At 39.9% G+C, this 144,179-nt stretch overlaps 2 protein-coding genes across 10 annotated transcripts; one reads left to right on the forward strand and one right to left on the reverse strand.

Moving 5' to 3' along the window:
- Positions 1–1,096: 1,096 nt before the first annotated feature.
- Cage1 (cancer antigen 1) lies at positions 1,097–34,792 on the reverse strand. 7 transcript variants are annotated; one of them, XM_047559774.1, is made up of 14 exons: positions 34,485–34,792; positions 32,578–32,793; positions 29,906–29,990; positions 26,633–27,156; positions 23,157–24,212; positions 20,678–20,824; positions 19,788–19,898; positions 17,466–17,546; positions 17,128–17,235; positions 14,335–14,439; positions 13,251–13,321; positions 6,064–6,132; positions 2,665–2,701; positions 1,097–1,231 (listed from the first exon to the last, which is right to left on the reverse strand). In XM_047559774.1, exons 2-14 carry the CDS (start codon positions 32,683–32,685, stop codon positions 1,190–1,192), a joined length of 2,544 nt encoding a protein of 847 aa, XP_047415730.1. In that variant the 5' UTR covers positions 32,686–32,793; positions 34,485–34,792; the 3' UTR covers positions 1,097–1,189. The 7 variants fall into 7 exon arrangements, with proteins under 7 accessions (XP_047415730.1, XP_047415729.1, XP_047415728.1 ...); XM_047559773.1 differs by having other exon boundaries at positions 34,185–34,792; XM_047559772.1 differs by having other exon boundaries at positions 32,578–32,796; positions 34,185–34,792.
- Positions 34,793–34,881: 89 nt separating this feature from the next.
- Positions 34,882–66,401, forward strand: Riok1 (RIO kinase 1). Of its 3 annotated transcripts, none has more exons than XM_047558298.1 (17): positions 34,882–35,158; positions 38,115–38,322; positions 41,625–41,715; positions 42,965–43,034; positions 44,139–44,181; positions 46,427–46,519; positions 47,695–47,807; positions 47,910–47,990; positions 49,147–49,233; positions 49,616–49,753; positions 50,128–50,231; positions 50,426–50,532; positions 52,192–52,257; positions 53,477–53,596; positions 54,523–54,576; positions 59,462–59,614; positions 60,117–66,401. In XM_047558298.1, exons 1-17 carry the CDS (start codon positions 35,088–35,090, stop codon positions 60,225–60,227), a joined length of 1,710 nt encoding a protein of 569 aa, XP_047414254.1. In that variant the 5' UTR covers positions 34,882–35,087; the 3' UTR covers positions 60,228–66,401. The 3 variants fall into 3 exon arrangements, with proteins under 3 accessions (XP_047414254.1, XP_047414255.1, XP_047414256.1); XM_047558300.1 differs by lacking the exon at positions 34,882–35,158 and adding an exon at positions 36,300–36,528; XM_047558299.1 differs by lacking the exons at positions 59,462–59,614; positions 60,117–66,401 and adding an exon at positions 55,715–56,938.
- Positions 66,402–144,179: the final 77,778 nt, after the last annotated feature.

The following is a 144,179-nucleotide window of genomic DNA, read 5'->3' on the forward strand; positions in this document are numbered from 1 at the left end:
TGTTATAAGTTATGTTCCAACTTTCTTATGTGCTTTTTTTAAATCAGAGAAGTCAAATTTAATCAGCAATTAGTTCAATTGCTGAATATACCAATCCCAGCTGACCCAGCCCTGCCTGGGCCTCCCTCACCTCTTTTACCTCACTCACCCAGAGGCCTCCAGACCCAGGCCAGCTCTTCCCACCAGGCAGGGCCATGGGACTCATTACCACAGCTGGAGGGCCCTGGGCTCCCTGTGAGGCCCTAGTAGGCCTCTCCCTACTGCAGTGTTCCAGCTTTCTGAATGTGAGAAATTATCAAATGTCCTGTGTCCAAATTCATGTAAGACCCATCTCATAGAATTCCTTAACAAAAATAACAGTGAAAATAGTTTTTATTTATTCAGTAGTTCCTTCAGAATTGATTATATACTCTAAATATATTTTCCTTTTGTACCTGACTAACACTAACTTTGGTGAGAGAAAATAATTTCTTCCTTTCCACTCAAGGTATATTTTGATCAATAGCTATACCTTCAGCCTGGTTCTGGGTTTAATCAAAAGGATAATATTTATGTTGTGTGTGTGTGTGTGTGTGTTTCTGATGCATTTCACAAAATCAGTTGTCTCTGGCTCCTTTGTTGAATTTCAGAACCAATCCCTTAAAACTGTGTTAAGATAGAAATTATAGGGGCTAAGTTCGAACCTAGGGCCTTGTGCTTGCAAGGCAAGCACTCTACCAACTGAGCTATCTCCCCAGCCCAGGGCTAGGTTTTAAGGGATCAATTCTCTTTTCATCTGGGACTTAATTCCAAAGGATCTTAGAGTTAGTGCCTTTTAAATTTGGTTGGTGGTAGAAGAGTCTTCCATTCTAAAGTGAGAGATGTCTTCAGGGCAAACAAAAGATTGATGTGAAATTTGCTACTATCTTTGTGCTTCATTAAATGCCTGATAATATGGGAGGGGTATTCTGTGAGAATATTTGGCAAAGAAGCCTCTGCATTTATCTGTTTAGGCTAAAGTAGAATGTTTTTGATTGATCACCAGAAGAAATCAGAAGAAAAGTAATCACAAGTTTTTTGGAACATAAAATTTCATTGATTATACAGATTTTAATACTTCACTTGTATGATTAGTTGGAGTAGTATACTTAGAAATGATTCTTCCTGGAGTGGCTGATGAAAATGACCAGTGCTTAATCTTCAGTCTTGTTTAATAGAAATCATTTCTATTTCCCTTAAAAATATCTGGCATCTAAAAATGAAAAGAAAAAGGTTTTATAAGTTTTGGGGAAAGACAGGCATTTGGTGACAGAACTTCTGAACAGTCAATTCTTGATTGCCTAGGGAAAGGACTCTAAAGAAAGCTATAGATGAGCTCTACAGACAGTACCCAGGTTATATTTTAATTAATACTCTGGTTTTATTTCTCACTGAGGAACACCATGGAAAACAAGGTGGATTGAGTTTCATCTTTCTTGATTTGGTTGCCAGTGGCAGAGAATGTAGAAAAAGGAACAGAAGCATGATTCTGAATAACTGACAAAGTGACTTATAGCACAGTGCTGCAGAAATAATGGTTTTAAGGTGGTCCCGTAATTTGACTATAGAAAGCAGGGTTGCAATGAGAGACATGACCTATTGATCATTCCCCTCTTCCACAAAGCTAGGTCACAAATAGACCACGGTGGTCATAAAACATCTCCATGGTCTGAGGACAGCACAGGGGCAGCAGCAGAGTATTAGGCTTGACTTGAGCAAGTGTAGCTTTGGTCCTGGGTCCCAAATTCAACTCACACTCACTCCTATTTAGTACCCACTACAGGATAGGTGCATGGGGATACCAAAATGAATATGAGACAATTCTTGCACTGAAAGAGTTCTAGTCAAGTCAAGGGTCATGTAAGTAGAGAACTGTAATGCCATGTTGTAGGAGCTATAGATTTAGTGTGTGTGCACCTGGAAGCCAATAGATACAGTGTGTGCACCTGGGAGGAAGCAAGTCAGTTCCATGTGGTAGACAGGGAAGGAAGAGCTTCTTGGAGAAGATGGAACTTGAGCTGGCAGGTGCTCAAGAAGAAGGAACTGAAAAAAGCAGGAGAAAAGTACTGGGGAATAACATACCAAGTGGGGAAGCAGCATGGTCAGTAATAGGAAGGCACCAAAATAACAGCATGTTTATAAAACTGCAGATGGTTAGATGTGCGTGTAAATGATAAGAAGCAGAAAGCAAGGGATGATAAAATTGGAGAGGAAGCCAAGAGCTAGGTTGCAGAGGACCTTAGATGTGCAGTTGGGAACCATCCTAGGGCTTACGCAGGGGAGGGGCATGATCATATTTTGTTTTTAAAAGATCATTCTGTTTTTGCTGTATTGGATGGAACGGAGGAGAGCAAAACTGGAGGCAGAAACACCAACTAGGAAGTGACTGTAATGGCAAATGATAGGGGCCTGAAGCAGTGTCATGGGGATGAAAGAAATGGAACTCAAACAAGAGAAGTCTGATAGGGAGGGCTCCCGACTACAAGACCAACTGATGGGAAGCAAAAGACGTCCACCTCTGAAGACAGAGGGGAAGGCTAAGCTGACCATTACGGAAATGAAATCTGAGGAATGCATATTTAATCTTGTGTTAGTGTCAATGAACAAACATGACATTTTTTTATAATGACCATCAAGATGACCTACCAAGGTCATGGACTTCGGATGATTTTCTAATCTTGGTCTGTAGGAAAGAAAAGAAAAGAATATAAAAAATGGGGTAGGACTAAAATAATGACATTTTCCCACCATATTCCCTATGTAGCACATTTTCTCCCTCACTTTCAAGGAAAATATGCCATTTAGGATAGAATTAGGAGATCCTATAAGATTAATAAAATTTCTTAATATATAATATTGAATGGCCATGGATCATTCCTAATGAACTTGAATAGAAATACTGAACCAGAGTCTCATTACATTTACATTCCCATAGATCTACTTAGGAAAAGGTACTGGTTGTGACTTGAAAACCTAATGAATTTCCATGAAAATGACGATGACCTAGAGGCAAAGATTAGACATCTGAGACCATTACAGTACTCCCTTTCACATCCTGATTTTCCACCATTCTCAGTACCAAAGACAATTGGTAAGAGCAGCATCGTAGATGATGCAGAGGTAGTTTACAGCTCATTTGCATACTGAGTGTACTGAGATCAGCCGGTCAGTCAATCAGAGACTTTGGAGATTGTGATGGCTGAAGGCTGCAGAAGGTCTGAGGTTTTCTAACACATGGTCTTACCACCTGGAAAAGGCCTTGAGAGCTCTTTTGCTCCATGTCACCCCCTGATTCAAGACCAGTTTAAACCTATGCATATGGGCCTTCAATTCGTTGTGAAAATAGACCATATAATATAAGTAAACAAATATCTTGACTGGTGAAAATGTAAATTTATATGTAAATTTTATCATTTAAAAATAATTTTAGAAAATATTCCATAGTTTCTCTCCACAACTCACAGAAGACCCATATTCAGTTTAAAATTAGTATTTACTGAGCATTTGTGATTTGGTAGGCATCAGATCACATTCTTTCATATTAGGCTGGGGGTATAGCTCAGTGGTAGAGAACTTGCCTAGTATACACAAGGCTCCAGGTTTGATCCCCAGTACTGCAGGGAAAAAAATAAAATCATAGTTAACTTATCACTAGTATAATCTGCTCAGGGGTTTTGATTTTCAAAACAGTTGTATTTACACATGGTATGCTGAACAAACATGACTCAGGACATAATCAAAATACAACTTTAGCTATTATCAAAGAGACAGCCGGGTGCGGTGGTGCACACCTGTAATCCCAGTGGCTCAGGAGGCTGAGGCAGGAGGATTGTGAGTTCAAAGCCAGCCTCAGCAAATCGAGGCACTAAGCTACTCAGTGAGATCCTGTCTCTAAATAAAATACAAAATAGGGCTGAAAATGTGGCTCAGTGGTTGAGTGTCCCTGAGTTCAATTCCTAGTACCCCCCCACCCCCCAAAAAAAGACAAAAGATAACAAGTGCTGGTCAGAATGCAGGGGACCCTTGCACACTGTTGGTGGAAATGTAAATTAGTACAGCCATATGGAAAACAGTATGGAGGTCCTCAAGAGGTTAAAAGTGAACTAGCATATAGTCTAGCAATACCACTATTGGGTAGACATCCAAAGGAAATGCAATCAGTATGTCGGAGAGACTTTTGCACACCCATGTTCACTGCAGCACTATTCACAACAATCAAGAAAGGAAAACAATCTAAAGGTCACTCAATTGATAAATGGATAAAGAAAATGTGGTATATATACAACAGAACACTATTTGGCCATAGAAAAGAATAAAATTCTGTCATTTGTGACAACATGGATGGGAGATTATCAGGTTATGTGAAATAAGCCAGATGAGTACTGAATGAGCTCACTCACATGTGGAATCTAAAAAAGCTGATCTCGTAGTAGTTGAGAGTAGAATGTGGTTACCAGAGGCTAGGAAGAGTAAGCGGGAGAAGGCATGGGGAAAGGCTGATCAGTGGAGACTAAGTTAGGGTTGGATAGGAGTAAGTAATTCTGGTGTGCTATTATTACACAGTAGGGTGAGTACATATAATGACAATGTACCATATATTTCAAAAAGCTAGAATGAAGGATTTTGTTTAACACCAGTAGTGGTACTGCTGGATTATATAAAGTTCACTATAAAGCTATGACAAATGTTTGAGGAGGTAGATAAGTTTACCCTGATTTTAAAATATTACATGATGTGTACATGTATCAATATATCTCATGGTACCCCATAAATATGTACAATTTTTTAGTTCTTATGAACCAGCTTAAAAATACATTAAGATTTTAAAAATTCTAATGCGCTTCAATTTTTGTCTCCCACTTCTACCCTTTCCACTCAGGGAAGCTTTTCATTTATACGGAATGAATACACAGCAAGCCCAATGGGTTCTTTGAAATAATTTGCTTTGGAAACTGCTCATGTGGAAAGTATACTCTTGACTATGGGAGCTTGCAATTGTTTTATTAGCACCTGAGACCCTGGACCAGGATTAGACCATTTTTAACATCTAACTGTGTTTTTAATCAACTCCACTTGGTTTCTGCATATAACTTACAGCACTGGATACTGAAACAACTCTAAAAATAACAGATTATATCTGGGTGTGGTGTTGCATGCCTGTATTTCCAGCCACTCAGAAGGCTAAGGCAGGAGGATTGCAAACTGGAGGCGAGTCTTGGCAATTTAGTGAGAACCTGTAGTGAAATAAAAAGGGCTGGAAGATGCCAGGTGTGGTGGCATGTGCCTGTAATCCCAGCAGCTCTGTAGGTTGGGGCAGGAGGATCACGAGTTCAAAGCTGGTCTCAGTAACAGTGAGATGCTAAGCAACTCAGTGAGACCCTCTCTCTAAATAAAATATAAAAGGGCCTGGGGATGTGGCCCAGTGGTTGAGTGCCCCTGAGTTCAATCCCTGGTACCCCCCCAAAAGGTCTGGGGGTGTAGCTCAATAGTAAAGCTCCCTGAGTTCAATCCTAATACTACTACTACAACTAATACTCATGATAGATTGTAAGATTTAATGTTAATGTAAGAAAATCTGGCCATAAAATATATAGCAAAATAAACATTTTTTTGTAGGTGAAATCTTAGTACATTCATAAGAGATGAATATACACTCCTGAAGGTGGTAAATCTCTTTCCAATCCAGGTTCTATCAAAAAAAATTATCAGGTAATTATTTTAACATCATTGCAAAATATCAAACATTTTCCTATAATTTATCTTAAAATGAGGTAAGGAAAAGTTTTCAGAAATATATTATACAGACACATATATAAATAAATACAGATATATACACACTTTTTTAAAGACATTATTATTGATTTAAAAAATTTTTTTAGTTGTAGATGGACACAATACCTTTATTTATTTATTTATTTATTTATTTATTTATTCTATGTGGTGCTGAGGATTGAACTCAGTGCTGCACATGTGCTAGGCAAGAACTCTACCACTGAGCTTCAACCCCAGACCCATTATTGATTTTTTAAAGAAAGGAAAACTTACCTTGATTTTCTGGCTCTTTCTCTGGGCCTTCTCATTAAATCTTCCAAACATTTATTTCTCTCTTCCAAACTGAAAGAAAAAACAATTGATTTTTTTTTGACTGAAGTGGACTTTTCTAGATAAATATTTTGTAAAGATTCACTGGAGGATTTGAGTAGATGAATTTAAATGATAGTCTAGTTATTGATGCGTCATCTGTCCACCTCACCATATAGGAACTTTGGGTTCTTTCCTAGCAACTTCAATTATGTGATCAATTTTTCCCTTTATAGGTTCCATGGGTAAAGGAAGACAGTAGTAAGTAGCAAATATTTGAAGTGACATTTAGATACTCTTCTGTTGTCTGCACAGCGGGTAGAGAACTGACCTTTCTGTATGTGTAAAGCTACATGCTCCTGGGGTAGCATGTTAGAAACAACACCCCTGAGCTGTGAACTGCTTTACCTGGAAAATTGTGTGATGATGTCACAGGAGAGTTGAGCACTTGACTGGGCTGCTGGAGATTTGTGTTCTGTTTTTACCTTTTAGTGAAAGATGTACCAGCGGGCTCCCTTGTTGCCCATAGGAGGGCAAATTCAGCTAAGACAGTGTCCTCCCTGAACCCACCTTCCCATCTAGAAGAGTGTATACGTTTTCTCTGACTGGTGCAACAGATGAACACAAACTTGGTGGCCTAAGGTAGCACTCAATTATTCTCTTACGGCTCTGGATGTCAGAAGTCCAAAATCAGTTTCACTGGGCTGAAATCAAGGTGTGGGCAGGGATGTGCTGCCTGTCCGGGCTCTGAAGGGGCCTTACTTTGCCTCACTTTGTCCTGCTAGGGCAGGTGGTCCTCAGGCTCTTGGTTTCATATCATGTCACCTTTTTCCTTGCTTCCCTCATCACATGGCCTCTCAGTTTTTAATTTTGATACAGTTATTTTTATCAAGACTTTCTCTTAAGAATCATGCTTTCGGTGAAGTGTCTAACTCGTTGTTGCCAAACCCAAGATCACAGAAATTTTCTATCTTTTCTTGTAGAAATATTATAGTTTTTTTTTTTTAATATTTTTGTAGTTGTCAATGGACCTTTATTTTATTTTTTGTACATAGTGCTGAGAATCGAACTCAGTGCCTCACACATGCTAGGCAAGCACTCTACCACTGAGCCACAACCCCAGCCCCAAAATATTATAGTTTTAATTTTTATATTTAGGTCAATTGTATATCTTGAGTTAATTTTATATGCCAGTACAGGGTATAAATATAAAGTTGGGTTTTTTTGGGGGGAATGAATAGCTAGTTATTTCCACTTGTGAAAAGACTATCCCTTTTCTACTTCATTGCTTTTGTACCTTTCTCAAAAATCTCTTGTCTGAGGGCTAGGAATGTGGCTTCGTGGTAGAGAGCATGCATAGCATGTGAAAGACCCTGGGTTTGACACCCAGCAACACACACACACACACATTCCAAAAAACTAACAACAAAAATATTCCTTGTTTATGTATGTGTGGGTTTATAACTGTACTCTATATCTGTTTCATTGATCTTTTTCTATTTTTTATAGAAATGACACAATATCGGGCTGGGGAGATAGCTCAGTCAGTAGAGTGCTCGCTTTGCAAGCACAAGGCCCTGGGTTCGATCCCCAGCACCGCAAAAAAAAAAAAAAAAAAGAAAATGACACAATAGTTTGATGTCTGTACTTTACACAAAGTCTCAACATCAGGTTTGCCTTCCTATTTTGTCTTTCTTGATCAGAGTTCTTTTGTCTCTTCTATGTCTTTTGAATTAACACAAAAATCCTTCTGGTATTCTGATTAGGTCGGCACTGAATCTGTAGATTTACTTGGGGAGAATCTTAACAATATTGAGTCTTCAGACCCATGAAAAAATTATATGCCTTGCCATTTAGTTAAATATTTTCTCTCATCAGTGGTTTGTATTCAGTATTTTTCACATATTTTTTCAAACTTATCCCTGCGCAGTTCACATTTTTGGTGTTATCAGAAATATTTTTTTACTATTTATTTATTTTTAAATTTTTTACAGACTGCTATACAGAAATGTTTTTAAAGATTTAATTTCTGATTGTCTATTGCTAGTATACAAAAATGCAACAGACTTTTGTATACTAGTCTCAATACTTTTCAACCTTGTTAATCTCAATTAAATTGTTTTAGTACCTTTTTTGGCAGAATCAGATTTTCTACATAGATTATTATGTTGCAACAAATAAATTCATTTTTGCTTTGATTTTTTTTATTCCCAATCTGGATATGTTTTATTTCTTTTCTAAAAAATTTTTATTTTTTAAATAATTTTTTGGTTGTCAATGGACCTTTGTTTTATTTATTTATATGCAGTGCTGAGGATCGAACCCAGGGCCTCACAGGTGCTCAAGCAAGGGCTCTACTCACTGAGCCACAAACCCAACCTGTGTTTTATTTCTTTTCCTTACCTAATTGCCCTAGGCAGAACTTCCAGGACAATGTGAATAGAAGTCTTATTATTGATCTTGAGAAAACAGTCACTTGTTCTTCATTAAGTATGAAGCAGTAGACTTTTTTTTCTTTCCCCTAGTGCTAGGGACCAAACTCCATCCTCATAAATGCCAGGCAGGTGTTCTACCGCTGTGCTACACCTTCCGCCCAACAGGAGGCTTTTCCCAGGTGCTGTTCATCGCTGCTTAAGAAGTTCCCTCCTGTGCTTAGTTTATCTTTTTGTTTTTTAACCAAGAATGACATTGGAATTTGCCAAATGCTTTTTCTGTGTCTGTTAAGATTACCACATGCTCTTTCAGTTTTTTTTTTTTTTTTTTTTTTTTTTTTTTTGCGGTACTGGGGATCGAACTCAGGGCCTTGTGCTTGCAAGGCAAGCACTCTACCAGCTGAGCTACCTCCCCAGCCCTCTCTTTTAGTTTTCTGATGGATGTAATTATTAGAGATAAAGCTGACCCCTTTTCCCAAATAAGTAGCATTCAGGGATTCCAGGGATTAGGACAGAGATCAACTTTTTTTTTTTTTTGGTACCAGGAATTGAAACCACGGGACTCTTAACCTCTGAGACACATTCCCACCCCTTTTTAAAATTTTTTATTTAGGTCTCTCAAGTTGCTGAGGGCCTCACAAGTTGCTGAAGCTGGCTTTGAACTTGCAATCCTCTTGCCTCAGCCTCCTGAGGGATATCTACCCTTTTTCTTATGCCAACACACTTTTTCATTAAAAATATAGAAAAAAAAAATCAAAGAAATTCAATAGTACTGTGACTATAAATAGGTAAGTATTAGTGTTATTTTTAATTCCTATGTAGTTAAATGCGGCTATTTTTGGCATTTACAAGTTTAGAGCTAAACAAATTTCACTTATTGTCTGGGACCAAGCTGTACCATCACATGGTTTTTTAGAAATGTTATGGATTTGTACTCTGAATTTTCTATGATTTCTGATTTGGTTTTGTATGGAAAAGAATTTACAGGATTTCATGTGGGTAGAAGTCACAGTTGCTATGAAAAACAGGGAAGTCAGGTGTAGTGGCGCATGTTGGCAATCCCAGCAACTTGGGAGACTGAGACAGGAAGGTTGCAATTTAGTGAGACCCTGTCTCAAAATAAAACCTTAAAAGGGATAGGGATGTAGCTCAGTGCAAAAGTGCCCCTGAGTTCAATCCTCAGCACCCAAAAAAGGAAGAGAAAAGGCAGGGAACTGTCTTCTGAATTTAGGTTACCTGTAGGAGATACAGTAATGGAGACACTCTTCTGGAACCTAGTCGATATTCTTTGGATGGTGAATAATAAATAAGAATTGGAGAAGTCTGATAAAAGACTTCATAAACACAGATTGCATGATAGTTAGACAAGGGAATGTAAGACTACCTTAAATAGCAAGGTAGCATGACTGAATAATGTGGGAGACCAGGACAGGAAATGAGCTGAGACATTCTTGTGAGAGGGTCCACCTCCCACCAGGATGATATCATAACTGTAATGGGAAGTGAGGAGAAAAGGACAAATCTCAAATTTCACAGGAAGAGATTCTAGAATCATGAAGATATGGGGTAGATTTCCACACCTGAAACAGACTTGACCACAGGTGTTACAGAGTAAGCATGACCACTTGAACCTTAGTAGTGTTGTGGAAAAGCTACCTGACTCAGACTCAGAAGACAATGAATGTACCTCTAAGGAAATGACATTTGAGCAGAGATCTGGAGGATAGTGGGAGATAACTGAGGTAGTGAGCCTGACAACTCCAAGTGGAACAATACACGCTAACTTCAGGAGGCTTCAAAGGCACATTTAAGAAACTATAATATCTCCAGTGTGGTTAAAAGCAAGCTAGGGGATGGCGAGATAATGAAGGAACTTGTAGTCCACGTTAAGGATTTTTATTTTCACCTAAAAATGATGGAAACTCACAGGTGGTTTTTTTTTTTTGTTTTTTTTTTGTTTTTTTTTTTTTTTGTTTGGTGCTGGGGATCAAACCCAGGGCCTTGTGCTTACAAGGCAAGCACTCTACCGACTGAGCTATCTCCCCAGCCCTCACAGGTGTTTTAAGATGCAAAATGGCATGATCAAATTTACACATCAGAAAGATCACTGTGGTTACATATACAAAGTAAACTTCAGCCAGGCACTAGATCCTCAGCAACTTAGCAAGACCTTCTCAAAATAAAAACTAAAAAAATAAAAAGGACTAGGGATGAATTCAGTAGTAAAGCACCCCTGGGTTCAATCCCTAGTACAAAAAAAAGTAAACTTTACCAAGTGTATGTATATACATACACACACACACACACACACACACACACACACATATATTAGTCTTTTAGAAAAATCAAAGATTTCAGTTGGTTGCAGTGGTGCACCCCTGTAATCCCAGATTTTTGGGAGGTTGAGGCAGGTTCAAGGCCACAAGTTCAAGGCCAACCTGAGCAACTTAGTTACCTTGCTATTTCAAAAGACCTGGGGATGTATGGCTCAGTGGCAGAGTGCCTCTGGGTTCAATTCCCAGTACTGGGGGTAAAAAAAATCAAATTCATTAGTGGATTTTGTAGGTATACAGCCATTCTAAAATTCAAGGCATGTGATTTGAAAAATTATGGTATAGCCAGTGAATGTATTTGGAGACTAATACCTCAAATACTTAAATTTTAACAGGATTAACAAACTAAAACCAAGTTAAAAAAACACTGCTCTGATGATGTATTTCATAATTTTTGAAACAGCATATACCTGTTAATGATACCAAAGCAAATTCACTGTACTTAAACATGGACATAAAAGACTGCATTTGGTTTAAAAATACATTACAAAGTCTGATCATCTAAGCAAATTGACTCACATGATATCTGGTAGTAGTTCTCAATCTGTCCAGAATCATTGGACAGCTTGTGAAATAAACTGATGCCCAGGTTCCACCTTAATATTTTAGTGCACTGGAGTAAGTAATAGGGCCTAGACATTGTTATTTTTAAAAACACATTCAAGGGGATTCTAATAAGCTGTTATATGTGACCCTTCTTTTAATAAAGCTTATAGAACTCAGATGTCACATCTCTTCTTCAACACAAACTAGGTTGATCACTCAACTGAAAGATACATTTAAAATTTTTTTAACTTTAAAAATAACTGGGGTACTTGGGTGCAGTGGCACATGCCTTAATCCCAGCGGCTTGGGAGGTTGAGGCAGGAGAATTTCAAGATCAAAACCACTTTCAGCAACTCAGTGAGACACCAAGCAACTTAGAGAAACCCTGCCTCAACATAAAATTTTGTATAAAAAGGATTGGGGATGTCTCAGAAGTGAAGCGCCCCTGGGTTCAATCCATGGTACCACTCCCACCAAAAAATAAAAATAAAAACACCCCACACCATAAAAAACAAAAAAAAACAACAACAACAACAACAAAAAAAAAACTGGGGTAAAGCAAGGTGACCAAAATGATAGTCTGATACTGTTTGGGGATTCTTTTTGTTTTGTTTTGTTTTGGTACCAGGTATTGAACCAGAAGTGTGTAACCACTGAGCCACATCCCTGGCCCTTTTTATTTATTTATTTTGAGACAAGTTCTCACTAAGTTGCCGAGACTGATGTGATATTCTTGACTCAGCTTCCAGAATCACTGGGATTACAGGTGTGTGCCACCACACCCAGCTTGGTGCTGTTTTTTGAAATCTTGTTTTTTTATTATAATATTTCATTATTAAGCATTGGCTGAATTTTTGTGGTTTTAAGCTGGAGAAGAGTTAATTTTCCTTCTCTTGGGTATAAAACATTCTTTCTATCCTTAATATTTACCTTCATTAGTATGGAAAAAATGGGAAAGCTTTACCATTCACTCTGCTTAGAAACAGCAGCGAAAACCAAAAGCAGTGGGCTGGGGTTGTGGCTCAGTGGTAGAGCACTTGCACTGGGTTAAATTTTCAGCCTCGCATACAAATAAATAAAATAAAGGTCCCTCAACAACTTAGGAAAAAAAATTGGAAAGTACCCACATTTTCTGTTATTTTATGGGAAGGAGTCCAATAGGAAACTCATAATTTGGGGGAGGGGGAAGGTGCTTTCTACCTGAAGAGGCCTTTTGTTTATGCTGTAAAGAGATAGCCAACAGAGTACAAATGAGATTGGGGGAAGAACAGAGGGAAAAGCATATTAGAAATAAAAATAACAAGTCAGTGGAACACTGCAAAATTTAAGAATACTAGGTTTTGGAGAATTTTATGGTGAATTAATTCTGATGAGTTGATTTGGTACTTGATATACGTAAGGTGTGCATTCAATATCTTTTTGTGAATAAATTCCAAGCATTCAAAGTTGTTTTTCTTGAATAATATAATATACTCTAAAATTGCTAGATGTTTCTCACTAATTCCCCTTAAGATGAAAAGAATCTCTAAGAAGGGAAGATAAAAATCTGACTGTTCAACTCTGTTCAAATAGTCTGGACATTAAAACCCATTTTTTCCCATTGTTTGGTATGTAGAGTACCTATAAAACCTATAAAATTGTATATAAAATTGCTCAATTAAAGTTTTATAGGTGTCCTACATACAGGATGATAGGATTAAGCAGATAAGCTACATTAATGGAGAATGATCTGCATGGTTCCTCTTTGTAGGAGTCAAAGAAAATTAACTTAGAAGCCAGAAAGTGAAATCAAATATTAGTAAATATTCACAAAATTAAAAATTAAGTTTTATCAACTTACTGTGCAATTTGGAAGTGAGATATCTCAAGCCTTTGATCAGCACATTTGATAATTTCTTCATATGATGTAACCTTGAAAAAATAAAAAACATTATTTTTTGATAAATTCTAGTTTTTGTTTAGTATGGGAGAGTGAATTCAGGGGGCATTTCACCACTGAGCTACATGCCCAATCCTTTTCATTTTTTATTTTGAGACAGGGTCTCACTAAAAGTTGCTGAGAATCTTGCTAAGTTACCCAGGCTCACCTCCATCTTGTGATCCTCCTACCTCAGCCTCCCAAGTCTCTGGGATTACAGGAATGCACCACTGTGCCCAGTTTTAATTTTGTTTACTTACTTTTAAATCTCTACCAGTTGAGCCAGGCACAGTGGTACGTGACTGTAATTCCAGCAGCTCAGGAGACTGAGGCAGGAGGATTGCAAATTCAAGGCCAGCCTCAGCAACTTAGCTAACTCTGAGCAACTCAGCAAGACCCTGTCTCTAAATAAAATACAAAAAAGTGCTGGGATGTTGCTCAGTGGTTAAGTTTAATCCACAGTACCAAAAAAAAAAAAAAAAATCCCTACCAGTTGTTGGATGATGATCAATGAAAATTTTACAATAGACAAAACATCTCATATTTTGAGATCTATGAATAACAATGGGAAAAAAGTGAAGTACCAAAATGTGGACAACCGTAGTGAGTTAACTATAATGCAATTGTCTTCCACGCAAGTGCTATGATGTGCCAAGAATTCCAGACTATGTAAAGTTAATGCAGTTTTTAAAAAGTGCACTAGAACACGAAGTTGGCAAAATTCACAATTACCCTGAAAACAAAGAGTGATACAAAGACTTTAACTTGCCTACAGCAGAATAGATAGACTCGCTAGAGTTCAGCTAAAAGACTAATTGGGGTGTTTTACAATGCCACTATAAAGTAAATGGGATTAAATAGTATTGCACTATCTCAAACCTCAGGTCCTTTTTAGTTCCAAAATTCTATTACTTGAATATCTGTCACAATTGTTTGTTTATTTGTTTATTGTGCTCCTAGGGATCACATTTTTTAAAGGCAAATATTTCTCTTCACAAATTGGTACCTTATTTATTAGGTTGCCTAAATGTCTTTGATACTTGTCATTCTCTTCCATGAGTCGATTACAATGGTCTTCTTTTGACTCCAGAAGATCTCCCAATTTTGTGATCTATGAAGAAACATCAGTAAAAATACTAACCTGGAATCTACCATGAAAGTTGCATGTGCATGTGAGAACAAATGGGACAGTAAGCTCTACTTTATTCCAATGTTCTCTTAACCCAGAAGTCCTATGGTCCTAGATGGGACATCTATAAAAACTTGAATTGAGCAACAAATACATCACTTACAGTAACTTTTAACATAAATATTTTTAGAATTATATTCTTTTGAGAAAAGTAACAGGTGAGTCATTAGCATTTAAAACATATATATATATTTATATATATATAAAGGATATTAAGGGCTAGATTACATATATATGTTTATATATATATATATATATAAAGGACATTAAGGGCTAGATTACATATATATGTTTATATATATATACATATATATAAAGGACATTAAGGGCTAGATTACATATATATGTTTATATATATATACATATATATAAAGGACATTAAGGGCTAGATTACATATATATGTTTATATATATATATATAAAGGACATTAAGGGCTAGATTACATATATATGTTTATATATATATATATAAAGGACATTAAGGGCTAGATTACATATATATGTTTATATATATATATATATAAAGGACATTAAGGGCTAGATTACATATATATGTTTTTATATATATATATATATACATATATATATATATATAAAGGACATTAAGGGCTAGATTACTATTATTTCTAACCTATTTTAAGGCACCTGTGTCAAATTTGTTGAAATATTTGCAAAAAACTTGAGACAATGTGTTAAACTGAGTTATATTGTGAAGTGAATCATGAACCAGATCCTGATTAGATTACACATAGAAAAGATGAGCAGAAATTATAATGAGGCTTTATTCACTGATCTTACACCATGAAACAGCTTTGCAAACAAAACAACTTAATACATACAAATATTTATCAGCCCTAAGTCTTCACTTCCTTTTCCATGTATAATCAATACATTGACATATTTGATTTCTATATGAAGTATGTTGTCCTAGATGATCAGGTGTGAGATGTTCAGGTGTGAGAAATATTCTCCCTTGTATAAATAACTGCACATTTTTAGAAAGGTTCAGTTTAGCCAGCGACAGTGGTGCACACCTGTAGTCCCAGCTACTTGGGAGGCTGAGGCAGGAGGATAGCAAGTTTGAGGTCAGCCTGAGACCTTGTCTCAAAATAAAATAAAAAGGACTGGGAATATAGCTCAGTGTTAGAGCAACCCTGGGTTCAATCCCTGTACTGCAAAAAAAAATAATAATAAAAAAATTTTTTTAAAAAGTTAATATATTTCATGTTGTGGTCTACAATCCTTTTTTCTTTTCCCCAGTAGTGGGGATTGAACGCAGAGTTTTGCACAAGCTAGGCAAGTGCTCTACCACTCAGCTACACCCCCAAGTCTTTCTGCAATCCTCCTACCTCAGTCTCCCAAGTTGCTGGGATTACAGGTGTGTACCACCACACCTGGTCCCAATAATATCCTAATCATCTAGTACCCAGACTGAAAGCACCCAGAAAACCACTCCGCACTCGGGAACTCACACAAGAGATTTTAATAAGCAGTGTCTGCCCTTAAGCACAAAAGAGAGAGAAAGAGCGCTAATAGCAGGGGAACCACCCTTAAGTAGTGGAAGCCCATGGGCTAATTGGACCAATAACTAACAGGGTGGGGGGTAGAATCAGAGGAGAAATGGCTACAGCCTTGTTCCTTTCACAGACTGAGTTCAATTTTCTGCTATTATCTTACAAATATATTTATAGCTGCTTTGTTGGGATTTGTTCTTTAAGTCTTATCTCTTTTAGTTGGTAACAGTCATTCCCTTCTTCTCCCTTTTTTAAAAAAATTTTTAGTTGTAGGTGGACACAGTACCTTTATTTCCTTTTATGTGGTGCTGAGGATCGAACCCAGGGCCCCGTGCGTACTAGGTGAGCATGCTACCACTGAGCCACAACCCCAGCCCTTCTCCCTCCCTTTTTCATGCCAATTTTTATTTATTAGAATTCCTCACATTCTAGATTTGTCATCACAGTGTCATCTAATACCCACTATCTTCTACATACCAAGGTCATATTTTCATTTTCTCTAGCATATTTTCCCTGCTTTTATTTTTTTCATGCCACCTGAAGTAAACTATGAAAGTTATTTCCCAGTTATGATTATTGTACACAGCTATTATGATAGCATATACAACAACATGAATGTGCTTCATCTACCTATTTTTTGATTTTTGGATTTTGAAAGATGTCAATCTAATGTCTAAATAGAAACCAAGTTGGGCATTTAAAACTTCAGAACATGAAAGCACATCAATTCCTTGTGTGAATAATACTGCCACAATGCTAGTATGGAAACATTTTAACAAGCAAATTTTTAATTTTTTTTTTTTTGTACCAGGGATTGAACTCAGGGTCACTCAACCACTGAGCCACATCCCCAGCCCTATTTTGTATTTCATTTAGAGATAGGGTCTCACTGAGTTGCTTAGAACCTTGCCGTTGATGAGACTGGCTTTGAACTCATGATCCTCCTGCTTCAGCTTCCTGAGCCGCTGGGATGACAGGCATATGCCACCGTACCCAGCTTAACGAGCAAATTTTTGAGGGTTGATAATGTTTTAAACTTAGGAATAAAGTATGTTGAGAATAAAAATGATAGCAAGGCAACAAAAGTCTTTCTTACCAAGAAGTCAAGCTCCTCATTTAGACTGTGGTACTTATCCAGTTTGACTCCCAATAGGACAGGTGCATCTGTGACATTCTTGGCTTCATCTGAATCAAAGTTTGTGACCTGAGATTTAATGTAATTATCATTTTCAACACTTACACAATCCTTGAAACATTTGACAATGGGTATTTTAGTAGTTTAAAATTCAAAGAGATGACTGATGAATGGCCGGAATCATAGAGCACAGAACTTAAAGTAAGAAGATTTCAGTTCAACAAATTTACCAGAACACAAGTATCTGTAAATTATATTTTTGTATGTTAAAGAAAATGCATAGTAAATGTTAAACTCACCTCAGTAAGGTGATCTTGAAATGCTTTTTCACTAGCAATTAACTCTCTAAAGGTTGTAATTCTGTCTTTATGTTTCAGTAGCTAAGAAAAATAAAACATTTTATATTTCAGAGGAGAAAAAATAAAACTGCATTCTAAATAATTGTGATAAAATCATCAAACCTTGCAGGGTTTAATTTTTTGTCTCCAAAAAACAAACTGTCTTTACAGCTTTTCTGATGAAAAGGGTTCACACTCAGGCATAAAACTGCTAGGTTTATATAGGCCTCTTAGCAAGGCTTCTGGGATCTTGGAGTGTGGGACTTTCCATTTCCTGATGTGAATGGCTCACTGTGTCTAACCTATTTGTCCAAAGCATGTGGTTTAAACTGGACACATACTTTATCTTTGGGAGTTGAAACTTTGGTACACGTTAAGCAGAGGGTGCCCATGTGAACAGCTCCAAAAAGAAAAAGAAAACAAACAACAACAACAACAAAATCCCAGGCCCTGGCTTTTTATAATGAGCTTGTTTGGTAGGTAACACCTCACACCTATAGTCACAGAACATTGTTGGGGCATCCTGGGTGACTCTTGAGGACTCTTGGAGCTTCAGTCTCATTCCCTACTGGTTATGCTCCTCCCCATGGGGGGGCTTTCTCGTGGCTTTCTGCTTTGCAGTCTTTTGCTATAATAAATCACAGCTGTGGGTATGACTGGATGCTGTGTCCTGAGAGACCTTTGGCAAATCATTAAATCTAGGGGTGGTCTTGGAGGACTCATCCTAATATTCAATTGTTATTACATTCTGGTCATTCACTTATTCTTTCTTCTCTTTCCACATTTTTATTGGTGCATTATGGTTGAACACAGTGATGGGATTTGTTGTTACATATTCATACATGCACACAATATAACAATATAATTTAGCTATTATCAATCCCCAGCACATCCCCTTTCCCTCCCCCATTAAAATTCTTTAAAGCAAAAAGAAGTGGGACTGGGGAGTAGCTTAGTGAGAACATCTGCTTAGCATGTGCGAGGTTCTGGTTCAATCTCCAGTGCTCCCCTCCCCTCCAGAAAAAGAAAGAAAGGAACAAGTTTGTCTGGATTGCAATTGATAGTTACTTCTTAATTGTTCATTTGTTCCTTCAGTATAGTAATAATAAATCTTAATATTCAATATTCAAACTCTCCAAATATCAGTGGGGTAGAGCTGCACAAAATTTCATTTTTTTATTGTTAAATATTTCCATTATTTAAAACAAATAGAGAAAATGCTTTGGTGAACCCCTATGTAACTAACAATAGCCAATGGCTCTCTCCTCTAGCCATTTAAGATGTCCAAAGAAGGCCAAGGGGGCAGAAGATGGCCCCAGCTCCTGAAGTCAGGAAAAAGCAGGAAGCCAAGAAGGTAGTGAATCTTATTTGAGAAAAGTCCTAAGAATTTTGGCATTGGACAGGACAATCCAGCACCCACATTGTCAAATGGCTCACTATATCCAGCTGTAATACCAAAGGGTTCTCCTTTAAATACAGCTCAAAGTGCCTCCTGCAATTAACTAGCTCACCCAGGCCTTGAACTGCCAAACTGCTACACAGTTGCTTAGGTTGCCCACAAGTGTATGCCCGACACAAAGCAAAAGAAGCAGAGACTGTTGGCCTGGGGTGAGAAGAAAGCTGCTGGCAAAGGGACTGTACTTATTCCTTGAGCCTTTCCTCTACAGATTAGCTAGAAGACAAAGAGATTCCCCAGAATACCTATAGCAGATTTTCTATCTATATTAATTTAGACAAGTAGTGCAAAGCTTTGTTGCTATCCAAAATTCCATATTTGAATGTTTTACTCTGTTAACCAGATAAAGCTGTCATGTATCTATTCCTTTCAGATTAAAAATGGTATGATTTAACATCCTGTTATCACTCCCTACTGAACTTCCTTGTTATGTTTATCCCTCAATCACTGTACCACCACACTAAGAAAAGAGAATTGAAGAAATTCCAAGAACCTCTGCTCTTACCCTTCCCACCTGAGAAATAAAATTATTTCTATTTAATGTTTCCATTACTCCAAATGATTAAGTTTAAAATCACAACAGAAATATCAAAATAAATTATTCTTCAGGCATTAAGAAACTGAAAAATAATCATGCCAAGTATTTTGTAGATGAAATTTTCCAATACAGTCTTAGGTTAAAAAACAAATCAAATGTTGACTATTGTAAAGCTAACTAACCTGGTTTCCCAAAACAATTCTCAAATGAATTTTAGGAGGGATTTCTCTGTGACCCTCATTTTTCCATTAAATTAATACAATTTTAGAATGGAGAATAAATATAGTACCTCTTTATCTAAATCTATCTTCCTAAGAAGAAGGCTCTTCAATTTTTGCAGCATTATGTCACTAACTTTCTCATTTTCTTTGCAATGTTCAACATCAGGATTGGTGATGTCCTAAGGGTAGTAGTTTGAGAAACAGATTAAAAAATTTTCTTATGAACCTAAAAGGAGGAAGGAAATAAGGCAAATGAAATAGATCTCCCTTCCAAAATATGTGGTCAAACCAAAGGAGATGAAATAATTTTGAACTCCATCTTTCAAATATTCTTCACAAGATACCTCATAAAGAGTTAGTATGGAAGGACCTAATATTGATTCACACTTGTACATAAACTGTTACTGGAAGAGACTAATATAACTGCCAAGATGTTTATGTTTATTTGTAATACCCATGCATGCTTACACATTCATATACACATTGGCCCTTAACCTAGTCAGTTTACAAATCCAAACTTGAGACAAACTGCTATGACTTACACCAAACAGACATCCCCCCAAATATTTAAATTCTAGATATTTCAAGGGTGCCCAGAATGAAATAATGGTACCAATATAATCTCGGGGTCAAAAGTGCATGGGTTTCTATCTGAGGTCTGCCATTTAACCACATGTAGGTCTGTGGACAAGAAACTCAACTATTCTAAGGATTGGTTTGTTTTTCTAAGTTAAAAAAAAAAAAGAAGAGCCTAATAAGGAATGGTGTAAGGACTGAATGAGATAATCCATAAAAAAATCAAGGACTATAAATGTAACTGCCTCCAAGGACATGTCAGGAAGTCAGCAAATACTTGTTGAGAGTCCATTGTGAGCTAAACTTATTTCTTTTATTACCTCTCCTGGTATAGTCCAACCCCAATACTTCTTTCCACAAAGAATCTGGTTTTTTAAATTACCTGACATGTGAGAAGTCCTACCATCAAAGACAGAAGACTGTGAATTTTGGAGGTCAGCTGAGGAGTTTTCTGACCTGGAGTATTTAAGCTCTCTTCTTCACAAGGTGAGCAATTCAGTAACAGATTAGAATGTATCATCTTAGTATCCTATATGTACACAATTCAGATATGTCACAAGAAAGACAAAGAACCTGAATTACCTTTTAAGTAAAATGTTAAATAAAATACTGCTCTTAAAAACTTTAAGCAGCGTTTTCAAACTTATTTTACTCGGGGCATTTCTAAACTCAAAAATTACTGAGGATCCTCAAAACCTTTTCTTCATGTAGTTTATAGCTATCAATATTTATTGTATTAGAAATTATAACTAAGAATATTTTAGATTATTTGATTAGTGATTTTATTTAGTTAACAATTCCATCATTGTGTATCAACATAAATTTTTAGTTAAAATTACATTTTCCAAATTAAAAACAAATTATTGAAAATAATAGCATTGTTTTACACTTTTGCCAATTTTGTGTGTGTGTGTGTGTGGTCCTTGGGATGGAACCCAGGGCCTTGCACATGCTAGGAAAGCTCTTTACCACTCAGCTACAATCTTAGCCTATTCTGCAAATATTTGTAATGTTATGTAAATAAAACAGCAGGATTCCCATATTTGCTTCACACATCCAATCAGCCATGAGAACAATTACAATATTATATCACATAGCTTCTGGAAAAATCTACTGAAAAAAATGAATGAAAAAGGCAATAATGTCTTAATATTATTAAGAAAATATTTTTAATCTCATAGATGATCCCAAATTATACTTTGAAAAAATGAATCCAGTGTTAGTGAAAAGCAAAACTGAAAGCCCAGTATGCAATTTGGGATATTAAATAAATTCACTAGTCAAGATAATACGCTGGGGAGATAGCTCAGTTGGTAGAGTGCTTGTCTTGCAAGCACAAGGCCCTGGGTTTGATCCCCAGCACCGCAAAAAAAAAAAAAAAAAAAAAAAAAAAACCAAGGAACTTGATTTTTTTTGAAAGAAAGCGGAAGAAAAAATGATATACAATGTTCAACCTCTATACAGTTAAACTAATTCAGAGTTTACCAATCCAAAATGTATCATGATTTGGTTAGGAGCTAAATTTAAGTTCATCTTGCTTAGGTCAGTGGTTCTCAAAATCTCAAGTTCAAAGCTAGCCTCAGCAGCAATGGCAAGGTCCTAAGCAACTTGGTAAGACCCTGTCTCTAAATAAAATACAAAATAGGGCTGGGGATGTGGCTCGTTGGTTAAGTGCCCCTTTGTTCAATCCCCAGTACCAAAAAGAAAAAAAAAAAAAAAAAAAAAAAAAAAATTCTGGGATCTTGCTAGAAGTGCATGTTCTCAAGCCCCACCCCAGGCCTTCTGAATGAGAAACTCTTGTGGTGAGACCCAGCAGTCTACATGTTAACAAGTCTTCCAGGTCATGTAGTGAGGTTCAAGTATGAGAACCACTGGTTTAGATAATCTTAGAGTTTTTAAAACACAAGAGAATACCAAGCTCCAAAGAATACTTAAAAATAGAATTATTTGGGACTGGGGATGTAGCTCAGCAGAGTACTTGCTTCACATATGTGAGGTCCTTGGTTCAATCCCCAGAACCACATAAAAAAAAAAAAAAAAAAAAAGAAAAGAAAAGAAAAGAATTGTTTACTTTCAAACAATACACTGATTACAGATTCATAAGAGAAAGTCCATAAAGGACATCTTTGAGGCAACATATCAGCTCAGCTCAGTTACATTTGTTGTAACAATTTAAAAAAAATACATTTTCCTAGTTCCAATTACCTTTCTAAGTAGTCAAAATTAATAAGATTTTACTACACTTAATAAAGATTCAGATACTTTAAGGTAGGCCTATAAAACTGAAATATAATAGATTTTCTCCAGCTGGTGAAAATTATCTTTTCCTTGGATGTGCTTTCATGTTCTCAGTTATTAAAAAAAAAAGTATTTTGAACTGCAGATATCAAAAAACTACATCTCCACGCATACTGATATTAGGTTCTGATGCTATTTTAATGCCTTATAATTTTATAAAATTAATGTTTTAACTAGTATATTTGTTTTACCTTGTACATCAAATATGTAATTATAATATTTAATTTTAGGATGAAGAGTCACATTTAGAAAGTCCTTTCTCAAAGTAACTTAAGAGAGATGCTTCAGGTGATTGGTTATGGGTACTCGGGATGTTCCCAGGTTGTCACCTCTAAAAATATACTCAAAAGAAGACAAAAATAGCTGCTCTTTAAGGTGAATGCCTATAAGCCAAAAAAAGCCTTCTTCAAACCTGTGATGCATTTTCCTGTTTCTCTTTTTGTTAATAACTGTTTCTGCAAACAAATACTATATAAAAATACCATGTCTAAATGTACATCAATCACTACACACTAGAAACTTTTGGAATTCTGTGTTAGGAGATTTCGAATCTGCATTAGTACCTTGGTAACATCTGGTTCCATTAGTTCCTCTAGTGGCTGTATTAACTGAGCTCTCTTAAATTTAGGGACACAATTTTGTTCCTCACTTTTTGAAACTTGCAGCTGAAGTTTTGTATTTTCATTTTTTACTCCATTGATCTGCTGCTGGAGTTCTGAATTCTTGGCCTTTTCATTTTCACATGTGACCAGCAAATTTTTAACCTGAGGAATCAATTTATCAATTCTTGATTTCAACTTCTGTCTTTCTTTGAAGTTTTCCTTTTCAAGTTTCTGGAAATTCTCCTGTAAAGATGAGAACTTTTGTTCTCGGGTCTCTTTTTCCCTTTTCAACAAGTCTAAAGCAGAAGTGGTAGTTTTCTCCATTTCTCCATTAAGTTGCTGCAGCCTTCTTATCTCTTCTTCTTTCTTGCTTAAGGTTTTGTCCATCTCTATACATTGACTTACAGATCTATTTTTTTGTTGCATTTCAGTAATGCACCTTTCCTGTAAACGAATATAACTGACCTTGACTTTTTTAACTTCCATCTGTAAGATTTCCTTCTCTTTCTTAGATTCTTGAAGACGTTTTTTGGTGTTAGTTAAAATCTCTTGCAAATTCTGTAATTTCTTCTTAACATCATTCCTCTCTAGGATTATGTTGTATTTGTCTTCAATCAATTCTTCAATATTTTCCTTCAGCTTATTTATGATGTCAATGAACACTTGCTGTTTGGTAATCTTCATCTGTAGTTCTTTAACCTTCTTCTCTAAATGCAGGTTCTTACACTGGAAGTCGTGGATACGCATCTGCTGCTTTTTGTTGGTGTACTTTAATTTCCGTAAAGCTTCGTTTAAAGCCATGTCCTCTTCTAATGGCTGTAAGCTTTCCAAGCTTTGCTGTGTGTCAGGTGTCAAGCAGTTCTCCCAAGAAGTTCCCCCACTCCTGGAGATGCCTGGAGACCAACTTAAGACAACCCCTGGGCTTTCCACACTTCTTGCTGTGGTTTCTTCCTGTTGACTGACAGACATTTCAGCAATCTCCTCAGGATTTTGTGTTTCTTTTGAAGAAACTTCAGTCTGTACAGTAAATAAAAATGAAAAAGTACAAACATCCCAATGAATCACCTTTTCAGCATGAGTTTGATAAGAGAAGCTATGTCTATTATATTTCATTTACAAGTAAAAGAGAGTTTCATTGTTGTTCATTTATTTTGAAGTAGATGAGAATATTTGAAAAAAGAACTTTATTGGGTTAGGGGTATAGCTCAGTGGTAGAGAACTTGCCTAGCATGCTTGAGATCCTGCATTTGATAACCAGGACTGGAAAAAAAAGATTTTATTTTCCCATGTTGATTTCTGGAAAACAACATTTAAAAAATTTACTCAATTAGAGTTTCTCAAGATTGCTTCTTCCTCTTTCCACTGCATTATCAACCAGCCAAGCTTTGGAGTCGGAGCAGACCTTGAATTCTAGAAGCCTAGTTTGGTTTCTCAACTATAAAATAACAATAATAATACCTACTTCCAATAATTTCTACTTACCAAAGTTAACACCTAAATAAGAGTTGCTGAATGTATGTATAGCACCTAAAGCATAACAGAACACAAGCAGTAGGTGTGTGGTAGAGATATGAATTGTGCTTACTTTGACAAAACAAAAAATTATACTTCAATACTTTTACCATTTTCTATCATGCAAACTTTTCTGAACACACATAAGAGGCTTTCTTTGACTTTAAATAAATAAAATAAATAAATATATCACTTTTCCTAAAGAACACAAGGTCCTTTTTGAATAGACTTTAAAATTCCTCATACCATAACTCCTGTGGAACATGCAAATGGTAGGCGAACAAACCTCATGATTGACTTTATGGTCACAATCCGGGTTTTAGGGACAAGGTGAATGGACAGTAAATTGTGGTACAAAAAGCTCTGAAATGAATATGACATTAAAAACCTAGTAAAAGACACCTGACAGGGTGGTATTAGGCCAACTTAGAAATATTGGACCCGTCTTTTAATGGATTTTCATTACTTTGGGATAAAGACAAGTAACTTTTTGAGGCCTCAAAGACCTGGACACCTGACCCATGCCACTCCTCCATCCTTATCCACTAAACCCTTTTTGCCCTTGCAACCCTGGGTTTCCTGGGCTGGGCTTCCCTCAAGTCCTAGTAAGTTCCCTACTCCCTGCAGGGGTTCTGCAGATGCTGTTGCCTATGCATGGAATGCTCTTCCACCCTTTGTGGCCTAATGAACTCCGGACTCATTCTTTAGAGTTCAGATTAATGATCACTTCTCAGGCACACCTTCTGGACACCCTTGACCAGGTCAGTGTCCTGATTGAAGATGACCACCCTACTTCAATACAGCTCTTATCATAGATTGACATTTATTTGTGTGATTATGTGCTTAATGACTATCTCCTCTGCTAGGATGTTATTTTCATGAGGACAAGACCAAATCTTTTTCTTGTTTGTTTGTAACCAGTATATAACTAGGACAGGGCAGGTACAAAATAAATGCCCCAGAGTATCTGCTGACTGGTTGAAAAATGACAATGCAACAGAAAGCAAAAGGAGCAATCTTGAAAAACCCTAATTAAGCAGACTTTTAAAATGTCATTTTCCAGAAATCAATATGGGAAAATTGCGTGTGTGTGTGCGCGCGCGTTGCTGGGGATCAAATCCAGGGTTTCAAGCTTGCTCTACCACTGAGTTACAACCCCAGCCCAGTAAAGTTCTTTTTCAAACACTGCCATCTACTTCCAAATAAATGAAAAAAATAAACACTGGTCATACTTGTAAGTGAAATAACAATCATAGTTTCTTTTCTTACCAAACTCATATTGAAAGGGGGGTTATTAATACTATGCTTGGTTTCTATTCACCCATACGAATTCTTACAGTTTATATTTTTTTGTTCGGACAGTATGTAGAATTTATAAAGTTGGTATATTCAGTGCTTTGGATACTACATGTGTGTCCAGAATCAACAAACCAAATATAAATTAATGTTTTCACTTTGGCAGAAGTTAGTATTCTTTGATTGTCCACAGAATTCCAACATACAGAAAAATCTTAAGCTTTTCTTGTCAAATAATTTAGTCAACACTTCTGCATATCTTCCTTTTCTCAACCTTTCCCTCCACGCAAACTATGAGTTTCAACTAATTTGCTTCAAAGGATATTAAAATGTATTATATTCAATGCACTATGTAGATGCTATGGGCTGTAAAAGGATAAGTAAAACAGAGTACTGATCCTTGGAGAAATGACCATTTGGTGGAGATAATCCCCAAGTACTTGAATTTATTAGAAAAAATTTTATCTGAATTGGTTAAGATCTCAGAATGCATTTTCTTCAGAGAAGCTAAGTCCCTCGTAGTAATTCTGATTCAATATTCAATGCTACTTGGAAAAGCCTAAATTATATATATATATACCCGTACATCCTTGAATATTCCAGTCTCTTCTGACCATCAACAATCTTACCTCCTCTGTTTTATAATTAACTCTCTGATGAAGCAGGCTAAAGCTATTCTCATTATAAAATGGGTTTTCAAAATTTCTGAGGACACCTTCTTTATATAAAAAGCTCTGAGGTTGACTAGGGTTAAGGACAGATTCCATAGCAGTGCTTTTAGCCAGTGACTTTTCCATATACTGCAGTGTCTCTCCATTGCAGTGGATTAGATGTGGACTCTGAGCAGACTGCCTGACACACTCATGAGCAAGCTGGTCTTTATTTGCAGAAATGCTAGTTTCCATTGGATTTTCTTCCTTACATAAATCTTGCTTTATATTGGTATCTTTTGCATAATTATACACAAGGCTTTGCAATTCTGGCTTTTCCATGTAAGAAAAGTCTTCTGTCAGATTTTGAAATGTTGTCATTTCATCATTAAACGCTTCTAGCTGATGAAATTTGCAAATGGGTTCAAATTGTCTCAATGAAGTCATGCAGGTGTTAACAGGCTGAATTTGAATATTCCGTGAGTAATTTCCAATGATGTTATCTTATTAGAAAGAAAGAAAGGAAAGAAGAATGAATTGATTATCATTCATTAAATTAAATTAAATTTAAATTGTTGAAGCCTTTTAGGAATTACATATTCTTTCAACCTTATTCACTGTGTGAATTTCAGCATGACTATGCTAGCAAACTAAACACAGCAACTTTTTTTACAATGGGGAAAGAAGTCCTTAAATGCCACAAAAAAGCATTTTTTTATCCTTCTGATCAAACACCATTACAACAAATTCCAAGATATCTATAAAATTCTGTTGTCATCTTTTTATTTAAAAAATTTTTTTTTATTTTTACAGACTGCATTTTGATTCATTGTATACATACGGGTACAACTTTTCATTTCTATGGTTGCACACGATGTATATTCACACCATAAGTGTAATCATACATGTACACAGGGTAATGATGTCTGTCTCATTCCACTATCTTTCTGCCCGCTCCCTCATTTCCCTCTATACAATCCAAAGTTACTCCATTCTTCTCTTACCCCCACCCCTGCACCACCCCCTTATGTATCATCATCTACTTATCAAAGAAAACATTTGGCCTTTGGTTTTTTGGGATTGGCTTATCTTAACTGTTATTTTAAAATATGTTAATTACAAAATGTTTCAAAAGGTTGCAAAATCACATGGAGTAGCATAACAGCAAACATATATTTAAAAAACTTGTTTGGGGGCTAGGATCATGGCTCAGTGGTAGCAGGCTTGCCTTGCACGTGTGAGGCACTGGGTTCGATCCTCAGCACCACATAAAAACAAATAAATAAAATAAATTTATTAAAAAAAAAAAAAAAAAAAAACTTGTTTGGTCTTATTACCCCTAATTTACAGATAAGGACACTGAGACTCAAGAGATGTTAAGTCACTTGCCTAAGGTCATAGAGCTGAGATTCTAGAACACTACTTCTAAATGAAATGCTATACTGTTTCTTAATGACATACTGCCCATTTTTAATACTTGTCTAAAAAAATTAGAAATGAGCTGGGTGTGATGGCACACAACTGTAATCCCAGTAAGGCAGGGGGCTGAGGCAGGAGGATCTCGAGTTCAAAGCAGCTTTAGCAACTTAACGAGGCCATGTCTCTTATGTAAAATAAGAGACATGGTCAGTGAGACCATGTCTCTTATGTAAAATATAAAAAAGGGCTGGGGTTGTGGCTCAGTGGTTATGTGCCCCTGAGTTCAATCCTTGGTACCAAAAAAAAAAAAAAAAAAAAAAATATCCTGGGAATACACAGTTTAGTGGTAGAGTGCTTACCTAGCATGTGCAAAGTCCTGGTTAGATCCCCAGTACCACAAAAATAAACAATAAGAAGAAAGAAATATTTCTCTTTCTTATTGTCACAATGGCATTTTCTAATTTTTTTTAGAAATTAGAATTTTTAGTTCATATGTATGTATTTATCCATGTGAATTTTCCTTTTGGATTTGGTGTGAGGTAAGGTTCTAATCATTTCCTACATTTTTTTGTTTTCCCCCTGTGCTGGGGATTGAACCCAGGGCCTTGTGCTTGCAAAGCAAGTACTCTACCAACTGAGCTATCTCCCCAGCCCCCATTTCCTACATTTTTTAAAGAGTCAACTTTCAGGAGAATTGAATTATATAATCCATCCTAATCCAACTGAGGTACAATAATTCCTCTATCAGACACCAAGTATGCATTTTTTATAAGCGGATCTATTTTTGGACTCTATTATTTCACTGTTGTGTTGCCCCTCTACCCATAACTTATTGTTAAATTTACTATAACTTCTATAATAAATCTTGTTAGCTGGCAGAACAAGTTTCCCACATCTTCTTTTCCCAAATTGCAATGATTTTTGTTTTTTAGATTTTTTAAAAACTTTTTTCACTTCTAAATGGGAACATTAGGACCAACTTACAATAAATGAAATTACATTAATTCATATATTTGAGGAAAACTTAAAATCTTATCTTCATAATACTGAACATGAAACAGTTATATTTTACATCTTCCAGGGAAGTTTTATAATTTTTCCATAGAAATCTAATAAACTCTTTTTAGATTTATTCTTAGGTACCTCAGTTTGAGCTGCTGCTAATAAGTTTTTTTAAAAAGTTGATACTGGTAACTTGTAATGCTTAGTTTTTTAAACTGATTCTTCTACATCAATTTTTCTAAACTTACATATTAATTCCAATAGTTCATAGATTCTTATCAATTTTCTATGTAGAAAAATCACATATTTACAAAAATGTCTTCTCTTATTCTTACAACTGCACATACTAAATTCCATAATTTCAATAATGCTTGTCAAATCTTTTTAGTATTGGTCATAATTATTAAAAATAAAACAACCTTTCTATACAGCATTTGAATTTGCTTTACTAAATATGACCTATGTGTCTCATTATATGATTAACTCTGAAACTTTCATCTATCAACTTAAGGCTAGAATATATTTTTAGTTATATCAACATACATCTTTTAAGATACTTGTACAGTCTATAATACAAGTATCTGACTAAACTTGAATCATAGCTCAATTAAAGCTACAAAACCTTAGGCAAGTTAGTGAATCTTACACTCCTCCCCTGTAAAATGGAGATAAAAACAGCCCTTGTTTCAATTTTTCAAAATTCCTATTTCATAGATTGGTGAATTATTATAAAATGAATAAATGTATATAAAGTGCTTAGCATAGTACCTATTATCACAGGGCACAAAAATTTGTTTTTGTTTTACATGTTGCCAACAAAGAGATACTTACCACCTAAACTGTCTTGTATGCTACAAATATCTTCAGAAAGTGTGGGTTTAGACTCATTCTCCCTTTTTGCATTTTTTGTTTCATTCTGCATTCATAATAAAATATTATTAATACTTCAAGCAAACATTATAAGCTTCTTCTAAAGGTGTACATACATAGCTACATAAAGGTGAAATAATTTTTTTGCACTAGTATCTTTCGAGTCACAACATTGACAAATAGCCTACTATTTTAATATTCTGGTGTTTTAATGAGTCAGATCATGTAACTATAAACGTAGGAATACTTGAGAGTACATATATATGCACATGCACATATGTATATATATTAGTGATAATTCTTTGGTGTTTGTTAAATCTCGTCTAAACAGCATTAGAGTAGTTGTTAGTTTTTCAACATTGAAGATGTATAAACTGGAGTTCTAGTAATGAGCTGACATCTGATTCCACTAAATAGTGATTTTTGAAATTCACACAGGATTATTATTACTTCAACATTATCCTAAAAAAGGGGTTTACTAATTAATATCATAAATAAGATAGGAAGAAAATATTTTAAATTTTTGAGAAAAACATGGGTTTAATCATAGTGTATCAAACACTTGGCATGGTGGCCTATAATCCCAGTGACTCAGGAGGTTGAGATAAGATGATCCCACGTTCAAGGCCAGATTCAGCAACCTATTGAAATACTGCCTCAAAATACAATAAAATGGACTGGGGATGTAGCTCAGTGGTAGAGTACCCCTGTGCTCAATTGCCAATACCAAAATAAATACAACAGTATATCAACTGTGTGGATATAAATGATATCCTAAAAAAATCCTTTTATTATAGTCAGTTGGCTACCTGGGTGTGGTGGTGCATGCCTATAAACCCAGTGACTCAGTAGGCTGAAGCAGAGGGTCCTAAACTGGAGGCCAGCCTTAGCAATTTAGCAAGTCTCTAAGCAGCTTAGCAAGACCCTGTCTCAAAAAGAACTGTAAATGTAACTCAGTGGTAGAGCACCCCAGCAGTTAAAAAAAAAAAAAAAAAAAAAGTCAGTTGGCTACAGACCTCTATTCAGTAATATTTTCAAGAATTGTTTTATGTATTGAATGTACTTGTAAGTACAATAAGTTACAGCTTATTAAAATCTGTTTAGACTTGTTATTAATTTATACCATTCCTCCTAATTACATTTTAAAAGTATTAAGAATATATTTGAAAAATAAGCATGATTCACTTGCCTTTATATTTTACACAGTTTTCTTAGGATCTATTTCTCATAGACTTTCAGACAGCTTCCAACCCTAGTCATCTCTGATTGTACTATTTTTAACTAAAATGTGTCTTTTGTTCCTTTTGTGTATAAATTTACTATTAGGAATACAATGTCCCATGAAATCCAAGGAGGATCTCCTCAAGTAATTTTTTTTTTTTTTTGCAGTGCTGGGGATTGAACCCAGGGGGATTGTGCTTGCGAGGCAGGCACTCTACCAACTGAGCCATGTCCCCAGCCCTTAAGTAATTTAAGACATCCATTTTTTCAAATGTAGTATATAGAATCTAGACCTTGATTAACACTATAATACTCTGATCCCATTTTTTTCAAAATGAGAAAGTTTTTAAATAATTATTTTAAAAATCCTGAACATTGAAGAGGCAGACAGAAAGAGACAAAGTATTCAAAAGTTCCCTATAATACGTAAGGTTACATGCAAACTACACATCTGTAAAAATAACTTAACTAGCCCCCATTTATGAAAATTTAGTTTCCAAGGTCAACTTACTACAGTTAATTATTTAAGCATCTTACTTGAATATTTCTAGAGAGAATTTTATTTTACTTTTTATTCTAGGGATTTAACCCAGGGGAGCTTAAACAAAGCCACATCCCCAGACCATCTCTGTATTTTATTTAGAGACAGGGTCTCCTTAAGTTGCTGAGGTTGGCTTTGAACTTGTGAGCCTCTTGCCTGTCTGCGGAGGTGCTGGGATTACAGGCGTGCGCCACCATGCCTGGAGTCCTTGACTGAATTTTAAAATGCAGTTGAACTCTTCGATTTCATATTTCTAGACTTCCCTTTAGAAAGGCTTTGCCAATTTATAAACTGAATCACATGAAATTTTCAATATTTGTCCATTTTTGAACTACAAAAAGGCAACTTCCCATGGCATAACTTAATACATTCCTGTTATTTCCCTATACCCACATTAGCAACTTTCAAACCCTTAGAACAACACTTGTGAAGTTCTTGGGATATTTTGTGAGAAGGGGCACTAGGTATTTTCATGAAGATGAAGGATGGGAGCCATGTACATGGAGGGTGCTGTCAATGTTATTATGAATGACAACTAAGTCTGCATCCTGACACAGTGGAAGACACACTATACCAGGAGTCATGTTCCTTGGGCACTTGTCCTGCCTCTGTGACTGAATTATGGCTAAGTCCCCTAGTTGCACTCTTTGGACTTTATGAGGTTAGAAAGGATCAGTTTCAACACTTTCATCTGTAAAATTTTTCCTGTCTTCATACACTAGTGGGACTAGGAAAACCAGGCTGTATCCTCCTCCTCTATGTATCCACTGGAAATTCTCTTATTGTTCTTATTTTTGAAAATATGTTTATCTGGAAGACAATGTGAATACTGAACATAGCTGAACCTTCAGAACCTGTAAGCAATGCACACCTGAGGAAAGTATGAAGCACTGAGGCCAGTTTCCATACAGAAGGGAGAATGTGAGTGAGTTAAGTCTTCAGAAAGAACACTGAAATTCAAGGCATCCGATTCTGACATGCTTTCTAATTTTTCATGACAGGTCTCCACTTCAAAGTGTACAGGATCTGATGGTGATGGCCAAAATTTTTCAAAGCCCTTGTTCCTATCTGCTGAATGATGGAAAGCCTCCTCAAAAAAACAAAAACAAAAAGACAAAAACACACACACACATATAATTTTAGTATCTATTAACATAGTCAAACAAAAAGAGTCTTACCCCCACCCTTCCTCACACTTGCAGCAAAATTCACAACTTTGTTAGGAAAAAAAAAGGGCCATTTAAGTTATGAGAAAAAATTTTAAAATTTAGTCTGAGTATACCATGATAACTTGGCATACTACTATCCCATAATTCACTAAAGGCTGTGACCTAGAAAGTGAAGGGATCTGTTAATTAAAAGGACCAACATAAACCAGTATTCCCTCCTCACTTCCTAATGTCACATGGATTCTCTCAGGCACCTGTGATTGAAGATTTGGAGGCATCTTGGCATCCATTTCATTATCCACAGCTGAACAGTGACCAAGTCCTGTTTTTGCTTTAAAAATGTGTTTCCATCACCCATGCTTTCATTCCATTCCTTATGCCACCACTCTGATCCATATCCTGACATGCGCATTTGCCAAAAGATGGGAGTAGGAAAGATGTCCAGTCACTGAGTCCAGATTCTTCTACTTGAACTTCATGGCTTTCCACAGCCTGTACTCGCATTACCTACCCAATACTCACCCCTACTTTAGTCACATCAGGCTCATTTCCTGCAAACAGATAATGCTTTCTACTGCTTTGGCAACTGGCCCTGCCACTCCTCTCTTAAAACCTTCACCTATATTTAAAAATCCCTACAATGCTTTTAGTCTCTGAATCTCTCACAATTCATCATACTACCTTAGTCTTCACCACTGTTAAGGGTGTTAGTATTTTTATTTACAGATTACAATTGCCTTGTGAGAAGTCTACTTATGCCTTTTCTGTATATCCTACTATAAACAGGCCATTGTTGCACAACACACCCGGATTGAATAAATCCTGCATTTCAGAGACTTACTTCTACTAAATCCTCTCAATGTGCAGTCACTACTTATTTGGATGAATTATTTTGATGAATTGTTGAATTAATCATCAATTTAACGAAGGTTGTGTTCAAACTTATGCCATCACTTGGTAAAATATAAACAGTAAGCAAGCCAAGGTCACAAAGGATTTGTGAAAGGTCCAACCATACCTTCATTTTCTTTACATTTTCCAAAAAAATAAATACTGCCAGGGTTGTGGGGAAGGGGATCTGAAAAACTTACTGTTTTCCAAATCCAAAAAACCATAAAGGCCTCTTTTGTGTGTGTGTGTGTCCATAACTTTCAAATACATAACTTTGTTCATGCCTCCTAGAGTGCTGCACAACTGACAGTTGACTTTTTTTTTTTTTTTTTTTTTTTTTTTTTTTAAGTCAGGCTTACTTTTTCCATCTTCCATATCGGTCCTTGGCATATTTATATTAGATTTTTAAAATACTTACTCAAATGTTTGGACAGCTATTTCGGAGACATTCTAAAGTAGTTTAAAAATAGATGATATATCAAAAAACTCTTAAAAGTTTTGTATTGTTTTCAGTCGTATGACAAACTTCAACTTTTTAAAAGCACGTATTTCATTTTCACGTCAAAACAACGCACCAAACTTTGTAAGGCACGAAAGCGCGCTCAAATCCATGATCCAGATAATTTCTGGAATCCACGCTAAAAATTTCGATCTTCCCACCCCCAACGCTGGCCCTGAGGGAGGAAGAACACCTTTCCACCTTTCCACCTTTCCCCACCGAGGGCTTCTGCAAACAGGCAGCCGGCTCCAGGCGCGCTGGAACGTCCCTGTGTGACGTCCGCGCGTGCCGGTCAATCTCGAGGGGGGGTGGGCACCGGTGCGTTCGACCCCACTCAGTTCCCGAGTAGTGAAGTTAGGAAGGGGTGGACTCCCAGAAAAACAGCCTGTGCGCTAACTGGAGCGCCCTTCTGCGAGAGGAAACGCAAAAGCCGCAGACAGAAAAGAAAACCTCCGAACAACGCACTGTACACTTGGTAGCCGCGCAGGGGAGTCAACCTCCTCGTCCGACAACGCAGTTTGTCCCTCTAGCTCACCGTCCGGAGCTAGCTCCCGGATCTCCGCACGGCACAGGGGCGGGACTTCCTGTGATGTCGGACTTCCGCCAGGGGCGTGGCTTCTTGGTCGCCGGATGGTTCAGGGCGCTGGACCTGTTGGTCCTCGTGGCCGGCGCCGTGGGTGTGGGGGCTTCTGAACCGTTTGCTAGGCGGGGTTCGCGGAGCGGCAGTTGGATTCGCCACAGGCAAAACCGTTTCTGTGCCGTTCCTGTCTGAGTGCAGAGCGGGCGGCCTCTGGGGGCGCTGAGGGCTCGGTGCCTTCTGTCATGGACTACCGGCGGCTGCTGATGAGCCGGGTGGTCCCCGGGCAGTTCGACGACGCGGATTCCTCCGACGGGTAGGCGACCGTAGGGTACTCCAACTCTCTTCAGATTCTGCTCTCTCAGCTCGTGTGGTACGAGGGTAACTCAGTCGGCTTCATCCGCATCCCGGCTGAATCTTCCCGTTTTAGGTCGTAGTTCAGTGAGTCATTTGTCGAAGAACTGCGGGTTCCCAGAACGGTTAGTATAGCCGAAAAATAGAATTGGGAATAGCAACTGGAAAACGTAGGTTTTTGTATTTTAACTACATCCTCAAGTACTTATTGAGCACTTCCTGTGTACCAGGTATCCTTGGCTGGAGATAATCTTGAACAAGACAAACCCAAGTCTACTGTGCTGAAAGTTGACGTGGAAGGGAGAACATGTTATTTGTAAAAAGTAAAATGGTGATATGTATCATACAAGTAATTAAAATAGATTTAAATATACTAAGTAATGGCCAGGGAAGGGATATGGTCGAGATTTACATGACAAGGGAATATCATTCCAGGCAGATATAACAAGTGCGGAGATCCCATGGTGGAATCCCTCTTGCTGGTGAAAGGAACGGAGCATAGAGAGCACAGTGGAAGTGGTTGAGATAGGGAAATGAGAAGGAACCAGGTCATGTAGAGCCTTACAAGTGACGGCAAGGAGTTAAGATACTGTTCAACATGTTATAGAAGGCCAGAGGAGGGATTTTAGCAGGGGAAAGATGTAATTTGATTTGTGATTTAAAGGAATCATTCTTCTGTGTAGAATATGGTCATGGAGAATGAGAATGAAACAGAGACCAGTTTGAAAGTAATCAGGTTCAAATATGATAGGTACCAGAGCTGGATATGATTTGGAGATAGCAGTGACAGGTCTGGTGGTAAAGTGTTCTAGGGAAGGAGCAGTGAAGAATAACTCCTACTCAAAAGGAAAATGAAACTGCTATTTTGAAATCCAAGAAAAGGATTTGCACTTTTTGGTAAGGATTTTATTTATTAATTGGTATATTTTTCAGTAAATAAACTTTCACTATTTTCTGTGTGTCAGATCTAGTGTTAGGTGGTAGGGATGTGTTGGTAAACGGTATCCTGATGGATGTAGAGCTTGTACCCTGGCAAGGAAAACTGATACTAGATAGACAAATTATTTGTCTTAGAATTGAGTAAGTAGTGTGGAGGAAAAATGGGTGAATAATAGGGAAGACTTCCTTGAGCAAGTGAGAGATAGCAAACTGATATGAGAAGGATGAATAGTGTTTAGCTAACAACAACAAAAAATGAGAAGGGCTTTTCAGTCTTATGATTACAGATCAACATACAGAAGACCTTATGGAAGAATATAAGTGGGAAGAAGAAATAAAGCAGCTAGAATAGATGATGATAATGAGAATGCACTAATATACCAACCAAGCCAGGTGAGATGGTACATGCTTATAATCCCAGCTATTCAGGAAGCTGAGGCAGGAGGATTGCAAGTTCAAGGTCAACCTCAGCAACTCAGCAAGACTGTCTGAAAAAATAAAAAGGGCATGTGCGCCTCTGTACATACCTGTAATCCCAGCAGTTTGGGAGACTGAGGCAGGATAATGGCAAGTTCAAGGCCAGCCTCAGCAAATTAGCAAGTCCCTCAGCAACTTAGTGAGATCCTGCCTCAAAAAAAAAAAAAAAGCTTGGTATGTAGCTCAGTGGTAAAGGGCCCCAGCTTCAATCCCCAGTACCAGAATCAATAAATAAGACTGAGAATGTAACTCAGTGGTAGAGCAACTCTGGGTTTAATCCCCAGTACCATTTAAAAAAAATAAAAATTACCATCCACATGGGATATTGTGAGGATAAAGCCAGGGGTTCTTCCACTGGGGATGATTTTGCTACCCACAGGGGACTTTTGGAAATCTCTAGAGAAATTGTTGTTGCTCATAGCTGGGTGGGTGTATGCATTACTGATGTGTGGTACACAGAGGACATAGATGTTGCTAAATACCTTGCTGTGTACAAAACAGTCTGTCATAGCAAAGGATTACTGAGGTTGAGAAGCCCTGGGGCAAAGTTGTAACTTTAACATGCTACTTTAGGTAATTGGTAATTGAAGGATTAATTTATAGATTATGTAGATCATATTTATGAAATTCTAGTAAATTACAGGTGTTGAGGGATTCTCTTCCTACCCATGCCCATGGGGATTTGGAGCCCTCAGAGCCATAGCTGCTTAATTTATTGGGATTGATATTTGAATTTATTTAAATCTGTGTGATTGTTTTTACGTAGTGCATATTATTAGTTTTTCCATATGATTTCTGTCCTTGTTTTCTGTATGAACTGGCAATACCTCTATTGAATTTCAGGCCTATAGACATATTTGATATGCATTTTGTTTGTTTGTTTGTTTGTTTTGGGTGCTGGGGATTAAACCCAGGGCCTTGTACTTACAAGGCAAGCACTCTAACGACTGAGCTATCTCTCCCCAGCCCCTGCATTTTGTTTTATAAAAATTGAAAGTGCTGGGTACATGAAACATTTTACACAAACATCCAGATTTTTGTCTTCTCTTGGAAAGCCAAGACAATCTAATAACACAGGGTCTGAATTCTTACATGGAGAAAGAAGACCCTGTTAGTTGTGCTGCCTTTACCCTGTACCTCTCTCTTTAAACAGTCCCCACTTCTATTGTCTTATATTCAGCCAACTTCACTCACATGTAGTGTTTGGCTTTTGTAGTCCCTGTTCTTTGATTTGGAGTTCTTTGTGTCTCATCAATTTTGATATAGCTTCTTGTATTGCAAAGTGGTATTGAATTCAAAGTTCAGACATATTCCCAAATTTGCTAGAAATGTTTTTTTTTGTTTTTGTTTTTTGTCTTGGAGCAGCTCCATAAATGATTTTTATATTTAGGTCTGGGAGATATATTGTGAGGAATGTTTCAGATTTATGAGCATTATTTAGTAAGTACATATGTGAGTCCAGGTAGAGGATTTGCAAACATGCCAAAACATGTTATTTCTAGTGACAATGTAGATTTGAAGATAATCAAAGCAGAAGATGGCATTCTGTTTGAAGACCTTCAAAATAACGTGACTGAGAAGAGTGAAAGTGAGATAAAAGTTGAAGAGGAAGAAGAGGAGGACTATGATGATGACAGTGATTGGGACTGGGATGATGGAGTTGGAAAACTCACCAAGGGTTATGTCTGGAATGGAGGGAGTAACCCACAGGTATTTAAAAGATTCTGTATATCTTTATGTTGTCTATTTGTCTTTTTTTTTTTATTTGGGGGAAAGTACTGAGAATTGGACCCAGGGTCCTTAAAAACTGAGACATAATCCCCAGTCCTTCTTATTTTTATTTTGAGACAGGGTCTCACTAAGTTGCTTAGGGCCTCACTAACTTGCTGAGACTGGCTTTGAACTTAAGATCCTCCTGCTTCAGCCTCCCAAGTTGCTAGGATTACAGACATGGGCCACTGCACCTGGCTTCTGTTTGTCTTTTTTAAAAAGACATTTTGTGGTTCTGGAATTAATTGAAGTTTTTTCAAGTTATGTTGTCCTGTAGCCCTAGTCTTGATTGATTTTCATTCTTTGTCATTTTCATATTTCTCATAATTTCCTGAGTTTGGATTATTTACATAATCAGAAATCATTGAGTGTTATAAGAGCTGGATGATTTTAAGTTACAGGTCAGGGCAACTTAGCGAGATCCTGTCTTCAAAAAAAAAAACATTAAAAGGGTTGTGGGTAATATAACTCAGTGTAAAGCAGTTGCTCAGCATGTGTGAGGCCCTGGGCTCTATCTCCAGTACCTAAATAAGTAAATAAATACATAGTAGCACAAGGTTATAAGCTTTAAAACGTCCATAGAAAATGACATGAATAGTTGGTAATTATTAAGAAATAAAGTTCAAACTCCTTAGTAAATCAAGAAGTACAGATTAAATATGTAGAGATACCAACTTCTCACCTGTGAAACTAACAAAAACACAAAATACATAATTGATAGTCAGATTAATAGGTACAATTTAGAGGAAAAACTGATCTATGATAAAAACTTTAAAAGCTTACAAATGTTTTGACCAGCATTTCTTCTAGTGGTATGCCCAAACTTATTTACAAGAGTGAGTCTCCAAGGTTGTTTGTGGCAGAGGAACATTGGAAACAACCTTGATTAAGTTTACTGTGGGACTGATTTACACAAGGGGATATTTTGCAGCCATAACATATATTGCAATGGAAAACTATATTAATGAGGTAGAAATATATTCATGATGTGCCACATGCAAAAAACAAGTTACCAAGGCATGTAGAGCCCACTTCTCAACTTGTAAGTACTAAATGAATATGTTAGGAGTTTTCAGAGCCATAGATTAACATGGTGTATTAAGGTTACAGAAAGATATGGAAGGGAAGAAATAAAACAGTATTCCTTTGACTGTTAAAACAGTTTATAAAGCAGATTGCATTCATTTTTAAAATAACTGAAGAAACTTCATTCTTAACTGTGTTCTTGTTTTGGTCATTCTGTTGATTCATTGGTGAGTCTTTGAGCAGTTTCAACATTGACTATGATACTTTTTTTTTTTAACCATCCTTTTTAAGAAAGCTAAAAAAGTAAAGATTGCAAGTATATATGCTTAACTGTAAACTAGTGTCTTTATTTGTTGGAATTATAGCAATAAAAATTTTTATCTATTTGTGCTAGGGTTGTAGCTCAGTGGTAGGACCGAACATGCACGAGGACCTCGGTTCAGTCTAGCACTGCAGAAATAAAACTTTACCTGTTTTTTGCCATGTATTATGATATTACTGTGTATCTATCTGCATGTATTATTTTAATTAAAAATTATTTTTAGGTGAGTGTGGTGAGTCACATCTGTAATCCCAGTGACTTGGTAGGCTGAGTCAAGAGAATTGCAAGTTTGAGGCCAGCATCAGCAACTTAGCAAAGCTCTAGGCAACTTAGTGAGACCCTGTCTCAAAAATCAAGTCAATCAATCAATCAATCAATAAATGGGTCGGGGGATGTAGCTGAATGTTAAATTGCCCCTGGATTAAATCCCCAGTACCAAAAAATGTGTATATTTTTAAAGTTTAAAAGAAAATTATTTTTAAGTTTTAATCAAGCTAGAAACAGCCTTCCAGCTTCATCTAACATTACTGAATTGGTAATTATTAGACCCTTTTTATCTTTGCTACATTTATGAGTTTTAGATGTTGTCTCTGCCTCTCTCTTTGCCATTAGTTAAGTTTTTTCATAGCACTAGTCTAAGTGCCAAACGTTGTATTGTTTTTTTCCCCCTCCCTTGACATATTAGGCCTAGGGCCAAGTGCGGTGGCACATTCCTGTAATACCAGGGAAGATTGAAGCAGGAGGCTGAAGCAGGAGGATCACAAGTTTGAGGCCAGCCTCAGCAACTTAGGCCCTAAGCAACTTAGTGAGAGACCCTGTCTCAAAATAAAAAATAACTAAAAAAATAAAAAGAGATATTAGGCCCAAAATGAAAGTCTATAAACTGGTCAAGTTAGAAACATTCATTTTAATTAGTTATTGATAATCATTTAGAGATGTAAACAACATTATGTGGACTTTGTTCTAGGCAGTAACTTAACCTTCTTCTATTTCAAATGTCTTTTTAAAAAATATTTTTAAAATGGGCTTGGTGGTACCTGCCCATAATCCCAGAGATTTAGGAGACTGAAGCAGGAGGATCACAAATTCAAGGCCAGCCTAGGCAACTTTGTGAGACCCTGTCTCAATAAAATTCAAAAGGGGCTGGGGATGTACTTAATGGTAGAGCAAGTCTGTATTTAATCTCCAGTACTGAAGATAAAGACAAAAAAAAAAGTCTTGAGCAAATTTGATATTTTTTCATTTTTTAAAATTATTTTCTCCCATAATTATGTGCTTTATTTTTTATTGGTGCATTATAATTAAATATAATAATGTGATATGTTGTTATATTTGCACATGCACACAATATAACGATATAGTTTGGTCAATTTCTTTACATTACTTCCCTTTTTCCTCCCCTCACCCCTTTCTCTAGTCTACTGGCTTCCCTTTAATTTCATGAGAAACCCCCACCTTCCCTCTACCCACTTTTTTCTCTCTGTCTTCCCATATGACAGAAAATGTATGGTTCTTGACTTTCTGAGTTGGGCTTATTTCACTTAGCATGATGTTCTCCAGTTATGTCCATTTTCCTTTGCTTCCCTTGGGGAGTGTTGCTAGGAGTTGAATCTATAGCAGGTAAACCAGTCCTGGAGATTTCCCCAACCAAGACATAATCCTCTTGTGTGCCCTGTTATGTAACTGAGTTTTATGGGGTACCCCTGGGGCCATGGAGTCCTGTTCCCCCTTGGTATGTGGTGGCCCCAAGGGTGATATTTTTCTTTTTAAAATGTATTCCTGTGTATTAATGGTCTAATAGCTAACTATGAACAAAGGGAAAAAAGCATGTGTTAGCGAACCTTAGGTTTGTATTTATGACTCGTGTCCTACATTCTAAATTTCTTTATTGTAGGCAAATCGACAGATTTCCAACTACAGTTCAGCCAGAATGTCTACTCCAGCTGACAAAGTCTTACGGAAATTTGAAAATAAAATTAATCTAGGTGAGTTAATAAAATACATAACCTCAGTGGACTGTGAAGAAATTCTTTCAAAAACCATGAGGTATTATATAGTCTTATTGAAATGAATGTATTCAAGTGTTACTAATTCAGTAATACTACTTAAAGTCAAAACCTGTTAGTGATTTAAAGTTGTGGCTTCTACTTTTTTAGTTATGTTTTCTCATTTGTTGTGGGAATATGAAATTACAGATACTTATTAAGTTCTTATGTGTTCTGTGTTAGACTTTGTAGTAGGATCATCTCATAGTAGCATGTTGAAAATACCATTTTGTTTTACTAGAGACTTTTTATGGAGAAGTTAATCATTTATTGAGCTGGCGAATGCAAGGAATCAATGCTGATTTGAACTACCACTTCTTTGTATGCTTAGGGGGTTGGTTGCTGGGGATTAAACCCAGGGTTGCTCTAGCCCAGTCTTTTTTTTTTTTTTTTCTTTTTTGAGCCAGTCTCAGTTAGTTACTTAGTCTGGCCTCAAATTTGTGAACCTCTTGTGTTAGCCCCTTGAACAGATGGGATTATAGGCATGCACCACCAAGCCCAGCGTCTTTCTCCTCTTGTAGATCCTTGACTCTTTAAAAACATAATACAGTGTCTCTCCTATAAACTCAATAAATGCTAAATCAGTGAATATGAGTATTGTAGGGTCCTCATCACCATCAAGAACCTGTAACTTGAAAATGAGACTAAAGATTTCAGAATTAAATTTGAAATTGTGGCAGTTACATTATATTATGCAAAAATATTAACAAATGTCTGGAATTTAATACGCAAATACAGTATTTTTGAAGTACTTCTATATTTAGAATTTCGTAGAATTCTCAAAAACTGTAGCTATTGTAATAAAAGTGACAATACTTGTTACAGAGAAATACAATTTACTTTTCTTTTTTTTTTTGCAGTGCTGGGGATTGAACCCAGGGCCTTGTGCTTGCAAGGCAAGCACCTTACCGACTGAGCTATCTCCCCAGCCCTACAATTTACTTTTAAAGACATATTTTTTCTAAGTCTTTAAAATTTTGACATTAAATGTAATGTTGTTTAAAGACATTAATTTTTTTCATTGTGTAGGTAATACCTGACATTTTTTATTACTAAGATCCTAACTATAATCCTAACTATCTTTAGAAAATATAGAAGGGAAGGAAAAGGAGTGAAGTCTTATTCAGAGAGATTGTTAATGTCTTTTCACCTTATATATGTATACATTGTGGCTTTTTTATGTTTTTAGATAAGCTAAATGTTACTGATTCTGTCATAAATAAAGTCACTGAAAAGTCTAGACAACAGGAAGCAGATATGTAAGTAATATTTTAATTATAAAATATGGGTGATAGAAACTAGTTCTAGATTAAGTAAAATAATTGTTTTGCAAAGGATGTTCAATCATATCCTTTTTTTGTTTCTGGCATAAATAAGGGCAGCCTATACCTTTGTAAATTGAAAATATTAAATGAGTATTCTTAAGAAATATGTGCTAAAACTGTCATCTTGTGAAATTCACAAATGTACTTTGATGAAGGTAATAATGTTTGTAGATTTCAGTTTTGAATAAATGTGTAAAAATGTTTTCTTTTTAGAATTTATTAAAAATTGTTTCCTTCAATGAAGTAATTTTAAAAATCCAAGGGAAGATTAGAAACAAAATCATGATATAACTGAGAACTGTTTTGGTTTGTACTTTTGTTCTTAAAGTCAGTTGTTTAAGATTTATCTATCTCTGTTAAGTCTAATATGATCATCATTATCAAAAATAACACTGCTCTCATACAACTAGCAGTGTTAAAACTGAACTTAAAAACACATTTTCCTATGATTTATTGCTTTAACTGAAAGGTGTCAGCTTTTTTGAGAACCTCTATCGTTACCTATTTCTGTGACCTGACTTCTGTATTTGAATCTTTGTTAGTGTGGGTTAACATGTGCTTGATTGAGTCACTTAATATGAGTTGAAGCAAAATCAGTCTGCATTTTAAGACCATCTTGAAATGATAAAAACTTGTCTCTGTAAAAAGATGTCTCTAAAGAGAAAACCTTATAAATAAATGACTTAATTCTATACTGTTAGACTCATTAAAGATTTGAAGGATAGTACAGACTGTATATTCTTTATCACTTTACACCTTAAGCCAGTTGCTTTTTTATTTCATGCTTCTGGAACATGGGGATACTTTTTCATACTTCATATGTACTCTTTTTACCCTACAGAATTGAATCCCACGTTTAGGGAAATAAAGGAAGTTTCTCTGAGTGAAGAATATGCAGTGAAATTTACCTGAAATCTCCTATGAGAAAAACTTACTTAGGGATTTTCACAAAATGATGTGTGTACATTTAGAATCTTTATTTGGGCTTCTTTCACAGAATTTTGACTATATTAACTGTACTTTTTTGTTTTCTGTTAGGTATCGCATCAAAGATAAGGCAGACAGAGCAACTGTAGAACAGGTACAATTTAAGTGTGTTGCAAGCTTTTATTTAAAATTAGCCTTTCTTTCCTCTTTGAATTATAGTTTGCTTTCATCCTTCTTGCTTAATGCTAATGTTACCTAAAATTACTCTTTTTTATAGTTTTGAGATTGACATTTCGCTTTATAATAGCACCATTAGTAGATAAATTAGTCATCATCCTACCCTGACCTTGTGAAGCCACTATGCGTTTTCCCCTTCTTAGAAGCAAATTATCAGACTAGTAATCTATCTGTAGGAATTTTGTGAACTTTCCCAGCAAATAGGGATTGTTGATTATCTGCCATAGAGCTGGAGTGGGTGGGTGAATGCAATTGCTTGTAGGGAGAACAAAAGAGAGGTAATGCTTTCAGATTTATCACTACAAATCTTTTTCTTTGACTTTGTTTTCTTCTTAATTTTTCAAGAAGGGAGGAAAATTAACCTCTGACTTTTCCCACATGCAGAGGGATATGATTGGATGTTAGCATCGGCCTAGACTTTTGATAAGAAAAAAGTGATAAAAAGGACCAAAACATTATTATTGCCACCTTCCAGTCCCTCCCCACCCATACTCATATATACAAACAGATTTTGGAATGGAAGTCTCTTCACCCTCAAGTCCTTGGTTTAAGACAGATGCACCCCTCCTTATCATGCACCTCAACCCCCAGGAGAGTAGAACCTCCCCTGATGGTTCTGAGACCCAGACCATTTGTGCAATTAAAGAATTCCACCATTAGGCAAGAGCAGGGTCTGAGTCTGTGTCTGCATTGACCTGTGAGATTTTGTATTTGTGGTTGAAAACAAAGTATGATCCCCCCCAGAGAGGTGAGGCAGTCCTAATTTTTAAAGACTGTAACTTAGAAAATCCTTTGCTTTTTTCTTTCAAGATTAATTTTGAATGATGGAGTGTATAGCTTGAGTCTTAAATTGTCTTTTTTAAATACTTACCTTTACAAACTTGTTATTTTTCTTTTTTGTTCCATGAGCTATTTGGTGTGTGGCTCCTTCCTTCTGTATCTCTTGTCTACCTACTAATTTTGCAGGGCTCTACCTAGATTCCTATATACAGCCAGTTTTATTCCTCTTCTTTCTTTACCTGTGCAATAGAGAAAGAGGGAAATTAGTGCCCATTCACTCACTCCCTTCTTTAGGTTGTAATGGTTGTAGTTTGGCATTTAGTCCTATAGTCTTCCAATGCTGTGTTTTTTATATTACCCTTAAGTTTCTGGTGTGACCCCAGCTACCTCATTAAATGTTAGCTAAGTTTGGCTAGTTTATACTCTTACTGTTTGGCACTGAAAGATCTGTTTGAGCCACAAGGAGCCCTTGCTGGTGTCCCTTGAAACTGCATACAAATATTGGGCTGCTTCAGTGTCATAGACAAAAACAGACTTTAAGTTCCTTGCCTTCTGTTTGTTTAAGACGGACAATTCTGACTTTGAAGGAGACCTTTACCCTGATTTACACATGTATTATAGCAGGGGTCTGCAGACTTTCTTCAAAGGGCCAGTAAATCCTATAGGCAGCACAGGTCATCTAGTGTGTCTGTTGAATGGCCTTTTTTTAAGCAACACTTTAAAATGTAAAAACCATTTTTAGCTTGCAGGCTGTAGAAAAATCAGCTTTAGCCAAGATTTGGCCTGTAAGGGCATAGGGTGCTGACCCTGGTTTAGTATGTGTGCTATAAAGTGAGCACTGCCTGACCCCTGGTTTAAAGTTGCCTATTAGTACATACTGGATTTTGAAACTTTTATTGTAATAAAAAAATGTTAAATATTTTAATGATTTTTTTATATTGATCACATGTTTAAATGATAGTGTTTTAGATATATTGGGTTAAAAAAGATATTATATATTATGTAGATATTTATGTATAATTATCATATATTTATAAAATAAAATAATTTTACCTATTTACTTTTAAAATAGTGACTAGAAAATGTAAAATTAGGTGATTTCTCTTAGCTAATGTTGGTCTAGAGTCCATATCTCCCTCTCTCAAATTTGTTGGCTTTGGTTTCCATAACTTGATGAAACTGGTTTGTTGTCTCTGGTTCCTTTGTCACCTCACTTTCATATATGAGTTACTAAAAATCAGAGTGACTAAAATCACCCTGATGATAGTGACTCCTTTATTTAGTCAGTCAGGATAACCTGTCTCTTCAGTTTATTGTCACATGTGTAGAGGAAGATTTGGAACCATCTTTCTAGATTTTGTAATTTTTGTATTTCTTTTTAGGTTTTGGATCCCAGAACAAGAATGATTTTATTCAAGATGTTGACTAGAGGAATCATATCAGAGATAAATGGATGCATTAGCACAGGAAAAGAAGTGAGCTTTTCTTTGGATGACAATGTTTTCATGTTAGTTTTCTTATTTCAAATAACAAATGAAACTTTGGCACTTATTAAATGAATTGTGCCTTTAAAAAGAAAGGAAAGGACTGGAGATGTAGCTCAGTTATAGGGTGCTTCCCAGCATATAGAAGGCCCTGGGTTTAAGCACACATGGGGAGTGAGGGGAGGGAGGAAAGCAAGCCATACACTGGTCAGGATAGCTTAATATAATGTTTCTGAAATTGGCTTTATTAATTGTTAAGACTAGAAAGGAAGTTGTATATGAAACTGTCTTTTCAAAACTATAATTGCTGTATTTTATCTTTGAATTTAGTTGTGCCCAGCAATTTAGATGGTCAGATCATTGTGACCCTGAGTCTTAATTTAAAAATTGCTAATAAGAGCTGGGTATGGTGGTACATGCCTATAATCTCAGCTGCTTGAGAGGCTGAGGCTGGAGGATTACAAGTTCAAAGCCAGCCTCAGCAACTTAGCCAGGCCCTAAGCAATTTAATGAGATCCTGTCTCAAAATAAAAAATAAAAAGCCGAAGATGTGGTTCAGTGGTTAAGTGCCTCTGGGTTCAATTCCTGGTACCCCGCCCCGCACCCCCCAATAAATTGGTGGTAGAGATGGGGGCTCATTTCAATGAGTCACTCTTTTTCATTTTTTCTTTGTATATGTATATCGAAAAGGGTAAACATGGCATTTTTCAGTTAGCAACTCATTCTGCGGGAATTAGTAGATAGAAGAATGTCTTTTAATATTCTTCATATCCATGAGATTTAAAACTGAAATCGTTTCTCATATATTTAAATTGAATTTTACTATGTATGTAGTACATTAGTCACTTAACAATGGAATATGTTCTGAGAAAGTGGTCTTATTAGAACTTGGTAGAGTGTATGTATAAAACTAAGATGACCATGACATTACTAGGTAACATTTTTTGGGACCACCTAGGCATATGCAGCCTGGTTTTGACTAAATTTTTAATGTGGTATGTCACTGTATATAGGAGGTCTATGATGTTTCATGTTTTCATTCACATTTTTCTTGTGCATGTTATTTCATTTCACTGGACTTTTAAGGTTAGAATCAAATAGATTGGAAAAGTAAAACACAGTAGTTACTTAACATTTTTTTTGGTTTTCTTTTTGACTTTAAATAGGCCAATGTATACCATGCTAGCACAATAAATGGGGAGAGCAGAGCAATCAAGATTTATAAAACTTCTATTTTGGTGTTTAAAGATCGGGATAAGTATGTAAGTGGGGAATTCAGGTGAGCTTAGTTTTGTTTTCCCAAATTTCTTTAATTTCTTTTTTAAAATGTTGAAATGGAAAAATGGACTGGTTGAAATAACAAATACTTTTCTTGCTCAAGATTTCGTCGTGGCTATTGTAAAGGAAACCCTAGAAAAATGGTGAAAACATGGGCAGAAAAAGAAATGAGGAACTTAATCAGGTAACTGGGATGTGTATGTGTGTCAACCTTTCCACCAGCAGGTCCCAAAGGGAGGGTCTCCCTGAGGCTATTTAGGTCTATTAGATCTGCTGAGTTAAGCAAAAGAAACAAATTTCTGACAAATAGCAACTACCTGTTTTGTATTCTGAGAATCTGTTGAAGAAGAATTCTGCCACAGTTCATATTTATTTATTAAAGCTAATCGTTTGAAGAGCCTTGCAGTCCTCCTGCCTCAGCCTCCTGAGCCACTGGGATTACACTACACCCTGCTCGAAGAACCTTGTAAGCCATGTGAAAATAATTAGAATTTATATTAAGGAAGATACAGAACTGTTACAGGATTTTAAACAGAAAAGTGACATAATTGGTGATGATAATATGTCCTTTTTAATAGTTACTGGTGTTTTAGACAAATCTTGTGAAATTCTAAACTGTGTGTCCATTTTCTTATTTCATTCCAATTTTGAACATATTTACATATTAATTTTTTTTGGTTTGTTTTTGAGACAAGGTCTTAGTACTTTAGCCCAAGGTGATCTCTGTCTCCTAGTTAAAGTAGTCCTATGTCTCAGCCTCCACGTAGCTGGGATGTAGGCATGTGTCACCTTGCTCAGCTTTTATATTCTTTGTTTACATTAATGAAAATAAAGAAATGGCACATAACTGAGATCAGATTTCCTTAAAATTTTGGAGGTTTTTTCCTTTTCCTTTTTGTCTTTTAACTTCTTATATGCTATACAAAAGTCTTTATACATTGAATAATTTAAACATGTACTACTTGTTTTGAAAGTCCCCAAATCTTCATATGCTCAACTAGCTCTTAAGTGAGAGAGTCTAATGAGTTGTAGTAAACATTTTTTTAGGCTGATCAACTCAAAAGACAATTATAGACTTCCCTGCTGTTATTTCATAAATAACAGATACAGATACAGACTGTGGGATGTAATAGTTTAGTTGCCAGAGTTTTGTTGTTCTTGGTGGTACATAATGGTGTTACTTAAGATCCTTGCTGTCTTAGAGTTTATGAAATACAGTTATGAGGTCCTGAAGCTATTTCCCAACAGCAGTATTGATAATGTAGACTGTAGCTGTTGTAATTTGTTTAGATGACTTTTCAGGTTTTCAGTTGATCTTTTTGTGTGTTACAATGTCTCAGGTTAAACACAGCAGAGATACCGTGTCCGGAGCCAATAATGCTAAGAAGTCATGTTCTTGTCATGGGTTTCATTGGTAAAGATGATATGTAAGTATATAGAAGGTCTTAGAATTTTATATCAGACCTGTATTTTTTACATGCTTTAAATTATCTAGTACGTGAATATTTTCCTTTTGAATAATTTGTCATGAATCTTTTTCACATGTTAATGCTTATGCATTACCAGCTTACCTTTTGAAGTCTCAGAATGCTTCAGAAGGGCAAAGTTAACCTGGTTTTGAGGATGTTTTATTCAGTGCATGGGGAAAGCATCTATTGGCAGCTTTTTGGAGTGGAATATTTGTAATGAGACTAACTGTTCCATGTAATAGTTCACATAATGAGTTGTAGAGAAGTATCAGTGTAGTGTGAAACCTTAGGAAATCTTAGTCTTGATCATTTATCTTTGTTCACTTTATCTTTATCCAAGGCCTGCACCACTCTTGAAAAACGTCCAGCTATCAGAATCCAAGGCTCGGGAGTTGTATCTGCAGGTCATTCAATACATGAGAAGAATGTATCAGGATGCCAGACTTGTCCATGCAGATCTCAGTGAATTTAATATGCTGTGAGTATGTTTTTTTGTCCTTCAGGAACCTCCCCTAAGTCAGTTCATGTCCTTTGAAACAATAGACAAAGCCCAATCCCCGAAGTCCTACTCAATTGTAAAGTTCTAAAGTTGACTTTCACATGGTAACAGTTACAGTGTAGTCCCTGCCTTCAGTGACCTTTGTCACAGAACAGACTGTGTTCTTTTAATCACTACAAGAGTTAATGGGCTTTGGAAATTTTCTGTTTTTGTCTCTTGTTAGTCAAGCCCCTTATCATCTACCTTGGTCATTTTATGAATGATTTCCCTTTCTCTTAAGAATAGAATTTTTAGAAAAGAAAACATAGTAAAGTAGTAGTATCTCAGAGCTGCTGTTGTCTCTGATCCACAAGGTACCATGGTGGAGGTGTGTACATCATTGATGTTTCTCAGTCTGTGGAGCATGACCACCCACATGCCTTGGAGTTCTTGAGAAAAGACTGTGCCAATGTCAGTGGTGAGTAGACGGTGTGATTTTCTCACAGTTTTTTTGTGTACGTTTTGTACTTGAACTGGTGGCATAAAATCTTGTTCATTGCAGTGATATGTAAACCATTTGCTGAGAGATGGTATGTATTTTTTTCTCCAATCAGTAGTTGGAATAATGCCTTTCCCTTATAAAGCCATCATTAACATTTTTCCTTCCAACAGATTTCTTTTTGAAGCACGCTGTTGCTGTCATGACAGTGCGGGAGCTCTTTGAATTTATCACAGACCCTTCCATTACACCTGAGAATATGGATGCTTATCTCTCAAAGGTAATCCGGGGTGAGAAAGGGGGAAAGTTGGAAATAGCAGTAGTATTTTGCATTTGTGTGACACTTCTGAGGAACTCTGATTGCTAAGTATAATTTACTCATTTTGACAGCCTCCTGACTTCCCAGATTGGGAGTTTAAATATAGCAAAACACCCAATGGTAAATTCAGGTTTCTTGACCCTAATTGTCTGGCAACCTTACACAGACTATCAACCTTCTTAAATGGTTAATTACAAATGTGTTAATTTTTTGGTCTTTGATTCTTTCCCATTATTTCTGAAAGGACTTTTTGAATCTTAGAATTATTTAAATTGTAATAAGATACACCTAAAGTTTACTATTTTAACCACTTTTAAGTATACAATTCAGTGGCAATAACCACATTCATATCATTGGGCAGATATATCACTCTCCATCTTCAGCCCTTCTTTATCATCCCGTCCTGAAACTTATACCCACAAACAACTCTCCATCTCTAGCAACCACCTTCTGCTTCTTTATGACTTGACTACTTTTGGTACTTCTTATAAATAGAATCATACAATGCTTGTCTTTCTGGGACTAGCTTATTTGACTAAGCATAGTGTCCTTAAGATTCATCCATGTTGTAGCATGTGACAGGATTTCTTTCTTTGTGAAGATGCATCACTTCTTGTGTATCTATTCATCTGTCCCTGGACACTTGAGTTGCTTCCACCTTTTGGCTGTTGTGAGTCATGCTGCTGTAAACATGAGTGTACAAATAGGTCTTCAAGACCCTGCTTTTCATTCTTTCATTTACATAGCCACAAGTAGAATTACTAGATTATATGGTAATCTAATTTTTAAGTTTTCAGGGAATAGCAGCCACATTTTTTACTGTAGCAACTGTACCATTTTGCATTCCCACTGACAATGCACAGGTTCCAGTTTCTCTGCCTCCTCACCAACACTTACTATTTTCTGACTTTTTTCTAGTAGCTATCCTAATGGGTGTGAAATGGTATCTCAGGATGGTTTTGGTTTACATTTCCCTAATGTAATGATGATGGTTAGTGATGTCGAGCATCTTTCACGTGTGTGTTGCCCATTTGTTTATCTTTGGAATGATGCCTATTCAAGTTCTTTGCCCACTTTTAAGTGGGTTTGATTTTTTTGCTAGTGAGTTGTAAAAGTGTTCTTTACACATTCTGGTATTTGCAGATATTTCTCCCATTCTATGGGTTGCCTTTTCACTTAGTTGCATCCTTTGATGCAGTTTTAAAATTAAAAAAAAAAATTTTTTTTTAGTTGTAGGTGGACTCAAAGTTTTTATTTTTATTTTTTATTTTTATGTGGTACTGAGGACTGAACCCCATGCCTCACACTTGCAAAGCCAGTGCTCTATCACTGAGCTACAACCCAGCCTGGAGTTTTCAATTCTGAAGAATCCAGTTTATTTTTTATTTTTGTCACCATTGAATCACAGGATTCTGAATATATGGCACATATATCCCTACACAGGTTTTCAGGTTTGATCCTACTTATTCCTGTCCTCTCCTTCCCTCGAGTGCCTTCCCATTGCTGCCTTTGCTTATCTTGTTCTGCCTAGTTCAGAAAGCTTTCTGGGGGAGAAATTCAGCAGAAATCATTATTTTCATAGGTAAATTTTCATATTATAATTTTTGTTTTCTTTTAAAGGCTATGGAAGTAGCATCTCAAAGAACGAAGGAAGAAAGGTCTAACCAAGATCATGTAGATGAAGAGGTAAATTTCAAATATTTATGCTAAAAATTATTTTAGTCTAGGAAGTAAGGGTATTTTTTGTAAAGTATCCGTAGTGGGTTTTTCCCCACCTTTGTTTAACATGTCTTTTTATTAATGAAAATCACATCACCAATACCCATTTAAAAATAGGCAAAAAAAAAAAAGTAACATCCCAAAATATGAAATAATCCAGTTTAGGATATGGGTGGATAAGCAATAGCATATCCATAGAACTACTATGGGTACTACTCAGCAACAAAAAGGATGAACTATTCACATAAGCAGTAGTGATGATTCTTAAAATAATTATGTAGTGTGAAAATATTTAATTGCATTCATAAAATATTTCATTCACAAGCTGTAGTCTTGTGAATAAAAGTAAATTACTGAATACTTGTAAGCCTGGGGGAAAATGGGGAGATAATAGCACAGCATGATTGAAATCATAGACATATTCAGGATCACTATAATGGTTTTATGAATTTGTGACAGCTCTTCAAATTATACTCCATAAATATAGATTATTGCAAGTAACCATGTATCAATAAGTTAATAAAAAATGATTCAAAAACCAAATTCAAAGCCTGAACTCCTACTTTCAGGAAACCAGAAGATTTGGTAGTAAGTCCATGCTGATTCCACTGTTTGTGTCCTCATGCATGGGGAAGGGGCAGCTCTCCCTCAGTGCAATATTGAATGCTGTTGTGATGGCAAACAATAGGAACACTGAGAGATTACCAGAGTTACAACCCTGGACTGTAGGGTCACCATGATCATCTTATTGTCCTGCTTCTACAGCAGTGCACTCCAGGTGAACAGTCCAGAAAGACCAAGACCATGAGAATCCACAAAACCTTTCTTTTCTCTGACAATGACTACAGCTATTGGAAATGCATGAATCTCTAGTTCCTGTGAATGCTCACAGTCATTAGAAGATATGTGAATGATGCACTTTTTTACAAGAGGCATGCTTATTTGAAGGAAAACCTTGAATCAGCTATGTTTTTTTCCTTCCGTAAAATAAATCATATGCAAACTGTAGTGTTTTCTCATTAATAACAAATTGCTTTTGGCACATCACAATCCAGATGCCACACCTGTGTTTTTAGACTATGTGTCTGAGAATAGATTTCTCCATGACTTGATGGTGGTGAGGATGCTGGGTGAATGTGACAAGTACATGAGTAACAGTTTCTATTTTGCTTCTCCCCTCTCTCAGGTGTTCAAGCGAGCATATATTCCTCGAACCTTAAATGAAGTTAAAAATTATGAGAGGGACGTGGATATGATGATGAAGTTGAAGGAAGAGGACATGGCCATGAATGCTCAACAAGACAATGTGAGCAATGTGGTTTGTATATAGCAAGCAGGTGTAAAGAAGACGGGAACTGTCCCAAACAGATTGAATTCCTCTAATCTTGATTGTTTTGTGAACATGTCTTCTCTATAAGTTGGATGTAAAGAGAATTGATTGATATTCAAAAGGAGTTGACACTTTTGAATGAGTTCAACAGATTATAATTAGAAAAAGAAAGAATCATATATAAGTCTAGGATATGAAAATTTATACTAGATCCATTAATACATATATTTCATTAGCATATTTCAGGAAAAAAATTTTCCTACTCAAGAATCAATAATAAATATTTTAAGTTTTGCCAGCTAAGAAACAAAATATATGTAGGTCTTTATGTAACAAGAAAAAATAAATGATCCCCGGATTTTTCCTTATGAAACTAAAAACACTTAAAAAATTTTTTTTAGTAGTAGAGGACACAATACCTTTATTCATTTTTATGTGGTGCTGAGAATCGAACCCAGTGCCTCACACATGCTAGGCAAGTGCTCTACCTCTGAGTCACATCTCCAGCCCCTAAAAATGCCTTAATAATAATTAAATCCAGCTTTTTATAGTATAGATCTACTAATAAGAGAAGAATGAAATTGTTTGAGGGGAATAGAACATTTCACTTAATGGGGTTCAAATCAGAGTTAGTATTTGCTGTTGTTAGGTTGATTGCAAATGTTTATCTGTCACAACTACCAGATAGCTGATTGGATTTGACTTGTGGGCTTGAGATATCTGGCGGATAAGAATATTACCCATGTTATAAACTTTGTATGTTGCTATGAGGTAAATGTTAATAACCTTTCTGTTATCACAGAAGATAACATTTGGTTCATAGTGTTTACAGAGTGAAATATGTATATATATCACTGTCTAGTTTTATGTTGATTTTTCTTTTTTCCCCTTTTTGTTATAAGATTCTATATCAGACTGTCACTGGATTGAAGAAAGATTTGTCAGGAGTTCAGAAGGTATGAATAACATGTTACTGTTTTTGTGAAAAAAATTTTAAAGGCTATAAAACTTAATATTAAGTTTTTAAGTGACCTGTTATTAAATGAAATAATTTTCAGTCTATAGACATTTTCAGAAATGATTTTTTGTAATGTTTATAACCATAATGCTGAAATTTGAAAATTATTTTTTCATTCTGTACCTGAATTGTTCTATTGTCCTAGGAGAAGCATTTATCTTTTTTGGTACCCCGGTCTTCATTTGTGAAGTTATTAACGATAGCCAAGTGCTTCTTGATTTTTTTTACAGTCAATCTAAAAAACTGGAATGTGGTTATAATACGGAACTTATTAAAAGAGCAGTCTCATGAGTTCAGTAGTCTTATTGTGCTGGATTCCTATAGTGCTGTTTTTATTTTGCATTTTAGAAGGATAGGGATTAAGTAATTCTAATTTAGAGAGTAATAAAGGCAGGGTTTTTTTGTTTCTTTTGTAGTATTAGGGACTGAATCCAGGGGTGCACAAACACTGAGTTACATACCCAAGCCTTTTTGGTGCTTTTATTTTTAGACAGGGTTTTGCTAAGTTGCTCAGACTGGCCTTGAACTTGGGATCCTCCTGCCTCAGCCTTCTGAGTAGCTGGGATTATAAGCTAGAGCAGCCACACCCTCCATTTTCTTACTCAAAGACTTTAGTGGAAGGATCATAGTGTGCTTTTTGAAAATTGGTTGTTCTGTGGGAAGAATTGAATTGGAGGAATTCCAGTATTTTCTGTTTCTGAGTTGAATATAACAGGTGCTATAGGGAAGTTGTATTTTAAATTCCAGAGCATGAAGATTTTGCTTGATAAAACTTGCTAGAAAATCTTTTTGTACAATGACCTTTTGATAAAGAAAACCTTGCTCTTTTGCAGGGTGGTAATTGGGATTAAACCCAGGGACACTCTCCCACTGAGTTACATCCCAGCCCTTTTCTTTTCTTTTAATATTTTTTATTAGTTGTTGGTGGACATTTATTTTATTTATTTATTTACATGTGGTGCTAAGAATTGAACCCAGTGCCTCACACATGCTAGGCAAGTGCTCTACCTCTTAGCCACAACCCCAGCCCTCCATCCCTTTTCTTATTATTTGTTTTATTTTTTATTTTGATATAGGGTCTTGCTAAGTTGCTTAGGGCCTCACTAAATTGCTGAAGCTGGCCTTGAATTTGGAATTCTCCTGCCCAAGCCTCCCAAGTCACTGGGATTGCAGGTGTGTACCATGATGCCTGGCAAGAAACCTCACTCTTAAAAAAATTGCTCCCTGCTAGAGTAAGAGAGAAAACCCAAAATAATAAAATTAGAGATGATAAAGGTGAAATAATCACAAATATCACAGAAATCTAGCAGATCATTAGGTACTATTTTGAAAACTTACACTCCAATTAATTGGAAAATCTAGAAGAAATGGATACATTTCCAGATAAATACAATCTGCCAAAACTGAATCAAGAGGACATAGAAAACCTAAACAAACCAATAACTTGTAATGAGGTAGAACTAGTAATTAAAAGCCTTCCAACAAAGCAAATCTCAGGATCAGATGGATTTTCAGCTGAATTCTGTCAAACCTTTAAAAAAAGAATTAATGCCAGTACTCCTCAAATTATTCCATGAAACAAGTGGGTGGAACACTTTCAAATTCATCTATGAAGACCATATCACAATTATACAAAAACCATATAGAGATACTTGAAGGAAAAAAACTACAGACCAATAACCCTAATGAACTTAGATGCAAAAATACTTAATGAAATTATAGCAAATTGCATTCAGCATATTAAGAAGATTGTACAACCAAATTAGTTTTATTCTAGGGATGCAAGAATGGTTTAATATACTCAAATCAATAAATTAATTCATTACATAAATAGAATTAAGGACAAAAATCACTTTGTTATTTCAGTAGATACAGAGAAAGCCTTTGACAAAATTCAGCAGCCATCCATGATAAAAACATTGAAAAAACTAGGATAGAACCTATCTAAACATCATAAAGGCTATATATGAAAAATTCAAAGGCCAACCTTATAGTAAGTGGGAAAAAACAAAGCATTTTCTTTAAAATCTAGGAGAAGACAAGAAATCTACTCTCACCACTTCTATTTAATATAGTGCTGGAAATTCTTGCCAGAGCAATTAGGCAAGAGAGGAAAATAAAAGGGATAAAAACAGGAAAGGACAAAGTCAAATTAATCACTATTGGCAGATGATATATTATCATGTACATAGAAGATCTGAAAAAACTCTACCAAAAAACTGCTAGAGCTAATAAATTCAACAGAGTAGAATATTACAAAATCAGCATACAAAAATCAATAGCTTTCCTATGTATCAACAATGAAGCTGCTGAGAAAGAAATCAGGAAAACAATTCCATTCACACGGTAGCCTCAAAAAAAAAAAAAAAAAAAGGAATGACTTTAGCCAAGGAGGTGAAAGACCTCTACAAGGAAAACTATAGAACACTGAAGGAAGAAATTGAAGACCTGAGAAGATGGAAGGACCTCCCATGTTCATGGGTAGGCAGAATTAATACTGTTAAAATGGCCATACTACCAAAAGCAATGTATAGCTTCAATCCCCATCAAAAATCCCAATAACGTTCTTCACAGAACTAAAAAAAGCAGTCCTAAAATTCATTTGGAAGAATAACAGATGCAGAATAGCCAAAGCAATTCTAAGTCAAAAAAATGCTACAGGCGTCACAATGCCCGACTTCCAATTAAACTACAGAGCTAGAGTAACAAAAACTGAATGGTACTGGCATAAAAACTGTGACACATAGACCAGTGGTACAGAAGACATAGAGAGAAACCCACACATCCGCAGTCATCTGACCTTGACGAAGGTGCCAAAAACATACAGTGGAGTGAAGACAGCCTTTTTAACAAATGGTGGTGGGACAACTGGTTATTCATATTTAGAAGAATGAAACTAGACCCTTACCTCTCACCCTGCACAAAAATCAACTCAAAATGGATCAAAGACCTTGGAATTAGAGGAGAAACTATGCAACTCCTAGAAGAAAACGTAGGGTCAGCACTCAACATACAGGTACAATAGGACCTCCTAAAGCTCAGGAAGTAGTGCCAAGAGTTAATAAATGGGATGGCATCAAATTCAAAAACTTCTGCACAGTAAAGGAAACAATTAGGAATGCAATGAGAAGTTACATAAAAATCTTTCCTAGCTACAGTTCTAACAGAGGACTAATATCTAGAACATATAAAGAACTCAAAAAACTTCACACCAAAAAATCAAATAGCATAATTAATAAATGACCAAATGAATTAAACTTCTCAAAAGAAGAAATACAAATGGCCAACAAATATATGAAAAAATGCTCAACATCATTAGCAATTAGGGAAATGCAAATTAAAACTAGACCAAGATTTCCTCTCACATCAGACTGAATGGCATTTGTTAAAAATACAAATAACAATAAATGTTAGAGAGGATGTGGAGAAAAAGGAACCATTTTACACTTGGTGGAATTGTAAATTAGTACAACCACTATGGAAATCAGTACAGAGGTTTCCCAAAAGACTTGGCATACCCACTTAAACTACTCAGTATTTATCCTAAAGTGAAGTCATCCCACTACAGTGATATATGCATACAGTGATATACGATATAGCAGCACAATTCACAATAGCCAAACTATGCAAACAGCCTAGGTTTCAATGGATGGATATAAAGAAATTGTGGTATATATACACATTTCATTCATAAAGTTTTATGGAGTTTTATTCATCCATAAAGAAAATGAAGTTGTCAGTTGCAGGGAAATGAACTAGACACCATTATGTTAAGTACAATAAGGCAAATTTGAAGGTTGTGTGTTGTCTCTCATGTAGAAGCTAGAGAGGAAATAGAAAAGAAGAGTTGGAGTGGATCTCTTGAAAATCAAGGGGGGGATCAGGAAAGGAAAGGGTCCAAGAGGTGGGAAAGGGTGAAGAAGTGGGGAAATGCTGGCGAGTTATGTTGGCCAAATTATGTTGTTATATTGTGTACATGTATGAATCCCATCATTATGTACAACTATAATACACCAATAAAAATATATAGGGAAGGACTGGGAATATATAGCTCATTTGGTAAGAGTGTGTACCTCACATGCACGAGGCCCTGGGTTCAATCCCCAGCACCAAAAAAAAAAAAAAGTGGGAAAAAAAGTATTCCTGCTCCCTACTGCTTTAAAAATCTGCTGGGGCTGGAGAGATAGCTCAGTTGGTAGAGTGCTTGCCTTGTAAGCACAAGGCCCTGGGTTCAATCCCCAGCACCCAAAAAAAAAAAAAAAAAAAAAAATCTGCTAAACTGGACATGGTGGCACAGTCCTTCAGTCTTTTAGTCCTAGCTACTTGGGAGGCTGAGGCAATCACTTGAACCCTGGAACTGGGGGACCATCTGTACAAGATAGCCAGATCCTGTCTCAAAAAAAAAAAAAAAAAAAGTGCTAAATTTCAGGGAAAATGAAATTTTTTCTTGGTTTAATATTATCATTCGCATTGATTGGTTTATTGCTAGAAATGTTAATTTTTGACCTCTGTTTCACATCCTTCCAGATCTCAGCTCAACCATCCTGATTTGCTGGGAGCAGCACAGTTCTTTCTGGCTATTGATCTAGGTTACCAATAAAGCCCTACTTCTTTCATTTGGGTCTTTTCTTGAGCCCTACTGGAATATCTACTAGTCATCTTTCTCCCTCATGTTGATTCTGTGGTTTTGATGTTTTGGTACAAGATATTGCTTTTCATAATATATATTGCAAAGCTGAAATCCAAACTTAACATTAGCAGGTTTAATAATAATAACAAGTTCTGGCATTAGCATGTTAATTGGCTTCTGTATTAATTTCAAGGTTCCAGCACTCCTAGAAAATAAAGTTAAGGAGAAGATTTGTTCTGATTCAGAAGATGTTGGAAGCTCTGAATGCTCTGATGAAGACTCTGAAGAGCAGGGAGACCACGTGCACTGCAAAAAACACACCACTGACCCTGACATTGATAAGAAGGTTGGCCAAGAACTTTAATTCCCCTTTTCTTCAGTGCGATAGCACAGCTGCTCTCATTTCTCTTTGCTTAAGGATACAGCCTGATTGTGAGGACAGAAAATATCAATAGTAACTCTAATAATAGTTTTCAATAGCTAAGTGTGAACTTTGCTTTCGAGGGTTACAGAGAACAGGCTGCTATTAGGAGCTCCTGGCATAGAAAGGAGACATGTCTCTTTGCATTCTTTGTTTTCATTAAAATACAGAGCTTGTAAAGAAAAGCGCTTGCAAACTTTTAGTAACATCCACAGAGAAATTTGTTAGGTTGTCAAAAAATTTGTGTTAAAGCTCAAAAGCAATTCTTACCCAAAGTTCCACCACCAACCTATAATTCATTTTCATTTTGTTAAGCTATACTCACTTTTATCCTTTCACATGAGTTTTTATAATAATATAAAGTTTGTAATAATAATATGCATACTCCAAATGAATGAAATTTTTGAGTTTTGTTTGTTTGTTTCAGGAAAGAAAAAAGATGGTAAAGGAAGCCCAGAGAGAGAAAAGAAAAAACAAAATTCCTAAACATGTGAAAAAAAGAAAGGAGAAGACAGCCAAGACCAAAAAAGGCAAATAGAGTGAGAACTCTATCATGTAGTCATTTTCCATCAGCTGCTTTTCTCACCTGAACTCGAGCTGCAGCTGGAAGATGGCTTGTTGATTTTAACTGAACAGTTATTGTGGCCCTGTTTGTGAAGACTGATTGAAATGTTTTCCTGTAATTATGTAAAAAGCCCTAAGCTCTCATGTCCAGATCCAGTCACTGACCGTGTCGGTACTGACAGGATTTGTCTAAGCTACTATTTTAATGAAGAACTTGGTACATTTTTATTTTTATATTTTTCTCTTGCAAATCTCTTTTTAGAAGTATCGTAAATATCTAAATATTCCATAACCTTTATGTCAGTGTAAAGGCACTTTAGACAAACTTGGGAAAATCATTTTTGCTTTCTTTATACATGCCAAAGACATCTGAAATCATTTGATTATAAGGCCACAGTTTATATAAAAGGGAGTTTTGCTCATAAGAGAATTCTTTTAGCCATTAATGTAGTCATTCACTGCAACTCTGTTCTTGGATTGCAATGTTATTGGCAACATTTAATGTTATTTGTGGTACACTTACATTTCATCTTTAGTAGGACTTTTCAGTTTATAAACTTTCATATTTGGCCATTTGGCATATTCATCAAATATGAGAATTTTAGGTGCTGGAGATAGAAAAGTGAACAAAACAGACAAAAAATTACACCCTTTGGATAGTTTGCATCTTAATAGGAAGATAAGACATTAAATAAAATTGTGTCAGCGGATGATAAATTCTATGAAGATGGTACTGAGAGGCAGGAAAGCCTGTGGAGGTGCAGATTTGCAATTTAAAATAGGTCTCTTGGGACAGGCATGGTGGTACATGCCTATAATCCCAGCAACTCAGGAGACTGGGGAAGGAGGATCACAAGTTCAAAGCCTGCCTCGACAACATAGTGAGACCCTGTTTCAAAGTAAAGAGGGCTGGGGATATAGCCCAATGGTATAGTACCCCTGGATCCAATCTCTAGTACCACACAAAAAAGGAGGGGTGATTCTTGGACTGGGGGTGTAGCTCACAGAACTTGCCTAGTATGTGTGAGTCCCTGGATTTGATCCCTAGCACTACCAAAAAAAAAATTTCTTAGGCCATGTTGCTGAGAGGTGATATTTGAGCATGTATTTAAAAGAATCTGAATCTTGTGCATGTCAGGAGAGAACATTCCAGACAAAGTGAAGAAATAGGCTGGAACATCAGAATCCAGAGAGAAAGGAGTAGATGAGGTCAGGCAGGGTAAGGCTGTGGGAGAGTTTTGAGCAGAGGAATAGTATGATCTGACTTCTGTCCTAAAAGGATGGCTCTGGCCTCTGAAGAACTGAAAGAAAGTCGGGGATGGGAGGTAAAGGGTATGTTTATTGTGGTAACCCAGGTAAGAGATGCTGATGGCTTGGTCTAGGATGGTAGCAGTGGATATGGAGAGAAGTAATTGGATTGCTAAGGGAATAATTGAGGAGTAGGAGAGAGAGTGAAGGATTTATGACCTAAGAAGCCACTGAGCTAATTGTAGTTGCTACTTAATTGATGGGAAGAAATGTGGGTGGAGCAGGCTTGGGTGTAGGAGAGAGAAAGCCTTATATCTCAACACAGTGCAAATATCGAAAAGAAATGATCAGGTTTTAAAAAATTATTTTTCCATACTTTATGTTAAAAAATGGCTATTTTAAACATTATGTTCAAAAACTTTCTATATTAAAAAAATATTAGTTTCCCCTTAAACTTGTACCTCTTAGTTTGATGGTGGGTTATTGGGAGGAATCTCTGGAGCACTTAAAATTGAAGTCCAATTTTATTATATTCAAAATAATTCTCCCTCCTGACCTTAAAGTTTAAAATATGAAGCACAATTTCAGTGAAACACAAAAGTAGTCCCTTTAAAATAGTCCACAGTGAACATAACAAGGAAAAGCAAAACCAGTCTGAACAACCCTGTATACATTTGGAAAGTTTATCTTCAAGATCTTTTGATTCTTAATGCCTCCAACATGGTTATTCACATCAGGTGGTCTGCTCGTCAGATCTGCCTTTTGCCGAATAATGTGCTTTCTCAGCATGGAATCAATTCCTCTTGACCAAAAGTTTAGTAGGATTGAGGGGGCAATTCATTGTCTTTCACACTGCTGCTGAGAGGAAGTGGCTTATAAAACATCAAGATTTGGAACTGCAGGGGCATTCCAACCTGAGAGCCACTTTTCTGATACTTCTCACTGCTGTGGCTGTTTCCATTTGTATTCTGAGCCAGTGGTGGTGGTATCACCAAACTTGTCTGAAAATAAATTTCCTCTGTTGTCTTTCTTATCAGAAGACTTGGGTATAGGAACCTGATTTGTAGGCAAACTACTTATAGAGGCTACCAGTTGACTTTGGTTACTATTGAATTTTGATTGCTTAGTAATTAGGTTTTGGTGTTAATGGGTTATTGGTTGTACAGTAACTTCCCATTTGGAAGGATGAGGTTTGGGTCTTTGGGCCCAACACTGAGGACATAATTTTGCCAATTGCAGATGTATCTGATTTTTCTATGATATTTTGCTAATTTTCTCATTCCTTCAAATAATGCAAATGTTTCTAAAAGTGAAGAAATCCCACTTTCCTATGCTGCTGTCATTCTCATTCCTCCACCAACAAAGCAGTTTGGGGACAACTTTGCTCAGTCTGGAGGTTCCGTCATTTGAGTGTGGTCTTTGAGTAAAGAGGCAGGAAATGGAGCAGCTTTTCGCTGAGATCTGTGCAAGTATGAGTCTGTGGTTCTTGGCTCGCATCAAGTTTTCTTCAGCTTTATGACATAATGAAGATGGACCCAAGATGTTGAAAACTTTTAGTTTGGTACAAAGAGTTCTTTGAGAACTTGTCTCCTTTTCATGAGTGCTTGTTGCTTGACTGTGGGCCTATCCTGTTTTATGACTGTGATCTCATTATATTTTGGCTCAGAAAATGAAGAGATAAAATAGGAGATGCTTTTAAAAACTGATAAAAATTAAATTGAAGGACATCTCAAATGTCGAATCCTGAATGATAACTTTTTTTTTTAAGTCCTTTTCATTTTCAAAACCTTGACAGAATTTCTAATTTTTCTAATTTTTAGTTTTGTTAATTTTTAATAAAGATCTTGAATAGGAAGCTTTGCTTTGATTTCTGAGGTTGACAGTTGAAGAGTTGCAAGGATCAGCAGCAAGGGCAGGTTCTAGTTGGGCATAGCTGCCTGTGAAGACTTTTTTTGTGGTCACACGGAAGGGATAAGGTTTCACCCACTGGGATTATAGGCCAGAGCCCTCCACATTCTATCTGTCAAATTGATTGGATTGGGGTCGGGGATTTAGCTCAGTGGCAGAGTGCTTGCCTTGCATGTGCAAGGCCCTGAGTTCGGTCCTCGACCCTGGGGAAAAAGAAGAAGGGGGGGAAAATTGATTGGATTATTATATTCCAGACATTTTAGTTAGAGTTTTTAACTTGTCTATCATTTGAGTTTGCGTTGCCTTGGACAGGAAGGCTTCTAGAGGTGATCCAGGGGAACCCTACATTGTTGGATATCAGACATTTAAGCTGGTTTCCTAAGGAATAGATTGTTGTGTTGAATCTGTGCCTCCAGAGATTTTAATCCCAATTGGTAGGATTGTAGAAGGCCCTGGACTTGAGTTTGGAAACCCAGGACTGCATTTGTGGTATTCTTGACTTTGATTTCCAGCTTGCTTTAATTTTCTGTGCCAGTCCACATGCTCCTGCTTTGGTTTCATGGTCATGAGACAGCCTAGTGCAGGGAGACTAGCCACACTGCCACATCATCCTTTTTCTCTTTTTTTCAAGGGGTCGAGGGGTTCTTATTACGTGAGCAGAGCTATTTCCAATTCTCCAGGATAGAGTTTCCATGGCTTATTAGTGTTGTTTAAAAACTGACCCTCTTTCATCTTCAGATGAGCCTCTAGCCTGTATACATTCAGCATAGAGTCATCATGGGGTCCTGTAATTCAGTAGTGAAAAAGCGATGGCAGGTCCTCTGGGGCCAAATCATTGTTGGAGTCAAATTGCTAGAGTGCTAAGCTGGGGAAAGCATTAAGCGGGAGAAGCAGGAGGTCAGAACTGGGTATTTAAAGTTGTTATACAAAGGGAGGTTGTCTTGCTGGGAATGGTTAGGAACGGCCAAGGATGCAAGTGGCTGCCATGGAATGTCAGATAAGTGCATTAAGGCAAAAGGATCAGATGCTGGGACTGGGGTTGCAAAGGCACCTGTGTTCTCTTAGGCATGATGTGAGAGTCACTGAGAGACCACATGGGAGTCAGAGGATGTGAGTCGGGGAGGGGCAGCATGGAAGCCTGCAGAACAGAGGGGGAGTGAGTGGCAACTGGTGAAGTGACTCAGGGCACCTGCGGGAGGGCCAGAGTTTAGGTGGAATAAGGAAAAGGGAACCATCAGAGAAGACAGGGATAAAAAGCTTTCTGTTTCTGACCTCGAGTTGTGAGGGCACTGTGGGGTAGTTTCACAGATTAGAAGGATAGGAAAGGAAACCTATTTTTTACTTGACTTGAGGTACAGACCCCATTGTGGGATTGGATGCATCACTTTTTTGGATCCTGATACCATTCAGTATGCTGTAACCACTGTGGAGATAGGGGTACCTCTATGCTTCTTAGATGTAACCAGTGGTTTATAGGACACAAGAACAGGGTACATGATACTAGGAGGATACAGTCAACCAAATCCAGAATAAGGGAGAAACCGAATGAGAGCCAGTGTGGTGGTGCATGCCTGTAATCCCAGCAACTCCGGAGGCTGAGGCATGAAGATCTCAAGTTCAAGACCAGCCTTAGCAACTTAGTGAGGTCCTAAGCAACTTAGTAAAACCCTGTCTCTCAAATTTTTAAAATGAGACTGGGGATGTAACTCAGTGGTAAATAGTCCCTGGGTTCAATCTCCAGTACCAAAAGAAAGAGGGAACTACTATTTTTAAAAAGCTCCACAGATCTAAGGTATATGTATCCAATTGCTGTGAACTTTATTTTGATCCTGGTCAAACTATGAAAAATTGGGATGGTTTTTTAATACAAGAAGGAAAATTGAAAATGAAATAGGTATTATATAACAGTAGGGAATTGTTCATTTTATATAATACATGATATTGTAATTAGATTTTTTAATTCTAATTTTTAAAAATTGTGAATATTTGGGATTGCTTTAAAATACTTCTTTCTGAACAAAGTGGTGATAAGTAAAACAAGATCAGTAGATCATTAACTGCTAAAGCTAGGTAGTGGTTATGTGGGAATTCATTATATTATTTTTATGATTTTTGTGCATAAAAATTCGTGTAAGAGAAAGTTATTTTAAAAGAGATTAAGAATATTGAGCACTTAACAGGGATTTTCATATAACAGTACTACATTATACAAGTGTCTGTGGATGTTATTTCACTTTTTAACTAAACTTCTTTTGCTTAGTTATCAAGGTTTAACCACTTGGTCAGGGCAGAACTGTAATGCCTACTGGTACTGGCCTAGCGTGAGGTCATCTGAAATGTCCAAACTGTTTAGATCTTAAATGTCCCCCAAAGGCCATGTGTTGGTCCCCAGCTGATGGATTTGTGGGGGTCAGGAGATGACCTAATGGGAGGAAGTCACATCATTGAGGGTATGCCCTTGAAGGGGGCATTGGGACCCTGGCCCCTTCCTGGCAACCATAAGGTGAATGGCTTGACTTTGCCATGTGCTTCCCACAGGCCCCTGTGGGAAGCCAAGTGACCCTGGGCTGAAACCTCTGAAACTAAACCGAAGTAAACATTTCCTTTCCCTCTAGTACTAAGGATTAACCCAGGGCCTTGTGTATGCTAGGCAAGTAGGCAAGCACTCAACCACGGAGCTACAACCCCAGCCCAGCCCTAACATTTCCTTTAAGTTATTATCTCTGGTGTTTTGTCACAGGGACAAAAAACTTAGTCTAATACATGCCCTTTGGGTTCAAAAATTCAAATCACCCAAGTGAATGAAGTTAGAGAATTTGTGTATTGAACAAATGCTGATAAATGCCAAATCCGCTCCTTTTTTTAAAATACGATGTCACCTTCTTGGTGAGACTTATCCTACCCACTCCATTTGAAATTGCAGTCTGCTCACTTCCTGAAGAAGGGCACCCATTTGGCTCCTTTTTTTTTTTTTTTTTGGTATGGGGAATTGAACTCAGGGACACTTTACCACTGAGCCACATCCCCAGCCCTTTTTAATATTTTCATTTGAGACAGAGTCACACTGAGTTGCTTAGAGTCTTGCTGAGTTGCCAAAGCTGGCCTTGAATTCGCCATCATCTTGCCTCAACCTCTTGAGCCTCTGGGATTACAGGCGTGAACCACTGCTCCTGGCCCCATTTGGCTTATTACACTTACAGTACATTATTTTTCTGTAGCTTTTTAACAGACAATTTGCATATTGAATTTACTTATGTATATTGTGTATCTTCCATCAGCTTCTAACCTCTGACCAGAATGTAAGCTTTATAAGGGCAGGGATTGTTTCTTTGGCCTGATTTTTACCCCAGCACCTAGATTGGTTCCTGAAACATAATAAACTCAAATAATTAAGTGAATAACGTGTTTCCTGAATAAACATGAGGCTGTCGCATCAATTGAGTGTACCACTATAGTTCATCAGAATGAAAACGAGGAGGTGCCATGGGGTTGATGTGCACCCTGTAGCCTACCTACCCCATGACCAGTGGTGCATGTGTTTGGATGGCCAGCTGAGTTGGTGAAGGTTGCAGAGCCTGCTGCTGTGCATTAGCACCCTTGGCATGGGTGGAACTGAAGCCAGTGAAACTGATGTGTCTCCAACTACGTGAAGATAATAAATATTTCCATTTTGACTTTATAAAGTCATTTGAATATCATACATAGCACTTAGAAAAGTGGATTTACTAATGAATTACTCAATCCCAAAGCACCACAATGGATTTACTAATGAATTACTCAATCCCAAAGCACCACAATGAAGAGAAAATGAGACATCTTACAGACTTTGGTGGAGACAGGGATCTTGCAATGTTATTCTCCTGGGTGATCTCCCAAGTCCTGGACTTAAATGATCCTCTGGCCTCAGTCTCTCAAATAGCTGGGACTTTGGACCTGTATCATTGCAACTGACAAGACTAAAAATTTTTTAAATGTGTTACATGATTGCAAGAGATGTTCCTATGTTTAAACCAGACCTCTGTTTACCTGAAAAGCTGACAAACTCCCACAGTGAGGCCTGTCATGTTCCTTTTCTTCAAGAGGGTATAGAGTAGTAGCCCAGCCCAGGGGTTGGTGTAGTATTTAGACTAGCCCAACCTAGCTTTTCCTTAAGTGATACCAATACTTGGCAGTAATGTTGCCTGGCTGTCTCAGGCCACTTTAGCATGTAAACATTGTCCAGGCTTATTGGGGGCAACTTTAGCCCAAGGTCCTTCTCAGCTGTTACTGGTAAACTGCTGTGAGACTGGGTAAGCTGTTTTTCTTCTGGAGGAAATTCTTCATCTGTAAATTGAAGGAGTTGACCCAGGTGGTCATACACTGTCTTTAAAATTCTGTTATTTAGGACTAGGGAATATAACTCAGTGGTAGAGCACTTGCCTAGCATGCACAAGGCCCTGGGGTCAATCACCACCACAACCACACACACACACACAAAAGGGCTGGGGTTGTGGCTCAGTGGCAGAGCGCTTGCCTAGCATGTGTGACACATTGGGTTTGATTCTTGGCACCACATATAAAAAAATGAATAAAGGGCCATCAACAACAAAAAATATAAATAAAAATATTTTAAAATAGGTTATTTATTAAAGTATATTAGATTCATATAGGAAAAGACCTTTATTTTTTGTTTATTTTAGAGAGTCTCATTAAATCTCCTAGGAAGGTCTGGAACTCACAATCCTGCCTCTGTCTCCTGAATATCTTGTATTATAGGCATGTACTACTATGTCTGGCTGAGGGATTGAACCCAGGGGCTCACACATGCTAGGCAAGCACCCTGCCACTGATCTACATCCTCATCCCCTGCCTTTTTTATTTTTGTACTTGGAAGTGAACTCAGGGGCTCTTTACATCCTCAGCCCTTTTTATTCTCTATTTTGAGACAGGGTCTTGCTAAATTGCCCAGACTGGCAAACCTCCTGCCCCAGCCTCCCTCCCAAGTAGCTGAGATTTATGGTATGTACCACTATGCCCAACCGGAATAACAACTTTTGAAAAAGTGTTTATTAAAAGTAAAATAAATGGCTGGGTATGGTGGTACATGCCTGTAATCCCAGCTATTTGGAAGGCTGAGGCAGGAGGATCACAAGTTCAAGGCCAGCCTCAGCAATTTAGTAAGGCGCTGTCTCAAAATAAAATTTTAAAAGGTCCAGGGTAAAGCTCTGAGGTAAAAATGCTTGCCCAGTATGTACAAGGCCCTGGGATCAAAATAAATAAAGTAAATGGTTTTAAGGTACTGATTACCACAGAAGTCAGGTTTGCTATTTATATGAATCATAATCTCATAAGACAAATTGTACTGTGTCCTATTTTGATTTTGGAATAGGAATACCATTCACTGTCCTTGCAATAATTTTTTCTCCTCTAGAGGGAGATGTGGCACTGAGATCTGATTATGAACATGCCCTCCCAGGAGCCTGCCTGACAGGCTGCCTCTGTGCGAACTGGACTCCTCTAGTTGCCAGGAATAGCCAAGTTGCAGTCCCCTTAAGGAAAGGGGACCCTGATATAGTGGACACTTGTTTGGTGGTTGGTTTTTAAATTAATCCTCACCAGAGAGCTCTTAAGGAACTAACTCCTCAACATTCATTTTCCAGAAGTTGTACCTCATTTAAGCAAGTGGTGTTTCATATACTACATATACTTTAGTAAAAGAACAATGACAACAGCAATAAGCTTCCCAAGGGACTTTAGACGGAGGGTCTAGCATGCTATCAACTTGCAGACTCGCTTCATCTTTCTGGGCCTCAGTTTCTTCATCTATAAAATGATGATGTTGAACTAACAAGTAAAGTTTCTGATAGTTCCAGAGCAGCACTGCTCAGCTCAGGAGACTCTTGCCACCTGTGACCATGAGTTTATGCCGTGTGGCTGGTGTAAAATACACGCTGGATTTTGAATGGTATGGAAAAAAAATGTAAAGTAGCAATTATTTTTTTAATGTCAAGTACATATAAAAATGATATTTCACATATATTGGGCCAAATAAATTTATCGACATTAATTTCACCCATTTTTACTATTTGGGGATAGAAAATTATCATTTCCATATGTGGTATATATAAAGGAAGGAATGGGCACGTTTCCCCCTAAGATCTAAGCCAATTTTTCTATAAATGTTTTTTAAAATTTTCTCTTCAGGAATATTTCCTCTTTCTGAAAAACAAGGCACCAGGCACCATGGAGCACAGCTGTAATCCCAGCAATTCCGGAGGCTGAGACAGGGGAATTGCAAGTTTGAAGCCAACCTCAGCAGGTTAGCAAGAGTCTAAGCAATTTTATTAGACCCTGTCTCAAAATATGAGTACATAAGAGGACTGGGGATGTAGTTCAGTGGTAAAGAGCCCCTGGGTTCAATCTTCATTCCCCTCAATCCTCCCCCAAAAGACAACAAAAATATAAAATTGCCATTCCAATTGCTTTAAATACAGATCCATCTATACAGTATATGAGGAAAATTCTTAAGAACTGACATTAAATGCAGGTTGAATATCCCTTATCCAAAATGCTTGAGACCAGAAGTATTTCAATTTCAGATTTTTTTTCCAGATTTTGAAATATTTGCATAGACTTTACTGTTGTTCATCTCTAAATTCAAAATCCAAAATTCTGCACTGGGGACGTTCCTGAATGATAGAACACTTGCCTAGTATGTGTGAGACCCTGGGTTCAATTCCCAGTACCACAAACAAACAAAAAAAAATTCAGCATTCTTTAAAACTGGAAAATTTTGATCATCATATTGGTACTTTAAAATATTTCAGATTTTGCTGAGTGTGTTGTAATCCCAGCTGCTCAGGAGGCTGAGGTAGGAAGATCTCAAGTTCAAGGACAGCCTGGGCAACTTAGTGAGATCCTGACTCAAAATAAAATGAAAAGGACTGGGTGTGGCGCTAGCTCAGCGGTAGAGTGCTTGCCTGGGTTCAATCCCCCAACTGAAAAAATTTTTTTCTGATTTTTGGAGCACTTTGGATTTTGGATTATTGAATTAAGGATGCTCAATTTATACCTGTTTCTTCCCAAGAATATTTTGTTAGCTTGTTAGTTTGCTCCTCAAAATCTCTGCCAAAGGTTATTACTAGGGTAAGAGAACATGACCCTAAGTGCCTTCCACTCCACCTCCAGGCATGACAGATCTTTTAAACCTCTTGTTTTACCTTACCAAAGAAAAAAGCAGAAGAAGGGGGATGGAGGAAGGGGGAAGGGGAAGGAAGAAGGAAGCAAAAGTACAATTTTCACTTTATTTTTAATAAATTTCCTTTAATTTTTGTTTTTGAGCTCTGGGTTTCAAAAGAAGTGTGCTTTACCACTGAGCTACATTCCTCAGCCCTTTTTATTTTTTATTTTGAGATAGTGTCTTCTTACTGAGTTGCCAAGGCTGGCTTCAAACTTTTTTTTGTTGTTGTTGTTAGATGGACAACGTGCCTTTATTTTATTTGTTTACTTTTATGTGGTGCTAAGGATCCAACCTAGTGCATCACATGTGCCAGGGAAGCACTCTGCCACTGGCCTGCAGCCCCAGCCCTGGCCTCAAACTTTTGATCTTCCTGTCTCAGCCACCAAAGTAGGTAAGATGACAGGTATGCACCACGGCTGCATGTATAATCTGCCTTTTTAGAAGTTTTAAATGGTTTTCATTAAGCAATATATTCAAAGCTATCAATGGAAAGATCAAAGCCATTTAGAGGAAGGCAGGCTTTGCTATATAGCAAAACCTTTGGAGGATGGTACATTAGTTGCCTGGCTCTGTTTCCTGAGCTATTAGGCAGAGGGCCGTGAGCTGCGGGAAGTCATTTGACACTGCCTCCCTAGCCTTTGCTCATCTCCATAATGAGGAGGTTGGACCAGGTGATTGCTAAGGTCTTCCCTAGTATCGACTAGTTGGATGAGCATTGGCAAATGCAACCCACTGAACTTCATCTGGAATGAGGAATGAATGTCAAATGTGATGTCAGGGAAAGTTCAAAGCTTGGCACTTAGAAAGTTCTTAATTCGGACAGCATGGTGGCGCACATCTGTACCCCAGGGACTTTGGAGGCTGAGGCAGGAGGATCAAAAGTTCAAGGCCAGCCTCAGCAACTTGGTGAGCCCCTAAGCAACTTAGGTGAGATACTGTCTCCAAATAAAAAATAATGACAATAATAAAAAATTTTAAAAAAGGGCTGGGGATGTAGCTCAGTGGTAATGCCCCTGTGTTCAATTCCCAGTACCAAAAAAAAAAAAAGATTCATGTTGACTTTCCCAAATAATTCGGAGACTCTAATACAATTCCATTTCCTATATCACTTTTTTGTTCTGTTACCTGCTTCCAACATAAGTGTTCTTTAACGAACAAGATTTGGAATTTGAAAACAGCACCCCCCCATCAACATGATGTTTTAAGTCCGGAGCGCAGCGCTTGGAGAAAGAGACAGAAGTGGCCTTTACTTCTAACGCTGTGCTGCTGGGAATATGTTCTCGAGAACAAGTGAGGGCTTTCATTTCAAGTGGACATAAAGAAAATCATACTAAATTGTAAATGGCTCATTTCTGTTGAGCAAATCTAGACATGGGCTGGGCAGCGGAATGCCTGGACGGGTGTGGCGGGAAGTGAAGAGAGAAGCGCAGAGAGGAGCGGGAGGATCCACAGCCACACTTACTGACTGCACGGTTTTCTCTGGGACCAGCCCAGCCCCGGCTGGCCCATTACAGCAGGAGGAGCCGCCCCTCCCTATTTTGGGCACAGGACTACCACATGCTGTTTGTGGGCTCTGGTGGAGCTGAACCGGGAGCTTGAGGCCCTGTTCTCCCATTAGGTGACAGGTGCGTGCATGCTCATCCAGAGGGCGGGACAAGGGGCGGAACCTGTGAATCAGTCAAGCTTTTGACTCTACTCCACCTTGGGACCCCAGTGTTCCTTTGGTATGGAAGCTAAGTAGTAACAGAGTTTTTTGTTATTGTTCTTGAGTATTTATATTTGGTTCTGTTTGGTTTAGGTTTATGGCAGCCTTCAGGAGCATCTAGTTACCCAGCTATGTGTAAAGTAAAATAGGAGCTCCTCCTCCTGTTGGAAAACCCAGATGCAGCCGGGTGTAGTGGCTGGGACTTCGGAGGTGGTACACACCTATCATCTCAAATACTCGGGAGGCTGAGGCAGAAGGATTGTGACTTTGAGGCCAACTTGGGCAACTTAGTGAGACCTGGTTCTCCCTCCCCTGCACATAAAAAGGACTGGGGCTATAACCCAGTGGTAGAGCACCCCTATGTTCAATCCCCAGTACTGGAAAAGCACAAAGCGCACTGCCTCTGGCAGTGGCTTCATTGCTGCGTGTTCACTTTATGGACAGCAGTACCCTTGGTATCCAAAGGGGATTGATTCCAGCAACCCCCAAAGACACCAAAATCCACAGATGCTCAAATCCCTTCTCTGAGGTGTCACAGTATTTGCACATAAATTACACACATCCTCCTGCATGCTTTAAATTCTCTCTAGAGTACTTATGTAAATAGTTGTTACACTGTTTTATTTAGGAATAATGACAAAAGAAAACGTGCACAAGTTTAGTACAACTCAGTGTGAACCTAACCATCCCATCGTAGGCCTAACCATATAGTACAGGAAAGTCACACCAAGTGAACAAGGCTCGGACCCTGAGTGCTGGAGAGACAGGATCTGTGAGGTGGCAGGAGGCTATGCATGGATTCAGTATAGTGCTTAGTGCAGGAAATTAATGTTTTGCCTTTTGGAACTTTCTAGAACTTTTTTTCTGAATATTTTCAATCTGAATCTATTGGTAGTTGTAGGATCAGTGAATATGGAGGGCCAACTCTATGTCTTATGATTGTTGCTTTTAACCTTTGTCCTCCGGGGAGAAAGTTTCCTTTACCAAAGAACCTGTGAGCCCACCTGGGACATTGACCTCCCAACATTTCTCCAAAATGCCTTTGAGCCGGATGTGGTGGCACACACCTCTGATCCTGGCAACTTGGGAGGCTGAGGCAGGAGGATCACAAATTCTAGACAAGCCCCACCAACTTAGCAAGGCCTAAGAAATTAGTGAGAACCTGTCTCAAAATAAAAAACAGGGATGGGATTGTGGCTCAGTGGTAGAGTGCCTGCCTGGCATGTGTGAGGCCCTTGGTTCCATCCTCAGCACCACATATAAATAAAAAAAATAATGAAGGTGTTGTGTCCACCTACAACTAAAACAAAATATTTTTAAAAATGATAAAAAACAGAAGACTGGGGATGTGACTCAGTGGTAAAGTGCCCCTGGGTTCAATCCCTAGTACCAAAAACACAACACAACACAAAACAAAAATCCCTTTGAGCTTGAGGATCAGCTCTGAGTCCCTGGTTGGCCCAGAGGAGACTGAAATGCTCCTGCCTCTGGAAGCTGGGGGTGGGAACAAAGAGTAGGTTCTCTGGGGACAGTGCTCTAGACTGAGGTGAAGTTTCTAAAGGTGTCACAAAGACCAAACTCCAGTTCTCTGGCTGCATGGGCTTGCTGCAATCAAGATAGTCCTGGAAAAAAAATCCTTCAATGATCTTAACAATGGGAAAACATTTGTAATAAAGAACAAGCTTCCATGAGAAGACAAGTCCAGAAAAGATGGCTGCATGGTTGTATAATGGGGCGCCGGGTGGGGTGGGGGATGGCGAGTGTGCGTGTGTTGAAATGTGTGTGTGTTGAAATTCAGTTGCTTTCATCTTCGAGCCAAAGGGAGGTCCTGTCCACCCTCAGCAGACTCCCTCTGGTCCTTTTCTCTCCTGGGGACCCTCACCCCGTAGGTGGGCTCTGGGCCAGCCACTCTCAACATCCTGGCAAGCACAGGAGTTCATTTTCCAGAACCACATGTTTTGAGGGGAGAAAAACAAGCAGGTTAGGAGGGGCTTCGGATGCTGCAGGTGGAGACCAGGTGTGGGTGGGGCTGGCTGTGCTGCCAGAGGCTGTGATCACATGGAACACGATGGAAACAACATGCCTGCAAAGGTTGAAGCATGAAGAAGGCCACCCAGCACGTGGATCATCTGAACCACCTTTTATGAGGCATTCTTCTTCCTTTTTCTTTTTAATAGGTGTTGGGATTCAACCCAGGGCCTCATGCCTGCTAGGAAAGAGCTCTGCTCCTGAGCCACACCCCCTGCTCTCCATGAGGAATCTTAAGATGTTCACCCCATGGAACCTGGTCAGAGGGTGCAACAGGGGTCTGAGACAGACTGCAAACCTCAGCTTCTGTCCCGCCACCAAAATAAAGAGAAGTATCCCTCCCAACACCTGCAAATGAATAGTTGGTGAAAACCAATAGTAGCCATATAGTTCATTAACTCTGCTTTTCTTTTTTCTTTTTTTGTGGTGCTGGGGATTGAACCTAGGGCCTTATGCTAGCAAGGCAACCACTCTACCAACTGAGCTATATCCCCAGCCCTGCTCTGCTTTTCTTAATTGAATATTGTTCTAAGCTTGTCAGTGATATGCTTCTGGGAAATACACAGGGTTAGGTGCTAGCTCTTGTCATTAATATTATTTGTGCTTCCTGCTGAAGTTTGGATCTTGAATGTCCCTCAAAGACTCATGTGTTAAAGGCCTGGTCACCAGCCCATGGTACTATTCAAAGGGGTGGAACCCTCAGGAGGTGGGGCTAAGTGGAATGAAGTTAGAACATTGTGGTGTGGTGTACTTGAAGGGGATAGTGTGATCTCAGCCCCTTCCCCTCTCTCTTTTTCTTCCTGGACTCCCCCACCAAGAATTCCCATCATGATGTACTTTGCTGCCATAGGCCCAAAGGAACAGAACCAAGTAACCATGGATTGAAACTTTGAAACTGTGAGCCAAACTAAACATTTTCTCTTATTAATGTGATTATATCAGGTATTTTGTTACACTGATAGAAAACTGACTAACACAGATAACAACCATTTAGCGAGCACTCAGTGGTGCATCCTGCCCGAAGACTTTACATGCATCATCTCATTGAATTCTCATGAACCCCAAAAAGATAAGCAAGTAGTGACAGCACTATGGCAGGCAGTATCACAGAAGCAAAATCTTCATTTCATTTCTTTAGTGTGCAGTGCTGGGGGTTGAATTCAGGGCCTTGCATGTGCTAGGCAAGTGCACTACCACTGAAATACAACCATTTTTATGTTATTTTAAGACTGTCTTACTAAATTGCATAGGCTGGTCTCGTACTTATGATCCTCCTGCCTCAGCCTCCCAAGTACCTGGGATTATAGCTGTGTTCAGCTTCATTTCATTTCCTTTTTGCTTCTCCTTTGCATCTGTAGCACCGTCAGGGCTTTCATTGAATGGGAAAATAAAGTGAGCCTCAGAAGTTCTGCGACTTAGCCAGGTGCAGTGGCACATGCCTAATAACCCCAGCAGCTCAGGAGGCTGGAGCAGGACGGTCATGAGTTCAAGACTAGCAGTTTATCCAGGCCCTAAGCAACTTAGGGAGATCCTGCCTTAAAATAAAAAAATACAAAGGGCTGAGATGTGGTTTGGTGGTTCAATCCTGAGTTCAATCCCTGGTACAAAATAAGAAAGAAAGAAAGAGAGGAAGGAAGGAAGGAAGAAAGGAAGGAAGGAAAAAAATTTCATGACTTACTCAAAGTTGTATGACTTGTAAGACACAGCATGAATTTGGAATCTAATATGCATTATCTTTCTATTATACCTGAGATTCTCAAATTACTTTTGAAATTTTCTTCTTCATTCAAAAGTCTGAGTCCAGCTTTTGGTTCCAATGAGTGAAATATGTATAGTTCCAAAGATTTTCATTGTTAAATATCGTTAAGACTTACCACTCATCTACTAAATATAGCTAAGGCTACTTAGTTGTCTACTAAATATGGTTAAAGCTACTAGCCGGCTAAGGGAGTTAGCAAATACTACTAAGACTTTATATTAATAAAGTAAAATTAGCATATCACTTGAGGTTCCTGAGAATTCAAAATCCACATTTTTCCTGACAAGTCTGGCTGCCACTCAGTGCTTGGTGAGGTGAGAAGGTCTGTTCTGCACATAAACACAGAGGTAGTTGGACCAGGAAAAAATCTGACATTATCTAGGAGATTCAAAGTTACCGTAATAACAACTCACCAACTCCACTGTTATGGATGTCTCAGAGGCCTACACTGTCACTGAGCGTCCAGTCTACCTGTGACTATTTAAGTAACATTATATTAAATAAAAGATTCAGTTCCTCAGTCATACTAGCCACATTCCAAGTGCTCAGTAGCCACCTGAGGCTGGAAGCTGCCATATTGGATAGGTCACAGGTGGAAAGCTTACTGGAGAGCTCTGACTTCAGTGTGCATGAACTCTAGAGCCATAGACAAGAATGTTCACAGATCCACTGCTTAATTATAAACCGGAAATAAATAAACCCCAAACCGGAAATGGCTTGAGTGCACCAGCGGTCAGATGGAGAAAGCAGCCTGTCAATTGAAGTAGCCAATACTGTGCAAAAGAAAATGAATAGAGAGGCACCTGTAACAAAGCAGATGTGTCTCATGACTGTATGATTAAGGAAAGGAAAGGGCAGGAAATAATACAGATTGGTCATCTTACAGATATTCTGCTCACATGAAGCTTAAAATTGTGGAAAACTTGCCAGTCTCAGCGACCCACGCCTGTAATCCCAGTGGCTTGGCAGGCTGAGGAGGAGGATCACAAGTTTGAGGCCAGCCTTGGCAACTTAGAGAGACCCTGTCTCAAAATATAAAATCAGAAAGGACTGGGGACGTAGATTAGTGGTAGAAGGCCGCTGGGCTCCAACCCTAGTTTCCTAGTTTCCCTAGTACTGGGGGGAACATCATGCAAAAAGAACATGTTGGTAAAACAACAAGAAAAACAGAAATGATCATCATGATTGTTAGGTTAATGTTAGGACAGTGGCCCCTTTCTGTTTGCTCCACATGAAGACCTTTGTCAGTGGGGAAGAAATGCTTCTGTTCTCTTTGACTACTGAGGAGGAAGACACTGAGAGAGGGGAAACAGCTCATTACCAGGGGGTTAGTTCTTTCAGCTCTTCAAAGTCATAGCCTAAAATCTATCGAGGTTGAAAACTAGCTTTGAAACCATGGTGTGTTATGTTGGCTTGATCTATGAACACTTGTTTCTTCTCTAAAATTATTTTAAGATTCATTTCTTCAATAAATATTTATTGTGTGCCTTCCATGAAGCTGGCATCTGTCTCAGTTACTTAGTCCCTTTAAGACTTCAGCATGGGAGGCTGAGGTAGGAGGACTGCAAGTTCAAAGCCAGCCTCCACAATTTAATGAGGCCCTAAGCAACTTAGTAAGACCCTGTCTCAAAGTTTAAAAAAAAAAAAAAAAAAATATATATATATATATATATATATATATATATATATATGGCTGGCTCAATGGTTAGGTGCCCCTGGGTTCAATATCCAGTACAAAAAAAAAACAAACACAACAACAACAACAAAAAACCACAGGACTTCTGTAAGGTAGCTGTTAGTATTGGCAATTATTTGCATTATTATTTTAAAGTGAGGATGGCAGAATTTACTATTTACCACAGGACAATTTGGGAGGATTATAGCCACTTTATATTCCACTTAAAATAAAATCCCATTGGTCAGGCATGGTGGTGCACACCTGTGGTCCCAGTCACTTAGCTGAGGCAGGAGGACTGCTTGAGCCTAGGATTTCAGGGCCAGCCTGGGCAACATAGTGAGACCTTGTGTCTTAAAAATAAATAAATAAATAAATAAGTCCCCATTTATTTACTCGTTTCGCTAGAAGTTTGCCTCACCCATTGTTGCCAGTCATTTGGAGCTGGAAGAGGGGAATTGGTTAGAACCCTTTCTGATAAATGTGGCCCAGAATCAGCGTGAGCTTCTGACTGCATTCTGGTGGGTGGGCAGTGCTAACCATGGTGGTCATCACTTCTGCCATCTGAGTCTGTGCTGTCTGCGCTGCACTTATTTATGTGGGGATCCATGTGCAGCTTTGTCCTCTGAACATATTCCTGTCCCAAACCAGGCAGTACCTGGAACGTGGGCTCTGACCTTCTCTGTCCTTGAGGATCTACCCGGTGCCTGTGAGGGAAATACAGAGGGCTTAGGCAGTCAGGGCAAGATGGCGAGTCAGGAGGACAGGGGCAGGACCAGAACAAAGGAGCATGGGGAGGGTCTTCTGATGAGGTCGACTTCCTGCTTAATGCTGGTGGACACAAGCGGGGGACCCAATGGGACAGACAGTTTCTTACTAGTGCCCCTAAGTGGAGGATCCAATAGAAAAACTAGAACAGACACGTGGGCAGAGGGGGCACCAATCAATAATAGTGAGGAGCTCATGGACAGGGGAAGATAAGGAGAGGAGGAAATTCCAGAGACCAGAAAAAGAGCAGGCCAAAACTCTGGCTCTGGGGCCCCTTCTCTTCAGAGAAGTCTCTCTCTGTATCTCTGTCTCTTTGCTTTCTCTGCGTCCTGTTCTTCAATTCTCTGCTGAATGGAGACAACAAACCCAACACCCAGTAGCAGAATTGAGGGCTCATCTGGGATTGAAACCATAGATAGACTCAAAGTTAAACAGCTGATGAGACCTGGAAAGTGACCGTTGATCATCCTGGACTTCTGTGGCTCTCTGAGGCCAGATAAGCCCCGAGCCAGAACTAGCATGGCTGAATTCAATATGAGTAATGGGTCCCCAAGTCCCTGACACGATCACCAACATTTATTTTCCTCCTTATGGGAACACAGTTTGTTAGTTAAGACTTGGTGGCTTCTAATTCATCTTTACCTTATGCAAAAAACTTGTCCCTTTTGTCAGGAATCAAAAGATCAAAAGACCCTACCATAAAGAACTCCTTGTCTTTTTGAGACATTTAAAAATCACCTATCTCCCTCCCTTGTGGCTCTAAGGACCCTCCAAAAGGAAGAGAAAGAAAAAGAGGGACATTATTATGACCATTGCAGGACCTCTCCTGGGGTTGATTTATAGCAGTTGCTGGGAACCTCCTTACACAGAAAAAAGACCCATAAATGTGGGCTGAGAGATCATGTTACTAGTTCAGGGGGTTCTCCTTATCTCAGAGACTTCAGCATTAATCTTTTTACAGGCAGATGCCTCTTCTCCAGATTCTTGTTCTCCTGAGAATTCTGAATCCCTTTTTGACAGGAATAAGGTGGGAATTACATACTTTGTGGGAATGTAAGTATCAGAGAGATCTGGGTTACCAAAAGAAACATCAGGAACGTGGGCTGCAGGCCACGGGTCAGCTTCGTTAGTCCCCACCTGGATATGGTCCCCCTTGGGTATATTCTGGGCCAAGCCAGTCTACCCAATTCGCAGGCTGGAGCTGCCCCTCCGGACTTGTAAAAGAGTGAGATGGGGATTGGGTGACCCCATAAAGACCTCTTTGAAATTTCTTTTCATTTCCAGATGGAATTCAATTCTTCCAAGACCCCTTGAGGCTCACCTCTCTGTCTGCTCAAAAACTGGGATAATTTGGACTCCCAATTAAAGAAAAAAAATCTTTGAACTTCTTTTGCGCTGAGGTCTGGCCCCAGGACCTGTTAGGAGATGGAGAACACTGGCCACCTGACGGACCCTGAATTACAGTGCTATTCAGCAATCAGACCTTTTCTGTAAACAGGAAGGTAAATGGAGTGAAGTTCCTATGTACAATTGTTCTCTTATCCGAGAGATCATCCTGAAATAGCAAAGAATTGCAAGCTTGACCCTCAGACCCTAGGGGCAGTACAGACACCAGATCCCCAGAACAGAGAAACTTACTGACAGAGGAAAAACGACCTTTACCAGTTAAACAGGAAATTCCCTCAGCCCCTCTGAAGGAAAAATGGGTCCTAAGACTGCTTCCCTTTACATCCCAGTTTAAAAGAACTTGAGGCCAGTCCTCCTCATCCAGGGACAAACTTACCTACGATCCCAGAGTTGCTTGGAAACCTGCTACTCAGGGCATATGTCCTCTCAGGGCAATGCCAGTGGTGGTGGCCGTGGTGGTGGCTGCGGTGGTGGTGGTGGTGGCGGGCATTTGGACCTGAGATAGTACACGTTCCTTTTTCACTAACTGAATTAAAGGTCATAAAGAAAGACCTAGGGAAGTACACTGAAAACCCAGATCAATGCCTTCGAACCTTCCAGCAGTTATCAAATCTTTATGACTTAGCATGGAAGGAGGTTATGTTGCTTTTGAGTTTAACTTCCTTGGAAAAACCAAGGGTGATAGAGAAGGCTCTCGAAACAGGAGACAACTGCTCTGTGGCAAAGGAGGAAAGTAACCATGGCCGGCAAGAGTGGGACATCCCCACGGGGAGTCAGGCAGCTCCCACACCGAGCCAAACTGGGATGCTGACAGAGACAAAGATGAATGGGACAGACGCCACTTCACACACCAGGTGTTAGAAGGACTGAGGAGGGCCTGAGTTAAGCCTTTCGATCATGCCCAACTGGTCACTGTAATTCAAGGGGAAAAGGAGCCACCAATAACCTTTCTACAGAGGCTCCGGGAGGCCATTACCAAACACGCTAATATTGAGCAGGGTCACAGACAGAGGAAATCATTCTTTTTCTTTTTTCTTTTTTTTTGTAATGTATATATTTTTTAGATTTTGATAGACCTTTTTTCATTTATTTTTATGTGGTGCTCAGAATGGAACCCAGGGCCTCACACGTGCTAGGCAAGCGCTCTAACACTGAGCCACGACCCCAGCCCGGAAATCATTCTTAAATTCTTGACCCAGTCTGCTCTAGACATATGGAGGAAGCCCCCCAAACTGGCTGGGGAACCAGACAAAACCCTGGACCAATTAGTCCAGGCTGCTACAATGCTCTTTTTAAATAAGGGACCTAGAAAAGGAGAAAAAGAAGAACAACTGACTTGGAGACTTGATGGCAGTCACGGGAGGAGGGCCCAGGGGTACTCCAACCCCTCCTGTTTCACTCAAGGGAAAGAAGGCCATTTCAAAACAGATTGTCCCCAGAGGTGTCAATCACCTATTGGACTGCCTCCCAGACCTTGTCCTCTGTGTCAGGGGAACCACTGGAAGTCTCAATGTCCTGGGAACCTGAGTGGATCAAGGCCATTGCCTACCAGTTCCCAATGACGGGTCCTGGGACTTTCTTTATGGCTCCCATGACCGAAGTCCAACTTGAGGAGCCCCGGGAAACGTTGCTTGTGGAAAAGCACCAGTTAACTTCCTTCCGGACACAGGAGTAAGATTCTCAGTCCTGTCCTCTCCCAGGTCCTAAGATAAAGTAACCACTCAGGGCATATGGGGCCGGCCCTTTGAGTGATATTTTACTGGACCTCTTGTTTGTTCCTGGGACGATTTCCACTTCTGTCACTCCTTTCTCATTATGCCAGAGACCCCCAACCCCTAGTTTAGGAAGAGAACTATTATCTCAATAAATTGTCAAATTGTTGTTGCCACCTGAGGAATATAGCTGCATACCCTTAATAAACCCTGCAGGGTGGACCCCACAGTTGGGTCAGATAACAATATGGTTGGAAGGGCACTGATGGCAACCTCTAATTAAATTCACCTTAAGGATCTTCCTACTGTCCTCGCCCAAAGCAGTACTGCTTAAAACCCGAAGCTAGGAAGGGACTGATACCTATTATACTGAGTTTGAGACAACTGGGAATTTTAGTAGAGTGCTCTAGCCCTTATAATACTCCTATCCTGGGGGTCCCAAAGGGCCCCAATAAATGCTTCATATAATCAATGAAGCAGTGGTCCCTTCAAAGTCAGTCGTTCCAAACCCATTTGCTCTCTTCACCCCAATTCCCTAGGTTTAAAAGATGCCTTTCTCTGCATCCTTTACATCCCAAAAGTCAACCTCTATTTGCCTTTGAGGATCCTACTCATAAGGCAGGACGAGTTACCTGGACAGTCCTTCCCCAGGGATTTAAAGACAGTCCCCATCTGTTTGGACAAGCACTGGCCCAAGACCTCATGGACTGATCATACCCCTGATACAGTGTTATTTCAGTATGTACATGACCTTCTTTTGTGTAAACCTTCAAAAAAAAATAGAGGGTTAGTGGGTACTGACTCTTTTCTCAATTTCCTGGCCACTAGGGGATATAAAGTCTCCCCAGAGAAGGCTCAGTTATGCGGGTTATTTACTTGGGCATGATACTGGAAAGTGAAACTCGAAAGCTTGGCCCAGAAAGAATTCAACCCATGTTCTCCTATCCCCTTCCTCAGACAGTAAAACAACTCAGGGCCTTTCTGGGAACAACTGGGGATATCGTAGAATTTGGATCCCTGGATATGCTGAGAAGGCAAGACCCCTCTATGAGTGCTTTAAGGAAGTACAGGGACATTCATGGGCAATTATTAATTGGACTCCAAAGGCAAGGAAAGCCTTCAATACATTAAAAACAGTTCTTACCCAGGCCCCTGCTGTGGGCCTGCCCACCCAGTGGACTTCTCAATGTTACAGAAAGGAATGGAGTAGCACTAGTAATGACTGCTGAATCATTAGGGGCCACTCTGACCAGCGGGATACCTAAGTAGGGAGTTAGACCAGGTGGCCAAGGTGGATGTCTTGGAGTTGTGGCTGCAGTGGTCCCTGAAGCAAATAAACTTTGGGAAGGCCCCTCACTGTACTTACCTCCCATGACATAGGAGGAATCCTAAATTCTAAAGGTAGTCTCTCATTAATAGACAGCCATATACTCAAATATCAGGCCCTCTTGTTGGAAGGACCTGAAATTACCTTAAAGGCTTGTCATAACCTCTATCCAACCTCTTTCTTACCTGAGATAGAGGAAAAACCTCTTCACTCCTGTGAGAAAGTTTTAAGGGAAACTTATACTGCCAGACCAGATTTATCTGATCATCCTATAGGTAATCCCATTTTCACTGTATACACCAATGGGAATTCATCGGTGACTGATGGGACTTGGAGATCCGGATATGCAGTAGTGACAGACCTTGAGGTTCTTGAATCAGGGTCACTTCCTACGAATACCAGTGCTCAGCAAACAGAATTAGGTGCCCTAACCCGGGCATTCGAACTTTCTAAAGATAAGAGAGCCACTATGTGTATACTGATTCTAAATATGCCTTTCTCGTAGTTCTCATACTTCATGCTTCAAGTCTGGGAAGAGAGAGGACTGCTCACTACTACAGCACCCCTGCTAAGCATGCCAAGGAGATTCTTCACCTCCTAGAGGCTATCTTCCTGCCCTCTCAGGTAGCAGTTATCCATGTTGCTGGACATCATAAGGGAGAGAACAGAATAGCTAAAGGAAGTAGGGCTGCAAATGTAGCAGCCAAGGCGACTGCTTTACAGGGTCCCACAGTTGCCCCACTCTTATGAGAACATTCTTTTCTGTCCTCCAAATGTTCCCAGTAGTCAATGGAAGAGGCTCAACAGGCTGTAACTCAAGGATAACAACTAGATCATGGAGGATTAAGATGGTGGGTTTCTACTGAAGGTATTCTATTACTTTCCCAATGGAAGGTTTTAAAGTCTTTCCATCAGCTCTTCCATTTGGGAAGAGATAATACTCTAATACAGAAAATGTTTTCAGGAAGGACACAGTCCAACATATTATCCAAACTTGTGAAATCTGCTTTATGGTTTTTACCTCTCCTTAGGTCTCTGGTGGCCCTGGTGCTTATTCTTTTTGGTTCTTGCATTGTCATTTTGCTTATTTGCTTTGTTTCCTCATATGGGGACAATAAAACTTCAGATGGTGTTACAAATGGAACCTCCAGTGGCCATCCCTCCAGACTTCTACCGTGGACCCTTGATAGACCCACTGATGTATGTCATTAGCATTGTCCTTGAGACCAGACTACTGCTTCCCACTTGTCATGGATCTTCCTCTGAAGGGTGTCCCGTTTACTCCAGCGATGCCCCTTGTCAGCCTGAAGTAGCTAGAGTGGTCATCACGCCAACTCCCAATAGTAGTCAGGGTGTCCTCTGAGAGGGGGCATCAAGAGAGATACAGAAGGACTCAGGCAGTCAGGGCAAGATGGCGAGTGGAGAGGACCAGAGTCAGGGGCAGGACCAGAACAAAGGAGCAGGATGAAGTCAACATCCTGCTTGATGATAGTACTCGTAGACACAAGTGGGGGACCCAGTCGGACAGACAGTTTCTTGAGAGCTTGTTTGGAGGTTCTAGCAGGGGAGCGCAGCTACTCGTATACCCTTGACCGAAGAACGGTCCTCCTCTATCGGGGAAGGTCGTCCTCTTCAACCGAGCACGCAGCTTCGGGAGGGACGCACATGGAGCGGTGAGGGAGGAAGGGGACACCTGCCTAGCCAGCCAGATCAGCTGAATCAACCCTGGCTATCAATGGGGTGACAGATGTCGCAGCCAGATCGCCCTCACATCCCAGACAGTTTCTTTGTGCCCCTAAGTGGGAGATCCAACAGAAAAACTAAAACAGACATGTGGGTAGAGGGGGCACCAATCAATAACAGTGAGGAGCTCATGGACAGGGGAGGAAATAAGGAGAGTAGGAAATTCCAGAGACCATGAAAAGAACAGGCCAAAACTCCCCACCAGATTCCCAGCTCTGGACCCCTTCTCTTCAGAGAAGTCTATATCTGTATCTCTGTCTCTTTTCAATAAACCTACTTCTTGCTTGCTATTTCCATGTCCTGTTCTTCAATTCTTTGCTGAATGGAGACAACAAACCCAACACCCCTAGATGGTAACACCTGGATGGGACTCTGGGGTGCGGGGTGCCTCAGAGTTTGCAGGCCACTCTGTTCCTCTCAGTGGGATTCTAAGATGGAAAATCTTATGAGGTGGGGTTGTAGATCAGTGGTAGAGCACCTGCCTAGCACGTGTGAGGCACTGGGTTCCATCCTCAGCACCACATAAAATTAAAGGTATCGTGTTCATCTACAACTAAAAAATATTTTTAAAAAGGATGGAAAATTTTGTTGTTTTGGTTAGTATTTCAGTTTGGGGATAAAATTGTTTTTGTCAAACACACTTTGCTTGCAATTCTTTTCTAGACTGAAAGGGTGATTTAGTCACTAGGGGAGAAGCTTTGGTAGCACTATGGTTTGAATGTGTCACCCAAGGACCACGTGTCAGAAGTGACCCCTAAGGTGACAGCGCAGGGAGGTGGGACCTGCAGCAGGTGTCAAGCACCTCTCCCCTTTTGCCACGTTCTGATGCAGCAAGAAGGCCCTTCTAGATGTGGAAGGCTTGACCTTGGGCTTCCCAGCCTCCAGAACCATGAGGAAGTAACTTTTCTTCTTCATGAATTACCAGTCTTCTCGGGTGTTCTTTTGCAGACCAGGATGGGCTGCCTTTAGGTGTGCTTGGCTGGGCGTTGCTGAGGAACCCCCACCATCACCCCAGCAGGTCAGTTCTGCTCAGCAGGGGATCCCACGTCCTCCTTCCTCCACTTCCAGGAGCTGCCTCATTAGGGCTGACTCAGTGGTTAACCCAAGCCAAACACTGCAGAAGCCAGCAGGCCTGGTGGCCTGACTCAGGGGCTAGCCCTTGCCCACCCCACCTGTGCCAGCACCCAGGGAATGCCTTGCCAAGGCCCCAGCGTGTTTGCACAGAGAGCTGCTTTCAACCGTCCCCGGGCCTTCTGCCTTGTCTCCCGTCTGCTTCCAAAGTGCAAATTTCCCCCTTTCCTAATTAAACAGTACTCTTGGTAGCTTTTCCCACTCCTTGTCCCTCTTTTCCTCAATCTTTCCAACAGTACAGAAGTGGAGTTCTTTGGTAGCTTCTTCTGCCTTTTGTGGGTATTCCCTTTTTCAAATTTTTAAATTTTTTTATTTTCAGTACGGTGGATTGAACCCAGGGGTGATTTACTCCTGAGCTACATTTCCAGCCCTTTTAAATTTTATTCTGAAACAGGGTCTCACTATGTTGCTTAGGGTGTTACTACAGTGCTGAGTCTGGCCTCAAACTTGGCGATTCTCTTGCCTCAGCCTCCTGAGCTGCTGGGATTACAGGGGTGTGCCACCATGCCCAGCATTCATGGGCATTCTTTTTTGGGGGGTTACTGGGGATTAAACCCAGGGGCACTTGGTCACTGGGCCCTATCCCCAGCCCTATTTTGTATTTTATTTAGAGACAGGGTCTCACTGAGTTGTTTAGCAGCTTGCTTTTGCTGAGGCTGGCTTTGAACTCGTGATCCTCCTGCCTCAGCCTCCCAAGCCTCTGGGATGACAGGTATGTGTCATCACACCCAGCTCATGGGCATTCTCTTACCCTTTAGGGATTTGTCATTTACTTAGGCATGTAGGGAAAGCAGATTTTGTCATCAAATGGTGAAATTCCTCCCAAATGATGAGCCTACTTAACCCTTGGGCTCCCATACTGAAAGCTAACATTTCAGAGATTCCGGTTGCCTTGTAAACTTCTGGAGGGGGCATTAAGTTGGAAGAGAGTTATCAGACTTGGATGGGGGGAACCAGGTGAACCCCAGAACGGTGCTGTGTTCTTACAGTTCCAAAGGCAGCTTTGGGTTTGGGGGAGAAGGAGGAGAATAGTCCTACGTAGTTTCTCAGTCCTGTGCCAGGAGCTACCTGTCTGAGAAGCAGCCTGAGGTCCAAGGTGAGCGTCTGTGGGCCGTGGGAGTGAGCAGCAGCTTGGAGGGAGGTGAGGGGCGCCGTGGGGATGGGGTGACTGTGCGTGGAGAATGCCACAGGAATAAGAAGGGAGGGTAGGTCCAGATCTCCAAGCTCAGAGGAATGACGGGGAGTGAGGTGTGGAGGCAAGAAGCCCCAAACTCAGCTTAACACGTGAGAAGAGGAAAATTCCAAGATGTCCAATATTAAATTATGAGTGCCAGAGGACCCAGGGAGGAGGGATGGGGGAGTAATCAGTTAATAGCCAGAGGTCAAACTCAACCAAAGGTCCTGAATGCACGCTAAAACCTTAACTCAAATGGCATCCTGCTGCCTCGGAGCCTCCAGAACCTGCTTACAACCCCAACCAATCCAGAAGCGTGAATTACTTCTCCTTAGGGGCTGTCCTTCCATCACAGAGCTTTCTCCTGCCCCTGTTATCTGAGGCCAATGTGGGTTCCACATAAATAATTTATGCTTTCTTTCCCCTTATTTTTGCAATAAAAATACTCATGGCTCCAGGTCTAGGGGACCTATTTCCAAATTGAGGCCTTGTCCCCAAATCTCATCCTTTTTCTGGCTAGCACCTATAAGGGTTCAATAAATCCTTTGATTTCAGAGATCTTAAGTGTTTTGCCTTAGGTGGGCAGGGTGGCACACACCTGTAATAGCAGCTACTCAGGAGGCTGAGGCAAGAGGATTGCAAGTTTGAGGCCAGCCTTAGAATTGAGCAAGATGCTGTCTCAAAGTAAAGAGTAAAAAGGGCTGGAAAAATAGCTCAGTGGTAGACCACCCCTGGGTTCAATCTTCAGTCACACACACACACACACACACACACACACACACAAACCCCCAAAACTCCAAAATTAAAACAAACAAACCAAAATTAAACAAACAAACAACAACAACAAAACAAAAACAAACAATCCTCCCCCCCCCCCCCCCCGCCCCCACACACACCAGGGCTCTAATTTCATATGTGTGGTACAGCATAGTTGGCAAACTTGCTGTGAGATTCCACAAGTGTTTAATGACCTGAAACTTGGCTGGGAGACTTTGATAAGTCAGAAAGTCTGGTGGTTCACTTTCAGAATACAGTATCTAACTTTAAATGTAAAACTGGGATGTAAGAAAGGTAGCTGGAAGGAAGAGCAGAATGGAAGGTTACAAGCAGTTCACAGCAGAGTGTAAAAATTCACAGCCCCTTGACAAACAGGAGGAGAGGGGTAAGAACTGGCCTCAACAACAGAGAGAAGCTTCAAAAGGCAGTGGATCCCAGAAAGGCCGTCCCACCACAGAACAAAGGGAGGTGGGAACAACTGAAGGTATATCTCTTTAAATAACACAGTAGGGGACAATAAAACCTAGGTGACTTTGGGGAAGATTTTACACCCCATAGTACTCAGTCAGCGAGGAACCAGGGGATAAAACCAGACCTCCTGCTGTAGGGGATAAGATTCTGATTTGGGGTGTTGGATTTTTTTGAGTTCTTTGTATATCCTGGGGAGTAATGCTCTATCTGAGGTGCAGGTGGAAAGATTTTCTCCCATTCTGTAGGCTTTCTCTTTGCATTCTTGATTGTTTCCCTTGCTGTGAAGAAGTTTTTAGTTTGATTCCATCCCGTTTATTGAGTCTTTTTTTTTTTTTTTTTTTTTTTTTTTTTTTGTGTGTGGTGCTGGGAATCAAACCCATGGCCTTGTGTTTGCAAGGCAAGCACTTTACCAACTGAGCTATCTCCCCAGCCCCCATTTATTGATTCTTTATTTTACTCTTTGTGCTTTAGGAGTCTTGTTGAGGAAGTCGGTTCCTAAGCCAATATGATGAAGAGTTGCACCTATATTTTCTTCTAGTAGGTGCAGGGTCTCTGGGGTCATGCCTAAGTCCTTGATCCACTTTGAGTTGAGTTTTGTGCAGGCTGAGAGAGGTTCAATTTCATTCTGCTACATACGGATTTCCAGTTTTCCCAGCACCATTTGCTAAAAAGCCTATCTTTTCTCCAATGTGTATTTCTGCTGCCTTTGATTTTCCCTAAATTTTTTAAAAATTTCTTTTAGTTGTTGATGGGCCTTTATTTTATTTATTCGCTTATTTTTATGTGGTGCTGAGGATTGGACCCAGTGCCTCACACATGCTAGCCAAGCCCTCTACCACTGAGTCACAACCCCAGTCTTGATTTTCCATCTTTTTGCCATTTTACTCTGGAGACTTCCAAATTTATCTTGGACTTTTCATCTTTGGCATATTTTAAATTACCAGTAACATTTTTTTGGTTCTCAGAATGCTGCTTTTTGTTTTATATCTTCCCGTTCTTCTTTTATGAATATACTTTGTTTTCTCTATAATCACTGTAGTTTTCAAAATGTTTTTAAAATATATAGTACACTGTCATTAGCTATAGTGTCCCTGAAGTAGGTGTAATAAAAAGATATGTAAAAAGGAGACACATGGAAGGACAAGGAAAATACAATTTTAATCAAAAAGTTTTAGGCTACGTTTCCATGTACTTTTCCTTCTGGATCCAGTTATCTCTCTTTCGCGAACTCGGGCACCGTTGGGGCCCATTTGCTGCAGGGAACCAAAATGTAAGCTAATGGCCCACTGAGGCAATGATGGAGGCAGGAGATGGGAAGCAAACCTTGGATCAGCAAGCTTTCCTTTGTTCTGCAGTGAAGTCCATCCATCAGGCATGGGGGGCCCATTTTCTGGGTATGGAGCTGGCCCCCGAGTTACAGAAGGAGTCTGGGTTTTATAGTTTCATTGGAGATTGCAGACATGCAGTTTGGACAGACAGGGGCTAGTTGTACAGGTTAAAACTTTAACTTAGGAGGGTAGTTTTAAAAAAGGTTATTAGGGAGAGAGGAGTCCAGATCCTGAGGGATAAGTACTCAAATCTTGCCCATTGCTTTTCTTTCTCTGGAATCCATTATTTCCCAGAGTTTCAATATTTGCTGTGCCTCCATTTAGGACTAATTTGTGATGGGGGAAGATCAGGTTCAGGGCCCGGCATTCAGTATTTGCCTCTTTCCTTTGGGGCCCATTGTTATTAGGAAGGGGTGCACTGGGAGAGGTTTAATGTTTGGCCAATTTCCCCTCCCTCCTCCGGAGCCTCACTGTCTCTCTGTTTTTCTTGGGGATCTGTCTTGTAGGAATATTATTTTCCATAACCCTTCACTGTCACTTCCCAAGTGTTTCTTTTTCCAGACCTATCACTTCCATATGTCTAGGAAATCTATAAATCTTAGAGTTACCATAAATTCACCTACTTACAAAAATTATCTTGTACACTGTTAATTAGCCCACAAGATAAATATATTAAGCAAAGAGAGCTACTGTATTTTAAGATACCTATATTCTAGGGTACTTTCCAACCTTGTCTACTGATCAGATAATGGAGACCACGTCAGCCTAAGGATCCCAAGGATTTCCAGACCAAAATAAACCATCTTTTGATCACCAGTCTGACAGCATCCCCACATCCTTCCCCATGTCCACCCCACAGCAAGTTTCCTTTAAAAGATGAGCCCGAGAATCCCCAAAGCATCTCCCTCTCTCAAGATGCCCCGCATTCACTCTTGAATGTGTTTTCCTTGCTTTACCTCAAAAGCAAGTACAGATAGCTCACATTCTCCCTTAAACATGTCTCTGCATTCCTAAATATATCTGTGTCCCTGATATTTCCTTAAATTCATTTCTTTTTCTTCCTTTCTTTTTGTTTTTTTGGCGGGGACGGGGCGAGGGGTAACGAGGGATTGATCTTAAGGGCACTTGACCACTGAGCCACATCCCCAGTCCTATTTTGTATTTTATTTAGAGACAGGGTCTCACTGAGTTGCTTGGCGCCTCGCTTTTGCTGAGGCTGGCTTTGAACTCAAAATCCTCCTGCCTCAGCTTCCCTAGCCATTGGGATTACAAGTGTGCGCCACCGCACCCAACTCCTTAAATTCATTTCTGCAATGTTTGTGAAGGTCCCCACTTATCCTGAGTTGGATCTTTCTCAGACTTCCTCTGCTGACAACCTTATTGTGCAGATAGATAGGTTTTCCCTAATCTGAACATTACACAATGTATCCATGTATTAAAACATCACATGGTGCCCTGTTAATATGTACAATTTTTGTGTTTTTACATGTCAGTTAAAAAAAAAAACCAAATAAAATTTTAAACAATTATAAAACTTGAGCCAGTTGCAGGAGGATGGAAGATTCAAAACCAGCTTCAGCAATGTTGCAAGATCCTGTCTCAAAAACAAAAAAGGGCTATGGGTGTAGCTCAGTGGTAGAGTACCCCTGGATTCAATGCCCAGTACTGGGGGGAAGTGTACACACACACACACACACACACACACACACACACACACACACGTAAAAACCATAAGGCAGATTTCACACGTTTGGATAATCTGTTAGACTGTGTCCTTCCTGAAAACATTTTCTGTATTAGAGTATTATCTCTTCCCAAATGGGAGAGCTGATGGAAAGACTTTAAAAACTTCCATTGGGATGCTTGGGGAAGTAATAGAATACCTTCAGGAGAAACCCTCCATCTTAATCCTCCACGATCTGGTTGGTATCCTTCTGACCGACCTAGCCCTCCTGGTACACAGGCCTGGGTCTTTGGAACTAGCTGGGCTGGCGGTGCATGGGTGTACGCATGCGCAAGGGGGCTGGCCCAGGGTCCGGCTTGGCTTGCAAGGTACCTACAGGCCTTCAGAGGGAGACCCATGGGTAGTATCTTCTCCCTGCCAGCTCCCTGCCCTGACCTCTAGTCCACCGAGCCTCTAGTCCATGGAGACTCTCCTCCACCCTCCTCTGCTGCGGTTGGGGAGTAGTTGGGATGGCCGCCCAACTGCTCCCCAACTGCTTCTCTGTCCTCCCTTTACCCTGGTTCCAGCCATGCCTGGTGCTGCCATTTCCTGTTAAAAATTTCCTTTTAAGAATTCTGGGGTGGAAATCAAGTCATTTTGGGCATTCCTTCTTCGTTTAGCATTCAGCTTCTTTCCAAATTACCGCTCATCAGTTTCCAGTCTCTGAAGTTTTGTTTATTTTCTCTGTCAGTTTCCCTGTCCCTGTGGGGTTTTGATTTTGGCATTTCCAGAGAGAAAATGAGATGCGTGAGCTACCTATCTATACCCTGAGCTGCATCCTAGCAGAATTGTTTAGTGTAGTTTAGGACATACAAACACTACAGAAACTGCCTAGCCATCGTTTTATTTCGTTGGTGGGTGCTTCTAGGAGAAAAGAAAATTTAAAAATATTAAAATCAGATAAATGCCAAATTATTTTATCTCTTTATTCTCTTAAGAATTTTATCAAGCCGGTGAAGGAAGGCAGTATTCAATCTTCAATAGCTTTTTTTTTTTTTTTTTTGTGGTGCTGGGGATGGAACCCAGGGCCTTGTGCTTGCAAGTCAAGCACTTTATCGACTGAGCTATCTCCCCAGCCCTTCAATAGCTTTTTTAGGTCAATTTTTCTGTCTCTCATTGATAAATCTTAAGGAATCATGTGAATCTTCATTTATGAAAAAAAGAAAAAGAAGATGAATCACATGATGACCAAATTACTTTGTTGGCATAAGAACCAGAAGACTGATCACTGACATTGTGTAGGGTTTCCAGCACAAGAAGGCATAGCCCAGTGTTAGAGCAGCGTCTTTAGCATGGGCAAAGCCCTGGGTTCAGTTGCTAGCACCCAAGAAAAATAAGTAGATAGAATGGCCAGCACACTTGATAATAAAAGCAGAAGGAATTTTAATTGGTCTATTATTATCTTTCAGATCTTTGCAAACAAAGCCATCCCTTATTGTCTGACCACTTCCTTTCCCTTAGGACACCACTGGCTTGAGGATCCCAGGGAAAGAGACTCATAGATTTTGATTTCAGACAGAAAATGGAAAGTCTCTGGGGTTTCAGAAATTTTAACACTTCAGAAACTGTAATAATTATTTCTAGCATTTTATATTATTCCATTTCTCTAAAATTTCATATGCAAAAATATTGGTTTTACATATTCATCTCTATCTAATCATTCTTTTTTCTTTTTCTTTCATGCTGTCTTTTTGGTAATGGGGATTGAACACGGGGCACCCTACTACTGAACTGTATCCCCAGTCCTTTTTCTTTTTTATTTTGAGACAACAGGGTCTCACTAAGTTGGAGGCTGGCCTTGAATTTGGAATAGTCCTGCCTCATTCCTGAGTCCCTAGAATTACAGGCATGTGCCACCATGCCTGGCTCTAATCATGCATTTGATATGTATTTATTTGGAACCAGTTATGTGCCAGCTCTGAGTGAAGAATTGAGGGATGCAAAACTGTTTAAGACACCCCTTAGGAAGTTAGTCTGTCATCCAGCTGGAGAGACATCTTTTTAAAAAATGCATATAACTCAGCAGTAGAGCACTTGCCTAGCATGTGGGAGACCCTGAGTTTATATCCAGCACCACCCAAGGGAAAAAAAAAAATAGCAAAAGAAAAGAAGAAAGGAAAAAGAAAAAGCAACACAAGTTCAGGTACAATGTGAAAAGTGTCCAGAAGAGGTTGCTTTGGCTAGAAGCCCAAAGGAGGATGGAACTGAGTTTGCCTGAGGACATCAGGGGGAAGCCTTAGGTTGGAGAGGGCACCCAGAAAGCAGAATCACTTCTGCAGAGAACAGAAGGAGCCCAGAGTAAACAAAACCATTCGGTTTGGCTAAAGCAGGGTGTGTGCTAGGGATACGGTCCTTCAAAGGAACCTGGAGATCATTCTTCAGGAAAGTGATTTTTCATAACCAGCTCCAGGGTGGGATTAACTGCATAAGACTCCCTGGAAATGCCCTGAGGTTCTCAGAATCTATTTTTAAAAAGCTCCTGAGTATGTTAACCAGGTTTAGAAACTACTACTTCAGACAGTGTGATTCCAGTGACATAATCTGAGTAGGGAAGGAACATAATCAGGTTATCACTTAAAAAAATATCCCTTTGGCCCAAATGTGGAAATCAGGCTGGGAAACAGATTGGAGGCTCATGAGATAGACAGACAGACAGACACACTGGGGGTGATGCGAAGGAGGAGACTGTAGAGAAGGAAGCAGGCGGATGACGCCCAGGTTTCTAGCTTGGACACAGGGTAGACAGTGACACGATCCATCAAGACAGAAAGTCAAAAAGGATCAGGTTTGGAGAAAGACAGAGAGAGAGAGAGAGAGAGGGAGAGAGAGACTGTGATACTTCGGGCATCATGTGTCTGATCTGTGAGCTGGCAAGTGTGTAAGTGGATGTGAAGATCACAGGATCACTGCTTGAGGAGGGGTATTGACTGCGAAAAGAATAAGTGAGTTGCCCAGACACAGGGAAGAGAACCTCACCCGTCACCTTATGAGGCAAGGAGCACAAGCTAGTGAGCAGGCAGAGTCAGAAAACTGACAAAAAGGAGAGGTGGAGAAAAGGGGTGTCCTCCCCCCAGCAGCCTTGAAGAATAAAGGTGGAGTCCAGCAGCCCAACCCCGGAGGGAAGGAGGAGGGAGCCGATCAGATCCGCAGGTCTCTCTCAATTATTTTTAATCTCCTTGCAGATTTCGTCAACACTCAGCAGCGTTTTCTCCCAGAAACAAGAGCAGGAGAGTGCTTGGGGCCTGGGTGTGGCTCCCACAGTCCTAATTGCTGAGTGAGAAGGTTCTGGGAGCTTTGGTGTCCTGGAGAAGCCAGTTGGAGGAGCTGGGCGGCCCCACCCTCAGGCAGAGGCCAGCTCAGCTCTGCATTACTTGTACATTTCTTCCGATTTTTCTTCTGATTGTCGCAGCACATGCCTGGTGCTCAGAGATCATTCTAGATACTGCGAAAAGACAAAAGACATTTTAAGAGGGAGAATAAGTCCTTCTCCCTCATTCTGTGCTCTCCATTGTTTGTGTTTTCATTTGAGTTTAAAGGAGACCTGAGACATAGACATAGGTTAAAAAGAGATTCACAGAGACCCCTTTCCCCAGGTAAAATATATTCCATATATTTTCCCTCCACCAGCAGGATTTAGTGTTTTTCACCTGAAGAGTTCAAATCTTATTATGGATACAAATGAATTAATCTATCCAACACTCCTGGGAAGTGGGAAAGAGTAATTACCCCTGTGCTGTAGGGCTGGTTTTGGGGTAGATAAGTTGGTGCTGTGAGTAGATTCATTTATTTATTCACTGGGAAGATATTTTTATTGACTGCCTACTCTGTACAAAATAGTGCCTATGAAACTCTGCCCTGCCCACAGGAACACAGTATCGAGTGTGTGGGGGGGCAAGATATAACATGCACGCTCAATCTAAAAACACTGCAAAGAATCAGGCTATACGTCATTGCTTGCAAAATGAAAAGCAGAACATAAAAGCTCTTGTTTCCCAGGGGTGATCAGTTGGGACCTGGGAAGGCTCTGCTGAGGGGAGGACCTTGGAGTAAAATTTAGCAAAGTGGCTAGGGGCACTTGCTGGCTCTGGATCACCCCCCTCTTCATCCCTAGCTAGCAGAGCTGTTAGGGAGCTCAGCAGGTGTCCCTGGCATTAGTCTTCCCAGCCTGTCCCCGCAACACTGGCTCCCTGCTCCCCTGCTCCACAGCTCTGCTCTCCAGCCCCACACCACTCCCACACTGGGTCAGAACTTCCCTGGCCACCTCTCTCCCAGATGCGTTCCTGTGAAGTCCTGCCTCTTTGCACATAGTGGGGACTTTGTAAATATCCCTCAGATGAGGAAATGAAGTGCTCTCTAGACAGAAAGGGGAGTGAGGCCAAATGTGCTTGGGGTGTTTGGAGGAGAGTGAGTCAGGCTTGCTGGGTTGGAGCCAAGCGGTGGGTGGGAGAATCTTGGCAGGACCAATGAGGACCCAATCACGGCACGTCCTGTAAGTCCAGAAACCAGGCCCTGAATGGACTTTGAGCCTGTGCGGTGGCACACGCCTGTAATCACAGTGACTCGGGAGGCTGAGACAAGGAGGGTCGCAGGTTTGAGGCCAGCCTTGGGAACTTAGGAGAACTTGTCTCAAAATAAAAAATAAGAAAGACTGGGGATGTAGCTCAGTGGTAGAGCAACCCTGGCTCAATCCCCAGATACCAAAAAAAAAAAAAAAAAAAAAAAAAAAAAAAGAAGAAGAAGAAGAAGAATCAGACTTTGTTCCGCTTGTACCAGGGAATAGAGCAGGGTCTACCAGGTCAGTGAGGGAGGAAGACCAAGCTGTGCCACTGTGGAGCATGGACTGGACCAGGACAAGATCAGGAGAGGGTAATAGATAAGGAGAGAGCTATTCCCACAGTGGGAACGTAAAGAAAAGACAGGAAAGATATGTGTCTCTCTCCCATTAAAGAACATGCTGGCGAATGATAGAACAATGATATGCACAATTTAAAAACCAAACAAGTTTCATTCAGATTGTAGCAGAATGACCTCAGCTTCTGTGCAAGAATTGTTCTGCAGCTCTGACCTTTCACATCTTAGGAGGCTGCTCTCAGGCCTGCCCTGCAGCGTGGGTGGAATTCTCTGTGGACTGCAGAGGCTGAGTTCCAATCTGTCATGTTAATGATCTGCTCCCCTTTACTCTCTCAGGAGACTCCCTACAAAGAGATGTTTCTGGGGATACAGATAGGACTATGTGTGGTATGCATATGTGCGCGTGCGTGTGTGTGCCTCTGTGTGTGCGCACCGGTGACTTCCCGGGATCTCCTGCTTCCCCAGATCTTATCTGGAGCTAAACATTGTCTAATTGCTGCCTGATGGATCCTAATCTCTGTTAAGACAGTCTCAGGGCTCAGTAAGCCTGGATTTGAAAAGTACCCCAGTTTCACATTTACCCCAGGTAGAGGGACAGGGCTGTTTTAACAAACCTCTTGCCTTGCAGGCAAAGAGCTAATGGTAAAAATGACTATTCAAGTAAAGCCTGGGTGTGACCGCTTTTTAATTTTTTCCGGGGTGCATTAATTTGGCAATGATGATTATGTAGTTTGGCAAATAGGGAGAATTGAAAAAAATGCTAGGTAAAGGAAGGAAGGAAGAAAGGTGTGCCAGAGGGAGAGGAGAGACAGGCTGGGAATGCAGAGAGGGAAAAAGTAAGTGTAGCAGCAGAGGAAGAAGAAAGGAGAAGGGCAGGGGGTGTAGCTCAGTGGGAGGGCAAGCGCTTAGCATTCACTGAGGTGGAGAGTTCCATGCCCAGCACTCTCCCCACTCCCCCAAGAAAAGGGAAAGAGGAGAAAGGAAAAGATCACGAAGAACCAATGAAGAAGGGTGAGCAGTGCATGAAAAGGGAAAGAAAAGGTTTGACCTCAGTGAGATTTGGCTCTTTTCACATTTGGACCAGAAGGCGTAATAAACGTGTTTCCGCCCGTGTGTTGAAGGTGAGGCAGGGCAGGCTGTTATTCTTGCTTTGAGTTTTAGGATATCTTGGAATCAGGATCAAAAATCTGCATTTCTGAAGCATTATTTCCAATAGCCAAAAAGTGGAAACAATCCCAAATGCCCATGTATCCACTCAACAGAATATGATTAAACATGATTGAACATGATTGAAGTTCTTTTGCAACATCCAACATCATAGGTGAATCTCGAAGACACTTTACTACATGAAAAAAATCCATGGCTTATTGCATGATTTCATTTTTAAGAAATGTCCAGAGTGGGCAAATCCATAGATAACAGAAAGCAGATTGGTGGTTGCCAGGGACTAAAGGGGGGTGGGGAGTGATGGTTTCCCTCTGAAGTGATAAAAATGTTCTGGAGTTAGGTGGTGACTGTTCAACTTTGTGTGTATATTCAACTTTGTGTGTATGTTCAACTTAGTGTTCAATTCAGTGTGAAGTCACTGAATTGTAGACTTCAAGGGTAAATATATGGCATGCGAATTATATCTCAATAAAATAAGAAACATATTTGCATTTCTACGACTATGCTTCTTGCCTTTGTGGTGACTCATTTTATTTTATTTATTTTTTCTTCCTGGAAATAGTATTAAATAGTATTACAGTCACATGATTCAAAAGTCAAAATACATAAGAGGATAAAAAGTGAAAATTCTTTTTCTCACTCGCCTCTATCTTCCAGTTACTTAGTTTCTCACTCCAAAAGTAAGAAATACTGCCGGTTTTTTGTGTGATGTTCCTGTGAACATTTTGTGTACACAAGCAAATAAATATATGTAAATACCTCCCCTTAAGACAAATAGTGACATTCACATGGTTCTGGACTATCTTGATGATACAGCAGACATTTATGCACTGCATGACCATGTTTCATTTAACGGTGGATCTAAATTAGGATGGTGTTCCCATAAGGTTATGTTACTTATTGACACCAGAGATGACTTAGTTTGTGTAAGTTTGATGCTTGCACGGTGACCAAATTGCTTAGCAACCCGGTACCCCCATCATCAAGTGACAGAGCCTGTATTTGTTAAAATCCTTTCTGTATCAGTACATTTTAATCTCTGCCATTCTTCTAGGCATACGAATATTATTTAGTCTGGGGCGAGCGAACTCTGTCTTGCTGAGTTACTCTGTGATGTAGAGAACAGCAGTTTTCAGACTGTGCCTGGCTAAGAGTGAGTTGCTTCATTTTATAAAGCAGTTGTTAGCCATGAGTGACTCCATTTTAAGTACAAGGACCAAGGTAGGATGATTCTCTACACCTTGTGTCTATAAGTAGACATTCACCATCTGCCCAGCACAATCATAAGGCACAAATTCATAAATAATTTATGTGAGTCAACTTAATAAATTAAATCAGGATACCTGAACACATGGGCATCTCAAATCATATCAGAAACACAAGACACAGGAGCTTATCAACTTCAGCAGAGGTAACCCCCTCATCTAAGATCCATAAAAAGAAGAGCACCCCAAGACTGGACCCAGTTGCACACTGACCCTGTAACCTGGTCACTGGTCATGAGTCTTGCCCAGGAAAATCTGACACGGTGATGAACTTCTGACTGTCTCTGGGATTCAGCTCAGCTCAGTTCCTCCTGCCTACATCAAGGAGCACTGCCCAAATGAAGCTGGCTCCTCAGGCTGTCTGTCCCTTTGAAACCGCCTGTCCCTGGACCCTTGCCTCCACTCTGCAGAACCAGTTCTTTAAAACCCTTATCAGACAGCCTGCAGGGGCTCTGTGCATCTGTATCCACTCTCCACCCCTGTGCAGGGCCTCTGGAAACCCTTTGGCCCCTTAACCCTGTCTTAGCCATTTTGTAACCTATAGATATCATTGTGCAAAGTGTGATGTGTGACTTTTGAATGTTATAGGTCTTAATAATTAAGCTTGGAATGGAATAAAAGAGCGGGGATTGCCTCAGTCAGGACACCAAGTGCACTGTGAGTATTTTCAACAAATTTAAAGCTGATGAATTGGGCCTGGTGGCTTCAATTCCAGTGGCTTGGGAGGCTGAGGTAGGAGAATCGCAACTTCAAAGCCAGCCTCAGCAACTTAGCAAAGCCCTAAGCAACAAGCAACTTAACAAGACCCTGTCTCTAAATAAAATATTAAAAGGGTTGGGGATGTGACTCAGTGGTTAAGCGCCCCTGGACTCAATATTCAGTACAAAAAAAAAAAAAAACTGATGAAAGTGATGTAGTATGTAAATCCATATTGTTATTCAATAAATTCTGACATTGGGGAAAGACGAAAGGATCTGGTCTATGTTTATGGCATACCTTGCTTATGACAAGTCCCCTCTTTGGTCCTTTACAATCCTTTGTAACTTCAGTGAATAATTTGCTTTATATGTAATCCACAAAAAGGGTATCTGTAGATCAACTTCTTAGAAATAGAGGAGTACATCCCTTTGTAGTTTGGGTGGATATTTTCCAGCATCCAGCATCTCTACATCTACAAAGACATGAGTTTATCCTTCCATTGGTAATGTGGGAAAATGCCTGTCCCCAGAAACTGTCAACATACTGCTAAATGTTCTGTTCTGATTAAACCATATGGTGAATAAAGGTTTCAAAGTGGATTTCTTTTTCTTTTTCTTTTTTTTTTTTTTTTGCAGTACTGGGAATTGAATCCAGGGCCTCATGAATGCTAGGCAAGCGCTCTACCACTAAGCCACATACCCAACTCCGCCCCCGCATTTAAAAATTTCCTTTTGTTCCCTCCGCCTCCCAGAACTAGGGATTGAACTCTACCACTGAACTACTCCCTCAGACCTTTTTATGTAATTTTTTTTTTTTTTTTTGAGACAGGTCTTGCTAAGTTGCTGACGTTGACCTGAAATTTGCTATCCTCCTGCCTCAGCCTCCCAATTTGCTGGGATTACAGCCTTGGGCCACCATGCTCTGCTTTCAGTGTGGGTTTAGTTTGTTTTTTACTTATTATTAGAGAGGGTGGCAGTTTTTCTAACAGGAAGAGCTTTTCTATGAATTATCGTTATCCTTTTTAAAAACTGAGTTTGTTTTGTTGATTTATTTTTTTCTTTCTTTTTCTTTGATAGTACTAGGGATTGAATGCAAGGGTACTCTACCTTGAGCCACATCTCCAGCCCTTTTTACTTTTAATCTTGAGACAGGGGCTCCCTAAATTTCCCAGGCTGGCCTCAACTCTTTGATCTTCCTGCTTAATCCTCCAAATTGCTGAGATTACGGATGTGTGCCACCATGCCTGACCTTGTTTCTTATTAATTTTCAGGAGCACTTATCTGTATCTTTGTCTCCATATGAGTTGTAAATTCTTTTTTACCCAGTTTGTACTTCAATAGTGCTTCACTAGCAGGGCATGGTGGTGCATGCCTGTAATCCCAGCTGTTCAGGAGGCTAAGGCAGGAGAAATACAAGTTCAAGGCCAGCCTCAACAATTTGAGACCCTGTCTCAAAATAAATAGTTAAAAATGCTGAGGTTGTAGCTCAGTAGTAAAATACACCTGGGTTCTAAAAGTACTTCATATCCTTCATGTTCAATCCCCAGGACCAAGAAAAAAAAAATGCTTCATTTTAATATTTTAAATATACTTCAATTTTAAATTTAAATTTATTAAATTAAAATTTGAATCCTTTTATAGTAAATTTATTAATAATTATTAATATTAAATAATAGATATTAAATTTTAATACCTTTATTAAAACTTAAGTGTACTTTATTACAATAGATTTTTCACATGAAGACGTACTATTATTATTTTTTAATGAGTTTGAATTGATTGATCTTTTCTTCTACAGTTTCTGGGATTCATGCTGTAACTGAGGAAAACCTAAATAAACCCTCGAGCTTCAATTGCTTTATTTATTTGTTTCGAGCTGGGGTCTTGCAGAGTTGCTGAGGATCTTATTAAGTTGCCAAAGCTGGCCTCAAACCTGCAATCCTCCTGCCTTGACCTCCCTAGTCGATGGGATTATAGATGTGTGACGCTGGACCTGGCTCCCTTGGTTTTAGTTGACTTCATAAATCATTAATTTTGGAAGTCATGCTGCTGGAAAATGTATTATTAGTCTCCTGCTGGCTTGGCTGTAGATGACATCTCTGACATGTGGGTTATAGTGATCACCTGTGAAGTTGCCTTGGTTGCTTTTCAGGGTCTGGCAGGTCACTTTTGCTGAAAATGCTGACTTCGCTTGGGCCGGCAGATGTCCCATGGATGTGGCATGGCCTTTGTATCTCTGCCTTCACTGTGTCTGTCTCCTTTGTTACCTCGCCCTGCAAGTCAGATTTCTGCTCAGCCCCACATGCAGACACGTTGGTGTTTTGAGAAAGGTTTTGTTTGGAACTGCAATGCAGGACTGATTCGAAGTAGACTTGCTTCCTCTCTCTCTTCCTGCTTTAAGACAGAAGACACCAAGAGGGGAGTGGAAGGGATGTCTCCTCATTACAATCTCCTGTCATGGGCCCCTCCTTGACTCTAGCTTCTCCCTTCCTTCCCTGTAAAGCCTTTTCACATCCCCAGGTCCCAAAGGGTCCCTAAGGGTGTGTGACCCACATCTTCCAAGCTGGCCTGTTGTTAATAGCACTGTCTCCTCTCTCCACTCTCCGACTACCCAGCAGCAGCGGAATCTGACCTTTCCCAAGTTACAGTGCTTTAAAAAGAACTATTTGAAGGCTGGGCACAACCGTGAACTCCTGTAATCCCAGCAGCTCTGGAGGCTGAGAAAGGAGGATCGTGAGTTCAAATCCCACCTCAGCAGCTTAGTGAGACCCCTGTCTCTGGGGATGTGGCTCAGTGATTAAGAGCCCCTGGATTCAATCCCCCTGTTTAAAAAAATAAAACAGACTGTTTCAAGATAATAAAATGTTTTCTCTTATGCTTTGTTCTAATTACTAGATGGTACTTTTATGGTTTTATTTTACTCTTTTTAGTTTTAAATCTTTGATTCAAGAGACATATTTTTGGTGTGATGCAGCGACCCCCCTTTATTTTTTCCAGTTGATTCTCCAGTTTCCCTAATACCATCTGCTGAATGTTCCATTTTTTCCTCCACAGATCTGAAATGTCACTGTTAGCATATATTAAAATTCTTGAAATTGGATCTTTTCATGGATTTTATATTTTGTTCCATTATCTATATATTCATACACCAGCATCACACTTTTAAAAGGTACTTTAATTTTGCAATATATTTTAATACTTGTTGAGCTAATTTGCCTTATTGTTTTTTTTTTTTTTTTTTTTCCTTAAAGATGGGGGTCTCAGGGGCTGGGGAGATAGCTCAGTCGGTAGAGTGCTTGCCTTGTAAGCATAAGGCCCTGGGTTCAATCCCCACCACCCAAAAAAAAAAAAAAAAAAAAGATGGGGGTCTCACTCTGTTGCCCAGACTGACTCTGAACTTTTGGGTCCAGAAACTTCTCCTACCTCAGTCTCATGAGTAGCCAGCACAACAAGTGCATATCATCATGACCAGCCTCAAAATTTTTTCGTGCTTTTTTTATTTTCCCATATGAACTGGAATTTAATCAGGGTGTGTTTGTGATCCTCTAACACTCACTTTCTGGGAACCTGCCTGGAACATTTCACTACATCCTTGTTCAACAGCTCTGTCCCACAGGTTTTCCTGTAAGGACAGCCACCTCTTAATTTATCTCTGATCCCCTCCTGAACTTGGGATCAAGGCTGTAAATATCTGACTCTCTGTGGCCTAGGCCGCCATTCTGCCGTTTGCCTGGTGGTCTGGAGGATAGCGCCACTGACTGCTGTTTGTCTTTCCACCCTTGGCACTGTCAGTGTCCACCCACCCAAGTCCCCTGCTTCCTCTCAGGAGTAAAGTGCAATAGATCCCCTATGCTTGCGGGATCAGTCCCAAGACCCCGATGGGGTACCTGAAACCATGGATAGTACTGAACCCTATGTATACTATGTTTTTCCTACTCATACAAACCTATGATGAGGTTTACTTTATAAATTAGAAACAATAAGAGATTAACAACTAATAATAAAATAGAATCATTGTACCAATATATTATTAAGAATTTATTTGAAATTTCTAAGTTGTAGCCAGGCATGGTGGCACATAATCCTAGTTACTCGAGGCTGAGGCAAGATGATAGCAAGTTTGAAGCCAGGCTGGGCAACTTAGAGAGAGCATTTCTCAAAACAAACAAACAAACAAACAAACAAACAAACAAAAAAAGATAGATAGGTAAGGAATCAGGATATAGATCAGCACTAAAGCACCTACCTAGCATGTGTGAGGCTCTGGGTTCAATCCCCAGTACTAAAAAAAAAGAAAAAAAGAAAGAAAAGAAAATTTTATAAATTGTTTATTTCTGGAATTTTCCATTTAATATTTTCAGATCACAGTTGATGGTAGGTCATAGCACTCCCCCTACCTCTACCTGGAGATCAACTGTGTTCTGAAAATATTAAATGGAAAATTCCAGAAATAAATAATTCATAAATTTTAAATTATGAACCAATTTAAAATTGATGAAATCTCACACCATCCAGCACGTCTCACTCCCTTTGTCCAGCATATCCATACTATATATGCTACCCACCTGTTAGCCACTTAGTCACCATCTTGGTTATCAGATTGGTTGTCCCTGTATCAAAGTGCTTGCGTGTAGAGTTTGGTACTACCCAAGTTTTCAGGCACCCACTGGGGATCATAGAATACCCAAGTACAAGAGAGAATGACTATATGCAGAAGCGAGAGCATGTGGCTTCCCAGACTGGGTCACAAAAGGCATTTTAGTTTCTTTCTTGCTCTCTCAAACCACTTTCTCTGGGGTGAGTCAGCTGCCATGTTGTGAGGACACCCAAGTAGCCTGAGGAGGTCCACGTGGGGAGGAACTAAGGACACCTGCCAATAACCATGTGAGTGTGCCATTTTGGTGCAGATCCTCCAGCCCTATCAAGCCTTTCGATGACTGTAACTCTGGTTGACTTCTTGACTCCCATCTCATGAGACACTGAATCAAATCAGCCAAGTCAAGCCTTCCAAACTTCCCGACCCACAGAAACTGTGCAAGATAATAAAGGATAATTGGTGTTTCAAACTGTTCAGTTTTGGGGCTATTTGTTATGCTACAAAAGAACAATATTTTATCTACTGGTAGAAATTACAACTGGGATGAACCTGAAACATCTGCAGCCCTGTACCTCTGGTGCATATGTACCAGACATACAGCAGCACCCCCAGTTTCAAAGTTCTGAAATGCCACTTAATGGACAGCAGGAAGTATGGAGATTTTTCCTAAATATTCCCCAATTATTCCTTTTAGAAGCTAAAGTGTGTTGCAGGAATCGAATTTCTTCACCCATAGGGTGGGAGCTGTTACCTGCAACTCTGCAACCCACTGGGAGATATTTGCTTGCTGCCCGGAGGCTGCCCACTGCCATTGGCAACAGGTACAACTATAAATTCCACCCCAACATGTCTCACCACCCAAATCTGTTCCGCTTGCTCCCTGAACTCCTTTCTCCTCAACCCTCAGATTAAAATTTGGACAAGTCCTAGTGAAACTGGGGTTTAAAACTCAATTCACCCCTTCTACTACTGTGTGGGGTCTGCATAAATTGCAGGCCTCTGCAGTTGAGAAAGTCCATTTTAGTGTTAGTTGCTAATCATAGCAGGGGATGCCTGCTGGTGTCCACTCTGAGGATAGCAGTTGGCAAAGTCAGATCCTTCTCCACTATTATCAAGTGGCATGTTGCAGCTCTTAATGGGGAACCTCAACAGTTCACTGCCAATTCCGTTCTAGATTCTTGTCTCACAAGTTTGAAGAACAAAATCCATGGACAACAACGGAAGGCAAGAGTGGAAGAAATAGCATTCATCAAGTGAGAAGAAAAGAGACAGAACTCCCACAAGGAGAGAGAGGTCCTGATAATCACCATTTAAATGCACTAGTCTAGGGGTTTATGTAGCTACTGAGTAAAGGCATTGATCAACATCTATGCTAATCAGGCATTGGAAAGGTACCAGTGCTATTGGTCAGCCCTTGAGAATGTCGTCTTCACTCAGGACTCATAGCCCTAACCCTATTCCAGTCACCTTGGGACAAAGAAGTTGACTGGAATGTTTGGAATGTTTCTACAGGTTAACCTCAAGGAGTGACCTTTACATTTAAAAAGCCTTAATGGGGATCCATTAACTATCTGATCTTCACCAGGACTTTTCTAGTCACTCCCCAATGATGGAAGTATCTGTTCACTTCAAGTCCTGCAAACCAGTCTCATTCTCATCCTTTAGGTGTTCATTTTTGTGTAGCAGTCAAAACCCCAACCCTGCAAACTTTATTTAAAATTAAAGCCTCTTCTCTCCTCTCTGTGTTTTGGTCTGATTTTGGCGGACTCACCAGCAGGAAAGAGAGCTGAGGAGAATCGCCTTGAAATTCAACCCCTTTTCCTATTTCTTGTTCACCACGGTTTCTGACCTTTCCAAGACCAGATCAGAATGAAGAGGAGACAGTAGATCAGACAGATAAGGAGGAAGAAGTCTTTCTGGAATAGTTCTTTCTTGTGCTGGTGTTAAAGTTCTCTGGGCTTGGCAGCTGTTTGCAGCTAATTCTGTGTGGTGATATATATGCGTCCATAAGATTTTCAGTGCTACAATTTTGGGGGAAGAGAAAAAAGAAAAAGAAAAAGAAAACAGACTGACGTGTCAGGACCACTACTCCAAGTGGGCCAGTAGTAGAGAGTGACTTCAGCAAACTGGTTTCCAAAGTGAAAACCATAAAAATAATCCTGAGCAGTTAGCAGGGTGAGCTAGGTGGGGGAGCCAGACTACCCAAATCTGAAACGTGCAGCTTCTGGGGTCTCCCAAGGGATGGGTTGCTTCACAGAAAGGTCACAATGTCCTTAACTCATGGCCACATTATTTTATCTCGGGTACTGTCCTTGTATTTACCACAGTCAGCACAACCCAATGATTTTATTCGCACCCATTTTGGTTTGGTCAATCTTAACTAGATATATTTGTTTCAGATCAGAGGGTCTCTACCTTTTTCTTTTTATAAGGGTGTCTCTACTCCTTCACAGCAGAGGGGGTGAGGCAGGGCGGGTGTTTTAATCATTTACTCTAAAGTTTATCACAGACATCCCCCTTCCGGATCAGGAATTAAAGTAGTCTTAGCTTATTTGATAGATTAGGACAGGATTTATATTATGGATGAATGGATCTTCCATTGGTTTTTCTAGGTCAACCAGTTCAAATCTGAACTGCTCAGCCCACTCCCCTCCTGGGCCCAGATATATTTCTTATATTTCCTCTTCTGGTTTGAACTATCGCTGCCTTTCCTGTTACCAAACCAGGCCCACTTTGCCTACTGCTCCGTGATGCCAATCATGATAAGGTTTGCAAAAGAGAGTTTATTCACAAGGTATCCAGCTGTGGAGACAGGAAGGCAAATCTCAAATTGACCTCTGTGAAGACAGGGGTTAGGGGTCCTTATAGGGTTAAAGCAGCAGGGAGGTCCTTATAGGGTTAAAGAAGCAGGGTGGTCCAAGGCCCCGGGAAAGGTGCTTGGGGATCAGGAAGGGTGAGGTAATAGGTTGCTGCACACATGTAATCAAACTTCATGGATCTTTGTGGGATGCATTGTTCAGAAAAGGATGGCATTAGTGTGTGCTGACGGTGGAGCTTGGGCCCTCTGACATCAGAAATCACCCACTGGATATTTGTGCAGGTTCAAATGAAGATCAGGGGTTTCAGTGACTTTGAATAGACAAAAGCCACCTCCAAGTCCCTGAAAAACAACTTAGGCAACCATAACCATCACACCAGAGGTGTTACTATAGCAAAGCCAATGAGACTAATGTATATTGCTCAGCTATGTGACCTCTGGGGATAGGGGAAAGGATTGGGAGGTCGCTCAGTGGTAAAGTGCCCATGGGTTCAATCCCCTTGACCTTAAATGGTACTTTAGCAAAGAGCAATAAATCTTAGAGTGACAAGACAAAGGAGCAAGCAGTTGAGGTGGGCAAGGGAATGAAGTCTGCTTCCGCTTGCTGGCACTGGCTAGCAACATCTCTGGGCTGTTAAGCTGCCGTCTCCACCAGGGGAAGAATACATCCCGGCTTCAGGTGGGAAAGGAGGGAGGGCAGAAGGACTGTCCTGCCAAGAGCAGACAGGGAAAGGCAGAGAGGGACCTTCTGCTTTTATAAGGTTTACAGTCCTCTCTATTTCAGTCAGAAATATTGTTGTTCCTTGCCTGTGAGCTTTGGTTGGGTCATTTTGCCTGGACTGTCTCTGTGAAGCTTTCCCCCATTACTCTTTTTTCCTTCTTTTCGTCCTTTCATGTGCTGGGGATGGAACCCAGGTCCTCACGTATGCTACGCAAGTGCTTTACCACTGAGCTATGTCCCCAGCCCCCTGTGGCCCTTTTCTCTACTTCAAATATGACACTTTTCACCATTTTCCTCAGTTCCCATATTTCTTTTACTAGAAGGCAAGCTCTTCGAATAAAATTTTGGAGCTGGGATGGAACCCAGGGCTTTGGGCATGCTAGGCATGTACTTTGCCTCTGAGCTACATCCTTAGCCCTTCTGCTTTCATTTTTTTTTAAATAAAGATTTCTCCGATATACCTTTTAAATTTTATTTTATTGATTGTGGTAAAATACAATAAAAGATCGCCATTCTAACTTTATTTTTTTTTTTTGGTGCTAGGAATTGAACCCAGAGGCACTTTACCACTCATCTACATCCCCAGCCCTTTTTCTTTTATTTTGAGACAGGGTCTTCCTGAATTGCTGAGGCTAGCCTCGAACTTGTGATCCTCCTGCCTTAACCTTCAAGTTGCTGGGATTACAGGCATGTACCAGCATGCTTGGTATCTCTAACCATTTTAAAGTGTACAATTATCAAAGATAAGCAAAACTGTCATGAGTTAAAGCACAAGAACACATCTTATTCAGTAACTACTGAAGCAGGAGAAAGAGCTAAGTTCCATCTGATTTGCTAGAAGTGACTGGGTTTTTCGGAGGGAGAATGGTGGAGTAGAATCAGGAGCCAGCAGAGGCTTGAGTAGAGTTAGGGAGTGAACCATTACAGGAAGCTGCTGGGAGGGTCGGTCAGTGTAAATATTAGGCCAGCTGTGTTGCTGATGGCATTTACAAAGTTAGCTTTCTACCTTCCCACTGAGACTGGGAGACAGGCGCTGCCCTTCCTGATGATAGCATTGAAAAGGAATGGCTTTCAGGTCCTGGAGAGAGACATCCCTGGGTTGCAACAGATTTTATAGGTGTCCTCAAAGGGGCACAGGAAAGATTTATAATTGTCAGCTTTTTTTTTTTTTTTTTTTTTTTTTTTTTAAATAAATGCACTAAGAAGGGGAACTCAAGGGCCTATAATCAGGTGTTGCCTGAATAAACAGTAAATTATTTTGGCAGTCTTGAGTGTTTCCAGAAGGGAACTCAAGAGGGTCTGTATTTCCTAGGGATTGAGACTGTGGGCTGCTAGAAGCTGTGCTAGAGATGCTAGAGTTTGGCCCAGGCTCTAAGACAGGGTTTGGATGAGTCTTTCCTGCTGAGAGATTTTCAGTTTTCCCAGGAGGTTGGCATTAAGTACATTCACCTTTTTATGCAACCATCACCAGCCTCCAGCTCCAAAACTTTCTCATCATCCCAAACTGAAACTTGGTACCCGTTAATCACAAACTCCCTATTCCCCTTCCCCAGTCCCTGGTAACCACTGTTCTCCTTTCTTTGTGGTTTGGTGACCCCAGGAAACTTGGGTAAGTGGAGTCATGCAGGACTTATTCTTTTGTGACTGGCTTATTTCACTTACCATCATGACAACTGCAGACTGTGTCGGAATTCTTTCCTTTTCACAACTGTGGGTCATTTCATAACATGCCTGTTTAATAATTTTTGAAGGCTGTCAAGATCATCAAAAACAAGGAATGCCTGAGAAACTGTCACAGATAATGGCTACATATAATGTGGCAACTGGAGGTGATTCTAGGCAGAAAAAATACATTCAGTAAAAACTAAGAACATACAAATAAAATATGGGCTTTACTTAAAAATATGAATTCCATCAACTTGTGCAATTAATATGCATTAAAATTACAATTGAAAAGTTCTAAATGTATATTTAAGGAAAAAATAGTTTTTGCTTATGAGAAGTATATAAGCATCATGCTCTGTTCATTTCCTCAGACTTCATTCACTTGTAAAGATCTCTGCATATATGTAAAATTAAAAAAAACAAACCTGTGTGCTTTTCTCTTGTATTGATTTGGTTCCTAGACCCAGCCCAAAAAACCCACAGAAGGACTAAAGGTGGTAGAGATCTCTGTCTTCCAAAATGGCATCAGTCAATGAGTTCTGTGCTTTTCCTGACTCAGGTAGAGTTGGTCTGGAGCCTCAATAGTCAGTCAATTCAGAATTATAACTAGAACCATAAGAACCAGAAACCAGAAGATTGGTAGGCCACATAGCAAGCATGCTACATTTCAAAAACAATGTTTTATAGGATACAAAAAATACAGACCATAAAGGAAAGACTGATAAAAGTGAGTGCTGAAATTTGAAATATATATATATATATTGCTGCCCGCAGCAACAATCTCCCGGTAATTTATCAGAGATGGACTGGAACTGAACTACTTCTATTATCTTTATCTGGGCTATTTCCTTGCTTGCTTGTTTGTTTGCTAGTTTATAGAGGAAGAGAGGCTTTGCTTACTTTTAGTTTTAGAGGAAGAGAGGCTTTGAGAGGAAGAAAGACTTTGCTTAGAGGAAAAGAGACTTTGCTTAGAGGAAAAGAGACTGCTTAATTTTAGAGAATGCTACTCTTTCAGAGAGGTTATGCTTATCAAAGGTCTACTGCTTCTTAAAGGTGGGTCATTTCTTGGAGGTGCGGCGTGGGGCATGTGGCATGCGGCCTACATCCTACAACCTGCGACCTAGAGGTGTGTTCTTAGTCCTGCATTCTGCGATCTTCATTCTGTGATCTGCAACCTAGAGTTGTCTGCCTAGTCCTGCGTTCTGTGATCTATCAGAGGTGCTGCTTCTCTGAGGTGCTTCCTATAAGTGTGTGTCTTATATACCTAAGGCAGCCTATCAGCTTAGGATTAAGTAGCAGGGTTGGAGCATGCGCCATGGTATCAATTAAGAATGAGGAACATCTGTTGACAACTAGCGCAGAGGAGACATTAACTAATCAGGCAAAAGTAGATCACACCGTGTTAACACTAACTATGCGCCACCTCTTGGCTCAACGCCAGCCGCCATCTTAGGGTTACCCAAACATGTCTCTGCATATATATATTTCTTTTTTTCTATTTCTGCTCTCTCTTTTCTGGTGGCCATGTTCTGAGCTGCTTTCCTCCACCATGCCCTTCCACCATGAAGCTCAGCCTCACCTTGGGCCCAGAGCTATGGAGTTGGTCCACCATGAACTGAACCTTTGAAACTTCTGGCCAGATGACCCTGTGGAGAACTCCATATTCTTGAAGGTGCTGGGGGACATTGAAACTAACTGGTAGAAAAATTCTGTTTCCTCAGTTCATTGATAAATGCCATTCAAGGGAGCTGCATTTGAGAAATATACATTGGACTTGGAAGAGCAAAACACACACATTTGTTGTATTAATCCACAGAGATCTTCTATTATTAATAAATAATAATGGCAGCTTACCTAATAATAATTCTAGCACAAAATTACAAATAAGCAAGGTGGGGAATATAAATGTAGAATATATTAACAAAATTAAAAATGAATTAAATATTTAAAGAAAACATGACAAAATAAAAAGTGTTCACAACCATTTTCCTGTCAAAAGATAGCATAAAGAAAGCAGGGACTCAACTGATATCTGTACATCATATTCTTAGTCACATTTTTTTGCAATTGTAAAAGGTAGAAGCCAGCCAAGTGTCCATCGATGGATGAATGGATCCAGTATATGTACGTGGAATGTGCTGTGTACATATGATGTATTTAATATTGGAGGGCAGAATTATGGGGAATTATAGTTCAGAGTTTCAATTTTGCAAATGAAAAGAGTCCTGTGCATGGTAGCTTGATGGCTGTACAGCAATGTGTGCCCCTGATGTCCATGAGCTGTATACTTAAAAGTCGTTAAAATGGCGGAGGCAGGGGGCTGGGGTTGTGGCTCACTGGTAGAGCGCTTGCTTGGCATGTGTGAGGCACTGGGCTCAAGTCTCAGCACCACATATAAATAAGTGAGTAAAATAAAGGTCTGTCGACATCTAAAAAAATATTTCAAAAAATGGTTAAAATGGTAAATTTCACATTATGCGTATTTTACCACGATTTTTACAAAAGGAAGGAAATTCAGATGCAGGCTACAACACAGATGAACCTTGAGGATGTTTTACCAAGTGAAATAAGTCAGTCACACAAGGATCAGCACGGTGGGATTCCCTGCTCCTGCAGTACCCACAGCAGCCAGCTTCATAGAGACAGGGCAGAATGGGGTTGTCAGCAGTCCTGGGGAGTTGCTTAAAGTTACAAAGTTCCAATTTTGCAAGACGAAAAAGTTTTGTATAGAAGGATGGTGGTAACGGATATATAATAGTGCAACAGTTCTTATTTTTAAATTTTTTGGCATCCGGGATTGAACCCAGGGGCACTTTTCCACTGAGTCACATCCCCAGCCCTTTTTATATTTTAAGACAGTCTTGCTGAGTTGTTTAGGGCCTCACTAAGTTGCTGAGGCTGGCTTTGAACTCTTGAACCTCCTGCCTCAGCCTCCTGAGCTGCTGGGATTATAGGTGTGTGCCACCATATCCACCTTGCAACTGTTCTTAATGCTGTTGAATTATCCGCAAAATGGTTAAAATGATGAGGTTTTGTTTTGCTTCTGATACTGGGGATTGAATTCCTGGGGTGCTTTACCACTGAGCCACATCTCCAGCCCTTTTTATTTTTTTATTTAGAGACAGGGTCTCACTAAGTTGCTTAGGGCCTCTCTAAGTTGCCGAGACAGGCCTCGAACTTGTGAGCCTCCTGTCTCAGCCTTGAGTTGTTGGGATTACACTGCACCTGGCTAAATGATGAGTTTTAATGTATGTATACTCTATCACAACAAGAAAAAGAGTACAAGCAAGAACAAGAAAAGAGATAAACTACAGATTAGAAAAGGATACCTGTTACATTTTGGGTTCTATATTCATTTATTCACCTTGTCTGGGAACACTAGGCTAGTGTACAGAGCCCTTTTCTTGCATAGCAGTCTTATTACCAATTCCCCATAGCTCAATTTCCCACGGGGCAGAACAATAAGACCCAGATGTGCAAGGCAGGTAGATGCACTTTCACAGGGAAGAGTTCCAGAATTGTGGAGCTCAGACAGATGAGCTCCAGCATGTCTGCCCTTCCCTCCCACTCTGGAGATGGAAGGTGAAAATTTGTAAACACAAATCCACCCCAGAAGGGCAGACTTTCTCTTCTCTGGGTTTTTACAGCCCTTTGGAATGTAGGCAAATGACTCTGGATTTACCACTTTCTGGGGGAAAGGAGACTTTCTTTATCTTTGTAGCATGTCAGTATTTCTTGCTTGGAAAGGTCCAGAGGAGCTTCAGGCAAGATGGTTCAACAACACAATGTTCACACTTTTATACAAAAAAAAAAAAAAAAAAAAAAGAGAGAGAGAGAGATTAATACGTGATTATCTAGCTAATGCTGTGAACAAACAAGGTGAAGATAAATAATCCTATCTAAAATTGGATAAGAATATAAACAGGCAATTTATAAAAGATGTATTCCAAAAGATCAATAAGCATTTTTACACATTGCCAGACTTACTAGTAATTAGGGAAATTCAAATGAAAATGGGTATCAACCATGTATTGAAGTATTTCCCAACTTTAAAGAGAAAAAAAAAAAGCTGGGCGTGGTGGCACATATCCATCGTTCCAGCTCCTTGGGAGGCTGAGGCAGAGGATCCTAAGTTCAAGGTTAATGTGGGCTACTTAGTGATGGCCTGTTTCAAAATTTAAAATAAAAAAATGAGGCTGCGGGGATTGGGGATGTAGTGCAGTGTTAGAGGGCTTACCTAATATGCTTGAGGCCCTGAGTTCTGTCCCAGTGTCCCAAACTAAACAAATAATGAAATCTTACATGGTCAGGTTGTAGGAATTTATGAGGGAATTGAAAATTTGATCTTCTTATATGAAATGTCAAGAACAGACAAACCAATAAAGATAGACGGTGGGTCAGTGTTTGTCCAGGACTAGGGAGATTGTGGGGTGATGGGCAAGAAGGGAAAAGTGATGGCTAACTGAGTAGTGTTTCTTTTGCGGGTAAGGAAAATATTCTACAGTAGATATTGGTAATAGAGGTACAACTGTGGGTATCCAAAAAAATAAAAAAACACTGGACTATACTTTTTTTTTTTGGCAGTGGGGATTGAACACAGGGGTGCTTTAACACTGAGCCACATCCCCAGTCCTTTTTGTTTTTTGAGACTGGATTTCACTAAATTGCTTAGGACCTTGTTAAATTGCTGGCTTTGAACTTGTGGTTGTCCTGCCTCAGACTCCCTAGTTGCTTGGATTACAAGTGGGCATCATTGTGCCCACTGGACTATACACTTTCAATGGGTGAACTGTATGTTATATATATTATATCTCAGTAAAGGTGTGTGTGTGTGTGTGTGTGTGTGTGTGTGTGTGTGTGTGTGTGTTTTGTGGAATCCAGGGCCTCACACGTGCTAGGCAAGATAAATCTGGTTTTATAAAGTGGTGGAATAGAGATTATATGTACTACTGGTTGATGATGGGTTAATAATACTATGCTGTATTTGTTAAAAGAGTATTCTCACTATTTTAAAAAAATTGGAACTTTTTGAGACAATGGATATGTTAAATAGCTTGACGGTGGTAATTATTTTACAATATATATTATATATATTAATAGTGTTGTACAACTTGAATATGTATTCAATTCTTATTTGTCAAGTAAACTTTCACAAGATATAAAGCTGAACAAAAATTTTGTTTTTGGTACCAGAGAGCTAAACCACTGAGCCACATCCACCGACCTCACTTCTTTAAAAAAAATCTTTTTTTAAATTTTGAGACAGGATCTCCCTAAATTGCTTAGGGCTTTACTATGTTGCTGAGGCTGACTTTGAATTTGCAATTCTCCTGCCTCTGTCTCCTGAGTCTCTGAGATTACAGGCACGCACCACTGTACCAGGGTAAAGTTGGAAAAATTTTAAAAGAAAAAAAGGAAGGAAGAGAGAGAGAAAGAGAGAGAGAGAGAGAGCTTTTTCTTCCCACCAGATGACCAGAAAATAAAATGTCTAACTATTCGAAGTGTTGATGAAAGTGTGGAGAGATGGGGACGCTTCCCAATGCTGGTAGAAGTGTTAAGATGGTTCACATTGAAAAAAACCAATTAATTGTCAGAATCTAATAAAGATATGCCTACTCTGTGTCCCAACAATTCCACTGCTAGGTAAAGACCATGGGGCATGTGCACAAAAAGACACTGACAACTATATTCATGGAAACCTTCTTTGTAAGACGGGAAAGTTTTAAGTGTCTGAAGTGCCCATGAACAGGATCATGGATAAGTAAACTGTTTTTAGTCCTACAATGGAATAAAACAAAGCAAAAGAAATGAACTCAAGTTACATGTCTTAACAGGGATACGTCTCCCAAACATAATGCTGAGTGAAAAAAAAAAATCAAGTTTGCAAGTGAATGCCATTTATGTAAACACATAATAAACAATTATATTTTTATTTTATGTGAATGTAAAAGGTGCATAAAATATGCATAGGAATGACAAATAACAAGGTCAAGAAGACAGTAGATAGAGGAAGAGAAAGGATGGGAGGAGTAACAGAATGTCAACTATACTCTGTTCAGTTTTGTTTCTTTTCAACAAAATCAATGTCGATGTTTGAAAAAGCTGGTAAAGGCATTTTTGCAATATTAGCTGCACCTTTTCAGTACAGTTGAAATACTTCCCAATACTGAAGGAAGAACGAAGTGTAGTTTTATGTTGGGAGTTTGTGCAGAGGTTGAAAATCTGCTATATAGTGGAAGCCTGAGTCAGGAGTTGCTGCTCACTCACCCTCCAGCTGGTCTCCCTCTCCCTCACGCAAGGGTGGACACGGTGAATGGTTGACTGCGCTGTCACCACCATCCTCACCACACAGACACACGGGGCAGGTGCTGGTGAGCAGTAAAATGCTACCAAATGCAAACTTTGTTCCCATGGTGTGGACACATAGTTGACATCTGGCCACCTGCAAAGTTCCGTCTGTGTGTGGTGACAACCTCTTGTTCTGGATCTGCCCTGGGTTGAGTTCTGTAGTCTGGGAGGGACCCAGACCTTGCAAAGCACTTTATTATTCAGAAATTGTGCCTCAGACTCACCACCTCTTAGTTTATAGGGTGACAGGCTGGGAGACTTAAATGAGATGGTCTCAATGAGTCTGGCATTCCAGGGAAAAGCCCTGGGGTTGGCTATCAGTGTTGCCATGACAACTGTGGGGCACAGGAATAACATGGCAAGTTGAAAGGTCACATCTGACACTGATAACTGTAGATTGCAAAACTGCTTAGGTGCCTGGACTATGTACTTGAAGCGCATTGGATGATTGGTTTGAAAGGTAATTTTTCTCACCGCCAAATGACCTCCCATTAATTTTATTCTTTTTTTAGTCTATTGCATTGGAATGTTGCTTTACAAACAATTATACCTGGTACTGCTCTTTAAAGAAGCATGTCTATTAACTTCAAGTACAATCAGAGGTAATACCGCTCCCTAGCTTGCATAGGCTTTTAAACCATCCTGACGTTCGTACCTCCCTACAGTGCTGTGATGTGCTAACATTAGCGTGGTTTGCAAATTAGACTCCAAAGAGTCAGAATAATTAAAGGTTCAGAATAATTAAGCTCACAGAAAGCTGGAGGTGAGGTGTTGTCTTCCTCAGCCTGGTTCCTCACTACTCAAAGTGTGATCCGAGTGGACCAGAGGCATTTGCTGAATATTTATTACAAATCCAGAATCTCAGGCCCGACTCAGTATTGGATCAGATTCTGCAGCTCAAAAAGATCCCCAAGTGATTTCCATGTACATTTCAGTTTGAGAAACACTGAGTCTTACAACCTGAGCCAGCCCACTGTCTTCCAAAAGGACTCTGACTCGGTAAAGAAAGATCAGATACTTCTGGGAGAGTTTAGGAAGGAAAGTTTTTTTAAAAGTCACATACCTGTAGATTCTCTGGGCTATTTCTGTTTGTGGATTATATTTTATACCAGATTATTATTCTGTCTTTCCTATTCATTGAATATATCAGCTGGATTCTAGGAAACAGCAAGAAAAAGGGTAGGACTAGAAGATTAAAAAATAATATAGGGTGGCCGGGAGTGGGGGTAGCTCAGTGGTACAGTGGATATGTCACATGTAGGCTCTGGGTTCCAAACCCAGCTCCAAAACCCAAAACCAAACAAACAAACCAAAAAACCCTACAGAAATAATGGAAGTCCTCAGTTCTTTCGGGACTATCTCTTTGTATTATATGCAGCATGTTCATGGCCCTGAGTGCCTCGGTTTTCTTGGCTTGGATGTAGCATAGATCCTTTTCTGAGCCTGTATGAGGATTCATAAAGCAATGCTTATAAAAGTCTACGGGATCCTGGGACAACAGTCACAACCCAGGCTTGAAGTGTTATGAGGGTTGTGTTCTGCAGGCCAGGTGGGCTCCTGATTCTGCAGCCAGTATGCCCATTTTTATCTCAGTTCCTGGCTTCTATAGGAGGGTGCACGGGCAGAGGAGAAGGAGATAAAGCATCTCCAGGCACTGGTGAGTCAGAGGAAGCCTCATTTATGACTGGCAGATCCATTGCTCACCAGGGCCCCACCCTCCCACCAATGACTGTAAAGAACTTGAGTTTCTCATACTGTGGTTGTGATGTGGGGGGAGGCATGTATCCAAGTCCCCCATCCTCCCTGTGGGAAGGGCAGTTACAGCATGACATCATTAGCAGCAGATCAGCTGCGAGAGGACAACACACAGTGATGGAGCTGAGGACGTGGCTCTGACTCTCAAAGTGATTTCTAGACATAGCGTGAAATAAATGTAAATGAATAACATTTTTTTTTTAAATGAATGATGTATTTAGAATCTCCTTGAGGAGGTGACTGCAAATGAGCAGCTCCCGGAGCCTGGTGTGTCACTAGTGTGCCTGGCTTGAGGAGATTCCATGCCTGTAAACCTCAACTTCCTAAACGGATTGATTAGGGGGAAGAGGATGGGATTTTCAGATTCTGCAAGAGACTTGCATTACAAGGAGAATCATCTCTGGATTCTTCTTCTACTTTTTAATTTTAATTGTGAAATATATGCATAACAAAATTTACCATACGAACCATTTAAAACTTTTTAAAAAAATTTGTTCTTTTAGATATACATGACAGTGGAGTCTATTTTGACATATTAGCAATACATTGAGTATAACTTCCCATTCTTGTGGGAATTTCACATGATAAGGAGTTACACTGGTTGTATATTCATGTGTGAACACAGGGAAGTTATGTCCGATTCATTCTACTGTCTTTCCTATTCCCATCCTCTCTCCCTTCCCTTCATTCCCTTTTGTCTAATCCAATGAACTTCTCTTCTTCCCTCCCCCACCCCATTGTGTGTTAGCATCTGCATATCAGAGAGAACACTGGACCTTTGATTTTTTGGGACTGGCTTATTTCACTCAGCATGATAGCCTCCAGTTCCATCCATTTCATTCTTTTTTATGGCTGAGTAATAGTCCATTGCGTATATGTACCACATTTTCTTTATCCATTCATCTGTTGAAGGGCACCTAGGTTGGTTCCATAGCTTGGCTATTGTGAATTGAGCTGCTATGAACATTGACCATCCAAATTATTTTAAGTGTACTGTTTGGTGGTATCGAACACATCCACATGGTTGTACAGACATCACCACTATCCGCCTCAGGAACGTCTGTCTTCTGAGACCAAAAACTCAGCACCCATTAAACAATTCCCCCTTCCCCTCCCACTAGGCCCTGGCAACCACCATTATATTTTCTGCCTCTGTGAATATGAATTTCTAGGTGCCTCCTTGTGTCAGTAAAATCACATATTATTTGTCTTTTTTTAAGCATATAAAAACCTGTTTAACTTTATTTTTTTCATGAAGGCCACTGACTTTATGGATCTAAAAAATTTACAAGGACAGTGACCTGTATGTTAAAAGAAGTGCCACAGCCAGAGCAATTAGACAGACCAAAGAAATTAAAGGGATACGAATAGGGAAAGAAGAACTCAAACTATCCCTATATGCTGATGATATGATTGTATACTTACAGGAACCAGGAAATTCCACCAGAAAACTTTTAGATCTCATAAATGAATTCAGTAAAGTAGCGGGATATAAGATCAATGCACATAAATCTAAGGCATTTGTATACATAAGCGATGAATCTTCAGAAAGAGAAATCAGGAAAACTACCCCATTCACAATAGCTTCGAAAAAAATAAAATACTTGGGAATCAATCTCACAAAAGAGGTGAAAGACCTCTACAATGAGAACTACAGAACACTAAAGAAAGAAATTAAAGAAAACCTTAGAAGATGGAAAGATCTCCCATGTTCTTGGATAGGAAGAATTAATATTGTCAAAATGGCCATACTACCTAAAGTGCTATACAGATTCAATGCAATTCCAATTAAAATCCCAATGATGTACCTTGCAGAAATAGAGCAAGCAATTATGAAATTCATCTGGAAGAATAAGAAACCCACAATAGCTAAAGCAATCCTTGGTAGAAAGAGTGAAGCAGGGGGTATCGCAATACCAGATCTTCAACTCTACTACAAAGCAATAGTAACAAAAACGGCATGGTATTGGTACCAAAATAGAAAGGTGGATCAATGGTACAGAATAGAGGACACAGACACAAACCCAAATAAATACAATTTTCTCATACTAGACAAAGGGGCCAAAAATATGCAATGGAGAAAAGATAGCCTCTTCAACAAATGGTGCTGGGAGAATTGGAAATCCATATGCAACAGAATGAAACTAAACCCATATCTCTCACCATGCACAAAACTAAACTCAAAATGGATTAAGGATCTCGGAATCAGACCAGAGACCTTGCATCTTATAGAAGAAAAAGTAGGTCCAGAGCTTCAACATGTCGGCTTAGGACCAGACTTCCTTAACAGGACTCCCATAGCACAAGAAATAAAAGCAAGAATTAATGACTGGGATAGATTCAAACTAAAAAGCTTTCTCTCAGCAAAGGAAACTATCAGCAATGTGAAGAAAGAGCCTACAGAGTGGGAGAAAATCTTTGCCAATCATACTTCAGATAGAGCACTAATCTCCAGAATCTATAAAGAACTCAAAAAACTCTACACCAAGAATGCAAATAATCCAATCGACAAATGGGCTAAGGAAATGAATAGACACTTCACAGAAGATGATCTACAAGCAATCAACAAACATATGGAAAAATGTTCAACATCTCTAGTAATAAGAGAAATGCAAATCAAAACCACCCTAAGATTCCATCTCACCCCAATTAGAATGGCGATTATCAAGAATACAAGCAACAACAGGTGTTGGTGAGGATGTGGGGAGAAAGGTACACTCATACATTGCTGGTGGGGCTGCAAATTAGTGCAGCCACTCTGAAAAGCAGTGTGGAGACTCCTTAGAAAACTTGGAATGGAACCACCATTTGACCCAGCTATCCCACTCCTTGGCCTATACCCAAAGGACTTAAAATCAGCATACTACAGAGAGACAGCCACATCAATGTTCATAGCTGCTCAGTTCACAATAGCCAGATTGTGGAACCAACCTAGATGTCCTTCAATTGATGAATGGATAAAGAAAATGTGATATATATATATATATATATATATATATATATATATATATATAATGGAATATTACTCAGCCATAAAGAATGATAAAATTATGGCATTTGCAGGCAAATGGATGAAATTGGAGAATATCATCCTAAGTGAGATAAGCCAATCTCAAAAAACCAAAGGACGAATAATATCGCTAATAAGTGGATGATGACACATAATGGGGGGTGCGAGGGGTTAGTGTTAGGGTTAGAGTTAGGGCTAGGGAGGGGGGCAAGAATGGAGGAAGGAAGGACTGTATAGAGGGAAAAGAGGGGAGGGAGGGGTGGGGGGAAGGGAAAAAAATAACAGAATGAATCAAACAACATTACCCTAAGTAAATTTATGATTACACAAATGGTATGCCTTTACGCCATGTACAAACAGAGAAACAACATGTATCCCATTTGTTTACAATAAAAAAAAAAAAAAAAAAAGAAGTGCCACATTGGCATCGAAAAGACCAGAGGTGAAGGTGGGGGTGAGGGAAGGGGCCAGGAGTCCAATCCGAAAAGCTGGTTAATTGCTTCCATGGAACTGGCAGGAGAAGGGGCAAGGGAGAAGCAGGCAGGAGCAATAATTCCAAAAAGACCAAATGGTGAGGGAGAGCGCTCCCCAAGACCCTGGAGAGCCACACAGCGGCCTTGTCTTCGTTTGTAGGACGAGCAGCCCTCACTGGATCGCAGACTCTGGACACTGGTGATGGGTTGGAGACTCGGGGCTCCACAAGAAGGCACCGAGCAGGCCCGGGACTGCTTGGCATTGGTGCCAAGCCCTCGGCCTTGGCCTTCAGCCATTCCTGGAAGAGGTCGTCATCTTTTCTTAGCACCAGAAACTGGTCAAGGACCCCATGAACCTTGCCAAAGGCCCTTTCTCCAGCCTCTAGCCCAGGACTTCACAAATGGAGGCCAGGTTCCCGCTGGCTTCTCATAGGCCCGGCCATAAGCCTGGGTGCCGTGGGGAGGTTGGCATCTGGTTTGGGCTTCCCGGGCAGCTCCGGCTCCTGCAACGGCTGCTATTCCTATTCGCCGCATGGGCCTGACCTCATTAGGAATCAAGTAAGTGCAAATTAACCAAAATCATATTACTTCTTATCAAGTGGGGGAAACTTGGAATTTTATATGCGAGTAGGTGAAAATTAGCAGAGCCTTCTTGGAAAATTTTGGAATATGTATCAATTTTAAATGTACAGATTCTTTTAAAATTTTAAATAGGGCTGGGGATATAGCTCAGTTGGTAGAGTGCATGTCTTACATGCACAAGGCCCTAGGTTCAATCCCCAGCACCACAAAAGCAAACACAAAGCAAAATTTTTTAACTGATACATGAATACCTCAAAATGGTAGGTATTAACGAGGTAATGTGATGTTTACATACAGGTATATATTGAATAATGGTTAAATCAGAGTAGACATATCTGCCTCTTCAAACATTGGTCATTTGTTTATGGTGAAAACTTTCAAAAACCCTTTTAGCTTTTTCTAATGTATAATATGTCATTGTTACCTACAGTCACTACTACAGTAGGGTCCCAACAAAACTTCTTGCTCCTATTTAACCCTAACTCAATCCCCATTGATCACAGAATCTGTCTGTCTGCAACTGCCTTATTTCACAAAACTAATGTCCTCAAGGTTCCTGCAGGATTTCCCTCCTATGTGAGGTCACATACATCCATTGTACCCTTGTACCACATTTTGTTTATCCATTCATCTCTTGGTGCATCTTTGGGTTGTTTTTACCTCTTAGCTACAAAGAACAATGATTTTACAAATATAGGCACACAGAAAACTGTTCAAGCTTTGCTTTCAGTTCTTTGGGGTATTTGCTCAGAGGCTGGATCACTCAATCATACAGTAGTTCTACTTCTAATGTTTTGAAGAAACTCCATTCTTGTGTGTGTGTGTGTGTGTGTGTGTGTGTGTGTGTGTGTGTGTGGTGCTAGGGATTAAGCCCAGGGATGCACTACCACTGAGCTACATCCTCAGCCCTTTCTATTTTTCTCGTGAGTCAGGGTCTGGCTAAGTTGCTGAGGCTGGTCTCAACTTGCGATCCTCCCACCTCAGCCTCCTGAGTCTCTGGGATTCCAGGTGTGCACCACCACACCTGGCTCAAAATATAATTTATCAAAAACAATCTATACCCAGATTTTAGACAACTGGAATAAATAGTAGCATGTGCTTGATTTTCCTAGTTGTATTTTCAAAGTCCAAAGAAGCTTCAGAAGCAGGAAGTGAAGGGAACTGTTCCCCTGGGGCCGTGGCCAATCTCATCTTGCCCCCGCAATCCTCTCTTATTTATTCCCTCCCTTCCTCCAGTCCCCCACTCCACCCCTGTCCTGTTCTCTCCCAACACAGACACTTAGTATAAAGTCACCGCTGAGCTACCAACTCCGGGCTGGCATCAGGGATCACAACTGCCCTGGAGACACTGGGCACTGTGACTGAAGGTGGCATAGAAGAATGGAAGCCACAGAAAGCAGTTGTACCCAACCTTCTCCTTCCGTCTCCATTTTTTTTTTTTTTTTTTTTGCAGAGCTCAGGATGGAACCCAGGGCCTCTCCTAGGCACCTACCCTGACACTGAGTGACACCCAGCTCCCAAAGTCACTGACTTTTTTTTTTTAATATTCTTTCAGTTGTCAATGGACCTTTATTTTTATTTATTTATATGTGGTGCTGAGAATCGAACCCAGTGCCTCAAACATGCCAGGTAAGTGCTCTACCACTGAGCCACCACCCCAGCCCAGTCACCTACTTTTAATTATCAAGGAACTGAGGGCTAAGGTGGCTCCTTGGACGAGGTGACTCTGAATCTACATCTTAAAGATGAGTGGAGTGGACCACGTAGAGGACATGGAGGGTGGGCATGAGCCGGCTGCTGTGGCGCATGACTATGATCCCAACGACTCGGAAGCTGAGTCAGGAAGATCAAGAGTTCAAAGCCAGCCTCAGCAAATTAGCGAGGCCCTAAACAACTCAGTTAAGACCCTGTTTCTAATAGAATATTTTTTATAAAAGGGGCTGGGGATGTGGTTTGGTGGTTTAGTTGCTCCTAGGTTTAATCCCTGGTTCCAAAAAAAAAAAAAAAAAAAACAAGCCCGGGGCCAAGACAGTCTGATTTGTGCAAGAAACCAGAGTAGTCAAGCCGGGTTGGAACTCAGTATGTGGTTGGGTTGGGATGGTGAGAGAGGAAGTAAGCAGGAACTCAATTGTGAAAGACTTTAAAATTGAGTCTGCAAGTTGTGTGTGTGTGTGGTGTTAGGGACTGAACCCAAGGCCTTGTATGTGCTAAACACATGAACTTCCACCGAACTTCTACCCCAGGTCCTAAGTCTGCAATTTTTGTGGTCAATGCACTGCCGTTGATATTAAACCAACACATATCACCATTAGGTTATCTTTTGAGAATGATAATTCCAACTCAAATGTGGAAAATAAATCGCACAGGGGCAAGGGGAGAAGCATTAGGAATCTGCTTTATCCTGGTAGGAGACAAAATGGCATGGCAGGAGACAGAATAACATTTGCTCGCTCATTTCTTTTTTCATTCACTTATTGGACCTTTATCCAGCGTTTTTACTGAGCATCTACTATGTGCTAGCATTGTGCTGTGCCAGACGCTGGGAATACAAAGGTAAGGGAGATAAACATGGTCCTTGCCTTCCCACAGCTGACACTCAGTTGGGAAGGCAATCACAGTCAGTGTGTCAGTGCTGAGATGATGCAGAGCATGTTGGAACAGATATACCAGGAGCGTATTCCAGGATATTTGGAGCTTCAGAAAAACTTCCCTAAAAATGATGAGTCAGCCAAGACCTGAAGGAGGAGCTGGAGATGGCCAGGGGAAGGAGAGGGAGGAGAGGTTCCAGATAGATGGAAGAGCAGATACCTCCACCCAGAGGTGAGAGACATCAGGGCTGCGGGCGGGGGGCGGGCAGTTAAAAGCAGTTCAGTATGACTGACGGGGGGAATCATGTGAGGCTGGTGAGGGAAGCAGGAGCCAACCCCAAGGGTCTGTAGACCACAGGAAGAAATGAGCTTGCAAGAGGCATGGGAGTTGTGGAGAGAAGGGATCAAATGGACATCTTGAAAAGATCATGGTGTGAGGAATTAATAGGTGAACACTAAAAAGAAAGAAACAGGACTTATTGAACCATTAGTTAGATCTGTTTTTCTCCCTTTTAAAAAATGACAAATTTTAGCACATATTAATCATACAAAATAATGGGTTTCTTCATGACGTTTTCATACATGCATATAATGTCCTTTGGTTTACAGAAGGGCATGAAGTCTCCCATATTTCTGACTTGGGTATCATAAAACAATAAGAGAAGGGAGAGTTGGTAGAGAAGATATGTTTCATTTTTGCTCCTGTTGATTTTGAGGTACTTCGAGAGGAGTTATTCAGTAGATGGTTGAATTCCACTCACATTGGCATTCAGAATCTATGTGGTGTAAAAACCAGGAGACCGACTGAGATCAGACAAGTGAATGTTCTGGTCCACTTTGTGCTGCTAAAACAGAATGCTCGAGACTAGGTCATTTATAAAGAAAAGAGGTTTATTGGTGCTTACAGTTTTGGAGGTTAGATTAGGTAGCTGCATCTGGCAAGGGCCTTTACTACATCACCAAATGACAGAGAGGTCACAAGGGAACTACTATGTGCAGAAGGGACACAAGCACACTGGAGGAAGGGAGAGAGGACCAAGCTTGCTCTTTTATGACAAACTGCTCTTTGGGGACTAACCCACCCTGCAAGAACTACATTAATCCCATCTGAGGATGGCGCTGCATGACCTAGGTGTCCCACCACCTCCATACAGCTTCTCTGGTTGTGCCATTCTGGAGTGGGCCGCATGGTGCCCTAGCTGCAGGGAGGGCCACTGGTGCAAGCAGGGAGGCACCTGCAAGGTGGGAGGTGGGGGTTTCCTGCCTGTCAGCTGAGCTCTTCCCTGCCAGCACAGGGTCAGGGAAGGAAGGGAAACAGCAAAATATTTGTGGACTACATCTAAATCAGGAACCCAGATGAACCAAAAGGAACCCAGTGGGGGATTCCTAGTGTTTCAAGCTCCATACACATCAAAACTTTCATCACCACCAACTGTGTCCAGGCGTCCTCTGGTTTTGTGAAGATTCAGCCAAGCTGATGATGGAAAGGCAAAGAACTTAATTACCTCCTCCAGTATCATCTGAAGTCAACCGAAGAGTGAACCGCCATAGGAAGAAAGTGGAGTTAAGGTAAGAGCCTCATTAGGCTCTTACCAACACCAACACCAAGGGCTGTTGTTGTTTGTCATTGCAGCAAAATAGCTGAGAAAATCAACTCAGAGGAGAAAAGATTGACCTTGGTTCATGGCTTCAGAGTTTCCAGGCCTTGGTCATCGGGTTCCATTGCTCTGGGCCAGAGGTGAGGCAAAGCATCATGGCGGAAGGGCGTGGGAAGCAGAGCCGCTCGTTTCATGGAAGTTGGAAAGCAGAGAGGAAGATCTGGGGACAAGATGCAGTCTCCAAGGGCACATCCCGAAGGACCCAATCTCTTCAACGAGGTTCCACCTCCTGTGGTTCTACCACCTCCTAACGGTCCATTTGATCACGAACCCAATAATGGGTTAATTCACTGATCAGGTCAGAGTCCTCGTGATCCGATCGCTTCCTGAAAGCCCACCTCTGAACAGTGAGGTCAGAGTCCTCGTGATCCGATCGCTTCCTGAAAGCCCACCTCTGCACAGTGCTGCACCTGGGACCAAGCCTTCAACCCCTGAGCCAGTCTCACAATCTGAAAGCAAGAGACTCAGGGAGTCATTGATCACCTTGCCAGTATTTTCTCTGTAGATCAGAGTGACAGTCGATGGTGAATTTCTGCATTACCTTTTCCCCATGCAGTTCTTGGCTTCTCCTGAGCTGGATTCACGGATCTCCACAGAGGAAGACATTCTTCACAGCAAAAACTCACTGCCAGTGTGTCTTGGAGGAGAAATTATATTTGCTCTTTTCTCGGCATCATTGCATCTCCTGCCTGTTTTCTGTTTTAATTGACAGTGACACAAGATAAACTCTATGCCTTGAGCAACAAGGTCTAGAAGAAAAAAGAGATCTCTGTGGTATTCAGTTACCCAACTTCTATCACATGTCAAGTCCAAAAATGCCCAGATCCCCCCTGACAGGACAGTGCAGCATTTCAGATGACATTGTGCAAAATGATATCGAAGTCTGAAGTTTTACAACTACCGAAGACCCAAATCTGCAGTTCCATGTAATTGGACTTTGGGGTCAGGGTGAAAAGAAACAGACACCAAGACTGTTGGGACTCTTGGGACAAGCTCAAGACCAAACTGACACAGCTTATTCCAAAAGCCTGAGTTAAGAACAGGAAAATTATGGGTCTGGGAGAGAACTTCATAGGCGGAGTCCGTGTATGGCATGCTTGAGGCCCTGAGTTCCATCCCTAGCACAAAACAACAACAATGAAACCCTCCCCTGAAAAATCAGAATGTGAAATTACTTTTGATTCATTTGCTCTATAATTTTGGGGGGAGATGAGATCTTATACATAAAAATGCAGAAGAGAAAATAGACCATGCATATTATCAGCAATTGTCTCTTTGTGGGAGAGATTTGCTTTTCATCTCTATAACTTTTCATATTTTAAATACTTGTAATGAATAATACTAATTTTATATTCATAATGAATAATACTGATTTTAAAATCTGGAAAAAAACTATTTTTTAAACATATAGAAAAATATAAAAAGGGAACAGGATGCTAATAACATTTCTTCATCCAACAAACTAACAGTAGAAGATTGAGTCCTGTAGACTGAGGAATCATATGCCAGGTTAATCTTGTCACAAACTGGGGATAACGCTAGGCATTTCCTTTAACCTGTTCATTGTAAAACTGAGGAATGACAGACCTGACATGGTGTGATTGTCTGCTAACCCCACGCATTCTTTCTAGAAGATGAAATGACTTGCCTAGTTATTATCTCCTTTTCCGCCCTGTTATGTAATCTGTAATTCTGTCTGGAAAATCTGGAAATTCTCAGGTAAAAAGTGGAGTGTGTTGATACTAGAAGCTTGGTCCATGTCTCCATTGCCCATCCACTAACAAGGACAAGGTTTCTGATTTCTGTTTTTGTTATTGTTTTTGGTACCACGGATTGAAACCAGGGCGGCTTTACCAGTGAGACACATCCCACCCCTTTTTATTTTTTATTTTGAAACAGTTGCTTAGGGCCTCATTAGGTTGCTGAGGCTGGCCTTGAACTTGCCATCTTCCTAACCAGGTCTCCCGAGTAGCTAGGTTTACAAATGTGCACCACCACGTTCAGCAACAGGGTTTTTTTTTTTTTTTTTTGGTATTGGGGATTGAACTCAGGGGCCTTCAACCACTGAGCAACATCCCCAGCCCTATTTTTTATTTTATTTAGAGACAGGGTCTCACTGAGTTGCTTATCGCCTCGCTACGTTCCTGAGTCTGGCTTTGAACTCGAGATCCTCCTGTCTCAGCCTCCTGAGCTGCTGGGATTACAGGAGTGTGCCACCGTGCCCAGCAGCAACAAGGTTTTGATAAAAAGGAAAGAAGTTTTATTGGTTTGCTAGCAAAGAGAACACACAGTAGAGTCATGTCCCAGAAGCTGTGATTCTAACTGCTAGGGGGAACTGAGGCCTTTTTAAAGAGGGATACAAAGGCTAAACTCCAGGTATGCAGTCATAATTCATATTCAAGTGGTAACCTTGAGAGATAGCCATTTCTGTGATCTACTGGTACCAGCTCCCAAGTCTGGATTCTTTCATTCCTATGGTTCCTGAGAGGAAGGACAGTTAACCTGGCCTAGGATGAGAAGAAGGATCATCTTGCTTTCCCTGAGGTGAAGGAGGCTAAGAACAAGAAGGGAAAAAAATGTCATTTTATTTATTTATTTATGTATTTATTTATTCATGTATTCATTCATTCATTCATTCATTCATTTTCATTCACTTGCTTACTTACTATATTATACTGGGGATTGAACCCAGGGGTTCTCTATCAGTTGAGCTACATCCCCAGTCCTTTTTATTTTTTATTTTGAGACAGGGTTTTGCTAGATTGCCCAGGTTGGCCTCAAACTTTTGATTCTCCTGCCTTAGCCTCCTGAGTGGCTGGGATTACCGGTGTGTGTGTACAGTTTAAAACCTGTCAGTTTTAAAATAAGTCACCAGTGGTCAAATAGCTAGTTTTATATTCAAAGTATGAAAGTGAACCCCTGATAAAGTATGAGAGCAAATAAATATCAAGTTGTAACTCCCTAATTGTGGTATTTTTATTGATGCAAAGAAGGTATTTTGATACATCTGATAAAAGCATGCACACATTCTAAAATAAAGGATCACTACCAACTGAAATAGAGATTTTAAAGTACATTTCATTTGGTAGGAGGGAAGTTAATGCCATAAAAAAGACAGGCCTGGCTTTTCTAAAATTCAGTTTTAATGAGTATTTGTGGGTCAGGAGCTGGAAGGAGAGGCATGCTTGGGTATATATCTTTGTTTTAAGTACACTACCCTTTTATTAGCCCCATGGGAGAGGGACTATTTTGCTTCATACCAAATCTCTAAACAAAAGAAGTGCAGTATTGGTCCCGCAGGTTGCTGCTCGGGCAGACACCTGACCCAGGATGCCGCCACTGGAGGGGCAGGGAAGCTGGTTGCCTCCCACACCCATTCCTGAATGACTAGAAAGAAAACCTACCTCCAAGCTGGACAGGATCCAGAAGACATGAGCAAACCCACAGCTTGTGCCTGAGAGAGGGCGTGTCCACTCACTTCTGAGGTCTGCCGAAGACCTGAGAAGATTAATTGTGGGCTGCTTGCCTGGGAGGCATGACGACGGGGCAGGCTGGATCCTGATCTGTGACAGTACAGGCTGCCACCAGAGAGACACACGTAGACACGGGGGATGCGAAATCCCCAGCTGCTGACCCTCTCAGTCCTTTAGGGCCACAGAGAGCTGGCAGAGAAAAGTCCCGGGAAGTTCTCCTCACAGCTTCAAAATAAGAGGGTGAACATCACAACCACGTTTGGGAAATGATTGACGCAGCTCTCAATTAAATTCTCCAGATGGAAAGCAAAGTTTTCTTCTATAAAACAAAATCTGAGTTCAGGACTCTCCTAGGATTTTTTAGTTCCCACTGGGGTCAACTTAATTTCAATACCATTTTTTCCTGGTGTAGATGTCTATCAGGGTAATGCGATGGGCTTCTTCCAAGGGACGCAGGGCCTGACAAACCTGGTCACAGAGAGAAAAATATTGGTCAAAGTGACCAAAAGAGTAGATAAAGCTCTTCCAGGTGTTTGACCCAAATTTAGCTATTTAGTCATGATTTTTTTTTTTTTTTTTTTTTGGTTTTGGTATCGTCTTTGAATATCACTTGGTCAGAAATGTAAGGGTTTGTTTTTGGACTGTCTATTCTATTCCACTGATCCATATGCCTGTGTTTGTGTCAATGCAAGATTATCTTGATTACTATAGCTTGAAAGTGAGTTTTAAAATCAGGTAATACAAGTCCTCTAACTTTGTTCTTGTTTTTCAAAATTGTTTGGCTCATCTCGCTTTTTTTACTTTCCATATGACATGTGGGGTCAGCTGATTAAATTCTACAAGAAAATCTGCTAAGGTTTGATAGTGGTGTGTGGACTCTGGAGATGATCCTAGGGAGACCTGTTCTCTTCATTGAGGGTTCTAATAGATCAGTGCTCACGGTATGTTTCTCTGTCTATTTAGATCTTCAGGTTAATATCTCAGTCATGTTTTGTGGTTTTAGTGTACAGTGTACTTCTTTTGTTAAATTTACTCTCAAATATCTCATTCTTTTTGATGCTAGTATAAATGGAACGGAATTGGAATTTTAAAAAAAAACTTTCTTTTTTCTTTCTTCCTCTATTCTTTCCTTCCTTTGTTCCTTCCTTCCTTTATGTGTATGGTGGGGTGAAATAGCAGGAAAGAGGTAGATACGGGACTAAAGCCAGGGACTCATAAATGCTAAGCACATGTTCCTACTAAGCAACCTTGCACTATTCTCATTTTTAATTATCATTGTTAGGATATCAAAGCACAGTTAATTTTTATGTATTGGTTTTATGTCCTGTGACCTTGCTGATCTGGTTTGTTAATTCTGGTAATAGACAAACATGTGGATTGTGTATATATAGGATTATGTTGTCTGTTTATAAAGGCAGTTTTTCTTCTTCTTTCCCAATCTCTATTCTTTTAGTTTTTCTTGCAGTATTTTGAAGGTCAGTGTCTCTTGTACAATGTTGAATAGAAGCAGTGAGAGCAGATATCTTTGCTTTCCCCCTTTCAGTCTTTCACTATTTTATTTACTAATTTTTATTTTTAAAGTTGTGGTAAAGTATGTATAACATAAACTTTAGCATCTTTACCATTTCTTTTTTTATTTTTTAAATTTTTTTCCTTGCGGTGCTGGGAATTTGAACCCAGGGCCTTGTGCTTGCGAGGCAAGCACTCTACCAACTGAGCTATATCCCCAGCCCCTATCTTTACCATTTCTAAGTGCACTGTTCAGTGGTGTTAGGTACAGTCATATTGTTGCTCAGCCATCACCACTATCCAACTCCAAGATTCTTCATCTTCCCAACTGAAACTGTACACATGAAAACACTAATGTCCTAATGACCCAACTCTTAGCCCTTAGAAATCACTGTTCTACTTTCTGCCTCTGGTCATTAAACCCATCTAGGCCCCTCATATGAGTGGAATGACAAGTTTTGTCATTGTGTTATTGATTTATTTCACTTAGCATAGCATTTTAAGGTTTGTCCATGTTGCAGCATGTGTCAGAATTTCCTTTTTAAGACTCAATAATATTCCATTATACATTCAGTCTTTCACTGAACATATTAAGTATAATGTTAGCTATAAGATTTTCATAGACATCCTTTATCAAAATGAGATTCTTTTTATTCCTAGGTTATTGAGAGATATATCATAAATATAAATTGGATTTTGAGAGATGATTTTTTTCTGCAGTTATTGAGATGACCAAATATGTTAGCTGAATATTGGGCATTAAAATCATCTTATATTCCTTTGATAAATCCCACCTGGTCATAATGTAACTGAATTTTTTCTGAGTTACTATATATAGTTTTAGCTCTTACATGGTCTATAATCCATTCTGAATTACCTTTTACATACAAGGTAAGGAAAGGTCCACAATAATTCCTTTTTATGTGGATATTGGGTTGTCTCAGCACCATTTATTAGAAAGACTATTCATTCCTCATTGAACAATATTGGTGCTCTTGTTGAAAATCAATCACCTATAAATTGAAGGATTTATTTTTGGGCTCTCAATTCTGTTTCAGTGACATACATGTCTTCCTTATACTATACTACACTGTCTTTTTAAAAAAAAAAATATATATATATAAAATTTTTAATCGACACAGTAATTGGATACATCTATTGGGTACAAGGTGACACCTCAATATTTGAATATAAAATGTAATGATCAAATCAGGGTAATTGGCATATCCCTTTACTCAAACATTTATTATTTCCAGGTGTTGGGAACATTCAAACCCCTCTGAACTAGCTCTTTTGAAATATATAATTAATTGCTGTCAACTATAATTATCCTATTGTACTATAGAACATTAGAAACTATTCTTCCTATTCAACTGCACCCCCAAATATTGTATTGATTACTGTAATAAATTTGTAATAAATTTTGAAATCAGAAAGTATGAAGGATCTGTCTTTGTTCTTCTTTTTCAAGATTGCTTTGGTGAATCTGGGTCTCATATTTCTTACTTTATTTTTATTTTTATTTATTTTTTATTAAAATCTTTTTTTTATTTTTACAGACTGCATTTTGATTTATTGTACATAAATGGGTTACAACTTTTCATTTCTATGGTTGTGCACAATGTAGATTCACACCATTCATGTAATCATACATATATACAGGGTAACACTGTCTGTTTTGTTCTACTATCTTTCTGTCACCCACCCCCTCTCACCCCATTTCCCTCTACACCATCCAAAGTTCCTTCATTCTTCTCTTACCCCCACTATTCCCCCACCCCCATTATATATTGTCATGCACTTATCAGAGAAAACATTCGGCCTTTGGGTTTTTGGGCTTGGCCTATTTCACTTAGCATGATATTTTCCAACTTCATCCATTTACCAGCAAATGCTGGGCTGGGGATATAGCTCAGTTGGTAGAGTGCTTGCCTTGCATGCATAAGGCCCTGGGTCCAACCCCCAGCACCAAAAAAAAAAAAACCCAAAAAACAAAAAAACCAAAACCAGCTAATGCCATAATTTTATTGGGTCTCATATTTCTTAAAGTCCCTTTTAACTTTACCTTACCTGGGAAGCATTGCCTTCACCGAGTTGGGTTTCAGGGTTATGCATGTTATGCAATGTTTCTTACATTTGAGAGTACATTAAAATCACCTGGGGAGCTTTTGAACCACTGCCAACAAATGAGCCCTCCCAGATCAGTTAAATCAGAGCCTCTGGAGCGTGAGGTCTGAGCACTGGTGAAGAACAGACTGGCTAAGCTTAACCCAATTTGCTGACCCTCAGGATCATGAACAAATAAAATGATGTTTAAGTATCGGGTGACTTGTTACACAGTAATTGATAACTGATACAAAATGTGTATCCCAGAGTAAGAACCACTCTATCAACTTTTTTTTTTTTTTTTTTTTTTTTGGTCCCAGGGATCAGAGCTGGGGGAACCTCATGCATGCTAACCACATTGCTGTACCACTGAGCTATGACCCAGCTCACCATTAACCTTTACTAGAAGGTTTTTACCTTCCTTTCACATCTTGCTATAGGAATTATGATAGGGATAGTGTCTGCTTTGCGTGAGGGAAGAGGGTGGAAGCTAGTATGAAATTGTATGTATTTTATATATATTAGAACTAAATACTTAGAACTAAGTTCAGCCTCTCTGGAGGAGAAATTTCTTCTCCTTTGTAACAATCAAAGCTATGAATGGCATGTTTTCCTTTATGGTTTGGTTGCTAGTAAGCAAAAAGTAAAAACTCAGGTTTATTCATGGTAGTTAAATAAGTTAAATAGCTTGGTATGTTCATTTTTTTTCTCTCTTCTGTTATAAACTTTATTTTAATCACATGTTTATTGCTATCCATAATCCTATTGTTTTATTTTCATTTATATTTAATCATGTCATTATATGTGATTCTGTGGTAAATCACTTCGAATCCCTTGTGGGAAAGAGTGGGATTTAAATAAAAGCATAGAAGGCTTTGACTTTCCTTTGAGCGAATCTAAGGGTGTGCGGGACTTCCTGTTCTCCTTTACAATATATTTTAAGTGCTGAAATAAAGGTTGGTAACTGACTAGGAGTGTGAGGTCAGGAAAAACGAGGAGAACCTTTGTCAGCTTGATCAGGAACAGGAGTCCAGCGGAGCCCATGTATCATTTATCAAATACCCACTGTGCTGGAGGCTTAGGCTGGATGCTAGAGTTCCCATTAACATGTGGACTTTGTGGTGATATTTGCATCTGTGAAATGGGCTGCTATGATTCAGATCTGGAACGTCCCCCAAGGCTCCTGTGTTCTAGGCTCGATTCTCAGCATGGGGCTATTGGGAGGTGGTGGAAACTTCGAGAGGCGGGCCTACTGGGAGGTTTTCAAGTCACAGGGGTGTGCCCTTGAGGGAATCGGGAGACCATGGTCTCTTCGCCTTTCCCTCCTTCTCTTTCTGTCCAGGAAGTGCGCAGTTTTGCTCTGCCTTGTGCTTCTGTCCTGATGTGCTACCACAGGCCCAAAGCAATAGAGCCAACCAATCATGGATGGAAAGCTCTAACTGTGACACAGAATGAAGCCCTGGTCTTTATAAATCGATAATCTCAGGTATTCATTACAGTAATGGGAAGCTGGGTAACCCCGGTTACACACCCAGCTGGAAGGCACCTTGGGAAGATTCAGTGAGTTAGGTATTTACAGCTCCCACCGCAGAGTCAGCACTTGGGTGGGTAAACACAATCTTCCATCCTCATCCTCTTCCTCCATGAGATGTGGTGATAATTTATTAAAATTATATTTACTTTACAAAATAAGATAACTTGTTGAATATGCAGATGCACCTTGATATGCCTTGATTTAAGGGAGCATCTGATATTATGGAGGGTGCGAAAGGACACAGGGAATGAGCGACAGAGTTCCCCACGTGGCTTGAGATAAACACAAGGCAGTTTTAATCACTTCGGAGCTCGAGTAGCAGACACACTGTAGAAGATACTAGAAGAGAAATAGATCTGTGGACAGTGGAAGTGGCCAGGTACAGAATGAGAATTGCTGGCAGCGTCCATTCTTAAAGAAAGGGTGTTTTAGTCAGCTTTTTTGCTGCTGTGAATAAACATCCACCAGAACAATTGCAGAGGAGGAAGAGTTTATTTGAGGGCTCATGGCTTCAGAGGTCTTAGTCCGTAGAAGGCTGGCTTCATTCCCTGGGGCTCGAGGTGAGGCAGGACAGCATGGTAGGAGAGTGTGGCAGAGGGAAGTAGCTCACACCATCATCAGGAGGCAGAGAGACTCCACTCTCCAGATAGAGATGTAAACCCCAAAGCCACGCCCAATGCCCACCTCCTCCAGCCACACCCACCACTTCAGTTACCAGTTAATCCCTGTCAGGGGATCAACCACTGATGGGGTTAAGACTCTCACAACCCAATCATTTCTCCTCTGAACCTTCTTGCATTGTCTCACTTGTGAGCTTTTGGGGGAACCACTAAACCAACAAGCAAGTAGCAAATGATGCCGTCATCATCAACAACAACAAAAAGAACGGGGAAACTCTCTCCTCTGCAGGGGGCTTCACTTTGTTTCAAAACCAGTCCCTCAAATGACTTTTTCTACGTGCACCATGTCCTACCTGCGGCATCTCTTCTTCTGTCCCAGCACCGTTCCAGTCTGGATCCTGGACAGCAGGACACCCACAGCATTGGGGTCACTCATAGTCCATCAGGGAACCACTTCCAATGTTATCCACTTCTGATTGTCTTTGTTCTTCCTGCTTGCTTATGATAAACTGACACTTTTCAAAAATGTAGGATAGCAGAGGGAAAGGGTGGTTCTTTAGTTTCATGCTACTGATTTTCTGGAGTGTCTACCTGAGTTTTAAGATTTCTTGGTTCATCTGCAGTAGCACATGCCTATAATCCCAGTGACTTTGGAGGCTGAGGCAGGAGGATCTTAAGTTTGAGGCCAGCCTCAGTAACTTAGAAAATTCCTAAGCAATGAGACCCTGTCTCAAAAAATAAAAAGGGCTGGGGATGTGGATTAGTGTAAAGCACCCTGGATTCAATCTCCAGTGCCAAAAAGAAAAAGAATAATAAAGATTCTTGGTTCAACAGCTCAGTTGAACAGACGCTCATTCTACCTAAATTCTACATTCCCAGTCTCACTTCCCACTAATTTGCCTCCACCCCACTATCAACGAGAAGGAGTCAGCCAAGCCCACCAGTCTTCCTTATGCCTTCACAGGTTCATGGAGTATCTCTCAGATTTTCCTATGCCTTGAAGACTTCCATTTTTGCGGGGGAGGGTTACCAACGATTAAACCCAAGGGTGCTTAACCACTGAACTACATCCCCAGCCCTTTTGATTTTTTAAAAGTCCTCACTAAGTTGCTTAAGGCCTCTATAAGTTGCTGAGGCTGGCCTCAAACTTGTGATCCTCCTGTCTCAGCCTCCCAAGTTACCACGCCCAGCAAGACTCCCATTCATTCTTCAATGTTCCTTTGAAATCTTTGCTCCCTCCCATGAAGCCTTCCTCTCCCATTCCCATTCCAATGTCCACTCGCTTCTTTCTGTGCCATTTTCACATTTTATTTTCATCCTTTACTCACCTATCAGTCTCCCTTGCCATCCTGTGAGTCCCTTACAGGCAACAATCCTAAATTACTTACATTTATTTCCAACATGATGACTATCCCTTATACAAATGGGTGTAATGAATGTTTCTGTGGTTTTACATGAAAAGGAAAAAAATTCACGAAGGGAATTTCCAAACAGATTAGCAATCTGCTTCTAGGATTATTTGCATCTGAGTGATTGGTTAGAATGGAAATCATACTCCCAGGAAAATGAGATACTCCCATTTTAGGGGACACGCCCAGAAAAGCTAGTAAATTTTCTCAAAGTCTTTGTTTATCTATAGGATGGCATGATGCCATAAAATAAATAATTATACATGTGAAATATATGATTTGCTGGGTAATTAAAGATGGGATGCTAATTGAATCTATTTCCCCTGGGGAGCTCTCTCTGAGCAATTGGCATTTGGGACCAGTTGTGTGTTGCAGCTGCAGAACACAATTTAAACAGAGCTGAGCAATCGAAATAAAACAAAACTAAGCAACTCACTGTGCTAGCGAGTTCACCCAGACATTCCTGATGCAAAAGCCCGGATCTGCTTTAAGACCCTTTTAACTTTTAACTAAATGATGTTATAGTTACCTTTTTATTTGTGCTTTTCAGGAAGTTCGTTTAATTTAGGAGGTTTAAATATTTCAGGACATTTCCAATTTGCCGTTTAATAGTGGATACTCCCTGAAAATTAGTCCTTGATACAACTGCAGGTTTAAAATCAACCAGATGAAATTGTAGAGGCATTTGAAGAGACTTGAAGTAAATGGGGATCATAGGCTCTTTCTAAATAATTGAAATAATAAATTATTTGTAATGTATTAATAATTATTATTTAATTAATAAATTAATAATTAATAGCAGTTCTTATTAGTGCTGGGGATTGAACCGAGGGCCTCATGCATGTGAAGCACATGTTCTATCCCTTAGCTATATCCCCAGTCCATAAAAATTGGACTTAAACTTCATTATTATTCCTTGGATGTCATTTTTCCCCCTCACATTACATTCTTGTGCTTCTTTATCTACCTCAGGAAGTGAGAGTCTCTAAAACTCTCCTTCCTTTGTCCCTCCCTCCCTTCCTGGCTGGGGATGGAGCTCAGGGCCTTGCATATGCTAGGCATGCATTCTACCATTAAGCTACCCTTTAACCCCCAATTCTCTACATTTCAACAAACACATTTTGACCACCTACTATGTGCCAAGCACTATGGGTTCCATGACCTTAATGCTCATGCCATTCTGGGTCCTAAATACTGCAGGACTCGGACGCCAGCCTAAGGAAGCACAAAGGCTGTTCACATGGATTTAAAGTCAAATCCCGACGCAGCCAGAACGTGGTTCTATGCAGCTTTCTGGTAAGATACCAGGGTTCCTAAAGCCGCAGAAGGGAACACAGACGTATTTTATCCTAAAAAGTAAATAAGAAGGGCTATGCAAGACTTAGTCCCTTTTACTTTCCCAAAACTTAGGGCCTGTCTGCCCACCTTCCCTCCCTCCTTTCTTTTTTTCTCTTCTACACATGAAAGGCTGGAAGATTGAAAATCTTGTGGCTTATTTTCATTCCCACATTTGATATCGGATCTGTGCTTCGATGTGACAGATGAAGGTAAGTACCATCAGAATTGCAAAACGTTGCCCTAGAAAGTGACCTTAGAGATCATTATCTCCTGGGGTGACCCAGAGAGGGTGTCTCAGCCTCCTAACTCCAAAGGTGAATCTTGCTAGTCCCAAATTCGTGGGAGCAAATCTTCCTACAATGTTTGCGAATGTAGGCATATTTGGTGTCAAATGCAAAACACCTTCAGAATAAAAGGTTGTCCATTTCCACCTACTCTCCCAGTAAATATCCCATTCTGAAGAGTTCCGTATCTACTACACTGCCCCAAACAACCAACTCCTTAGAGCTACCAAATTCATTTTTTGTAAATTTTATTGCTGTAAAATTCATATAAAATTTTCCACAGTAGCCATTTTTCAGCATATGGTTCAATTAAGTATATTCCCAATGTTGTGCAAGCGTTGCTGCTATCTGACTCCAAGCTCTTTTGCCACCCCCAACAGAAACTCTGTCAGTATTAAGCAATAACCTCTCCCTTCCCCCCAACCTGGTAACCTCTATTATGCTTCCTGTGTCTATGAATTGTCTTAGTTGTCCTTTGACATCTGGCTTATTTCACCTGGTATACCCTTTCCAAGGTTCATGCAGTGGCAGCCTGCATCAGATCAGAACATTGTTCCTTTGCATGGCTGAATAACATCACACTGTGTGGATGCTCCACACATCTGGATAAACACTTTTTAGCTATTGTGAATAATGCTGCAATGAATTGTGGCATAAAGTATCTGTTTGGAATTCTTTTTTTTTTTTGTGCTGGGGATTGAACCCAGGGCCTTGTGCTTGACAGGCAAGCACTCTATGAACTGAGCTATATCCCCAGTCCTTGAATTCTTTAGAAGTAGAATTCACTGAGTTCGGTAGTAATTCTGTGTTAGCTTTTGTGTGTGTGTGTGTGTGTGTGTGTGTGTGTGTGTGTGTGTGGTGGTGCTGGGATTGAACCCAGGGCCTTGTGCATGCGAGGCAAGCACTCTATGAACTGAGCTATATCCCCAGCCCTGTGTTAGTTTTTTAAGAAAATGTCAAACCACTTTCTGCAAAGGCCACACTTTTTCATTCCCACCAGAAATGTACCAGTGTTCCAAATTCTCCACATCCCCATTAACACTTAAAAAAATTTTTATAATAGTCATCCTAATAGGTATGAGTAGTATCATTTGTTTAATGACTAATGATGTTAAGCACTTTTATGTACTTGGTGGCCATTTGTATCTTCTTTAGAGAAATGTCTTTTCAAGTCCTTTGTCCATTTCTTAAATTGGGTTATTTATCTCCAGTGTTGAGTGTTAGGAGTTCTCTGTATATCCTGGATCTTAAACTACTCTCAGATATACAGTCTGCGAATATTTCTCTGAATCTATAAGTTGTCTTTTCACTTTCTTCATAATGTCCTTTGGTGCACAAAAGTTTTAAATTTTGTGGTTCAACTCATTTATCCTCTTAAGGCCGTGCTTTGGTGTCATATGTAAGAATCCATTGCCACACCCAAGGTCATAGTTAGTCCTTGCGTTTTCTTCTCTGGATTTTATGCTTAACTCTTATATTTAGGTCATTGGTCCGTCTGAGTTAATTTTTGTATATGGCATGAGACAGGGGTCTATTCTTTTGCATGTGGAAATCCAGTTTTCCCAGCCCCATTTGTTGAAGAGACTGTTCTTTCTCCTTTGGAGTGGGTTTGGTACCCTGCTGCAAATCATTTGGCCAGAGACATTCAGGCTTGTTTCTAGACACCCAATTCTAATCCATGGTCTACATGCCTATGCCAGGACTATACAGTTTTGATTAGTGTTTTTTTTTTTTTTTTTTTTAAGCAGGTTTTGGAATTGGGGTGTATGAGTCCTCCATCTCTGTTCTTTTTTCTAGGCTTCCTATGGCTCTTGCCATTCCATATGAATGAGGATAACATTTTACATTTCTACAAAACAACGACAGCTGCCTTCTTCCTCAGGCTACCGTTGATGGCACCTCCCTCTGCATGGTCCTTGTCCCTGGAGTTGGTCCTACCTGCCTCAGGACCGGTTAATCATCTCCATGGATACAGACTGCCAAGTGCCTACCTTGATCAGTCTTGTGCAGGTGGGGATACCTCAACCTTGAACGCCTACCTGTGAAGCTCCTTTTGGCCTGAGACCCCTTTTTCGCATGTCTGATGCTCTTTCGAGTTGTCTTAGAGCAAGGGAAGAGCTGGTGAGGTTGGGACTTCAGGGCTCTTCCTTTCATTCATTTTTCTGTCTTTCAGAACTAGGGATTGAGCCCAGAGGTGCTCTACCGCTGAGCTACACTGTCAACCCTTTTTATTTTTTATATTGAGATGTGGTCTTGCTAAGTTGAGCAGGTAGACTTTGAACTTGTGATCCTCCTGCCTCAGCCTCCCGGGTAGCTGGGATTACAGGTGTGGGCCACCATGCTTGGCACTACAGAGTCATTTCTGTGGATTAAAATTTAAATGTTTATATTCTATCTTTGCCCTTTTTGTTTTTTGCCAACCAACCCCATTTCCTTGGGTTAAGTGGAAAATCTCACATGAATCTTTGGGTAACAGCTATTTTCTCACCATGCATTTGTTGAGCACCTAGTATATACGGGATAGTACATAGGGTATTGTAACAAATATACAAGAAGTCCTGAATTCCTAACTTCAAGGAGTTTAGAGTCTTATGGAGGAGTTTTCATGGCAGATGAACGTTTCAAACATTGGGAGCATGGCCACAATACAATATTTAACAACAGTACATTTTGTAGCATAGACAATATGCTGGATTGGGTTCAGCTGAGGGACATGTCATCATGAATGGGTGCTGTAATCATGAAGGGCTCACGGTGGAGCATATAGATAGGCGGATTTCCTGTGGCAGGGAAGAGAAGAGAGAATGTTCTAGGTGAAAATGGTGTGATGAAGGGAGATGACCACAAAAAAGGGAGCGAGCTTAGTGCCTCTGAGCCAGAAGGGATTTCATTTCTAGTGTAACCCACTCACATTGGAGAAGACAGAGGACCCGGCTGCAGAGCCAGGGTCAAGTCCTGTTGACAGAGCCCTCAATCCAAAGGAGTTGTCTGGAATTGCTGGTGTCCCAGGATTTACGGGCTCATCTTACACAGCATTGGTAGCCATGATCTTTCCAGTTTCTAGAGGACCCATTGTTTTCAAGGTGAAGGTGGAATGTGGCCCTCACCTTCACGTCAGCAGGTGCAGGAGCTTGGGACAACCACCAGGCTCACCCGTGTGTCTCCAGCTTGTATACTGCAACCACCTCCCTGGTCTAGACCCTTGTCGCTCCACACCTGGAATGACTGAGAGCCTCCGGTCTGAGGCCCTGCCCTCGGGCTCACCTCTGTTCCAACCCACCAACCAGCTCCAATCTGATGTGCCTGCAAGCACGTCAACACCATGTCATTCCTTTGCTCACGAGCGTCTTCCAGCTAGGTCCAGACTCTCCACTCCAGAGCTGAAGACTTTCAGTGGTTTTGCTATCGTCCCACAAACTTCCCACTGTCCCTGCGGACAAAACAATCCAATTTACTTTGGTCATTCAGTTGTTCAACTACCTCCTGACCAGGCACTGCACCTCAGGCCTAGGGACTTTATAGGCAGGATGGTGTCTCCTCCCTCAAAATGTCTATGTCAGAGTCCTGACCCGGCATCTCAGAGCATGACCATATTTGGAGTAGGGCCTTTAAAGAGGTGATTAAGACGGGGTCATTGTAGGGGGCCCTTTCCTGATCCGAAGAGGAGATTGGGACACAGACTCACAGAGAAGCATGACGACATGAGGACTCCGGGAGAAGACAGCAGTCTCCAAGCCCAGGAGAGAGGCCTCCGGAGAAACCGAGCCTGCTGAGACCTTGATCTCAGGCTTCAAGCATCCAGGACTGTCAGAAGATAAGCATCTGCTGCCGAAGCCACCCAGGCTGCGGTGCTGTGTTGTGGCAGCTCGGGAAGCCGAAGACAAATCCTCCCCCAGACCTCCCTCGACAGTGGCACTCATGTACGAGGGCGCATGTTTTTTCCTTATCAAAATAAATCACATTAGACACATGTTGTCATTGAATTTTTATTTTAGATTTCATTTATTTATTTAGGTGCTGGTGAGTGAACCCAGGGCCTTGCACAAGTTAAGGACGTGCCCAACCGTTGAGCTACACCCTCAGCTCTAACAACTGAATTTCTTTTTCCTTTTTTGTGGTGCTGGGTGTTGAACTCAGGGTCTCCCGCATGCTAGGCAAGCGCTCTACCGCAGAGCTACGTCCCCGATCTCCAGTCCTTTTTATTTTTTATTTTGGGACAGGGTCTCACCAAGTTGCCCAGGCTGGTCTCAAATCTGCAATCCTCCTGCATCAGCTTCCTGAGTAGGGGGAATTACAGGCATAATCACACCCAGCCATCACACTAGCCTAGCCCTGACCATTTTAACTTAGCAATATTCATGGACTTCTTCACTGTCTGTCTGTCCATCGACCCTTCCTTCCTTCCAAACAAGGGATTGAACCCAGGAGCTCTCCTCCACTGAGCTATATCTCCAGCCCTTTCTACTTTTTATTGTGAGACAGAGTCTATCTAAGTTGCTAAGGATAGCCTCAAACTTGGGAGGATGGCCTCCTGAGTTGCCAAGATTTACAGGCATATGTTCTGTGCCCAACTAAGCATGTCATATTTACAAATCTACTGCATTCTTTTTTCATAAGTACATAGTATTCCATGTACTCCCTCCATTTTTCAATTGCAAAATGTCACTGGTGTCAATTTTATTGAAACTTATAGACTCTATACCATGAGTTAATATATTTTATTCCAAGATCTAGATTATCAGTCAAGCATAGTGGTACACACCTGTAATCCCAGTGAGGCAGGAGGATGGCAAGTTCCATGCCAGTCTCAGCAACTTAGGGAGACCCTAAGCAACTTAGTGAGACCCTGTCTCAAAAATAAAAAATAGAAGGACTGAGGATGTAGCTCTGTGGTAAACAGACCCTGGCTTCCCTGGAATGACTATACTAGGTTTTCTTCCATTCCCAATCTCCAGTCCTTTTTATGTTTATTTTGAGGCAAGGTCTCAAAATAACAATCACTGTTTATTAACAAAGAATCAAAAAAAAACATAGCACTAAGTGTGATACTAGAGCCAACTGGTCTACCCTCATAGATGCGCAAGTGAGGACCAGAGTTCCCAGGGTAGGATTCTTGAGTGTGGCGGATATCACCTATGAAGGAAATCACATAATGTGTGACTTTCTGTGTCTGGCTTTCTTAAAAGGGTAAGTCTGATTGAGTTCATTGCTACCTCATGGCTCCAGGAGCTTCCTGTTGCACTGGCGATGACTCCCACGCTCCTTACCATGGCCTCCGGGCTCTGTCCTCCCCTGCCGGGCTGCTCAGCAATCACCAACTGGCCCCAGCAAACACTGTGCCTTACCAGTCTGTCCTCCTTACTGTTATTTAAACGACCAATTACTCTTTGAGAAGCTCTTTAGTGTAAGATCGACCAGCAGATGTTAGATGTTAGGAGCCAGATGTAACCTTTAACAGCTTTACCTTCAGCCCCTGGGTCCCCAGGTCCCTGCATCTGCCTCGAGGATTCACCCAATCACAGATCAGCGATTTTTTAAAAAATTGTGTCTGCATGAACATGCACAGATTTTTTTCTTGTATTAATCCCCAAATGACAGAATACAACTACCTATATAACATTGTCACCATATTAGCTATTTTAAGTAATCTAGACATGATTTAAAGTGCACAGAAGAGCCGGGCATGGTGGCACGCTCCTGTAGTCCGAGAACTCAGGAGGCTGGAGTGGGGAAGTCACTGAAGTCCAGGAGACCAGCCTCGATGACAGAATCAAGCCCTGTCTCCAAATGAATAATAAATAAATCAAAGTTTAAAAGGTACACAGGAGCATGTGCCCAGATTATATATAGATACAACACCATCTTATTTAAGGGACTTGAGCATCCCTGGATTTTGGTGCCCTCGAGGGTCCTGGAACCAATCCCCCTTGAATAATGTCAGACAACTGTATACTGTATATTAATTTCTCTCTTCCCCTCTTGGATAGAAGGACAGAATGAATAGGCAGGGGGTTTCAATCTTTCATTCAATGCAAAATTATTACCTGTCTATCCGTCTTAGGTCCTGAGCTAGACATGAAGTCCATCAAGACAAGGCCCTGGAGGGAGGACGGCGAGGGAAGTCGTCTAAGAACTGCATGGCGTGCAGTAGGTGCTGGGAATGATTGCAACAATTGGAGCGCAGGAACAAGTGTCCACCTGGGAGGGCCAGGGAGCCTCTCTGGGGAGGTGACAGCTGAGTTCTGTTTTGAAGAGTGACATTAGTAGGTGCAGAAAGCAGTGGGGAGGGGGGTTGGGCGGGGAGAACAGTGAGTGGCAGACCTGGGCACGTGGACTGGGTGCTGAGGCGGAGCT

The sequence above is a fragment of the Sciurus carolinensis genome, chromosome 7, assembly GCF_902686445.1.
Source record: "Sciurus carolinensis chromosome 7, mSciCar1.2, whole genome shotgun sequence".
Taxonomy (NCBI): Eukaryota; Metazoa; Chordata; class Mammalia; order Rodentia; family Sciuridae; genus Sciurus; species Sciurus carolinensis.

Bases quoted from the DNA above. Each gene is read 5' to 3' on its own strand.
- Riok1 (XM_047558298.1), top strand. From the start codon at position 35,088: ATGGACTACCGGCGGCTGCTGATGAGCCGGGTGGTCCCCGGGCAGTTC. The intron at 46,520-47,694 runs GTGAGCTTTTCT...GACTTTAAATAG, and splicing joins GCATTAGCACAGGAAAAGAA to GCCAATGTATACCATGCTAG. The intron at 50,533-52,191 runs GTAATCCGGGGT...TTTCTTTTAAAG, and splicing joins TGGATGCTTATCTCTCAAAG to GCTATGGAAGTAGCATCTCA.
- Cage1 (XM_047559768.1), bottom strand. From the start codon at position 33,165: ATGGATGCCAAGATGCCTCCAAATCTTCAATCACAG. The intron at 24,213-26,632 runs GTAAGATTGTTG...TTTACTGTACAG, and splicing joins TTAATTATAAAACAGAGGAG to ACTGAAGTTTCTTCAAAAGA. The intron at 14,440-17,127 runs GTAAGAAAGACT...GTTTCTTCATAG, and splicing joins ATGAGGAGCTTGACTTCTTG to ATCACAAAATTGGGAGATCT.